This window comes from Esox lucius, chromosome 9, assembly GCF_011004845.1.
Source record: "Esox lucius isolate fEsoLuc1 chromosome 9, fEsoLuc1.pri, whole genome shotgun sequence".
NCBI lineage: Eukaryota > Metazoa > Chordata > Actinopteri > Esociformes > Esocidae > Esox > Esox lucius.
Genome location: NC_047577.1, coordinates 22,260,678 through 22,404,856, shown reverse-complemented (window position 1 = coordinate 22,404,856; position 144,179 = coordinate 22,260,678). Strand labels below are relative to the sequence as shown.

General features: G+C 40.1%; 5 protein-coding genes and 1 long non-coding RNA gene across 14 annotated transcripts in view; 3 read left to right on the top strand and 3 right to left on the bottom strand.

Annotated features, from left to right (window-relative positions):
- The window catches only part of pex6 (peroxisomal biogenesis factor 6), a 14,484-nt gene extending 6,460 nt beyond the window's left edge, over positions 1–8,024 (top strand). Inside the window, exons 11-17 of the mRNA XM_010898580.5 lie at positions 1,766–1,971; positions 4,388–4,449; positions 6,144–6,252; positions 6,415–6,531; positions 6,636–6,713; positions 6,982–7,121; positions 7,711–8,024. Coding sequence (XP_010896882.3) covers positions 1,766–1,971; positions 4,388–4,449; positions 6,144–6,252; positions 6,415–6,531; positions 6,636–6,713; positions 6,982–7,121; positions 7,711–7,847 — 849 coding nt within the window. The 3' untranslated portion in view covers positions 7,848–8,024. The remainder of the gene's footprint in view (positions 1–1,765; positions 1,972–4,387; positions 4,450–6,143; positions 6,253–6,414; positions 6,532–6,635; positions 6,714–6,981; positions 7,122–7,710) is intronic.
- A 1,102-nt stretch (positions 8,025–9,126) lies between these two features.
- Positions 9,127–18,998, bottom strand: LOC105026837. Of its 3 annotated transcripts, none has more exons than XR_829227.4 (3): positions 18,892–18,998; positions 15,726–15,873; positions 9,127–9,828 (listed from the first exon to the last, which is right to left on the bottom strand). It is a non-coding gene; the product is annotated as an uncharacterized LOC105026837 (long non-coding RNA). The 3 variants fall into 3 exon arrangements; XR_829226.4 differs by lacking the exon at positions 18,892–18,998 and adding an exon at positions 17,005–17,403; XR_829225.4 differs by lacking the exon at positions 18,892–18,998 and adding an exon at positions 17,274–17,403.
- A 7,590-nt stretch (positions 18,999–26,588) lies between these two features.
- kcnh1b (potassium voltage-gated channel, subfamily H (eag-related), member 1b) lies at positions 26,589–71,867 on the bottom strand. 4 transcript variants are annotated; one of them, XM_034294357.1, is made up of 13 exons: positions 71,550–71,867; positions 70,877–70,903; positions 67,201–67,324; positions 66,728–66,834; positions 66,240–66,368; positions 65,678–65,796; positions 63,965–64,132; positions 63,025–63,249; positions 55,485–55,914; positions 46,476–46,675; positions 45,680–45,851; positions 36,206–36,402; positions 26,589–29,106 (listed from the first exon to the last, which is right to left on the bottom strand). In XM_034294357.1, the coding sequence occupies exons 1-13, from the start codon at positions 71,620–71,622 to the stop codon at positions 28,222–28,224; spliced, it is 2,856 nt and encodes a 951-aa protein (XP_034150248.1). In that variant the 5' UTR covers positions 71,623–71,867; the 3' UTR covers positions 26,589–28,221. The 4 variants fall into 4 exon arrangements, with proteins under 4 accessions (XP_034150248.1, XP_010896884.2, XP_010896885.2 ...); XM_010898582.4 differs by having other exon boundaries at positions 45,599–45,851; positions 71,550–71,866; XM_010898583.4 differs by lacking the exon at positions 70,877–70,903 and having other exon boundaries at positions 45,599–45,851; positions 71,550–71,865.
- Positions 71,868–78,895: 7,028 nt separating this feature from the next.
- Positions 78,896–93,888, top strand: rcor3 (REST corepressor 3). Its single transcript, XM_010898584.3, has 12 exons — positions 78,896–79,126; positions 79,242–79,298; positions 79,782–79,859; positions 79,978–80,030; positions 80,425–80,586; positions 84,508–84,632; positions 84,726–84,804; positions 84,997–85,218; positions 85,482–85,559; positions 86,721–86,778; positions 86,884–87,128; positions 91,125–93,888. The coding sequence occupies exons 1-12, from the start codon at positions 79,003–79,005 to the stop codon at positions 91,512–91,514; spliced, it is 1,671 nt and encodes a 556-aa protein (XP_010896886.1). The 5' UTR covers positions 78,896–79,002; the 3' UTR covers positions 91,515–93,888.
- Positions 93,889–94,227: 339 nt separating this feature from the next.
- On the top strand, positions 94,228–127,141 carry traf5 (Tnf receptor-associated factor 5). Of its 4 annotated transcripts, XM_010898587.3 has the most exons (12): positions 94,228–94,594; positions 96,065–96,085; positions 99,468–99,707; positions 101,067–101,130; positions 101,425–101,526; positions 101,699–101,863; positions 105,185–105,262; positions 108,201–108,275; positions 116,029–116,121; positions 117,242–117,382; positions 124,695–124,866; positions 125,943–127,141. In XM_010898587.3, exons 3-12 carry the CDS (start codon positions 99,481–99,483, stop codon positions 126,533–126,535), a joined length of 1,710 nt encoding a protein of 569 aa, XP_010896889.1. In that variant the 5' UTR covers positions 94,228–94,594; positions 96,065–96,085; positions 99,468–99,480; the 3' UTR covers positions 126,536–127,141. The 4 variants fall into 4 exon arrangements, with proteins under 4 accessions (XP_010896889.1, XP_010896888.1, XP_028977800.1 ...); XM_010898586.3 differs by lacking the exon at positions 96,065–96,085 and having other exon boundaries at positions 94,230–94,594; XM_029121967.1 differs by lacking the exons at positions 96,065–96,085; positions 99,468–99,707 and having other exon boundaries at positions 94,575–94,594.
- A 2,419-nt stretch (positions 127,142–129,560) lies between these two features.
- On the bottom strand, positions 129,561–135,971 carry LOC105026841 (lysozyme G). Its single transcript, XM_010898588.4, has 5 exons — positions 135,802–135,971; positions 133,846–133,929; positions 133,557–133,756; positions 132,548–132,689; positions 129,561–131,148 (listed from the first exon to the last, which is right to left on the bottom strand). Exons 1-5 carry the CDS (start codon positions 135,803–135,805, stop codon positions 131,015–131,017), a joined length of 564 nt encoding a protein of 187 aa, XP_010896890.2. The 5' UTR covers positions 135,806–135,971; the 3' UTR covers positions 129,561–131,014.
- Between the last annotated feature and the right edge of the window lie 8,208 nt (positions 135,972–144,179).

The following is a 144,179-nucleotide window of genomic DNA, read 5'->3' as shown; positions in this document are numbered from 1 at the left end:
TGAGCAACAGGTCCCGCTTTCGAATCCCATAAGTCTAAACACATTATGCCTGAGGTTCAGGACAGACAAAACGTTGCTGGCTACGACCCTATGTAGCTGCGTAATAGGAAGCCTGGAATAAAACAGTTCTGGTGGATATTAGGATTTTTTCAGGACAGACAAACACTTTGCTGGCTACATGATTCTCTCGTCTTTTCACTTGACAAAAATTCAGTTATCGTCACCTATGTTGATAGATACTGTATCAGTGTCATACACAAATGGGTAACTAGCTGTTAAAACGGCCAGTGGCGAAAGGATTTGTGACTGTTTCTGGTGCATCCGTACATGCATTTTGCTGGCTTAACATACAGTAGTTATTATATAGTAAGTTTTAACTGAAACTGTATACGGTTATATTGCGACTCTTTCTGGCATGGAAAAGTTTATCTTCAGTCTCGCTAGCAATTGCTCAGTTCTTATGATTATTCCTAGGAATTTAGTAGATACTAGTAACCCTATTACTGGCTAATAAGCTGTTAAACTGGCCAGTGGCAAAAGCAATACAGTTCATGGACGCTATTTGTGGTGGAGGTAAACGTAATATGAAAAGTTAGTCAGTTTAACACAATCCACAATGGAGTCTAGCAACTGCTGAAACGTGTCATGCCGTGACATAGTGGTTAAAGACAGTGCCTCAGTTTGATCTAAGTTTGAATCTGTTGAGAGCAATGCCATTTATTAATTATTTCTGAGATTCCACGACTCTCTTGTCTTTTCACTTGATGAAAAAGTTAGTTATCGTCGCCTTTTTTGATAGTTACTGTATAAATGTCATTCACTAATGAAAGTAAAAAGTACGTTGTTTGCCATGAAAGAAAAAAATATGTTCTTATGCCATGAAATGAAATAGCTTTTGCAGACTCTGTAGCCATTGCTTAATTATTATGACTATTCAAGTAAGTTAGTAGATACCGGAAAGCTTATTATGGGCCAATACGCTTTTAAAACGGCCAGTGGCAAACGCCATACATAGACGCTATTTGTGGTGGAGGTAAACTTAGTAAGAAACGTTAGTCAGTTTAACTGTATCAATGTCATTCACGAATGGCCAATTAACTATTAAAACGGCCAGTGGCAAAAGAGGATTTGTTCAGGATATACAGATGCCTGGTGTCAGTATAGACAAGAGGCTATACTGACAGCCAGCAAATGTACAGCTCCATGGTGTAGTGGTTAATGACACAGCCTTTCATATGAGTGACCCAGGTTCCAAGAGATGGATGCTCGAGATGGCATCACTTTCTATTGCCAGCTGAACTAGGCTTGTGTGGTTTCTTGTTTTTATAGAATGTACATTATCCGTTCGTAGAATCACTATCACACCTCAGCTTAAATTTTGGGGGCCAGTTTTGGTTTGACTGCTCTTGTACAACCACTCGCCAACAATCCCCAACTGCATCTTTTAAATGGGGCCCATAGGGTAGTTTCAATTCTTGACTCTTTGCTGTGCATCTGAAAGGTGTGGATTGCTGCAGGGAGACTCTGCCGTGGTTGCTCTAGTAAGTGAGTGTATCTTCAGATACCTTTCAACTGAGACTTTGGGTCACTGGCCTGGTCCAAAATACTTAATATTTGGTTACACCTATCTTTTTTCTTTTAACAAAAGACCTTGGGTAGGAGATTGGACTTCAGCCCATATTTAGCTTGCTCAGGTGGAGACTCCTGGCGCTGATCAGCTGCTTATGGTGGTGAAGTGTTGCCTTCCCTGTGTGTGTGCGGTCAGATCCCCAGTGTGCGCTGGCAGGATGTGGGTGGCCTGCAGCTGGTGAAGCGGGAGATCCTGGACACGGTCCAGCTGCCCCTGGAGAGGCCCGAGCTGCTGTCCCTGGGCCTGCGCCGCGCTGGCCTTCTTCTCTATGGCCCCCCCGGCACGGGGAAAACGTTGCTAGCCAAAGCTGTCGCTACCGAGTGCTCCATGACTTTCCTCAGGTAGGAGGCCACCAGAGGTGACTGGATAGAACGTGTGGAGTAGGACGTACATTCTGTTTTGCCACAGAATAAAGCATTTTTTATTGAATGATTTTAAAGTGCTTTTTTCTTATTAGCTGTTTTATGGTCATCTTATGATATCCTGCCCAGCCAAGTTCCTGACCAAATGCATTGACTTTCCTTTGCCAGACCATTCTCCAACAAGCCAAACTTTGTTAACCAACATTACCCATAAAAGGTTTTTGTGTATTTTCAGTCAAGGATCAGTGTTTAAATTGGAATTTCCTGTGCTAAAAAGCTACATTGGATCTCAAATGTATTTACCCCTGTGTATATTGTTACAACATAAAATCTAAAATGGATTTGATCAGGGCTTTTTGTGACTGATCAACCCCCAAAAAGTGTTGAATAAAACAAACTAAATCTAACCTTCACCCCAATGCTATGACAAACCTTAATGAGCTGTGGTGTGAACAATGGTCTTTAGAAATCAGGCAATTAGCTGAACCTATGTGCTTGATTTCAGATTAAACGCACCTGGGAAGTCCCGCTGTTGGTTAGTACTGTACAACAATTATCGAGAATACACACAATGTTGAATCTGTCCAGAACAGGTCTTCCTCTGAAAGAGGATCCAGGCTTGAAGGGCACTAGGCAGGGAGCCCACCAATAAGCCAATGGGAACTCTAAAGGAGTTACAGGCTTCTGCAGTCAAACTGGGCGAGACTGGGCATACTGCAACAATACACCAAATAATTTACCCAAGTGGCATTTATGGGAGAGTGGCAAAAATAAATCCATTGTTGAAAGAGCTCGCATTAACTCTACAGTCTGCCAGAAGACTTGAGAAACTGCGACCAAGTGGAAGAATATACTGTGTTCAGCTAAGACCAAAATAGAGCTTTTTGGCCTCAACACTAAGTGCTATGTTTGGCACAAGCCTAACACCTGACATTTTGCTGAGAACCCCATCCCTACTGTGAAGCATGGATGAAAAGAAGATGAAGATAAAGGACAAAATGAATATAAAAAAGTACTGAGAAATCCTGGAAGAAACAAGGGAATTTGTATCTTTCAGCAGGGCAGTAACCTCAAACATACAGCCAAAGCCACACTGGAATGACTTAAATACAACATCTGAATGTCTTCGGGTGGCCCAGTCAAAGCCCAGGCCTCATTCCAATTGAGTATATGTGGGAAGAGTTAAATTGCTGTTCAACAAAGGTCCCCATCCATGTTGACAGAGTTTGAGCAATTTCTGTTTATTTCGAAAATGCTGTGTGACTCACAAAATAGACTAATGGCTGTAATAAATGCTGATCAAAAAAATTAAGGGAATACTTAAATCACACATCGGGTCTTGATTAACTAAATAGATTGAAGATCAAAATCTTTACTGTACCTTGTGTAATTTGTTGAGTACAAAATGATGTTGTAATGGTCAATTGAAACCAAAATCACCAGCCACTTGAGGGCTGGATTCAAACTTACACCAAAAATCAAATTAAATAGTTGAAATCACTGGCTGTTCCAACTTGCGTGAATTTCATCATGGCAACTCATAATGTGATTCAGTAGTGTGTATGCCCCCCACGTGCCCAGCTCCTGGGCAGTCAGGGACATAACATCCCAGAGGTTCTCAATTGGATTCAGGTCTGGGGAACGTGAGGGCCTGTTCACACAATGGAGCAGATAGCGGTCCTGCTGCTGGGCAGATGCCCTTCTACGACCCTGTCTCCTCGTGTCACAGCCCATCTCCTGGTATCTCCTCCATGCTCTTGAGACTGTACTGGGAGACGCAGCAAACCTTGTGAAGGCATGTATGGATGTGTCATCCTGGAGGAGCTGGACTACCTGTGCAACCTGAATGGGCTGCAGGTACCGCCTCATGTTACCAGTGACAAGGACTCTATCAATATGCAAAACTAGAGAAGAGTCAGTCAGGGAGGATAAGGAGAGCGCAATTGTCTCTAGCCACCACCTGCAAAACCGTTCCCTTTTTGAGGGATGTCTTGCTGTTGCCTCTCCAGTGCACCTGGAAAGTTGTCACAGTCATTTGTACCAAAACAGGTGACATTGATTCACAAACGCTTATGCTTCCTATCTGGGCAGATTGATATCCCTGAACTTTAATTTACTTGGTGTTATACTGTGATGATTACATTCATTTAATTTTTTGGAGTGTTTTTATGCAATCAATAATCTTCTTTTGTATTTAAAGTAGAACAGTTTTACTTTTCACTTTGACATTATGGATTTGGATTTCAGGTCCAAGGGAAGGGGGGTGAATATTAGAGCCTCTAACTAGCTAAGACCACAAGTCAAACACTGCACATGCTAAAGCTAACTAACAGCATAAATTCTGCAGAATGGCTGTGCTTCATTTCTGATGGATTTTTATTTACTTTTCGTTTAGTGTCAAAGGCCCAGAACTCATCAACATGTACGTGGGTCAAAGTGAAGAGAATGTGAGAGAAGGTAGGTGTTAGTGCTAGTGTTTATATTACGCTTTGCAAGCAGATGGCTGTTTAACTTCCCTGGGCTATGTAAGTCAGGTTTTTATCGTTGCATACAGTTTAGTCCAATGTAGACCTTCCTGCTTCTGTATACTTTAAATCTAGCCCTAATTCAATACATCAGTCAGCTGTCGCTAGGTTTTTATAAAATAATAAGAAAAACAGTGAATAAAGTTACACCATCAGATGTTTTTGGTATCCAGGAGCGCTTCTATAAGTGAAAGTTATCATGGTAATCTATAAGCACATAAGCATATTATCAGGTGAATGCCAGTCAATTATTTTGAAGGTAATTGACTTCTACTTTTTGCCGGACCCCGTAAGCGGAGCCGGCCAAGGAGAACGAGTGTCTTGTGAGGGAGAGGAGTGACCAACCGGCCCTTGTTAAATAGCGTAGTGGTTAGAGACGCGGACCTGCAAGCAATTGGTCCCTTGTTTGAATCCTGTCACAGTCAAAACTAATTATTTGTTAGGATGTGCTCCTGATAGACACATGTCGCTGGATACAGCCTTCAGTAGCAGTGTTATAGTAAGCCTAAAATAAATATATTGCAACTATTTCTGGTGGATTTTCAAAGTACACATCCGAGCATGCTTTCTGGGTCAGGATGGACAGAAACTTTGCTGGCTATAACCTTCAGTAGCTATGTTATAGTTACCCTAATATAAAACTTTTTATATTGAGACTATTTATAATGGATTTTCGAGGTTTGCATCCTTTTTGGGGTAATATAGGCTAGATCAAAGCCGCTTGGGCAGTTAAAGAGTAGGGGTTTCCATGATTCGCTCGTCTTTTCACTTGATGAAAAGGTCAGTTATCCTCACCTATATTGATAGTTATTGTATCAATGTCCTTCACGAATGAGGAAACAAAAGTTTTTGTGCCATGAAATAGCTTTGGCTGTGTAAACTTAATATTTAATCTCGCTAGAAATTGCTAATTCTCATGACTATTCCACATAGTAAATTGGTAGATCCTAGTAAGCCTATTACTGGCTAATAAGCTGTTAAAACAGCCACTGGCAAAAGCAATAAATTTTATAGATGCTATTTGTGGTGGAGGTAAACTTAATAAGAAATGTTAGTCAGTTTTACACAATGCTTAATGGTGTCTAGTGAAATATTAAAATGTGGCGTGATGTTAATGCATGGCAAATGTATCTAATGTCGAGATGCAATACCGACACTGGGCAAACGTGAAGCGTCGTGGCGAAGAGGTTAAGGACACTGCCTCTCACGTGGGAGACCCAGGTTCACACAGCATTGGAAACCTAGCTTGGGAAATGTAATGGTGCTCAGTGAAACAATGTTGTTTGAAGATGTTTGTGGAATGTCCAAGATCTGTACTTCCTTTGTTTGGTCTGTCTGTTCCATTGTCTGAAAAATACTTATGATGTGATCAGATGACCTGCAATAGGACCTTCCTGTACAGAATGCTTTCTAATGAAATGGGTCTTCCATGGCCTATAGTGGTTCAGTTTTATTAAGCCGCTGCCTTCAAAGCACATGTACAGCTACATGTGTTAAGCCCTGGCTCACAGCTCTTTCAGAAACTCTATCCTCAATCATTTATTACTGTCTCAATAAAATAAATCATTAAAAAAGGACCCTAAATGCATATTCAGAATGTGTCTTTCTTCACTCTGTCCCATTCAGTCTTCTCCAAAGCTCGATCTGCGGCCCCCTGCATCATCTTCTTTGATGAGCTGGATTCTCTGGCCCCCAACAGAGGGCGCAGTGGAGACTCAGGTGGAGTCATGGACAGGTGCGTGAAAATGCCTATTTGCACAAATGTGCCTGAGAAGGATTTATTAATTTTACATTTTGGCAGAGATTAGAAAAGTATGCAGCATGAACAGAGGATCAGAGTTTAAGGGTAACTTCATCCTCTTCCTTGTTTTAACCTGTTTTCTGGTTGACTGTTCAGGGTGGTCTCTCAGCTTTTAGCTGAACTAGATGGCCTTCACTCTTCTGCGGACGTGTTTGTGATTGGAGCCACCAACCGGCCGGATCTGCTAGACCAATCATTGCTTAGACCTGGCAGGTGGGAGTCGAATGACTGCTAGTTTAGCCGATCCACGTGTCCTCAAAAAGTTGATGTTCTTACGGTATTCTTTTTTTATGTTTGACATAATTGTTTTCTTTCAGGTTTGACAAATTAGTATATGTCGGGATCAATGAAGACAAGGAGTCTCAGCTGCAGGTTTTAAAGGCTATAGTCAGAAAGTAAGTTGTAACCTGCAGAACAGGATTCCTGATTCTCAGTACTGCTGTGTATTTTTATTTATTTTTTTATTTCCAATCATGGCAGAAATAACATTCAAATGCAGACATGCTGCAAGCATATGGTATTTGTGCTGTATGTTAAAGATGCTTTTCTGAATTCTTGGCAACTGGTTGTTAAAGCAATGTGGTCAAGTCAAACATCCAGTCCAAAATGTGATGTTTTAATAGCCTTTAATTGAAATGGGTCTGGCTGTTTCTGTGAATTCAGGTTCAAGGTGGACCCTAGCATCAGTCTCCAGGATGTGGTGGAGCGTTGCCCTCCTCAGCTCACAGGGGCAGACATGTATGCCCTGTGCTCTGATGCCATGATGTCTGCCATCAAGAGGAAGATTGCACAAATAACTGATGGTAAGTTTGGGCTTTGCTAATGAACTATATATTCCTGTTTAAAAAAATGGAGGTGGGTAATGGGAGTCTACTAAACGTTAAGCTCAGTTGAAATTAAATGATAATTTAAATGTCATATTAATAAAAGAATCTGCTGAATTTTTTTATTTACTCTAATCTACAACCTCTCATCATTTAACAACAAATCACAACATGAGTATATCTTCAATTGGTGACACATGGACACAAATTATGAGAAGATACTAAATCATTTTCATAGGTTTTTACTTAAGTGTAACATTTGTGGCAATTATTCCTATGAATTTGTCATTCCACAAAAACTTAAACCATTATTAATGATGTACTTGAAATTATATAAAATACTTTTTTCATATACCATCCTTTCTAATTAGCCATGCCATACGCATGTCATATATTGTTTATAGCATAATAAATGACTTTCTCCATATTTACTGCCCAATTTCAAATGTCAATGACCAGTGCAGTAGGGACTTAGTCCTCACCCTTTCAAACTTGTCCTTCTCTCCTTCCATTATCACCTATTTTATCCTTTACTCTGACACTCTGTTTCTCTTTTTTTTACTCTCAGGTCTGGACAGGGAGGATACTCCTCTAATCCTTTCTGCAGAGGACTTTAACCAAGCACTGGATTGCCTTAAACCCTCAGTCTCGGAACAAGAGCTGCTCAAATATAAACTCATTCAGCAGAAACTCACTGCAAAATAACCAAGCCATCCGAGACTAGTGCTAAGCACAGGGCTAAGTTAATCTGTTCTGCACTACGTTACCCTAAATCCTCTACCACAAGTGGGTGTATTCCTCAAGAGTGTTGGCTCTGCCCCAAAACAAATGTATCTGCACTAATGGGTGACTGAGCTGTGTCATTAAGTTCAAAGGACCAAACTAGTACACAACCCAATAAATGCAAAGGCTTGTATCTGGATACAATTTGTACAGTTTGCAAAATGCACAATAAATCTAAATAGCCTGACTGATTTAGGTGAGCTTAAACATCAGAACTTGGAAGTTTATCAGCAGCAGGAAATGCATCTGAAATTTGAAATGAAAACCTGTTATCTTATTGGCCTTAAGGAGTAAAGTTGGGACATTTCTATATCTTCAGAGTGACATTAATGCTGCTGTTCTGTATGTTTTCCCCATTGTACACCCGCTAGATATTTTATATCAAATAATTTCAGAAAATACAAAGTTGACAATTGTGACAGGTATTCATCACTTAAATACAGATTACAAACACACATTTCAATAAAGCTACCACATTAACCCATGTATCTGGTCACACTTTATATTAAGTTGGCAGTTTATTGCTTAAGTAATCATTTGAAACAGCATGAGTAAGTATGAGTAACAAAACTGAAATTTCTCTGAGGTTTTGGTGAATTTCAATGTGTAGGATCCCAACAAAAGTTGATATTGAACTAGTACTTAGTTCAATCAATCTATTATATTTGACTTTTCCAATTTGAGCTTTTGTGCTAAAAATACAATTAATTACATTTATATATTGATAAATGTATATTTTAAATGGGACAACTTAGTATAAGGTGTTACCATAAATGTTTAATTTATAAAATTCAAAGATGGGTGTCAATGTCCAACTCAATTGATATTTTGTATTGTGTGACTTTTATGCCATCCCATGGCAGCAAAAACATGACAAAATGATTACAAAATTAGGACAAACAAAACATGAAATTGATCATTGTTTAAAAAATTTCTCTGCCAACATGGTCTTCTATAGTATACGTTGTCAAGCTATGTAAAGTAATGTGTATATAATGTAATTTGTAATTTGTTTAAATATGTTAATTAGCTGTGTGGGTAAAATAAAGTTTTTCCAAAATATCTCACTGTCTATATAGACATGAGTGTCATAAGCAGAGCATAAGCCATTGCTTTTTAATGATATCTGAACCTTTTTTCCCCTCTATCTCTATACTGTCTGCAATTTCAGATACTGTAGTTAAGAAATGCAGAGAAATATTTATTGCTTATCATAATTTTTCTATAATGTCAACGTTATGATTTGAGCACAATGAAGTGTTGCCTCATTGTTGGTACCCATTGGTAAATTGTTGACCTATAAATGCATTACCTTTTGTTTTTATTTCCCTTCAAAGTCACTTGGGTGTATTTACAGAAAGGTAAATGAATGGGTCAGACTTTTAATGTTGACTCTTTCCTTAGCACAGGGTTGCATGTCTAATGTGCCTCCGGTTACTGGGTACTTGCATCTGCTAGTAATGAAAAGGCACTGTTTTGTTATTCACTTAACCAAACACAGATTTGCTCATGTGAAACAAATAGTTATCTTACTTGAAAAGATCTATCCCAAGAACACAGCGATAGTCAGTCAAACTAAATGTATGCCACTGAATGAAAATAATGTACAAGTCACACTCATTGAATTATAATGAACCATAACAAATGTGTATTTGAAGAGATGTACAAATGGGGGATGTGGAAGAAGATCTCGATTAATCTGGGGGTCTAGATCTCTGTTGCCGATCCCTTGTTTTCACAAAAAACGCGGAACCCCTTTTCTGTGTGCTTTGGCTTTTAGTTCGTTGCTTTGACAGAGATTGAAAACGTAGTTCTTCCATGTCTTCGTGTTCCATGTCTAACTCCGGTGGGGAGATCCTCTTTGCCAAGACCTCAAGTGAAATGTGGCATTCGGTTGCAGGTACTGCAAGACAAAAAACATGTGGTTTCAATTTGATCATTTTTTGATTTTTGAAAGAAATAGTCAAGGTGACTAACAGGTCTACATAGTTTAATATTTATGAAATATGGGAACTTAAAGTATCAGTAGAACAATTAGGTGGTAGAAATAAAGGACCCAGGCTATTTCAATTTGAAATATGCTGACTGCTTGACATGAGGTAGGATATAAGATGTCCACTACATACAAATGTATGTAGGCCTGCAATGTTAGCCTATGAATTATTTAGGATCGTACATTTCTAGATGTTTGACAGAACCACATTTGCCCAAAAACAACAGGAGCAAGTAACTTAAAGAGAAAATATTCTTCATTAAAACTGTTGGGAAACCTCAGTAAGTTCTGAACAAAACCGGGTTGGCCCCAAAACTGACACCTGAGATACACTAGACTGAGCTAATGGCATGAGCCCATAACCAGACTGTCACTGGGTAAGATTGATTCAATTTACTGGATAATCATTGGATTGAATTTGGAAGATATGAGTGTGCTCTGCAGAATCACTCGTCTTCCTATTTACAATGTGTCCATCAGTGGAAAATAGTATTGTCGGAACGGCGTGTTTAGTGAAGGACTTAAACTCTTGACAATGGGTGTACTAAGCTCATAGGCTAGGCTACTGTTGAATGATTGCGATGTTCTACATCAGTTTCCAAACCGATGTGGCTTTTTTTTCTATAACTACATCCTCCTCCCATAAATCTAATATATCTCTGTTTCAGAGACATCACAATACTTTCTAATGTAGCTTTAACCGCAACTAGGGTATCCTACTCATTAGTTATTGAACATTTACTTGTGAAGTACTTACTCCGAGTTGCGTAACGTATCATATTCAGATATTGTTTTGTATTGTATCGAAACCGGAGCGGGCTCGACAAAAACGTGTTTCGTCGTCAAATGCATTAGCATAATCTCTATTGACTCTGCTTTTGAGAGGGTACGTAGGGGGTTACCTTTGTTAAGGACAATAGTTGGAGTGGCTGCAATGACATTGTGGTCGAATATGGGGGTTGTCGTTTCCCCAACAAACTTTCAGTATGTTGGTTCTCTCTGTACGATGATTGCCAGTTCAATTTCACTGAGTTTTGTTTGTGAATTGTGTTGTTTAGATTGCCGTTTTTCTGTTTTCTAACCTTACCCTTAATAGTGTAATTTGTAAGATTTCCACCAAACAATGTGTGGTGTGAATGTAATTATATTTTAAAAGGTATTGGGAAAAAATCACTTCCCTGAAGTGATTTTATGTAATGATTATCGTAATAATAATCCCAATTAAAAGTGTGTCTAAATTCTTCATTAATGTCATGATATGACATTATAGGGAATTGAATTTCTAATTAAATTAAGCAACATATGTAATTGTTCATGGCAAATTATTGTAGCAACACACATTCATTTGTGGCCTACCTTAGTTGTAGGGTACTAGTTAGCTTCCTAAACATGTTAGCGATTTAATTAGTTTACAGTAACGTCACATTGGACAGACTACCAAAAACTATTATGATGACACCGACCCTTGGGTTGGGTCGTTTGCCCACTTTGATGGAGTCATACTGAATAGACAATCAACCCCTGTTTCTTAACTTTTCTCTATCGGCAACGACATAAAATAATTGTTTGCCTAACTGGCCATAGTGTTTGTACTCCTAATAGCTAAAACGCAATATGTTTTTCTTATTTTGTATGAATGAATTGGCGAAGACGTCGGATTCTGTATTCACCGCCAGTCAAATTAAACGGGCTGCTTACCCGCAAAAAGGGGCGGGAGCATGACGCAAAGGCAACCGGCATGGGCTGTTCTCATGGCTTCGTTTGCAATGATTTCGTATTGTATGTTTTGGTCCTAGTTGTAGTGCAGCGCCCCTTTTTCCCGACCTTGGTGTTGAGCGTTTCCACCCCCCTTTGCATACTCTTCCCACCTCATACGTTAGCAAGACTCTGGAAGGAGTTAGCCATGGAATGCAAGCATCCAGCACCGTGTAAAACAAAAATCCCAAAGAAATTGGGATACACGTCTAGAGAAAACTATAATAAATATATACATCGCTTTCGAAACTTGGAGGAATACATGGACTTATTTGGTATTGAAAAGTGACGCTGAGTTGGCCATGTTTTTCATCGACAGGTTAGCAAGTTACTGAGAGCTGTAGCGAGCTACTTGTTAGTAATGATCAACCATCAATCAGTAGATAACGTTAGCAGCCATTTTGATGAAGAGTTGGTCAGGGGCTAATGCCTTTGAAAATGAGCAAATTTATTTGTCGGGACTTGGAAATACGATGACTTGCTAAAATAGGCAAATATGTAGTCGAACGCAACGTTGCCGTGACAATTTCATCAAAAAGAATAGTTAAAGAAAAAAGCTAACTACGCTAACGTTCGCTTTAAATGCTAACGGAGTTAGCTAGCTAGGAACCAGAGGCGTCGCTAGGATCACAATACATCCCCGCCCCGGACAGAAAGTACATGGTTTTGAACGTACACGCTAGAGGCCTACACTTTTACATTGTCATAATACGCGATTGGAATTATAGATAAATAGATATAGGGCTATTTTATTTATTATTATAATTTTTGTTCCATTTGAGATCCGGGGCTAACGACGCCACTGCTAGTAACGTTAGCTAATTCAAATGTGGTAAACTAGCCTCGTTATGGAGTACCAGAGCTGCCAAAATCAAAAATAAATTGTCTAAATACATTGTAATGATGTACATGCAACTAAATATAAATGTACACAAATGTTAGTTACATTTGTAAAACATGACATTAATTTGTACTTAAATATTTATTTTCCTAATTATTCTTTTCAGTATTTATTTCCCTATTCATTTATTGCTGTAATCTTTTATTTCTGTCTTGTCCTTAAGATAACGCAGGACTTTTAACAGTCAGACGCAGTACTCAAGCCCAGAGCGGCAGAAAGAATCAGACTGTGAAGACAGTGAGTACTTTGTTAGATCCTTGGGACATCCCCATGTTGCGTATGTGTAGGATATCGGCCAAGTGAATAGGCTACGTGTCTTTGCAGGTCTGTCCCAGGAGTTCTGGTGGGGTAAATTGATGAATTTCAATGCCACTGCATAGGACCAGACTCATAATTTAAGCAATCGTTTTTTCAGGTCTTGCTTAAACTACGAGCCTGGACCTATGCATTGGCATGGAAATCAACTCGTTATCCCTACCAGAACCCCCAGAGGAAACCCGCAAAGACGCACCTTTTTCTAGCCTATTCACTTGGACAAAACTTGGTTTTTCTATAGATTAGCCTAACTGGCATACATGTGCACTGGCCAACATATTACACACTTTCAAATATAGACGATCCATCACACAACCTTGGGGATGTTGTTATTTGGATGTTCCAACAGGTTTAGATCCATATATTAAGGGTTTGCCCTAACTTCATGCCTGTCAGTGATTTAACCTTTTTTTTAATCGTGATTATCAGTTTATAGAGAAATGCCTTCATCTATTCCTATACCTGATTAGACATTGAGTCATAAGTATCAGTGCAAGGAGTGGGTGATAGTTATCTGTTAGCTCAAACACAATACCTTTTCTTGCAAACACATATACCTTTTATACATCAGACATTACTCGTTCTAGACTGAGATGACATTTCTAACTACAATATTGGAAAGCAGAGATTTTGCACTAATGCTATTACTTTCGACATCAAACTAAATGTAGTTATCAGTTTAAACGTCAAGCTAAATGTAATCTAACATAACTAAGCCTCAAAAGTATATACCACTTAATTAACATTTGAAATCACTGTCATATTCAGTTAAGCCCAATTAGGTTATAAATTATCAGCGGTCTAATTGAGGCCTTCCTCCAAATAGATGAACACTACATGGGCAACTTTCTGGGTTAGCGTCTATATAGAACAAAATGTCAATGAGAGCCTAAATGTGAAAAAGGATTTAGCTATTGTATATGGATTCAGTAGACTCTCAGACTCAGAATTTGTTTCTACAATTCTGTTTCTACCCAACAGAGGGCTAAGTTAACTTTAACCGTGCACTGTTTATGTTATCAGTACTGAGCCATTGATCTTTTTCTATTGATTACGTTAAGGACCAACATAATAACGTTAATTTGCAACATATTAACGAGTCATTAAGGACCCATAGCACTGGGAATATTGTGATAGCGAAACATACTTGCGCCGATTTATGTTCTTACTAAACGTAATCGCGGTTTACAAAGTATTTACATATTAACATAATTCCTTAGAGGTACGGTAGAATTAAAAATGAGACTCCACCCTCTCAGAAATAAATTGATTTGTAAATGCCAGCAGCAGAATAACCCATATGTTAGCCCAGCCTGGTTGGCTAATCAACACCTAAATCTTAACTGGAAATGTGTGCTGTACAAGCCGTGGCAGGATTTTACAACAGATGAGCACAAAGTGATGAAAATCCTACTATTCAAATATTGTTTTTTGCATTTAAACAGCCATTTATTTCTCATATTCAAAAATAATATCGAAATCAGATATGGATTTCACAGCCCTAATGTACAGTTTTAGATGTCACAGCCCTAATATATCTGTTTAGATGTAATACAGGTGAACTGCAAATGTGATGCTCATAGTTTCTTTGTGAAAAAACTGTTACCACAAATAATTTCAGTAACTTTCACTTTTATTTCAGTGATAATACTTGAAATAATGGTGACATTGCCCCTTTTATCTTATTTAAGATATAATATAACTCTTGTGTGTGATGAACTATATTTTTTGTTGTTGATAACATATAAAGGTTTGTGTCCTGTCTGTCATAATGCTTAGTACCAGTAATTTATTTTGTGTAATCAGTTTACCGTAACCTTAATGTTATATATCATAATCTGTCACTACCCACCACAGCAAGCATTATCTAGCATGCACAGTGCTCATTCCTCTGGCAGTAGCTGGAGGAAGACCTGTAGCAGTACATGTTGCATTAGTTTCTGTGCTGCATTTTATGTTCTTGAATGGGGAATTGTCTTTGTCTTATTGTCAGTTTCATAACTTTTTACTTTTTATCTGTTCATCCTGCCAATTCAACATCATAGGAATGCAAACTGTTTAATACTATTATAGAAATAATAAATTTCCTTCATAAATGCAATAAGCAATGTGTAGAACTATCTAAAAGTTTTAAAAAATTTATTACCCACAATGCTCTAAGAAGAGTTCAAATTTGACATGTATATAACACAGATAAATCAAGTGTATTTTTATCAAATTGGAAAATGTCATTCTATTACCCAACTATAAGTAAGAGACAAGATTTTATGTATAATAACTTTATTTAATGAATATTAGATATACCTAAATATAATAAATAATCATAACTTGCTAAAACTTACTAATTTCATATTAGTATCTTTACTTAATAACCTATTATTTAACTGAACTCAAACATTAAGTGATATGAAATATTATTGACAAATGAGTTACTACCTCTTATGATTTGAGTTCTACTGACGTTTGAAGATGTTTGAGAGGTCACTAATAGTGACCGTGACTTTTTATAGTGTATAACACAATACACTTAAATTCTCTTAAGACTGTGTAGCCCCTTTGTAGTGTTATTTATATTAATGTTCCTAACATTCAGTTGTACATCTGAAATAAAATACAATTAAATATTACAAGCCTTATAGTAAGACATCGAAAACCATTTATCTGCTGTAAATAAAGGGTTATGCGCAATCCCCTTTTCACATTAATTTACTAGTAATGTTTGCAGTTGGTGGGCAATACACACACACAGCACTAATTTCCTTAGACCAAACACTCAAATTATCAGTTTTGATGGGGGGTGGTTGTTATTCTTACATGCAACACTATCCATATTTACCGCTTACGTGGCCTTTGCTACTTTTGTGCGCTTCATCCTTTTCCTCCGCATGAGGGTCACCTGAGGCCTCTTCAAGCCCGCAATGAGCAGAAGCAGTCTGGGCCGGGACTTGGTGAGCCAGCTTCTCAGTAGCGTCCCCTTGGGAAACCTGTGCAAGGAAGATGGCAACAGCTTAATCCAACAGTTTATACAGCATTTTTTTAGCATTACCTCGTTGGGAAAGACGGGGTGCTTATATTTGGCTTTTTTCACACCATTAATCTTGACTTAATAATTATGTCTGATTTATTGTCTAAGCAATACTATGTAAAAGAGAAATTGTCTTATATTCTATTTTCTCTTACAAACTTAACAGTATAAATGCTACAGATTCCAAATATCAGTTCAATACATTTAAAGAAATGGTCAAGAGTGTGCAGTCATTAATGACTACAGATATCATGAAAAACAGCCACAACTTTGCAGTCAGCTACCTTTGTGCCATTGGTTGTCTTAGTACATTTATCCTGCCTATAGGCCATATTGCAGGGAAATGAATTTGAAATGGCCACAATGGCACCTCATTTAATCTATTCATGTATTTTGGCTCCCTTGAAAAAGTACCATATGATGGATTTCATGAAGCCTTTCAGTTGAGACTAACAGGCATGTTTAGCATCTGATCTTCAGCCAAATATACGTTTGGTGTGACTTTAGAAGTGCATGTCTAAAAAAACAGTTTGGTACTGTCTTTGTTTAGTTAACAGCACAATTAACTTGTTTCTTCATATGAATATGTAAAGTATGTACTACACTAAAAAGGCTTTTCAACTCTGGTCCAGTAGAACTGAAATATGTATCTTTTTTTGTTTCATCCTTTGGACAAATTTTGTTAGACAAGTTCAGGTATTTCCCTCCCCCAAGTTTTGCAACAAAAATGTTTTGTTTGGGTCAATGAATACACATCTGTTTTCCCAGGAAGATTAAAAAAGTTGTTTTGGCCATCCAAGAGCGTAGGATAGCCCCTTTACACTATCAGACTGATTTTAACCTGAATTATTTACCTTTATGTAACTAAGACATTTATTTTTAACAAAATCTTTGATTCCTTATATACATACACAGTTATTACATTCTGAAACCTACATCAGACTTTTCTTGGCAAGAATCATAGACAAAAATATGTGCAATCCCTTCCATGCTATCCTTTTTAAACAATACACATTTTAAACAGTTGTAAACTTGGATGTTAAAGTTAACTGCTAACATGACCACACAGCAACAAACTACTGACACTCACAAGCAAATGTTGTACACGTCATCCATGTATCTTCCGAAATGTATGGCACCAAGTTATTTTGAAAGTTTCAATTCACCCTAAGCTATATGGCGGCAAACTACTGATGAGACATCTGTTCTGTCGTGGACTCTTGTGTTTCATGAGGTTATCCCGAACTACAACTAGTCTTGCCAAACGAAATGCCTTGTACCTAATAAAATGGCTTCTAGATTGCGTCACTTTTTTGCCTCATCCATAAATTAAGCCTGAAAATGAAACCAGAACAGTACCTCAACCAGTAACACTCCTCACCGAAGCACCATTGCAACAAGCCTCCTGAATAACGGGACCTTCAGATACAGAGCTCACATTCTTTGCTATTGCACAGTGGCAGTTGCGGGAGCACTGTTCACCACTGGTGTGCCCTTTAGCCCTTATATATGTCCAACCTCTAGCAGCCGCACCGAGTTCTGACTGCTGAGCACGATGGAAAATAGAAAACCTTCAATTGTTTAAATGTTGCTGGTTGAGCGCAGCTAAACTGGCCAGAGAGAAATCTAGCAATGTTTAGATGTGGTAGTGCCTTGCTGAAGCTATTGTTGTCCCTCTGCAGGCTTAATGTTAAATGTACCGAGGGCTACATTGTTTGTTCAGTTAACCCCCCCTTTTGCCATCACCACCTTTCATTAGCTTAAAAGAGGTATGATCAATTTCCTATTCGTCTTTGTCCTTCTTTCAAGTGGTTCAGTTTGTAGGTCAGGTGGCTTTAACTCAAAAGTAGTTTACTTTTTCCTTCAGGAGCCTCTTTAGATAAGATTGCTTGATTGTAGCACAGATGTAACCCCTTTAAATTGTTCTTGACCTCTTGCTGACCTCTTCATGACCTGTAAATCCTTGCATCATTCAGATTTCTTGTCCAAGCAAAAGTGGCTCTGGTTGGAGCAAGTGGCTCTGATGGTTTTAATGGTTTGTCCAATGAATGTCATAGTTGTCCTCATTTTTGGAAATTTGGCACTTTGGAAATCCTCTCTCAAACAGTAGTTGAGGAAGAAAAGCTCTTCCCCTTTCTTCACTCAGAACATTCCTTATTGATAACAGGTATTTCCTTATCTCTACATCCAGATTTTTATATTCTGCTCCGGTAGCGGCCTTTCACAACTTGCAAATGTGAGGACTTTGCTATTACACCAGTTTACAACCCAACCTCTCAACCCAAGAGCTGGCATCTTGGCTTTTAATAACTGACCGGTCACCGATGTCCCTTGAGTCCGGTGAGCCAGGTAACTTAGACATTCCTCTCTCCCATCCGCCCTGTAGCAACTAACAAGAGGAGCTCACACTTAGTGTTGCTACAAATCTTATGCACATTATCACCAACCAGGCAATACTCTGTCACCATTAGCAAAGAGTTATCAAAGGATGCAACGTATGCCTAATTGTTAGCCAAAGAACCATCCATCCAAAACATTACTCTTTTGGTTTATTTCTTCATTCATTTCCAAATACTGATGATAAAGAGATCAAGTGCAATTATAGCCAAAAGGTTGTTCTAAAATATCCAATGAAATTGATTTTCCAATAAAACTACATTCTCATAAAATACCATACCTGTTTGGTATAACCCCCCCAAGATGTAACATTCTTTCAAGTTGTTATCATTTGCCTTAAATGCATCAGGAGTTGTGAGGATATAGCCAAAGTACTAAACACTCCTGAGCAATAGTAGTGACAGGTTCAAGTATTAAAATGGAGGTGAGGAACCTTAAATGCTGCCATTAGTGTATTCACACCCAAGCCACCCCTCTTTAAAGAAACACATTCAACTTCTACTCTTATTTCAGCGCATGCCTTAAAGTATTAAAGTCCCAACCTGAGAAAGAATAACAAAATGAATAAAGCAGTCCTTACCAATTCACCCCACACATTTGTTAGGTTATGCCCCCCACGTCCCAGCAAAGGCACATATATGATCCTGATGGAGTTTTTTCCTCTCACACTAGAAGGTTCAACCAGGATGCAAAAACAAACCTGCTAAATAATAGGAGGCCATGAACTCCATGGGGGGAGGCTTTAAAAAGGAGGGTCCACTCAGCACTTCTCACTGCAAACGGCAACGGATGATCCTGTCGAGCCAGCCAATCAGAGGGCTGACCAGCCCCGTTGCCATGACATCCGGCACTTGACCAATATAAAAAGCACATGCGTTTAGACAATGTACAAAGAGGTCAGCCAAACTGTCATGTCACCACAATAAGTAGACACATAGTTGGACCACATAAGTTCAAATCCCAGTCTTTGCTATACCACCTATTTGTTTCCGGTACCTTTTATTAAGATGTGTTTCTTCCCGGTTCACTGTATGGTTTCAGCTAGAGAGAAGGCATGTTTTTCACTATATTGTTACAAACAGGGAAAATCTTTCACTAAAAGGTTCTCAAATATGGCTCTAACACAAAAAGTAGAACAGACACAGGATATTTACTACATGCCATGTTAAGGGATTTATCCTTTTTCAGTTAGCTGCACTTCTCAAAACATGATCAGGTTTTACACCTTATTAGTAGACCTGCATTCTTATTTATTTTTGTTATTATAAATCAACCTAATAGTGGGTACTGCTCTCTAGAGGGAGCTATGACTACTGCCAATACATTATGAATAGCAGGAAATGTCTTCAACCCAAGCAGAAGTGGGAGGGGTAGGACTGTAATGGCATGTTTAGTTTCTAGACTGCACTGCTCAGGATATCCCCCTGTTTGGGTACTGCAGAGGATGCCCAAGATGGGAAAAAAAAGGGGAAGGAGGAGGAGGGCTGGCCTGGCACTGCATTGCAGATCATCAAATATGGGAGGGGTGAGAGAAGAAGCTCTGCTGAAATTATATTTCCAGAGGGATGCTGAGGGATCCCCTGTTGTCGTTCAGCAGAATATCAAATAAACCTATCTATAAAGGCTGCTTTACTCACTGCTGTTTAGCATATTGAAATTAATTAGAATTTGTCTTCACAATACATTACTATGTATTGATAGTAAGTGGCTAATCATTTGGATTGTATTCTTCCATGTGGTTAAGTAGTGTGAGATGCCTTCATTGTTAAACTTTGTGGGACAGAAAGCCATTTAATATAGTCTGTCACTACTTTAAACACCCAAATAATGAAATACATGAAAACAATTGTTTGCCTAATTTTCGTCCTATTTGAAGGTCAGATTAAACCAAATAAAATGAGGCTTTAAATCAGATTTTAAGTCATTTTAGAAATGGATGGGGTTCAACCATTTAGACATTCACAATTTAGTAATTAAGCAGACACCCTCATCCAAAACAACTTATCACTAATGACAAACCCTAAAAATGATTTGGTACTTCAATTTTTTTGGAAGGCATAACCCAGTAACAGCTCATAGAGGTATTTCGTGAGTATCCTTTCCTCTGTTGCTGTTTGGCTAAAATATATTTTAGGGCTTGCCATTTGGTCTGTATGTCAATCGTTCAACAGAGGACAGACAACATCTACACCCTGGTAATGTTTTATTTTTAATAATGATATTACTGTCATTTCGCCTGGTTTGCAGGGATTGTTCTGCTATAGGCCCAATCCTAATGTCCCCCCTAAACCCTAAGCCCTGAACCCTCACACACTAGGCTGACGTCACCTGGTAAGTGATTGAGTGCAAAAGGCCGCAAGGGCTCACAATGCTAAAAATAGTAATGGGACAGCACTTTGCGACTTTATTATGTTACCTTGATGACGCTGAAACATGTTACACAATATTGTGGGTTTGAGATTTTTTATTTAACGTTTTTTACTTTCTTTGCGGCCAAGGCACTTGATAGACCGACATATATGTCTTGCAGACTCTTGCCCTACAGAGTGGACAAGAGGTAATTGTCAGTAACAATCTATATTTGTCAATAATCAATGTACTATATTTGGTCAAAACAGCATTGTTAAGCAAAAACTAAAATAAACAGTTGAATATACTAATAAGGTGTGTAATAAGGTCATTACATTCCTCTGATTTCATGTGTTCTATATGCCATCTTAAATCATTGTTAATGTAGTGCAGATTACCGTTCTTCTCATATAAGGAGGGTTTGCCGGGATTTTTCTCTCGCATCCGGGCTTCCCCTGGTAACCCCCATGTTTTATGTCACATCGCTATGAACTGTGGCTCATAAAGGTCCAATCCCAATGTCCACACTCACAGACACGACTTTGAAGGGCGTTCTCGCTAAGTCTGTGAGGGCTTAGAGCTGTCCTACTGTCAAATCGTCAAGTGCGCAAAGGCTCTTTCGCAGAAATGTTGAGCTACGTTGTTTAAATATTAAGTTATATTCATTTCAATATAATTCAGAGACCACTGCACCTTTATTTCCTTTCCAAAAAACTCAAAAGGCAGATTTGGCATTGATCTTGAAAATATGACTGATCATGCAAGAAAAAAATATTTTATTTCCAGGATAGCGATCATATGACGCCATTTATTATCACATAGTTGTTTGGCTCCTTTTTAAATCATGATGATAACAGAAATCACCCAAATGGCCCTGATCAAAAGTTTACATACCCTTGAATGTTTGGCCTTGTTACAGACACACAAGGTAACACACACACATGTGAAAATGACATTTAAGGGTGAATTTCCCACACCTGTGGCTTTTTAAATTGCAATTAGTGTCTGTGTAGAAATAGTCAATGAGTTTGTTAGCTCTCACATGGATGCACTGAGCAGGCTAGATACTGAGCCATAGAGAACAGAAAAGAACTCTCAAAAGACCTGCATAACAAGGTAATGGAACTTTATAAAGATGGAAAAGGATATAAAAAGATATCCAAAGCCTTGCAAATGCCAGTCAGTACTGTTCAATCACTTATTAAGAAATGGAAGATTTGAGGATCTCTTGATACCAAGCCAAGGTCAGGTAGACCATGAAAGATTTCTGCCAAAACTGCCAGAAGAATTGTTCTGGATACATACATACAACCCCACAGGTAACCTCAGGAGAAATACAAGCTGCTCTCTGGAATAAATACGGTCTGGTTGGTTCAAGAAGCGCAATACGACGATACCTGAACAAAAATTAGCTGCATGGTCGAGTTGCCAGAAAGAAACCTTTACAGCGCCAATGCCACAAAAAAGCCCGACAACAACGTGACACACCTCTCAGCCTCTGGCACACTGTAATTTGGAGTGAAGAGACCAAAATAGAGCTTTATGGTCACAACCATAAGCGCTATGTTTGGGAGGGGTCAACAAGGATACCTTCTTTACTGTGAAGCATGGTGGTGGCTCACTGATGTTTTGGGGGTGTGTGAGCTCTAAAGGCATGGGGAATCTTGTGAAAATTCATGGCAAGAATGCAGCATGTAATCAAAAAATACTGGCAGACAATTTGCTTTGTTTTACACGAAAGCTGAGCATGGGACGCTCTTGGACTTTCCTGACGACAATAACCCTAAGCACAAGGCCAAGTTGACCCTCCAGTGGTTACAGCAGAAAAAGGTGATGGTTCTGGAGTGTCCATCTCAATCTCCTGACCTTAATATCATCGAGCCACTCTTGGGAGATCTCAAAAATGCGGTTCATGCAAGACGGCCAAAGACTTTGCATGACCTGGCGGTATTTTGCCAAGACGAACGGGGCAGCTATACCACCTGCAAGGATTTGGGGCCTCGTACACAACTATTACAAAGACTGCACGCTGTCATTGATGCTGAAGGGAGCAATACATAATAATAAGAACTAAGGGTATGCAGACTTTTGAACAGGGGTCAGTTCATTTATTTCTTTGTTGCCATGCTTTTTTTATGATTGTGCCATTCTGTTATGACTACACCTGAATGTGAATCCCAGAAGAAATAAAATAACTGTGTTTTACCTGCTCACATATGTTTTCTTTACAAATGGTACATATATTACCAATTCTCCAAGGGTATGCAAACTTTTGAGCACAACTGTATGCTGCCATCCAGACATTTATTTCTGGGAATGCCTTGCTTGTTTCAGCAAGACAATGCCAAACCACATTCTGCACGTATTACAACAGCATGGCTCCCTAGTAATAAAGTCTGTGTGCTAAACTGCCCTGCCTGCAATCCAGACCTGTCACCCATTGAAAACTGAAAACATGCCCGTCCCAACTTTTCTGAAACATGTTGCTGGCCTGAAATTCAAAATGGGCATATATTTTTGGGCATTTTTCTTTTATACAATTCCTCAGGTTCAACATTTGATATGTTGTCTTTGTGTTATTTTCAGTTAAATGTAGGGACAATGATTTGCACATCATTGCATTCTGTTTTTATTTGCATTGTATGCAGCATCCCAACGTTTTTGCAAACACGGTTATACGGGAAGAAATCTAAAAAAAACGAAGTACTAGTACAAAACAAAACTGTAGTGGCACTTTCACGTTAACGGCACATGCTAAACTTCCCATGTGTGGAATCAAACTCCAGGAACTGCCTTTTATTGCTAGCATTCAAGTCCTTCATTTACTCCCACAGCATCTGCTCACAGGTGTTTACCAAAATATATTTTCATGTTCGTCTTTCCTGCTGCGCTGTCACTAGACGCACTGCTCAAGCAAAAGTACAAGTACAAATCTATTTCTACAAAAGCCAAGCCAATCCTATTTATGCATACAACACCACTTGGTTACATGTAAGCTATTAACAAACTACGTTGTTGATTTCACTATTCAGGCTTTCAGATCCCCAATAGAACAGCTGGTGCTTTCTGGCTGCCCATCTAATGTGTGTGAGGGTTGTGGATACCATTGTGCAATTTTCTGTATTCGGATGTGAAACAAATAATATTTTCTCATAGAAACACAGGACAGATACAATTATGTCTGGAAATAATTGGACACTGACACAAGTTCTGTTATTTTGTCTGTTGACCAAAACATATTCAAGTTACAGTTATATAATTTAACTGGGCTTCAAGTGCATTCTCTCAGCTTTAATTTGAGGGTATTCACATCCAAATTGGAGAAAGGGTCAATTAAGCATGTTGAAGGTCTGGAGTTGATTCCAGGTGTGGCATTCCCGTTTGGAAGCTGTTGCTGTGAACCCACAACATGTGGTCAAAGGAGCTCTCAGTGCAAGTGAAACGGCTGAGGAAAAAACAAAAATCTAAATAAACATGTACCAGAATGATGGGAAGAAAAAAGTATGGAGAATGGCTCATGATCCGAAGCATACCACATCATCTGTAAAACTTGGTGGAGGCAGTGTGATAGCATGGGCACACATGGCTTCCAATGGCACTGGGTCACTTGTGTTTATTGATGTGACAGAAGACAGAAGCAGCCGGATGAATTCTGAAATGTATAGGGATATATTGTCTGCTCGGATTCAGTGAAGTTGATTGGACTGCACTTCACTTTACAGATGGACAATGACCCAAAACATACTGCCAAAGCAACCCAAATGTTGTTTTCAGGCAAAGAAGTGGAATATTCTGCTAAGGCCGAGTCAATCACCTGATCTCAACCCGATCGAGCATGCATTTTACTTCCTGAAGACACAACTTAAGGCAGAAAGACCCATGAGCATACAACAACTGAAGACAGCTGCAGTAAAGGCCTGGCAAAGCATCACAAAGGAGGAAACCCAGCATTTGGTGATGTCCATGTGTTTCAGACTTCAAGCAGTCATTGCCTGTAAAGGATTCTCAACAAAGTATTAAAATTGAACATTTTATTTATGATTGTGTTAATTTGTCCAATTACATTTAAACCCTCAATTGCATCTCGGTTGTTTCATTTCAAATTCATTGTGGTGGTGTACAGAGACAAAATTCTGAATATTGCGTCAGTGTCCAAATATATCCAGACCTAACTGTATGTCAGATTCAGCACTCACAGCTGTGCGATGACTTATAGTAATTGGACAAACACAACCAAGCCTGCAGTGTTCTCAAGGCTTTTTGAAGAAAATAAAAATAATTGTATACTGTATCCTGTATACTGTATCCTACTGTCCTACTATCCTACTGTATCCGGAGGATTTGATTAATAGGGCATTATGTAACAGATGACATGACTCAGGTTTTGTGAATATATACTTTTTTAAATTCTCACCATTGTTCTAGGATGTTTGTCATAAGCAGAAAAAATAGATCACTTTGTCTGAAGCTGTGTGAATGAGGAGAAAACACTCTTGAGTCTTTAGGAAAGATGTCATGCTTTAATACAATTGTTACTGCATGTTTCTATGTTTGATCTAACACCAGCACTTTATTTTTAAATCAGGAGGTCCCGGAACACAACAGACATGGATCCGGTTGGCAAATATCCAACTCGAATAGGCTACAGCACATCAGTAGGACAAACAGGGAAAAATTAAAAGCTAAAACTAAAACAACAAATTAACCACTGTCAAACACCACCCTCTTAATACACTTATTAGTTGCTTTGACAAACCTCATCACCTTCAATTATTCAAATGTAATTTGCAAGGAAATTAGAGCTTTTTCGTAAATATATCTCTGCATTCTGAATTTGTCAGTTGTGCTCCAGTGTCTTATTTGAATATTTCTAATAAATCAAGTATCTGATGTAGTCCCCTTATGGAACACAGTATCTCTACCGACTTTATCAGATTGGAGGCTGTTAGGGAAAACAAACCACTTTAATGACCAGAGGGTACTCAAAGCCCCATGTGTGCTTTGGGAAATGGCAATCCTGGTCCTGATGTGGGGTGCAACGGGGTCCAGGGTTTTTGTTTTTTCCCAAGCACTCACATACTTGATTCAAATGAAAGACTTGAGGATAGATTGATTACGTCAATTAACTGTGTAAGTGGTAGGGCAACATTTGAAACACGTGTTCTAGGGCAAAAAAATGACGTGCAACCCTTTGGGTCCCCAGGACCCGGATTGGAAAACAATGGGATATGGTATTCTTGGTATTCCATAGTTGCTTTCCCGATAAGCGTTCAACACTTACCCTTCTTATCAGTTCCAGAAGATGCTGTATTTTTTGTTCTACCTCATTGTAGAACGTGCAATGCCTTCGGAAAGTATTTAGACCTCTTTAGTTTCTCTACATTTAGTTTTTTATAGACATAATTCATAAATACATATTTGGTGAAGGTTAAAAGATGGCTACATTGAAAGCTCCCAGATACATTGTTGACTCCATCACTGTGAAATGGAAGGAGCTTGGAAATACCAAGACTCTTCCTAGATTATAAGGCTCACCAGGTTAATACCAACCCTGGAGCATCATGCCCTGGAGATGCTTCTCAGCAGCAGGGACAGGGAGACTGGTCGGGATTGTGGGAAGGATGAACCGAGAAAAACAAATAGTTATTTTCTACATTCATGAACTGCAATCTTTTCAACTATGACTTGTTTTGCTGTATATTGAGCGTGGTTTTGGCTTTATCCAGCAGTTTCAGATTATTTCTACAGTCATTAGTGAAAGGCTTCACATTTTACAGCTTTAAAATGTAATCTAAAAAGGGATGAAATCCCTAGAAAATGTCTCTAATAATAGCAAGCAATGAATATGTATTTATTGCATATGTCTTTACACCCTCAAGTTTGTCTAGTTGAATGTAGTACAATGAAGTCCTACCAATTTCAAAGATGTATTCAAAGTACAAAAGCCTTTATTATGAATATTTCACAAATACTCATCTTTGTTCTTGCCAAGACATTCATCATTGCCAACAAGCTGTGAATACAATAACATGTACATTACTGGTAAATTACTATTCATTATTAGTATCTGAGTAAATCTGAAATCCTGAAACAGTGTATACATGATATTCTTACAGTTTTAAGGTCAAATGCAAACAATGTGCAATCATGCACACAAGGCTTCAAATAAAATAATGTATCCAAACATTTCTTTACCAATTCAATTTTTTTACTTATTGCCTGAATACGTAAGGAGCGTACTCAAGACAGCAACATAGGTAAAGTTGTTAATTTAATAAAATGACAGATGAGAAACTCCGCATTGGGGAAAAACTGATTCAACTTCAATGTAATTATTATTGATGAAGGAAAATTCAGCTTCAGTTGTCATGCATGGAAAACATTGTCGCTATAAATTACCATAGTGCAACAGAGAATTTCCTTGTGCATTATCCATAAATGCCACATACAAGTATCGTATTTTACTCATTTAACAGACACAATATACAGTAAATGGCAATAGTTTGCATATTACATCAGCACTGATGAAACAAAATGCACATTAAGGTGTCATGGGCAAGATATATTAATGATGAGTTCACCTTGGACAATTCAAAGTGGATGTTTATTAGAAATAGACAAAATCTGGTAAAAAAATAAATAGTGGTTTCTACCATACATTGAATGTTTCCAGTCATGGTTTCCCCCTTCATTTGAATACCACTAGGAGCGCGCAATGGTGCAACTAACAAGCCACAGTGCATTCAAGGTAGTTTTGTGTTGCTTTAAAAAACCAAAGAACATAACACTTGGATGGGGTGAAAAGGTGCACTTTAAAATGTCTCCAACGTGTGTTTTTGGTGTATATTTTGCAACGTACAGTTGCAATGGCCAAACATATAGAGATACCAAGCTTCCCATATCACACATGGTTTGCTTTCATGTATTCTGCAGCTGTGCTCACATTCATTTACCAACTACCGAATAGATATACAACATAACAATCTGTCCTCATTTACAAAACAAGTAAATGCATGAACCTTTGATTAAATCATCAGGAAAGCTAAATAATTTATGAACAATGCCATTTTTGAAATGCGCATCTTCTCTGTTGCTTAAATTCACTCATATTATCATGACCACATCATCACAATCCTGCAACACAAAGAGATTTGACACCTGGTGAAAAGCTTGATGCAATCAAATATTATTGCTAATTTGAATTATTAAAACATCTGTTGTGGGTATGCAACATTGCAACACTGCTGGTGCCATTGCAGCATTTTACCATGAAAAATATGACTTTTTTCCCTTTCTAAAGTAAAGCAGGTCAAATTTTTTTTAAAACATGCATTCATTTTGCTATTTTTTAACCCATGGAATGCGCACAGTATGTATATGCCTCAGGGCGCAGAGATTATATAAATGTAGATCAATTAATATGCCCCCACCCAAAAAACAAGGGCAACGAAGCCCGTAAAATCAATTCATAACACTTCCAAGATATTTCCATATTTTCCCAGTGGACCTCCTGGATGCATTTACACTATACATCCCATTGACTGACAAACCTTGCAGAACATCAAGATTTTGAAAAGCTGTCATCCTGATCTTTATCTGACTCCGGGGATGCTGCTCGTGACATCTCATAGAAACTAGATGAGCGAGAGGCCTTTCTCGAACCTGTGGCCTTGTTGGATTTGAGCAGTTGAAGCATCTCAGTCAGCTGGGCTTCCAGCACTGCCATGCGGTCATAAAGAGACTTAATGTCTCCCCTAAGTTCTTGCTTAAGCTCCAGAAAAGAAGCATGCATCGTCTGTTTAGGCATTGGACAGACATAAAGCTTCCCTTCTGACTGTACAGGGCTCCGTTCTTGCGGAGTTCTTGCTTCTCCCATGTTATCCAAGCGCAGGTCGCTCTTAGTAATACCGCTGTCGCAAGAGTCCGTCTTCTTGAGAGAATTCTCATCATGAGACTTAGTCCTCTCCGGCAAGGTCTCCATGGACTCTGCCTTAGAAACACTGCTCCACGACTCTGCCTTCACAACGGACTCCTTGAAACGACCCCAGCCTTTTGATGTCTTGGGTGGAGCCTCTGCTGACTTGCAGCCTATGAGATTGCCGTTTTGGACGGCGGGGGCATGAAGTATGACTCGACTAGAGGTCCTGGAGGATGAAGCAGACAAGGCTTTGGGAGTAGCAGGGCTCTCGGTAACAGTGATGATGCTTGTGGAAGCAAGGACCTCGCGGACCTTGGTTTGTTCCAGGTGGACAATGCCTCTTTCCACGTCCGGTGAATCCCCCTGACACGCTCGTTCCGCTGCCAGGCGTGCCTCCCTCTGCTGCCGGAAGCGCTGGAAGAGGCGACGGACTGGGTGGTCTGGAGGGAGATTCAAAGGGGCCTCATTCTTCCTCTTAAGCATCTCCTCTTCTTCTCGTTTCACATCGCTGATCTTCCGAAACACAATCTGTACCAAGAAAACAGGACACCAGTAAATGGAAATGTTTTTGGACAGTTCCATTTTTAAGGAGAAATACACTGAATGAAACTGTAAAACCTCCCTTTGCCTCCTAAGATATTTGGTTGGTCAGAATAACAATCTTTTACACAATGTGTACATCTCAATTTCTCTGTGATAAGCATCTCAGGATATGACCACTTGTGGACCTGTTTATATGGAGATGCAGGCCATTAAACTTTTTATCCAAGACATCCTGTGCAATTATGCAAGTAGTACACTTGTTTTGTTTACCCAACTGTCAAAGTATTCTTAACTAAAATGTCTATGGAACTTAGTGCTCATGTTCAAAGAATCCATAATATACATCAACATGCCTAATCGATGCAAGTGTAAATGTTCTAAAAAACCCTGTTTGTGTTTTCTTTCTCAAGAGAATGTATTTTTTTTAAAGTAACATCCACATCTTGAATGGTCTGTAAATCCACACACAGTCATCTGATCCTACATGCACATTTAAAAGCTACATGGATATTAGCCTGGTCAGGCTGAGTAGGCTTATGTTTGGAGCCAGCTACTGTTTACTTGGGCTAATCAACGCACATTCATGTATTATGGGTGTGGTTTAGGTGATGACGAGTACTAACCAAAATGTAGTTTTCAGAAACGTTCAGCAATGTTAAACCTAATGCTGAACGTAACTTAATAAACCTAATGCTAAACATTGTTTTCATTTGCTGTTTTAGTTTTTTCAAATATGTTCTTCCAACTCACTTAGGGTGTGCCTTATTGGGGGTTGTCTTGCTTTTGCCTCTCCAGTGCACCTGTTGTCACTTTCATTTGCACCAAAACAGGTGACATGGATTCACAGTCACTTATTCATCCTAACAGGACAGATTGATATCCCAGAAGTTTCATTGACTTGGTGTTATACTGTGATGATTGTGTTCGATAATGTTTTTGAGCAGTGTACATTGCTCTTGTACCACATCTGTCACATTTTCATACATTTGGTGGCAATACAGTTTTTAACAATCTCTTCAACCAAGGTAATGTACATTCCGATGAGCTTATCATCAAAGAGAATATTGCAGCACAGATATGCTTCCAGGGGAATTCATTTGAAACCTTGACATTGTATCTGTCTAATCGAGTATTTATCTTGTTACATCAGACATTTCAGAGTGAATTGGGTAAGCATACCTTCAGCAATAATTTAATTCAAGTTTGCTTTAAGCTTGGTAAGTCACTGGAAACTGCTGGTCCCAATGAAAATCCCAAAACATCCTGTCAAGCATGCAGATACAGGTTTAGACATCCCTCCAGAGGCAGCCTATGACTAATACACATTCGGACCTTCATCCAGAGAGTGCTCCAAAATGCTACAACTTTTATGACATTTGTGTATTCATCATACAATCCCACAAATACCTAACTGCTGCTCTTGTGTTTTTCAGCAGAGTGGAGTGCTGTGATTTTAACACCTTGACCTGAGGAACAAGGTAATGGAATGCATCACATGATGTGGGTGCTTCTAAGTGGGAAGCAGGGCAAAGGCTATTTCTTCCAATCATCTGTGTAATTTAGAAAAATACATCTATGGTCATGAGAACTGTTACTCCCAACTACACCAGAATTTTGCGTATTAATACACTTCATATTGGCTAATAATTGACTATGAAAGTTAGTAAGAATGAAACTGTTTAAGACTTAACATTCAACAAAATGTCTCTGTAGCCAGTGCAGTAAAAGACCTCGGACTCCTGTGAATCCACCTCCTCAGAATACTGTAGTGTAACGTGGTCATGAAGACTGCAGTGGCTTTCCCAAAGGATCTTTCTGGCATCAAACATGTCATCCATACCTATTTCATCATTGTCTGTTAAGTTACTTATCTGATCTGCAACTGTAAATGTACCAATCAAGTAATGTGTCGTTAGAACCATTATTGACTAAACGGGTATTTGTAATATTTTTAGGTATAAAATTAACATAAAGAACAACATAGTCGTTAGTCAATAATGTAGAACAGAATTGTTTTAATGGTTCTTTAATGTTATAGTATAGTAAATGTTATAGATCATTTCTTAAGGCAATATGTTGATAATTCATGTATATGTTATTGATTGGTAAAACAAATATAGGAACCTTAAGAACGATTTTTTTCATCCTAATGTGTCAAAAGAACTGTCCTGTGAGGCGAGTGCAGTGTCGGGTAATGGAAGTGGGACACAAACACTGTACCTACTCAAGCGAGTCAGGGTCATTTCTCACACAGGACATCATTTTTTGCAGTGAGGCAGAACAGGTCCCATGCAGCAGGCTGGGTTTCAGATCGATCGGGAGAAGGGAGATGCAGTGACCGGGCCACGAGGGGTGAAGAGGAAACCACAGGAAAGAAAGCGGAGAACAGACGAGTTGTAGGAAGATCGAGAGAGAGACTGGTGTTGCCAGACAATAACCGCCCACTAGTTAATAAGCCTACACTGTCAGATGCAGAGCAGGTACATGGGATTTGTCTTGTCGAAACTGCTGGTGTTGCTGTTGTTAACAGTGGTAGACTTTTATAGCTGTTGTAGCAGTAATTGTCATTATAGCATAACATAAAAGTGGCATTTAGTTATTGTATTGCAGTAGTAATAATATACCATAAAAGGGAATATGATTGTAGCATTTACTTCCCCTGTTGGTTGACTTGCGTAAACTGCGTTGGCCAGACTACCTGGCTCAGCTTTAACCTTGTCTTTAACCTTGCCACTGGTGGTCCATACTCCGAACCATGAACCATGACCAGCCAGTCAGAAAAGTATTTATTAACCTCTTTAAGGTCTGGTTGTATACCAGGTATACAGGTTTTGCACCATTATTTTTGGTTTGGGCCCTATTTCAGAGAATCTAAAGATTTTTCTTCACTCCGGTTGTCTTTGGGAATTTAGCCCATGCTTTTTAAATTTTAGACCACTTTCACTTTATTAAGCTATATGTGTAATTGAGCTGGTTGAATGACCAATTATTACATAGATAATACACCGATCAGCCATAACATGATGACCACTGACAGGGAAAGTGAATAACACTGATAATCTCGTTATCATGGCACCTGTTGTGTTAGAAGCAGGAAAAATGGACAAGCGTAAGGATCTGAGCAACTTTGACAAGAGCCAAATTGTGATGGCTAGACGACTGGGTCAGAGCATCTCGAAAAAATGCAGCCCTTGTGGGGTGTTCCCAGTCTGCAGTTGTCAGTCCCTATCAAAGTCCAAGGAAGGAAAAGCGGTGAACTGGCAACAGGGTCATGGGCGGCCAAGGCTCAGTGATTCACATGGGGAGCGAAGGCTGGCCCGTGTGGTCCTATCCAGCAGACGTTTCTGTTTCTGTAGCTCAAATTGCTAAAAAAGTGAATGCTCTTACTGATTAGAAAGGTGTCAAAACACACAGTGCAGACCAGTCAGGGTGTCCATGCTGACCCCTGTCCACTGTCGAAAGCACCTACAATGGGCACATGAGCATCAGAACTGGACCACGGAGCGATGGAAGAAGGTGGCCTGGTCTGATGAATCACATTTCCTTTTACATCACGTGGATGGCCAGGTGCATGTGCTTCGCTTACCTGGAGAACACATGGCACCAGGATGCACTATGGGAAGGAGGCAAGCCATTGGAGGCAGTGTGATGCTTTGGGCAATGTTCTGCAGGGAAACCTTGGGTCCTGCCATTCATGTGGATTTTACTTTGACACGTACCTCCTACCTAAGCATTGTTGCAGACCATGTGCACCCTTTCATGGCAACGGTATTCCCTGATGGCATTGGCCTCTTTCAGCAGGATAATGCACCCTGCCACAAAGCAAAAATGGTTCCGGAATGGTTTGAGGAACACAACAACGAGTTCAAGGTGTTGACTTGGCCTCCAAATACCCCAGATCTCAATCCAATTGAGCATTTGTGGGATGTGCTGGACAAACAGGTCTGATCCATGGAGACCCCACCTCGCAGCTTACAGGACTTAAAGGATCTGCTGCTAACGTCTTGGTGCCAGATACCACAGCACACCTTCAGAGGTCTAGTGGAGTCTTTGCCTTGACGGGTCAGGGCTGTTTTGGTGGCAAAAGGGGGACCTACACAATATTAGGCAGGTGGTCATAATGTTATGGCTGATCGGTGTATTTTCATATTGTGTTATACAATCCGAAACCTTTTGTGTAAAGCCCCTTGCTCCTTCACATGAATCCAAAACTGGAGGTATTTCACAGTTCCTATTTCTCTGAACAAGGATTCAAGTAAGATTAATGGTAAAGCGGAACTGAGGAGAACTTCTCACAATAGCCAAGGCAGACTTTCCATCACATTCACCACCTGAGTAACTTCCTCTTCTAAAATGTCATGGTCTTGTCTTATGTAAATCTCAAGAGCCTTTGTGGGTGGAAAATGCAAAGGCAATCTGCCTCACAAAGATGTACTGTTCCATTCTGATTTAGTGGACAGACTTTGGTTTTCAATGTTCCCTTCAAAATGTTTTAGTAGGATTACAACTATGCATGATTTTATTCATTACTGTTTTACAAAATCAGTGTATGATTTTTACAAGTCTTATACTTAGGTTCATTGTTCTCACCAGAGATTTATGGATTCAACATTTGTGAATACATTTTTCTTACATTTTGTCATTGAAATCAATGAACAATTTATGCCTAAGACAAGTTTTCTTAACTTAAAGGTCCCATACCACCTAAATAAAGCCCTGATTCATTATCAAGGCTTTCCCTAAGTGCTTCCCATTTTTTCCTACATTTGCAATTTTCGCTCAGCTATTTGAATTGTTTAAAGATGGAGATATTATAGATTGTTTCACTGGTTGATTTGGTTTACAGTGCATTTTATCAAAAATAAAATACATTTAAAATGTTATTAGCTTTTAATCATTTGATTAAGAATAATATGAGATGGACCTTACAGCAGGCTCTAGCATTAGCACAATTAACCCCTCTGGTTACCTAACACAATCAGTGCGTGGGTAAATAGGCTTATGTACCTGAGTGTTTTTCTAAAGTAGATTAAACAAAGCAATTGCATTGATGCAGGCATCATGTCTAAGAACGCTGATTGTGAACCATAATTAGATATGCAGTAGAAGTCAGTGAAAAAAAATCTAGTTGTGTTGGGAAATTGTTAGGTTGCACAGCCGACATTTCTCAAGGACCAGATTCTCTAGGTGAAGTTATAACAGTACTTTCATAATGTACATGGGCCAGTAGAGGGGCAAATTCCACAGGAAGGCAGAGGAAGCGCTGATCGATTCATTTACTGAGAAGCTGCCATCTACGGCAAAATTCTGCTTACACATGTCATTGGATATCCCAATAAAGTGAGTATTTAGGTAGTTTAATTTACATGTCCCACATGTTTGTTAAAATGGAAGCTGTAATTGTGATTTTTTTTTAGGGACATGAATGTTGAGAAGACAGCGTTTCTACCTACATTTGTTTACTTGCCCCGGTGTGAGCTAACAATCACCACCCCAGGTTGTTTCCACAGTCTCACCAATTTAACTTGAATTGACACCGAAGTTTGAATTGCATGAAGAATTGCATGAAGCAGGACAGCAGAGTGCACACTGATGAAGTAAAAGTGCCTACTGATGAAGCAGCCATGTCCTCCTGTTTAACATTTCGTTTTCCTAGCATGCTGTTTCCTTCAACTTGGTGTATACAATAAAATGCTGTGTTTTCAGTGATGAACATGGTTAATACAGTAGTCACATTATCTAGTTGTTTTCCATGAGGCTTTGAGTGGGTGTAAGCCATGCAAAAAGATACTCATAGCTCAAGCTCATGCCATAGGTAAAGGATAAAAGCCACTAAAAGTCTGATCCAATGCAATGTTAAGTGCCCATAAAATCATTAATGTTTTTGCATAGGTTTTACTAATCATGTCAAATTATTCATATAAAATTGATTACTCAAACACCATTGTATCAGTTCTGACCAATGTGAAATAATATGCGTAGTGGATCTTTCACATAACAATACATATCCCACTCCATTCATGCACTTTAAAAGACAAGCCCGAGGGTGTAAAGTGGATATTTTGTTTAGAGGCCCTTTACAGGTAAGGAAGTTCGTTACGAAGTATTATTTCCGGCAAAATATATTTCATAAAATGTTTTAATTGTCACTTTATGTCTAATAGGATCCCTTCATGGCTACACTTTGTCACACAGATACTTCCAGCAGGAGTATGGTCTATATCAGAAAGCATATACTGTCTAAGAATTGTTGCTGAAGCATTATCGCAAGTTCAGAATACTTAAGTAGCCTACACAGTCTTCAGACCTCAACACAATTTGGGATGTCCAATTTGCACCACCTGTTTATTGCCATTACTTCAGCAAGGACCAACATTCCTGTGGAATGCCTCCAGCACCTTGTAGAATATTTGCCACAAAATTCAGGCTGTTCTGAAAGCAAAGGGTTCTGAGTGCATATCATCTGGTATATAACATTCACTCTCTGTTTTAATGTAGCACATTTTGAAGTTTGTTGGAGAAGTGATGCTAATCTACTAATCTACATTTACTGCATCCTTTTAGGCCCTTGTGTTGAGAGATAGCAGTAGGTGACTCCAAAGCCAAATGCAAAGCCAAGAAAAAAGACTAGACATTCACAACTCTTATGCTTGCAGAATTGACATGATGCAACACACCCAAATAACCCCAAACACCTTTCAAGCAACTTGCCCCTAAACCTTGTCAGTGTCTAAATTGTGAAGAAAATATGTACAGACATACCCTAAAATAAAAGCTGAGAATGTAGAATTGAACATCAGATTAATTGCTTTATTTTAAATCCAAAATGTTGACTATCAAGCAAATTTAAAGAAATGCTTTTCTACACAAATCATTTCAGAGGGCACTGTATTTTTGGAATGTTTGTTCAAATAGCCATATCGTTATTATTTCTGCTGATTAAATGTATAGGGCCAGAGAGAAGTATACATGGCATTACCCTTGTTTCAAACAGAACAGGACATAGAGTTCTCTGTTGCAATATCAGTCTTCACCCCTCAAGATGTTAACAGAGACTAGAGAGTCAATGAGAGAGTGCACTTACTCTTTTCCTGAGGTTATAGGTGAGCAGCAGGTTGCGGGAGAAGTGGTTGGAGAATGCTGTGTAGAACTCCAGGACTTTCTGCAGGGCATCACGCTTGATGACGTGGAGATCACAATAGGTCAAGGCCCGGACATTGGCACAAGCCTGAGCTAGTGTCACCTCCTTCCAGAAAACGTCACCAAACACATCCCCCTTTCCTGTGAAGAGAAAGAACAAGGGAAGGAAAGGGATGGTGAATGAATGAGAAATCTGCACATTCTTAAGAATTAACAGAATCTTCCATGATGCTTATCTTTCAGCTATTCATTGTAAAAAAGTACCAAGGTCATCATACTTCAATGCTGAAATCTGCTTCAATGCAAACTGCCTGTACATTTTGAGCACAAAAAGATCCAGCACATTAAGTGTGTTACATAACTGGTATTTCAGAAAATATATTATCCAACCGGAGGCGGATTTAGTGAATTAGAAGTATGAAACATTTTTAATAATGCGCAGTTCATGAGGACCCAGATGATAAACAGATGATGATGTACAGAAGAAAAACAGTGTATCCAGCACCTGTAAAAATCACAAATTTGCCCAAAAGCAAAAAGAGAAGTCTTTTGTTTTTAACAACGTTAATTATGTTGTGCTCCCTTGTATTGGCCTGGTTCTGGTTGATAGGTTTCTTCCCTCACTGATAAATAAAAATATCTAATGATTAACCAGAACGATACAAACCATAGTTATTGCCCATTTTTCCCCCATGAAAATGCAATTCTGTTGCTTTCCAGTGTCTCAATTGGATTGATCAAATGAATTACAGCTTCGACAAGCATTTGGAGTTACAGTACAGCGCTGAGTGACAGGGGCAGCATTGCTTTGTGAATAAAATAGTAGACTGAAGGGAACAAAATAGATTTTTTTGGACTAAAATGGCTCACTTTTTTTCATAATCTTTGCAGGAACTAGACTAAGTCACTGTTCAAATGACAGCTGACTAAAACTTAAAGATTGTTTAAGTCATTTCAAAATGAACTGTTATGGATAACAATACCAATATAAAAAAAACATATTTTGGTACTTTCTCAGTTTCACTATTTTCATTGTTTTGATGAAGTAATGTAAATGTGTTGCTATTAGGTGTGTTTTTTTTCAAATAGTAAGTCAAATCATAGATTTCAGATTTTTTTATCAGAACATCTGGGTGCAGGTACAGTGCTTTCGGAAAGTATTCAAACTGCTTTCTCTTCCTTGTTTTATAGTTCTTGTTTGTTTCTAGCATATATTTTTTTTAATATTTTTTGCCATCAATCTACACATAATACATAATAATTTTTTATGTGTGCTTATTTACTGAAAATGTATTGGAAAAAATCTGAAAACATGAAGTTCAAGGAACTCTGTAGACATTCAAAATAGAATTGTGTTGAGGCAAAATCTGGGGAAGGTTACACATCAACATTTCTTTGCTGAGATAGGAAAACCACACAGAAGGACAACTATCTCTGCAGCGCTACTTTATAGAAGAGTGGCTATTATTTAATTACAGCTGTTAATATGTATAGTGGTTATTTTAATAAGAACATACCCGGTCGAAAGTCAAGGGAGAAAGAAAAGCTTTATTAGTTAAAAGTCTGATTTCACAAATTGGCTCAAAATACAGAATTCCTTGAAGAAAACATGAGCACCGGGCCTCAGACCGGGTGAACATTCATCTTTTTACCCAGTGATCCTCAGCATACACACAACACAACACTGCAGTGGCATCGGACAACTGTGTGAATGGCCCAGCCTAAGGCTGAACTTGAACCCCATTAAATATCTGCAGAAAGACCAGAACATAGCAGTTCACTGATGCTCCCAATCTAATCTGATAGAGCTTGAGACGATTTGAAAAATAGGAGAAACTGACCAAACTGGGTGCAAAGCTGCTAAAGGCATACCAAAGAAGACTCAATGCGAAGGAGGCAATACTAAAAACAGTTGTGAAGATTTATGTACATTAGACATGTTTACATTAGACGTGTTTTCACTTTGTCATTATGGGTTATTGTAGGGATTGATTGCAAAATCATTGTAATGAATTGTAAATTAATACAGAAACACAAATGTGGAGAAGATGAAGGGGTCTGAAAAAGTGTTGTAGTACTCGAGTCAAGCAGCCGCATTTATCAAGCATCCGTATGCGCCAATCTATGTGTAAACCAGGCGTGTGATCATTTTTACCCAGTGTGATTTATCAATATGAATATTTGCTTGAGAATGTTCTTAAATGTACTGAAATCCATAGCCATGCATACACACAATGTCAAGTGGTGGAATAATGTTTTGCACAAAGTGCTTCTCAAACGTAGACGAGTTAATATGGATAATATAGCTTTTTTCAATAAAAATGGCCAAAAAATTCAATAACATGATGCTTCAAGGTCTTTATTTTTTCCATTGTGATGTCATGCAAGATTTCTGAAAAGGCATTTTTAAAGATTTTTTAAAATTACTATAATATTCTGAGGTGATGGAAAATGGAATGGGAGCGTGTTCCTCCAAAGAAGATTTGTCGTATGCTCCAGAGTGTGCATTTTTAGAGACAGATGGGACCCTAATGTAGAAAGTATAGTGGCTCAACAGACATTGTTTTGGCTTAAAAATAAACGTATTGAAGATACATCCAGGTACCATCCCTCCTTGGGTTATTTCTAGGGACATTTTTCAGTAGGACCTTATCTCACCCAGAACAAGGAAGCTGATTAATGCCTGCAAATCAAACAGTTTCATATGCTTTCCATACACTATCGCTCAACAGGTTGATTGTGGCTTTTTTAAAATGTTTATTACTTATGGGTTCCTAAAAATTACGTGAGGATTAGAAGGCCCCCGGATTGACATCAAAGTACCATCCCAAGACTATGGTTTCAACTCTCTCCGATCTGGGAACAAATTCACACAAAATGCAATACTCAAGGCTGTGCCGGCACCTTTTCTCTGTAGCCCACCAGCGATTTTAAATGACTGCCTTTTACATGGTTTTAAACTTAGGAGGACATGAGGTCCTGGCCCACACCTGAGGAATACCTGGCTTGAAAGACCTGTTGCTGTCCCTGTCCAAAGTCCTCCTGGTTGTGTTGGAGATCAAGATGATACCTGACGATTTCAGCTGCCACTGTGCTGAAACCTCCCCACTGTGTTCTCCCTATGCTTGTCAATCTGGTAATGCTTCCAACCTGGACTAAGTTTAAATAGACTCTGGACTCAGCCCACATGCATTTATTAATTATTACAATTTGTACTCTTAATATGTTCACCTGGCACTGCCAGAAGGGGACTGGTCACCCCTCTGAGCATTGGGTCCTCTCTAGGTTTCTTCCTAAATTTCGGCCTTCATAGGGAGTTTTTCCTAGCCACTGAAATTCAACACTACTGTTGGTTGCACCTTGGGGTTTAAGGCCGGGTGTTTTGTAAAAGCACTTTGTGACAACTGCTGATGTAAAAAGGGCTTTATAAATACATTTGATTGATTGATTGATATAAAGATAACAATCTTCCATTTCATTTTGCAGGTGATAATTTGTGATGCATAAAATATGCTGCATTAGCCATTCATTCTTTACACCCACAATTATGGTATTTGGTAAATCACACTTTTTGATGTGTTCTAGGATCCTCAATTTTATTCGTAAGTACAAATTTAGGACCCTTTTTCTGCATGCTTGATAAATGAGGCCTCAGGACTGACTTTCAGGACTACAAACTCGACTTGGACTTGGCCATTGGTGACTCAGACATGAACTTGTATTTGCTTCAAAGACTTGTTGTTCATTTGTAATTGGAATGATTATGCTTTGATGTGGAGACAATATTAGCAGTGCTAGGTGCTTAGAGCACTTCTGTTTTACAGTGGGAAATCTTTTGCCACACACAGCCCACATAAGCCTATGAGCTGCAGGGATGTGTGGGCAGATAGGCAGGTTATGCTCCTGTTCTGAAAATGTACATCATGCCAGCACAACTCTATCTTCCCCATTGCAAACCAGAACCAGCCTTCTAGTTAGCTACCCTTTGCATAGTAAAGAAAACAAGATCTTCCTAATTAAAACCAGAAACATTGAGTTAAATCGTACAATGATGGTCTATCAACATATGCTTGCCTTTTCCTATAGAAAATAAGTCTTTAATTAGGTTGTCTTGCTTACCCATCACTCCCTTCACAATGCATTCCACTGCCAGGTTGTTCTTGTGGACATGAATGATAATGATTTATTTAGGCAACACTTTGCCATCTTGACTTGACTCAGACTCGAGCACAAGACGATTGGGACTCGACTCTGACTCAAAGTTTTGGAATGCATCTGAATACTATTCGAAAGCATTGTACAGTGGGGAGAACAAGTATTTGATACACTGCAGATTTTGCAGGTTTGCTACTTACAAAGCATGTAGAGGTCTGTAATTTTTATCACAGGTACACTTCAAATGTGAGAGACGGAATCTAAAACAAAAATCCTGAAAATCACATTGTATGATTTTTAAGTAATTAATTTGCATTTTATTGCATGACATAAGTATTTGATACATCAGAAAAGCAGAACTTAATATTTGGTACAGAAACCTTTGTTTGCAATTACAGAGATCATGTTTCCTGTAGTTCTTGACCAGGTTTGCACACACTGCAGCAGGGATTTTGGCCCACTCCTCCATACAGACCTTCTGCAGATCCTTCAGGTTTCGGGGCTGTTGCTGGACAATACAGACTTTCAGCTCCTTCCAAAGATTTTCTATTGGGTTCAGGACTGGAGACTGGCTAGGCCATTGGTTTCAATGGTCTGTATGGAGGAGTGGGCCAAAATCCCTGCTGCAGTGTGTGCAAACCTGGTCAAGAACTACAGGAAACATGATCTCTGTAATTGCAAACAAAGGTTTCTGTACCAAATATTAAGTTCTGCTTTTATGATGTATCAAATACTTATGTCATGCAATAAAATGCAAGTTAATTACTTAAAAATCATACAATGTGATTTTCAGGATTTTTGTTTTAGATTCCGTCACTCACAGTTGAAGAGTACCTATGATAAAAATTACAGACCTCTACATGCTTTGTAAGTGGGAAAACGTGCATAATCTGCAGTGTATAAAATACTTGTTCTCCCCACTGTATGTGTGTGTCATAGCTGTGTGTCTTTACATAAGACCTGGAATATTTTTTAGGTTTTTATTAATGACTAATTTGCATGTAAAACACTGATTAACTGTAATGATTAATGAACTGATTAACATGACTAAATTTAATTACTCTGAAATATAGACAATACATTCCTTGTAATATTGATTCAATCTAGTTTAGTGCAATCAACTTAATTGTTGTATACATATTGCCAGAATCAGTTACTTATTATTATTCCCTCATATTGGTCTATCCGAAACACATTCAGTTATAAATGCACATGTGCATCTTTAAATCCTATACTTTGTTATGGTCCGGGCATGTTGGTACAAATTATGGAGTCAGATTTTTTTCACAGATTAGAGATTAATAGTAGTTCAACCACAAAGACTGAACATTTGCATTTGGAGTGTGCTGACAAAACCACAGCTATGCATTACTGTGTTGGTATCTAAGAGCTGCAACTACACAAGCTGAGGTACATGATTTTAACTTGATATATGATTACATGGCACTTTAATTTGAAAGCAAAATGAATGTGTGTTTCATTAACAGAAAAACAAATTGTCTTGATTTTGGGGTGATTCAATCAGTCCTTGAACTTAAGCTGATATGCGAAAAAATATTTTATCAGATTTTATCAGACTCAAACCAGATCTGACACACATTACTTCAATGTCAATTTAACCATGCAAACCCAGTGGGAAGAGGATATTAACAGACTTATTAACACTGGAAATATTAACACAGGCTTAGGATATTTGTCTGCTCCTTTCTAAGAGGTTCCTGTCCCTGCTAGACTGAGAGCAATCCAAATCCAAATATTTATCCCTTGCGTAAATACAAGCTCCATCATGATAACCCGTCTTCTCTCTTAATGATTTAGAGGAAAAAAACATTTGAAATTGATGGAGACAGCAGCCCATAAGTATTTTATATTTCTATATATATTACATAATTAAGTATCTTGAGCTCTAAGAGTAGGGGGTGCATACTTTGTTACACATTTTAGTAGTGGTCCCCTGTGGGAATCAAACCTACAATCCTGGCGCTGCAAGCACAACGCTCAACTTCTTTGCAAGGTCAATGTTTTATATGTTTACACTTGAATAGAACAGGGATGTTTTATGAAACCAAGAGGACTGTTGTGGGATGTAACAATAGACAATCAAGGATTGTACAGAAAGACACTGGTGTCTTTTAAGAAAGAAAGAAAAATATGTAGAAAGCAGCTTTTTCCCATCATTGTAACATTGAAAGAGATCTGAACAAATGTTAATAGATTTTGTGCTTTATCTGAACAAATATATGCCTTTTGTCACTGCAAATTAGATGACTGCAATGCTCAACTTTCTAGCTATCAGATAAAGCACAAAATCTATATAATTCAGTGCAGAATTCAGCTGCTTGAAATGTGACGACAACAAATTAAATCATACTAAGGGTAGGGCAGATTTCAAGGTTGTTCTACTGATGTACAAAGCCTTGTAAACATTATGTGATACAAACCCACCCTCATCTGCTACAGCAGCATTACACCAATGCATGCAAAAAAGGCTGGTAGGTACCAGAACCTTCTGGGGACAGCCAGCAGGGCCAGCCATAGCCCTGCACAGCTGTCTCCCATCAGGATCTTGTCAAGGCCGGTATATAAAGATCCATGCAGAGCAGCCCAGGGCAAAAGCCGAAGGCGAAGCGGAGGAGGTGAAACAAGGAAGCAGAAGATAGAGTAGCCATGAGGGATATGTCAGCATGCCTCACCCGGACACCGTTCTTACTGCACTATTCAACTACTGTGGGAGTCATAGGAAGAGGAATAAAGCCAGGAGAAGAAGAATGGAGAAAGCACATAAGCAATGATGAACACACCCATTCCTCCCAAACCACCACTGGCAGTGGTCAGGAGAGATGATGTTGTCCCCCCAGTTTTCTGTTTTGGATTTTTCATATCCTGGTCTACCACTTCCTTTAATACAACCCTGTTTCCAAAAACGTTGGGATGCCGTGGAAAATGGAAAAATATAAGATACAGTATATAAATATAAGATAAGTACAAAAACAACATATCAAATGAAAATGAAACCAAATTTTTTTGGGCTCCTTGAAAAAATACACATTCTGAATTTGATGCCAGCAACACATTTAAAAAAAAGTTGGGACAGGGACAACAAACATCTGGAAAAGTTGTGTAATACAACAAGAAAAGGAACTAGGCATGCCTAGTTCTGCCATCCCACGATTAGAAGGGATGAATGTTGTTGCCGAGGCTGGATTCGATCCCCAGTTTTCTATGTGACAGACTGTGTCTGCTCGTCCATTGCAATATAACCATAAACAGTTATGTTCGTTTTCGGTGCAGTTTGTCAATCGCAATATAACCATAAACAGTTGTACTTTAGGTGAGACAGTCAGTCACTCACTCATTCACTTAGTAAGAGACATTTGCTCTTCTTAGCTGGCTCCGCTTACGCATTCCGGCAAAAAAAGAACCTGGAGGAACATCTCACAGCTAATTAGGTTGGCAACACATCAATAACATGATTGGGTATAAAAGGAGCATTCCAGAGAGGATTTCAGAATTAAAGATGGGGAGGGGTTCAACACTCTGAAAGACTGCGCAAGCAAATAGTGCAACAATTTAAGAATAACATTTCTCAATGTTATATTGCTAAGATTTTGGGGATATCGTCATCTACGGTACATAATATCATTAAAGGATTCAGAGAATTTGAAGAAATCTCTGTTCGCAAGGGACAAGGCCCAAAAACAATATTGGATGGCCATGATCTTCGAGCCCTCTGGCAGCACTGCACGTTTTCGAAAGAAAAGCAAAAATATTTATACATTACAATAACAACAAAGTGATCCGAAATACAGTGTAGAAATGTTTTATGTTGTAAATGACAATTGTAGCTGGAAACGGCTGATTTAAAGGGAATATGTACACAGGTGTAAAGTGACCCATTATCAGCAACAATCAGTCCTGTGTTTCAATGGCACGTTGTGTTTGCTAATCCAAATTTATAATTTTAAAAGTGTAATTGATCATTAGAAAACCCTTTTGCAATTATGTTAGCACAGCTGAAAACTGAAAAAGCTTCTTTAGACTAGTTCAGTATCTGGTGCATCAGAAATTGTGGATTCGATTACAGGCTCAAAATAAGTAATTACTTTGAAACTTGTCAGTGTATTCTTGTTCTGAGAAATGAAGACTGTACCATGCGAGAAACTGCCAAGGAACAGAAGATCTCCTACAACAATATGTTCTACTCCTTCACAGAACAGATGTTAGGGCCCTGTTTTACAACAACAAACTGACTCTAACCAGAATAACTAGGAGTGGGAGGCACCGGTGTACAACTGAGAAAGAGGACAAATACATTAGAATGCCTAGTTTGAGCAACAGACCCCTTACAGTTCCTCAACTGGCAGCTTCATTAAATAGTACCCGCAAAACACCAGTCTCAATGTCAACAGTGAAGAGGCGACTCCAGGATGCAGAGTTGCAAATAAAAAGAAAAGATTAAGATGGGCAAATGAACACAGACACTGGACAGTGGAAGATTGGAAACATGTGCAATGGACAGTGCTATGGATAGACAAAAAAAAGTTTGAGGCTTTGGGATCACAAAAAATCCAGACATTTAATTAAAAGAATATGCTGGGGGTGTTCTGGATGCCATCTGTCAAGTGCGCTGGAGCAAAGTGTGATGGTCTGGGGGTGCTTTGGTGGTGGTAAAAGTACCACCACAGAAATCATTATTTCTAACTTTGTCAATGACTATATTTACAATTCATTTTGCTATATTTCCTATTCAAACTCATTTCATGAATGTTTTCATGGACAGCAAGGACATTTCTAAGTGACCCCAAACTTGGAAAGGTAGTGTATCTTTGGTGTAGTGTAACAGTTGTGTGGCCGCGAATGTGTACGTTACTTCCAAAACGTCAAGCTGTCACTTGCACTAGCTAGCATGAGTTGAGGTGGTAATGTTGGGTTTTGCACACAACGCTGTCACATGATTGTAATGATGTGCTGAATCTGCCGAAAGATGTCCCACATACTTTCCCTTCATATATAAAAAGTAATCTGAAATTTGTGTGCCTTATTGTTACTTATTTAAGATCACATTAGCTGTGGACCTCAAATGATTGCAGGCTAAATCTCATCACGAGTAGTGCACCTGTCACAAGTAGGACACTACGTATGGAAGTGGTGCCATATGAGAAGAACTCCATGTAAAACTCACCTAAAATGGCGACAACTTCATCGTCCTGGATGACCTCTAAAGACCCAGACACCACAAAGCAGAGGCTGTCTACACTTTCACCTGCGTGGTAGATGAGGTCTCCGGGGGCACTGTGTGTGGTCTGGAACTCCATTGCCAGGGCCCGCAGGCAGCCATCGCTGGCCAGTCGGAAGGCCGGGTGCTCTTTGAACACCTTTCTGTTGAGGTGGACACAAATGTCTGCCCGCATGTCTTTGGGGCAGATCTGCAACACCTGAGAAAGACACAAGTAACTTGGATGTGCTATTTATCTGTGAGGAACTCGATAGCTTACAGTTAGCAAGGATGCATAAAACCCGCTAAACAAATGAAGCAGGATTCTACGAAGTGTCCCTTTCAGGTTTGGATAGCACGGGAACTCTACCATACATTCCATAGCAAATATCCCACTTCTGTACAGTATGTACCAAGTGTAAGTTAAAAAGGCTGGTACCCAGACTACACTATAAAACTAGTTAAAACATGCCATTGCCCACTTGAGTTTCTGCTTCTTCTTGAAGTGGAATACTGTATGCATGGCATGCATGCTAGTTCTGAGACTTGATGCCATAATGCCTTCACTTTCCAACACATGCTCACATAACCACTCAGTCTCCCCACTACACTTCCGATGTTTTAGCACTCACATTGGAAAAAGTGAAAATGTAGGGTCACATAGAAAAGCCTATTGCTGAGTGCACGTTGCTGAGCTTCATAACGTAAGGAATATAGTTCATCAACATAAGCTAAATGAAGAATATATTATAGAGTAAAACCTGCTAAATAAAGAATGTAATACTTGATGAAAAATTGATGACAGCAAATTGGACATCCGATTTGAAAAAAGCGGTTGCCATACCTTGTCAGTGTCGATGCCTCTGGACATGGACCATGTTGAGACTATATAGTCCATGACACGTTCACTAAGACCCTTTGGCACCTGGTAGAGCTTGAGGAAGTCGCGGACGCTGTTTAGCATCTCATGGTAGCGGTTTGTGTTGGCGTACATCTGCTGGAAGATGGTGGTCACATTACCAAAGATAGTGGCATACAGAAGTGCTGAAAAAAGAAAAAGACTGTGGTCAGAATCATACATATGCTGGAGAATATGGCAAATTCTAGATCAACCAAAGTACTTTTGACAAGGACTCTAACGGAACACTCGTTTCATAAGCTGGTGAGAATAATCTTTCCTTTACTGATAAGACTGCTCAATGTATTATTAATAGTGAAATAAATAACACTAAAAACTGATGCCCTTTTCTACCCTCCTGATTTTCTCATATACAGTTGGATGTATGGCCCTGTCTCATTGCAAGAACTCAGATTTGGTAGCATTGTCTATTGTGGCAAGCATTCCTCACTGCAAAGCACGCCAAGTTGTTCTGCTTTTCACCAACACAGTTTTTTCAACCAGGAAGTCATATGTACAGTGATGTACAGGTCAACACATGCAACTTTTAGTTGCTGTTCAGATGTTCTAACATCGCGGCACCTCTCGCCCCGATGGGATACTGTTGGCAACCCCAGTTAGCTTTGCAGATGTTCGAGCTGCCTGAGGGAGTGGCTAGAGCACAACGAGACTGGGGCTGAAACAAAAAAGTCAGTTATCGTCACCTATACTGATAGTTATTGTATCAATGCCATTCATGAATGAAAGAAAAACTAGCATTGTTGTGCCATGAAATAAAATTGCTTTAGCAGTGTAAAGTTGATCTTCAGTCTCGCTAGTAATTGCTCAATTCTTATGACTATTCCAAGTAAAAAGATACTAGCAGGCCCACTGGCGTAGCAGGGTGGTGCGTGTAACAACATCTTGCACCAGTCACTGAGTAAGCCTATTACTGGCTAATAAGCTATTATTAAAATGGCAAAATCCATACAATTCATTGATACTATTTGTGGTGGAAGTCAACTTCATAAAAAACGTTAGTTCAACACAATGCTTAATGGTGTCTGGCTAAATATTTAAACTTGGCGTGATGTTAATGCATGACAAAATAATCTAATGTTGAGACGCAATTTTATGACGAGGTAGTATGCACCAATCGGTCCCAATATTGGGATACTAACCAATTATATAATAAACAGTACATACTTCACCATCAACTTGTAGTACGTAGTAAGTAGTATTCGATTTGAGATTTAGCCAAGGAAATTGCTCCCATCTACTGGCACAGTTAGTATTCAAGCTTACACTGTGGTTGTTAGTGCAGTGCTCTCTTTTGGCAGACAGACCAACACAATAGTACCGCCATATTCACAGTCACAACCTGGAAACATCATGCGGCCTCTGAAATGCAACAACACATGTAACAAAACAATACTGACATATTACATCTTATCTTTTATTCTCTTCCTTAGACATCATCCTTTCATTGGTCATAATGGCCTTTGGGAGATAATCTGTGAAGACAAAATGGTGTCGTGGCTCTCACCTCCCAGTGACTGCTAACCCATCAGCCATTGTTCACTCTGTCTGTCAACCCCCTGCTGCTAAGCCAATCAATATTGGCTCTCACAATTCATACCCAAGTCAGCACTTGGGTTGCCCTCCTCCCCCTTCAAGTGTCCCACTCTTCGACAGCGGGGTCACACAAATCGATGCAGGCACTGTCGACCATTAGCAACGACACTGGTGTCATCCATTTCCAAGGGAAGTGTGCTCATTCTCATTCACTAAACCATAAGCTGAAATGGCCTGCTTCATTATAATCAGTAGGTCCTCATAATCGTCACCAGGGATGGTAGAGCAACCTTGATAAAGGAGGTTTCAGACGGTGGATCATATGTGACTGTATGACTGACTACGTGAGGCTAATGTCAGGTGTTGTTGATATAAATCACTCTTCACAGAGGTGGCAAGCTAGCAAACTGGTAAACAGTCAGGGAGAGGGAGTAAAGAGAGCCTGTTAGAAGTACAATGGGGCAATGTCCACGACGCATAAGCCTGGGCTAAAAACGGACATGTCATTTTTCTAGCGCAGAACCGATGACAGTGAAGGGCCAAACAAACCAGTCTGATCCAGCCAAACACCCGGATTACTGTGTGGGAAACGTAAATTATAACAAGTCCTTACTACCACAAACCTTTCTGGTAACTACTTTATTGAGAAGATTAGCTATGACTTTGCGGTGTAGATAAGACCATCTGCAAAATGACTCAAACCTAAAATGTAAACCGGCTGATTCAGCAATAAGAATACACTTTAGAAAGTGTAATGTAAGTGAAAACCTATTGTACTGCTGCATCATAATTTGAAAGGAGAATCGATAAAGCATTATTTGAGCATTATGGAATTATTTGGGGAAGACCACAAGTTGATAGGAGCAAGAAAATGAATGGAGGAATTGTAATCCCAAACTCTTTATTCTGAGAGGACTGTTAGCATTCAACCACACAGCTGCTGCTGCAGAACCCTACTACCCACTCATTTTTATCTTGGCTACTTGATCAAACCTCACTTCTGGTCATTAATATGCACATAACTTGTAGGCAGATGTTTTCTGTGAGATTTTAATCTCCATTTCAAATCATTCTTCTTGCCCTGGGGAGAAAAATGCTGCGCTAGAACCTCTTTTGGGACTGATTGGCATAATATGGAAATGTCACTGAGAGCAATTCTCTAAGGAATTAATTTGGTTTGTGTTGACATAACGTCCAACTGAAGCAATCCGGATTCATGCCCTTGTTTTCCCTTCAATGCCAACTGTTCGTTTGTCGGAAAGTTTGATTGCTTGAAATGCTTTATTACTACAACTGATTTTCCACCAGAGTTTAGTCAGTTTAGTATTGGTTTATAATATATATAAGTATATAATAGATTGTCCTACTCTAAGGGACAAGCTTTAGAACCAGTTTTAGTAATGAGAGAATTGGTCCACTTTTATTGATTAGCTAAAATTGCCTTCCTCCATTACTTTTAAAGAATAATCTGGTCCACCTTTCACTATCCCTCAGGTTATTTAATAATATATACTGTATATAATTTAGCAGACAAATATCCACAGCAACATTAGTAATGCAAAGCAAGCATTTTACATGAGTGGCGCCAGGAATCGAACCCACTATTCAAGCAAAGGGCAACACCAACTCAGCATCAGAGGATTATAAAAAAAAAGCATACATTAACCTGACACTTGGAAAGTCTTTGAATTTTTGATCCCTCAGTGATGTTGTATGTGGGTTTAATTGCATAACTCCCTGTTTTAAGCTCTCAGAAGGAACATGGGAGCTCTTTGAGCAAAGTACCACATACTGTATTCATCTATATATAATTCATTTATAAAGGTAAGCTAACTGACAAAGCTGAAAGAACTCTTGCTCAACGAGTTAGTCAACAGGGGACCCAGGTTATTTCAGTGATAATTGAGATTCACTGTACTGTACCGTAGGGATTTTGAAAGATTGCTTTACCATACATTTGAGAAACGAATGGTGAAATGAAAAGGTAGGAGACAAAAAAGGATGCAGGGATACTGGAACTAGATACAGGCTTTTGCAGTTTTCTCTGATTATTAACACCAACAAAACCTAGTCGTTAGGATCCAAAATAGATCTATGTATTTCTGTCCTATCTACAACACCATTTGAAAGAAAAGCAATTTTTTTGTCCATTAAAATGACATCAAATTGATCAGAAATACAGTGTAAACATTATTAATGTTTTTAAATGTTGTTGATTTTAATGGAATATCTACATGGACATACAGATGCCTAATACCAGCAACCATCAGTCCTGTGTTCCAATGTTTATCATTTTAAAAGGCTATGTGATCAATAAAAAAAAAAAACGTTTTCAATTATGTAAGCACAGCTGTTGTGCTGATTAAAGAAGTAATAAAACTGTCTTTCTTTAGACTAGCTGAGTATCTGAAGCATCAGTAATTGTGGATTCGATTACAGGCCCAAAATGGCCAGAAACAAAGAACCTTCTTCTGAAACTTGTCAGTCTATTCTTGTTCTGAGAAGTGACAGCTATTCCATGCAAGACACTGCCAAGAAAATGAAGATGTCGCACAACGTTGTGTACTACTCCCTTCACAGAACAGAACAAACTGGCTCTAACCAGAATAGATAGAGGAGTGGGGGGAAATGTTGAGTGACCCCAATGATGTTGAGGGACCCCAAACTTTTGAACGGTGGTGTATTTATTTTGTCGCAACCCTTCAATCCTTCCCTTTGACCAATTTACGCCAATACAGGTTGGGACTAAAACCACATTGTTGATGACATCACATCATATGTATTTCTCTGTATTGATGAGATTGTCTGCACCGATGACATTTTTTAGTTGTTTCTGTAAACGTTTTCCCCTATTCCTTACAGATGTGTATCATATTTTACCGACAAAAACGGTTGCACGGGTATGATAAGCACTACAAACATTTGAAGTGTTTATCAATAGTGGAATTGTTGAGTTACAAGCGTCAATGGTTCTCATCTCACCAGTACCATGCTACTGTGTGGTTTTGTTGGTACAGAGATGGACTACTTAACACTACGTCTCTCTGGATAAGCGCGTCTGCTATATGACTAAATTGTAAATTAAACCCCATTCTGTGGTGTTCTTTTCTAAAAATGTACCATACGTAGAACGGTGATAGGATTGTCCACGACATGTAACCCCCGTGTGTTGGTTTTCCTGTCAACCTGTATTTGAAATGAATGCAGGAATCGTTCTGACGGAGAGTCTGAGGTCGAGGTCCACGGTGTTGGAAGCCACATGTGACACAACAAGTTCTGACAAATTCAGTGCCATGCAGTGGCCATAAAACTCAAAGTGTGTTTGAATGTCCATGGCACAAATTAACTCCTGAATCCAAATTCAATCCAGAACAAGCCGCCAAGCCACTTAGATCATGTCTGGACCATTGTCCATGCTGGCTCACACGCAGTCATTCCTCATACTTTAATAACCAAGCCCTGAAGGCATAAACTCTCACTAGCTCTCAACTCCAATTTGATCAACATTAGGGCTTGTCATCAATTAGGACTGTCTCTTTGGTAACACTTGGATGAGGCTACAAGCTGTGCTTTAGCTTCAGCAGGTAGCTAGCTGAAAGACTGACAAAGAGTGTCTCAACCTACAGTAAACATATACCACTGACTTCTGAAAATAAAATAAACAAAGATATCCACCAAACTGGGGAAAAGCATAGCTATTACCAGGTAAAACTATCAACCTAACCCGCCACTACAATGAAAAACGTGACTGTAGTCCTGCACCTAATGCCACTGATTTGGATGCATTTGGTGTAATTCGATAAGAACAAAGGAGCTGTTTGAACTAAAAAGCTTTCTCTTCTGGGCATAAAACTTTGTTTTTGATGTTTAGAAATACATTTTTAATGTTCTGATCGTTCTAAGTGTGCAGTTTTATGGCTGGTATAGGTTGCTGACACTGCTAGATAGCTGGCAAAAACACTTGGCCACGAAATATTTTAAATATTTTTTTTACATTGAGGGCCAAGAATAAGAATATTAATAATAGATCTGGCAATCATCGAAAACCTTGGCTCCCATTGATGTCCCACCCAACCCACCCAACCCACCCATCCCACCCATCGCACCCAACCCACCCATCGCACCCATCCTGCCTATCCCACACATCCCACCCATCGCACCCATCCCACACATCCCGCCCATCGCACCCATCCCACTCATCTGACCTATCCTGCCCATCCCACCCATCGCACCCAACCCACCCATCGCACCCATCCTGCCTATCCCACACATCCCACCCATCGCACCCATCCCACACATCCCGCCCATCGCACCCATCCCACTCATCTGACCTATCCTGCCCAACCCACCCATCGCACCCATCCTGCCTATCCCACACATCCCACCCATCGCACCCATCCCACACATCCCACCCATCCCACCCAACCCGCCCATCCCACCCATCCCGCCCATCCCACCCATCCCGCCCATCGCACCCATCCCGCCCATCGCACCCATCCCACTCATCTGACCTATCCTGCCCATCCCGCCCATCACACCGATCCCACCCATCCAGCCCAGTCTAAGTTTTTCTCTGATCTGGTACCCCAATGTTGGAAACCGTTCCACCTTAAAGCTAGGACAGCAGAGGTCATCCCCATTTTCAATACCTTAAAATGAATACAATAACTGTATGTCACGCAATTGAGAGGGTGCATGCCTGGACAGGGGACCCTTGCAGTTGCTTGGGGTAAGTATAGTGGCTATGGCAACAAGTAATGACTGATAAACAATAGCGGGTAAATCACTGACGTGAGAGATTCTACTAAACAAGCAATCAGTCATTTAAGAAGGTAAAATGGGTACTATGTTAAAATATTTATTGTTCCCAACAAAACTAACATTTATTTTAAAAGACAAATACAGAATATGCATAGTCAATCTGGAACGGTATGAAAGTATGACACAGTTCAAATGTATATTAAGTGACTGCTCATTTTAGTAAATTTATCATTTCCAGACAATTTCCATGATGTGGTTAGCTTGCAACAACACTGAGGAAAGATTATTGCAGATGTAACAGGCCATTTATTATTACTGGCCTAAATGAGAACATAACTAATTATAAGTATCAAAACTCCAAGCTTTTGTTTAATAACAAGCATTTCCTTTGAACAAGCCCAGGCATACCCATTAGTAATTACTGAAGCAGCTTCAACTCACAAAAAGACAACCACTGCTGCTGTACTTCAACAAGGACGGAAATGTCCTAAGCAAACAGTTTGACACATTCACCTGTAGAAAGAGCACTACTCTCCATCAGTGTGCTTTGAAATGGAAAACATAGCAGCTGACCTACTCTCTGTGTTGGCTTATACGAGACGGCAGGCTTTATAAATATATTAACAAACCATGGCTGGAGAGATTGAATGGAGGACTGGCCTGTGCATCTGGGGACTCAGAAGAATATGACATGGCTCACTGCACCACGGTGACAGCCGTGAGACGAGACCATGGTGACAGCCGTGAACAACCCGCCACACCGCCACAGACACTGGCATGTCATAAGCTCTGGCCCACCGGCGAAATGCAGAAGGGTGAGCTGACCTCTGGCTGTTTTGGCACAGCTGACCTCTGGGTGTTTTGGCACAACTGACCTCTGGGTGTTTTGGCACAACTGAACTCTGTCTGCTTTTGTTGAAGCAGAATTGTGACTAATGCATTTGCCAAACAAGCAACCGCAAGAAAACGTACTCTAACACGCATCAAAAACATATTGCTGTATACCCTGAAGTCATAAGCAAAACCAAAAAAAACTAACTGTGCATGCACATGCACGAACACAAATATACACCGGCAGCAGAGCTAAAAACATAATGCATACTCCTTCACAAAAAATAAAACAAAATGCAGCCCAAAACATGTGAATACAACCCCCCTCCCACCCACACACACACACACTCAAACAGATCAGGACACAAACACCAAAACCTGCCCAGAACACACACGCTGGCAGCCAACACTCCACCGGCAACATATTGCATGACTAAGCATGGGTCTAACGTCCAGGCTGTGGGTTGCAGACTGTCTTCCTACCACCGAGGAATAACAGAATGACCTCCGCACGCTGTCCTGTCGCTCCCGTTCTCTTCACGTCTGCCAGACTGCATCACTGTCATCCATGGCAGTGCCAATCTGCAGAGCACCAAGCCCCGGGTGCTGACTGAGCAAAAACCCCCGCCTGCTGCCGCAACGCGCAGGTGTGTGAAGTCGATCGACGCCAAAAATGGGTTTACTTATGTACCAATATGTACCTCAATATGTACTCAAACTCATTAAATGAAATTGCTTTTTAACTGAATCATGTTTTTTTTCACTCAATGGCTCGGTAACTCAATTTTTAATGTAACTTCAAATTCAAGTTTAAAAGTTTTTTTAAAGGTATGTTTTTCTGGCATGTTATGCTTTATTGATGGGTGAGATAAAGTGGTAAAGATGGGGGAGAGAGTGCGTTTAAATAGAAATAGGTTGGAATTGTATGTGCACTGGAGGCAGCAGCTGAGACTGCTAGACCACTAGGACTCCAGTTTGGTTGTATGGAGTTTGATGCTCTGTACTGGTATGATATTGTACTGACTCTGTACTGACCCCAGTACTGGTATGATATTGACTTACATTTCAAAATCTGCAAGTCTTTACAGATAGCAGGTTAGTATTGATCATAATGCTTGCTAAATTGCTTTTCCTCTCTAGTACTAGAATGCGCTCCTCCCTGGATGGTCAACAATGCAATCTAGTACAGTAGCCCAAGTGATGAGGCCTGCACCGGTTTGCCCAGTCCTGTCACATACTCTATTTCCAGCTACATAATCAAGGCTTCCACTTGACCTAAAAAAATAGATTTTCTTTACCCAATCCATCATATACCTAAACCTTGAGACTTGCATTGCAACTGAGAATGCAATTGAGATTCCCACAAGGTAAAAAAAATTTTTTGGAAGATAGTGTATAATAGCTTAAAAGACTTGATTCATCATAAGTGTCAAAACTAGGTGTTCAATTTAGCGAAGTACTAAAGGTGCTACACAGAATATCTTAGGTGAAATGCAAAAACACTAGAGATGTGTGTACCACTAACATGCTGGAAGAACATGCCGTCAGTTGTAAATCTGTCATTATATGTTTTGAACCAGAATGCAGCAGAATGCTATGGAACTCCCTTGTCATAAAGAAAATACGTCAGTCTGAAGTGGGGCAGAGACAGCAGAATAATCAAAGTGGCCGGAATGGAATGGGTGTTAAGGTATCTAACATGGCTTTGTCACTGATTCCATTCCAGCTGTTACCATCAGCCTGTGCATTTGTGTCTCCATTCACCAGCTTCCTGTGAAAGCAGCAGTGTGAAATGTCGATCTCACTCACATCCGATCATCATCATGGCCACGGCGAAGAGCTTTTCTCCGTCAGTTGTGGGGGCAATGTTGCCGAAGCCGATACTGGTCAGGCTGGTCATGGTGAAGTAAAGAGAAGTGATGTAGACCGAGTCCTTGCTAGGCCCGCCCTCCCACCTTCCGTTGCCGCTGGCGTTGAAGCGGTATGGTGTCCCCACCGATTCACTCAATATGTAGAGCCAGCTGTCCATCCTCACGCTGTTGGTATTCTCGTCGATGACTTCATAGTCGCCGATGCTGTACCAAATGCAGGCCAGCCAGTGGGCTGCCAGGCCAAAGACGCACACCAGCAGGACCAGGACAGCTGCCCCGTATTCAATATAGTGGTCCAGTTTACGAGCCACCCGGCCCAACCGGAGGAGACGGACCACTTTGAGGGAACTGAAGAGACTGCTGATGCCCTGGTGGGTAAAAAAAAAAGTGGTCAGGTTGAGGTTAGAGCAGGGGTTCCTGAAAAAGTATGAAGAGGGCTGGCTTGGGAGAGGGTCATTTCTGATCAGGGGAAGGTGTCCTTCAGAACCTTTTTTCATTTTGGTTCACATTTGTAAATATCTCCTCTTTTTCGGTCTCTTTGTTGTTCAAACAAAATAGTAGTATATTTTTGATACACATTCCTGTATTTACCGTCTATTTGTATATATAGCTCCGGAAGAAATAAAGACACAACTGAACCTTTTTCTTACCTTTCCAAAAAAGTTGGAATGGAAGGTTTTGAGTGAGGATCAGAAAGGTTAAAATTAAAAGACCACTGCAAATTGAACGCTTCTGTTCCTCATTCAAAATTTTCCTTTTCAACTATTTTGAAAAGGAAATAAAAAGGTGCAGTGGTCTCTTAATTATTTCCAGAGCTGTATATAAAGTATGTCACAATAGTGAGTACAGCCCTCACGTTTGCAAATATTTGATTATATCTTTTCATGTGACAACACTGAAGAAATGACACTTTGCTACAATGTAGCAAAGTAGTGAGCCAACACACAGCCATTAATGTCTAAACCGCTGGCAACAAAAGTGAGTACACCTCTAAGTGAAGATGTCCAATTTGGGCCCAATCAGCCATTTTCCCTCCCCGGTGTCATGTGATTCGTTAGTGTTACAAGGTGTCAGGTGTGAATGGGGAGCAGGTGTGTTAAATTTGGAGTCATCGATCTCACACTTCCTGAAACTGAGCTGCAGCACGGTGGCCAAGACCATACAGCGGTTTAACAGGACAGGTTCCACTCAGAACAGCCTTCGCCATGGTCGACCAAAAAAGTTGAGTGCACGTGCTCAGCGTCACATCAAAGGTTGTCTTTGGGAAATAGACGTATGAGTGCTGCCAGCATTGCTGAAAAGGTTAAAGGGGTGGGGGCTCAGCCTGTCAGTGCTCAGACCATACGCTGCACACGGCATGTGGTCTGAGCACTGGGGAGCTACAGTTCATTGAGGGAACCATGAATGCCAACATTTACTGTGAGATACTGAATTTGGGGTTTTCATTAGTTGTCAGTTATAATCATCAAAATTTAAAGAAATAAACACTTGAAATATATCAGTCTGTGTGGAATGAATGCATACATTATACAAGTTTCACTTTTTGAATGGAATTACTGAAATAAACCAACTTTTTGATGATATTCTAATTTTATGACCAGCACCTGTATATATATTTATATGTATATATACACACCGATCAGCTATAACATTATGACCACTGACAGGTGAAGTGAATAACACTGATAATCTTGTTATCATGGCAGTGCATCGCAGTTTATTGCATAGCAATGGAAGTAGATGGCCTGGTCTGCTGAATCACGTTGTCTTTCACATCACGTGGATGGCCGGGTGCATGTGCATCGCTTACCTGTAGAACACATGGCACCAGGATGCACTATGGGAAGAAGGCAAGCCGGCGGAGGCAGTGTGATGCTTTGGGCAATGTTCTGCAGGGAAACCTTGGGTCCTGCCATTCATGTGGATGTTACTTTGACACCTACCACCTACCTGAGCATTGTTGCAGACCATGTGCACCCTTTCATGGCAATGGTATTCCCTGATGGCATTGGCCTCTTTCATCATCACACTCTCTCCACCGGCTTGTCGTCTTCCCACAGTACATCCTGGTGCCATCATTTCCCAAGTGAAAGGTGCACATGTACACGGCATCCACATGTAAAAGGAAACGGGACTCATCGGACCAGACAACAATATTCTACTGCCCCAAGGTCCAGTTCTGACGCTGGCGTGCCCATTGTAGGTGCATTTGATGATGGTACACTCTGACCAGACTCCACAAGCCCTGCCATTTCAAAGATCCAGTCATCTGGACATAACCATTTGGCCCTTGTCAAATTCGCTCAGGTCTTTACTCCTGTCCATTTCTCCTGCATCCAACACGTTCACTAGAAGAACTGATTGTTTGCTTACCATCTAATCTACCCAGACCTTCACATGTACCCTTGTTTGGAGGTGATCGACATTATTCGCTTCAAGTGTGAGGGGTCATAAAGATTTGGCTCATCAGTGTTATATTTTATATAATATAGATTATTTTTATAGAAAGCAAACACAAAACATATTTCACTCAGGTAATGGCAGGTGAAAGAGCTTGTGGGTTTCTGAAATATTTGAACATGATGCATTTAATTCCAGCATTTGAATGAGTCACCCATATGGGGCTTCATCAAAGACTAAAAATCGCATTACCTTCTTCTGCATGCTCAATTTGAATAAAGCTCAACAGCTCGTCAAAGCTAGATTCCCTAAAACATTTAAGACTTTGTGAGGCATAATGTACAGACGGCTGAGCTGCAAAATTCATAGGCATGTCATTTCCCAAAAGGGCTAATCTGCATTTAGTTCCTTAGGCAAATGCATAATGCCTTAGGCAAATGCATAATGCAGGTTCGTTCCAACTTGTGACAATCAACTGCATCAAGCAATTTGCAATTCACCTGAGACACTTTCATAATGTAATTACTTCCAGCTTTCCTGGTTGCCCATATACCTTGCTCCATCCAAATGCTACAACATGCCCATGGGTGATAGTTTCTTCTGAACAAAGAGGATCTGGATCTGATCACCTCCCAGATGATTTCTATATCAAAAACTAACTTGAATAGTCCTGATTGTTCCCAAAAACCTATAGATCGGGCCAGGGCCAGTAAAGAGTTTAACAAAACCCTAATCTGGTGATTGCTTAGAGAAGATAAAATCGCTGATGTTCAACACCCCTAATTCTGACATTCCAGCAAACAATTTACCACCCTGTGTAATTCATTGGGAACAAAATGACATAACAACGGTCAAAGGAAACCAAAATCACAAACCAATTGAGGGCTGGATTCAAACTCACACCGAAAATAAAGTAAACAACTGAAATCACAGGTTGTTCCAATCTGCATGAATTTCATCACGGCAACTCATAATGTTACTCAGTAGTGTGTATGGCCCCACGTGCCTGTACAGTATGCACTCTCGACAACGTCTGGGCATGCACCTGATGAGACGACGGATGTTGTCCTGGGGGATCTCCTCCCAGACCTGGATCAGGGCATCAGTGAGCTCCTGGACAGTCTGTGGCATTACTTGGCTGTGTTGGATGCACCAGTACATAACTTCCCAGAGGTTCTCAATTGGATTCAGGTCTGAGGAATGTGAGAGCCACTCAATGGCATCAATGCCTTCGTTGTCCAGGAACTGCCTGCACACTCTGACCACATGAGGCCCTTCATTGTCCTGCACCAGGAGGAAACCAGGGCCCACTGTACCAGCGTAAGGTCTGACGATGGGTCTAAAGGATTTCATCCTGGTACCTAACAGCAGTCAAGGAACCATTGGCTAGCACGTGGTGGTCTGTGCGACCCTGCAAAGATATGCCTCCCCAGACAATCATTGACCCACCATCAAACCGGTCATGCTGGATGATGTTGCAGGCAGCATGACGTTCATCACGGCATCTCCAGACTCTTTCATGTCTGTCACATGTGCTCAGTATGAACCTGCTCTCATCTGTGAAGAGAAAGGGGTGCCAATGGCAGACCTGCCAAATTTGGTGTTCTTTGGTGAATGCCAATCGAGCTGCACGGTGCAGGGCTGTGAGGACAGGTCCCACTAGAGGATGTCAGGCCCTCATGCCACCCTCATGGAGTCTGTTTCTGACAGGGTCAGGGTCAGAAACATGCACATCAGTAGCCCACTAGAGGTCATTTTGTAGTGCTCTGGCAGTGCTCCTCCTGTTCCTCCTCACACAAAGGAGCAGATACCGATACTGCTGCAGGGTAGATGCCCTTCTATGGCCCTGTTGAGATTTTCTCATGTAACGGGCCGTCTCCTGGTATCTCCTCCATGCTCTTGAGACTGTACTGGGAGACACAGCAAACCTTCTTGTGACGGCACATATGGATGTGCCATCCTGGAGCAACCTGAATGGGCTGCAGGTACCGCCTCATGCTACCAGTAGTGACATGAACACTAGAAAAATGCAAAACTACAGAAGAATCAGTCAGGAAGGATAAGGAGAGAGAAATTATCTGCCACCTCCTGCAAAACAATTGCCTTTTGGGGGTTGTCTTGCTGTTGCCTCTCCAGTGCACTTGTTGTCACTTTCATTTGCACCATAAACTGGGGACATTGATTCACTATAGGTTATGCTTCGTAACTGGCCAGATTAATATCCCTGTAGTTTAATTTGCTGATGTACTGTGTTATACATATTATATATGTTAAATTGAAAGTACTGGGCTTGGGTGCAGAATGGTATCATTTGCAGCATCTATTATTGACTGGAGTATGTAGAAATGTCAAGCCTTCTGGGAAAAGACAACTTTTTGCGGGCTGTCTGTGCCAAGTACACTACCAGTGTGCCATTACAAATTGTCTCAAAGAAGCAAGCTGTTTTACACGCCTCCAATTCCTGTGTTAATTTGAATGTGTTACAGGGATCTGCTTTGCCATCTATATTCCCAGTATTGCCAAGCCATACTATTATCTGATAGTGCTTTCATATTTTGAATGTGTGCATGCTTTGACAACCCCCCCCATCCCCTCAAATAGTCATCACTATTTTCTGTTTTATTTTGATGTGACTCAGTTGTCTGTGGATGACACCATAGTATCGTGTCCCTAATGGTGCAGAGAGGTTAAAGGTAGACTCAAGAATATGACATTAAAATGCATAGCAGGGAATCCTCCTGATTACAGAGATTAAAAACAACAACAGAATTCAAATTACTAATATGTTCTAAAAGTACCCTAAACCAGTCTGGGATTTCAGTGGGTAAAAATCTACTACAAAAATAACTGTGCAAAAATATTCGGGAAACATATCTATTATGGATTTCAAACCAGGCCTTAGCCAATGCAGAAGGGCGTAACTCCAGTCCAATATGATGACTGGAGGTTAAAAACGGAATGTGGGATTTTCAAAAGGTGTTGGTGTATTGAATGTGAATCAGCTAATGGTGCAAAATGTACTCAAGACTATTACATAGTTGATGGGCAGAACAATGAGTCAATAAAACAGCCGATGGAAATGACCAACTGTAGATGTGTGCAGAGACCTGAATACATTTCTGTATTAACGTATAGGGCACTCTGACTCATTTGTTTGATTATGGGTAGCTGCAGCTCAGGAGTATGGACTGTTATCATACTTGAAATACAATCATGGGAGTGAAAAACATGTCCAGGTTAGATGCCTGCTGCAAATCCGTGATATAGATGCAGAGTGGGTAGAACCTCAGTTTGGATGGTAAATCAGTAGAACTATCACAGACTTATCTACTGCCGTCAACACTGCGATACAGATGACGAGTTGGGAGCTCTTCACTCAGCAGGCAACTCAATTAACTCAGATGCACTGGTCACTTTAGTTGCCTCCACTCAAGATTGTTTTACAGGGCGCTTTGCATAGCTGAATTAGCCATTCTGAAAAGCACACTATTTTCAACAACCTATCGCAGAGCGCTTCCAAAATACACACTCCTTTCTACAACCTTTTGCAATGTGCTTCAAAAACACCCACCCCTTTCACAACATATTGCAGTGTGTTTCAAATACACCCACGCCTTTTACAACCTATTGCAGTGTGCTTCAAAAACACCCACCCCTTTCACAACATATTGCAGTGTGTTTCAAATACACCCACGCCTTTTACAACCTATTGCAGTGTGCTTCAAAAACACCCGACCCTTTCACAACATATTGCAGTGTGTTTCAAATACACCCACGCCTTTTACAACCTATTGCAGTGTGCTTCAAAAACACCCACCCCTTTCACAACATATTGCAGTGTGTTTCAAATACACCCACGCCTTTTACAACCTATTGCAGTGTGCTTCAAACACACCCATCCCTTTCACAACATATTGCAGTGTGTTTCAAACACACCCACGCCTTTTACAACCTATTGCAGTGTGCTTCAAAAACACCCACCCCTTACACAACATATTGCAGTGTGTTTCAAATACACCCACGCCTTTTACAACCTATTGCAGTGTGCTTCAAAAACACCCACCCCTTTCACAACATATTGCAGTGTGTTTCAAATACACCCATGCCTTTTACAACCTATTGCAGTGTGCTTCAAAAACAACCACCTCTTTTACAACTTATTGCAATGTGCTTCAAAAACACCCAACCCTTTTACAACCTATTGCAGTGAGCTTCGTAAAAACGCCCACTTCTTTCATCAACCTATTGCAAAGCGCTCCCAAAAAAGCCACCCTATTCACAACCTATTGCAGACTGCTTCCAAAATGATGACCCCTTTCAACAATGTATTGCAGAGCACTTCCGAAATGGAGACTCTTTTCACAACTTACTGCAGAGCACATCTAAAATACCCACTCCTTGCAATAACCTATTGCAGAGTGATTTTGAAATGCCCATCTCTTTCAAGCACCTATTGTGGAACACTTTTCAGCATCCAGCAAGTAGCACTAGATTCAAAATATTAAATTTAATTTAAGTTATATAGCAAATGCACTTATTCAGAGCGACAAGGAGAGTACATAATTTTTCATACTGTTCTCGGAGACCAGTCCAGGCAAACTGCTACTCTTCTTGAGCAAATAACACATTTCTAAAGAATCTGGTAATGTGACAGAGCCTTCCAACTTTCACACAAGAACAGCTTCTCGGACAACATGTCACAGTTTTCTATGCATGAACATGAAATCTCAAGAGACATTTCAAGTCACATACAGTATAATTTAAATTGACTCAGCACATATGAGCTCTCGTCAGTGCAGATGAAGATTCCCTTTTGCTGAAATGACACGTGAGGTCTGCTGTAAATCGAGATTAACGTGTGAGCTGACTATCTGAGGAAAGGCTGTTCGCTTCAGTAAGCTGGGACACATTTGAAATGAAATTGCGGTTTCAGTAAATGAATAATATTAGGATGTTGAACTATATACAGTTCTACTGACGGCCTCAGTAGGTTTATGTGTGTGATTGTGTATTTTTTTATCCATCCATCCATCCATCCAGTATAAGCATAGACACCAGTCAGAAAACAAAACACAGACCTCGTCAACGTTCTCGAAGGCATTGATGACGTCGTAGGGCAGGCAGGAGAGCAGGTCAATGACGAACCATGTCTTGACATAATTCATTCGGATCAGCTTGGGGTCCGAGATCACCTCTCCAGCTGGCCCCACAAATGTGGTATGGAAGTTGAGAACAATGTCCACCAGAAAGATGACATCCACAATGCTGTCCACTACCAGCCAGGTGACGTTGTTCTGCTTGGTCTGGGACAGCATAGAATCTATTATTTTTAGGTAGTAGAGTAGAAACAGGTTCAAATAGAACATCTTTATTTCTGAAGTTGGGGCATCATGTATACTTTTGTGTTGTGACCTACTAATTGAAGTGTCTTTGGTGATTCGACCACCACAGGTCGACATGGTCGAGTTCACAAAGGCCAAAACATGATAAAATATGTTGATAATATCATGTGCTTTAAAATATCTAAATGAATATAGATTTGAGTAATCTAGAGAGCTTCTTAAAGTTTCTGTGACAAGAGATACAGTAAAACTAGTTTGCTAATACCACCTCCTCTGAAATTAGATAACTTTACAGCTTTCAACACTACTTCAAAACAACACAAAGATCTAAATGCATACCACTAATTGAAACAGATTCAGATGAAAAGGGTTGCTATTGTATATAGAATCTCTGTCATTCTCAATTAAAGCAGTGGTGATTTTTATCTCAAAGTAATTTATTATTTTGTTCAGGTTCAGTAGACCTATGTACAATACTTTCTGTTAATGTAATTTTGCAATGCACAGTAACCCAGTTTGGGAAACCCTTATTTGAGTAGTGCCACAGAGACTATTTTTGTCTTTGAGCGGTAATTTTCTTTACAGCTTGTAAATGATCATTACGAGTAGCATAATGTTAGGAATAAAAAAAAAGTGTTGGGCTTAGGTTAAGGCTTAGTTTGAGTATAGTTCAGACCTTAAATGAAACATTGTAGGGAACCATGATGGCTGTGTAGAAGGTGAGGATGAGGATGACCCAATCCCAGGTGGTCTTGAAGGTGCAGTAGTGCAGGATGATGTGTGGAGGGGTTTTAGGTGTTTCCTGCTTGTATTGCGGGAGAATGTCTGAGCCCAGCTGGAGAACCTGGTTTAAGGGGGAAATGGGTTGTCACAGTTCAAGAATGAAATTATATTTAATAGCTAACTAACTACCTTCAATTAGCCTGGTGGAACCAAAATGATTTCTGCATAGAATCAAATTAAAAGTTATTTGTCAATAATGGTAGAAAGTTAAAATAGTTTCACAAGGAATGTTTACACTGTGATACAAATGAAATGAACAAGAAAAAAGCTCTGTATTTACCGCACAGAGTAATTGTGCAGAGGTACTACAAATTGTTAAGGTTTATGCACACGTGGAAGTAGCAATGGACAGTTGGAGCAACAACTTAAGTGATGGGTGTGTCTGAGTGTGTCTGTATGTATGTTGAGTGTAAGTATGTGTGAGGAGGTGTAGTCAGTATATAAAGTCAGTCGGTAAGCACTCTCTTGACTTCTGCTTTTCACTAATTCAAGTGCTTTTCTATTCTATTTCTATTCCATTTTTATGTTGATGTCTTCTTGTAACACAATGAGAAATCAAAATAGTAAGTATGCGCAAAAATAATAACAGCACCGTGTGATCTTTCGGACAAAACAATGGGAGTACAATTCAAATTCAACTAGCTTTTACTTCCTGGTAGGAACTTTGAGTGTGGTGATGAATGGCACATATGAGGCACTAAATAACATAGAATACATGTAGGCTACAGTAAAGGTATAGAAGCATAGACACATTCAGTGGGCCGTGTAGCTCAGTTGGCAGAATATGGCGAAGGGTTGTTGTTTCCCATGGGGTGTCAGTACAAAATGTTTGTAAATATATCCACCAACTACTGTAATGTGATCTTGTGTTAGGAAGAGTATGAATCCCGATGTACCTTTGCGTTCCATAAAATATTTTTTAATTAATTAAAAACTCAAGAAAACTGATTAAACTTTCCAGGATCAACAAAAATATATATTTTTTTTACCTAAACTGTTGAGCATATCTTCCTATTAGTAAACAGAGCTCCTTATCTTACCATCTAAACCGGATCATCTTCTGTTCCACCGTTTTCCCAGAAACAGGATGTTGCTGGAAGATGGTGGATTTAAAACATTTTGGACTGGTCCCAGAAGATGTCAGAGGGAAAATCTACCCAAACAGTCAGTTCTCTAGGGACTTCTAGAGGACTAAAGACCATACAAGCCAACAAGCATTGCAGTATTGTTATTTACTCTGTAGACTAAAGCATGGACTGCATTGTCTGAGTAAAATAATTTAACTTTGGCTATGATAATTGTGTCAAATCAATCATTTTGCTTGTCAGTTTACAATTATACTAATTTGAACTAATCATAAAGTGCATAAACTAACTATAAATCACTCATAGGTAATTTGCTAACTTACTAACCCTGGAAGCCATGGGTTTTGCAGTCTACTGTTTTCAGAATGGAAAGACAATTTACCTCAGAAGTAGCGAGTAAGTACAGAAACAGTATTAGTCCCTCTGTCTGAAGTTAAACTGAAGTGGGCCTTGGAATACGAGACACACTCAGGCAGATGACATGTACTTATCAACAGGGCATAGAGAGTAATGCATTCTACCTCAGCCAGACGAGAGTGCTTGTGGACGTTTTCTCCTTTGTGGACGGTGGGAGCCAGCTGCTGCAACACTCCCCGGCTGCTCGTCAAAGCCCGGGTGAGCCGAGCGAATTTACCCCATCCTGAAAAATAGACAAAGACACATTGGGAATACTGAAACCATCCAGTTTGGTTGACCATTTTAGCCTTTAGCCTGTCAGTCGACACTTTAAAGGCGGCTACTAGTTAGGCATATCTGTAGATATGAAAATATTATATATATGTATTTTATATATCAGACATTATTCAAATACATAGCAAATACTTTTAAATTGGCCTTCATTTTCTGAAGACATAACCTTGCAGTTGATTTGTATTTCTGAGAGTCTGAAGTTATTAGACAGAATAAGTGTCTCCCTGTGAAATATTATATTGCGCATTTGATAGTTCTCTGAATTGCTTCAGCAATACAAGGTTTTTACGGTCCAAAACATTTTCTTCAAAATTCATTCTACAATTCCCACTAGTTCATGTCTTTAATAAATACAGTCTTTCTTAGATAATCAGATTTCTGTGTCAAACTTACCTTTCACAGAGTCATCCTCTATTGGCTGCTTGAACGCAGTTATGTCACTGAAGGTGCACAGAAACAGCACCACCTTGTCCTGCTCATTCCTAATAGGAGCGATCTTAACAAAGAACCAAACTGGCATCCCTGTAAGTAACACAAACATGGTTATAGATAACCCTTTAATTTAAGTTTAGTGTCATTAATTGAATTGTATTAATAAAAGTTCAAATTGAATGTGTTAAATTAAAGCATGTTGTTACAATCCATTATAATGCAGTTATAATACGTTATGACCACTTGATGTTGTTATTGTCATGTAATGATCCTGAATAAATACTAGCTTGTGTTTCAGTCTGTCAATCTGTTGATACATGAAGATGTCATCCTAACTAATATATCATTTGATTCAAAAATAGGCTGATACATGCTTACTACAGCTGCAGAGTAAGTTGTCTAACATAACTGGATTTTAAATGATTAACTCAAGCAATAATAACACATACGATTCTTTTTATACATGAGAATTTCAAATGAATTCATCTCATAATTCTCAAAGGTCAGTCGGACTTTCTCCCCCGTCTCCTTGTCCGTGAGCTCGCCATACATGAAACTGAAAGAAGAAAATTGTTGTTGGTGGTCTTGTAAATATATAACAAATGAAAGAAGACAATTAATTAAGCCTCTAGCCAAATGCCTGTTTATGTAAACATGAAGGAAGAGATAACACTCGTTTGAAATGAATCAGTCATCTGAAAAGGCTCACAAAAACCTGCATTCCTCAAATAAAATAAAACCATCTGCAAATGCATTGTCCAATACAACAAATGTTAGTTTAACATTAAACTTTAAATATGTGTTCTACTTTTGAGTTTGAATTGAATTTAAGTATGTGTTCTACATTTTGATTTTGCCTTTCAAGGTGCAATCTGCAGCTCAAACAATAACAGGTTTTGAAGCAATCAAAGAAGCAAAATACCTGCATGTGCTACTCTTCTGCATGACCTCAGCACGGTGGTAACCAGAGAGCTTGCAGAAGCCATCGTTGCTGTAAACAATGGGCCAGTCCACAATCTGGGCATTGCCCAGAACAAAGTTGGTATCTGCCCAGGGAGGGAAAACACCATTAAACCTTGTTCAGACAGAACTGCTAGAAAAAGGTTTGCTCTTTATTTTTATAGCACTTATAGTAAACCACCACTATTACTACCTCGAATACTACTACAATTACTATTACCAATACACTTACTACTACTAGTAATAATACTGCTACGACAATTCGACTATTACTACCACTACAACTGCCTTAACCCCCTCAATTATAGACGACATTTGTATCATTATGATCAGTGGGCCCTTCCAAACCATGGGTCCCATGAATAAGATCCACCTTTGAAAACCTTAGCGACATCCCAAAGTTCTATGACCAGTAACTAAAAATTGGATGTAAGTCTTGTAATTTCGTTAAATTGCTATCAACACTGATAGTCAGCTAATCAATAGAATTTGGTAAAAACCAAGTATTACTGAGTTTTACTAAAACACTGAGCCTTACGGTATATTGTAAAATGATAACTTTTACCGTCTAAATCAGATAGCCTTATTATCGCATTGTAAATGAAAGTGCAACCCAGCAAGCTATTTGTATGTTAAAGAATACTTAGTATACTAACTTGTACATATGTAAGACCAACTATAGCATATGAAACTAAAAGAATGTTTAATGATTCAACTATTAAAATAACGTGAAAGCCAGTGCCTGAAGCGTTGCCATCATAATACAGCATATTGACAAAGATGTTTACTTGTTGTGGAAATTGAATCTGAGCTTTCTGCAACAAGGTGGAGAAGCGGGTGGAAAATGTGTCAGTGAAATCAATGTGCTGGTGACAAAATCAATGACTTTCACTGTTGTCTAACAGATGATAAACCTATTACGGTCCAGTTGGATTGCCTGCCTATATTAATGGCATTTATTTAATCTACATTTATTTACCTTCCTTCTAGCAGTGACCAAGGTACATAATAAGCAAAGTGTACCTGCTATTACTGGTTTGTGTGGTTGTCCCACTGAGCTATCTTAAGATGAATGCACCGACTGGAAGTCGCTCTGTATAAGAGCATCTGCTAAATGACTGAAATGTGAATGTACATTTGCAAAAAGTTACATTGAACCACATCTTTCAGATTCAGTGCCTGTATCCATTATAACAGATGTCTAATCCTGGAAACAGGACTGGCCTGATTTTCATATTGCAATCAGACGGGAACATTTTCACTGGCTGGGCATTTTGTGCCAGTCATTGTAACGCCAATCACAGCTAGTTAGTCAGTGAGGCAGCAGAAGACATGACCTCAGAAGATCCTGTGTTTAACTCTCAGGCATCACTTCTTAGACTATTCATCATTGTGTCGTTCTGGGGCCCAGTTGTAGCTGATGAGCCAGCACATTTCAAGCAGCTGTTTTTTTTTGCCCTCCAACCTTTGTAGTTCCTGTCCAAAAACACTCAGACAAAACTGAGCAAGGGCTACACCATTTGTGAAGGTTTCTGGGACCATTATACATAATATATGTCAAGACGGGAAGTAATAGTCTCCCCAGCATTTAATTTCTTCAATTAAAACTTACTGTGGGTCAAATGTAATGGGCTAGTCGGCCAGATCAAGCTATAATTAAATATCTCACTAACCCCTGATCAAGTTACCCCCTGATATGAGGTGACGATCTGGGATCACGGAGTCAGGGCATATTGCGGTGTCAGGCAAGGTTGCTTTGCCCCCTCTCGCTCTACTGTCTCCTAGTGGTTGGTTCTGCATCTGCAAGCTCAATGGCAGATGCTGTTAATTAAAGGAATTCTTCTTGAAGTGCATATGTGCTGGAAAGCATTTCTTGGTGAAGCGAGGAGTATGGCTGGAAGCACAACGTTTTAGCAAAATAAGAAGAAATGTCTTGATACATTAGAAGAAACGTCTTGACCTCCAACTCTGCCTCCCAGCCAAGTGTTGCTCCAAGGAGGCAAGCCCATGAGTGTTGCAACACTTCTTTTAACAATACACTGTAAGCATTTGGGGACTTAGACCAATTTCTGTAGTTTTGAAAGTGAAATGTTTTCCCATTCCTGCTTGATACATGTTAACAAATGCACCCCCATACCATCATGGATGTTGGCTTTTGAACTGCACGCTGATAAGAAGCCAGATGGTCCCTGTCCTCTTTAGTCTGGAGGATGCCACATCCATGATTCCCAAAAAGAATTACACATTTTGATTCTTCAGACCACAGGACAGTTCTCCACTTCGCCTGAGTCCATCTTAAATTATCTTTTGCCCAAAGAAGGCAGTGGCTCTGGATCTTGTTTATTTATGGTATCTTCTTTCCATGGCAGAGTTGTAACTTGCATTTGAACGCAGCGACGTACCATGTTCACACACAATGGATTTCCGAAGTGTTCCTGAGCCCATGCTCAGTGATGTCCACTACAGAATTGCATATGTTTTTAATGCAGTGCTGTCTGAGGGCCCAAAGATCACAGCAATCCAATAGTGGTTTTCAGCCTTGTCCCTTGCATACAGAGACTTCTCTGGATTCTCTGAATCTTTTAATGATATTATGTACCATACATGAGATAACCAAACTCTTTGTAATTTTACATTGAGAAACGTTATTCTTAAATTGTTGCACTATTTCATGTGAACCCCTCCCCATCCTCACTTCTGACAGACCCATCCTTTCTGGAATTACTTTTTAATACCCAATCATGTTACTGAACTGTTCCCAATTGACCTAATTAGTTTTGTGATATTCCACCAGGTTTAGTTTTTTTAGCATTACACAACTTTCCCAGTCCTTTGTTGACTCTGTCCCAGCTTTTTTGAAACGTTTTGTTGGCATCAAATTCAAAGTGGGCATATATTTCTAAATGTTTTGCACATCATTGCATTCTGTTTTATTAAAAATGTTATCAGTGTACCAACTTTTTTGGAAATGGGGTTGTAGCTCAATTGAATTTCAAAATGCCAATGTGTCCCCTGAGCCAAATGGTTCTTCCAGCCCTTTTATTCATTCACATCTAAAGACATCCTACCGATTTCTTCATGATTTAGTGTTATTGTCACTCTTTTCCTCACACTTTAAACGTATATGTTGTTTCACTGCAATTGAGGAACAATTTTCACTGTACAGACCCACATAAGACTGCCACCACACCCTCACAAAACCATCAAACACGTTGGGTATGTCAAAACAGACTATGTCACAGGAATGACACAATGCCCTGAAAACATGCAGAGTCATATGGAAACTCAATGGAATGTATATACTAAGGCTTGTAATTGCATCACGTCTGCATCAAGTCTGGGACTCATTGTTACCTTAAACAAATTCAACTTACAAAGCAACGGTTAACATTTTAGCTGTTTGCTTCCTTAACCATTATTAATAAACAATTTGATCAACTTTAAAACAAGGGATTGCATTGGGAAAGACAACAGAGGAAGCAAGAACAGTACAAGGAATTTTTCAGGGTGAAGCTATACAGCATAATTAAGATCAATTAAATAAAAAGTGAAGGACAGAAATGATTCAACAGAACACAAACAAATGGTGAATTACTGGGAAGCAACATATATGAGACACGACTTTAAAAAATTTGTACCTGTCTGTCTATGTGATAATGTCCAAACTGAAAAGTTAAAAAGAATGTGGTTAAAGCTAGACAAAAAAACAGTGTTGAGATATATATTCTATAAAGTAAACTAAATAAAAGTTCCCCTGCCAAGCACATCACATAAAGAATAAGTCAACAGTATGCTTTCAATGGATTAAAGAATAGATTCCCTTTGCCCAACATCTCATGTTCTTCTAGAAAGAAGCAACTTTTAGAGGTCTTTTAATTCTGAAATAGTCTTTAAGAAACTATACACTTTAACTTAGGTTAATAGAATATGTATGCCAATACGTTTTAATTTTGTTATATTATGCAGCAATCATGTGGAATACAGTGGAAGTACAGTTCACTTCTAAGTACAGCAGTTGCATAGATCCATGTATTCCATGTTTTTTTTATTTTTTATGTAAGGACAATATCTAATATATTATCTTATTTTTTAATTGTGAGAACATGATTTATGTTTACCTAGCTTATTGTATAAATGTATTTATCAAATAGGTTAGTAAAAAATATAAATGGTTTAAAATGAATACAGCTATTGCTAGTTTACTCCTTTTGTTGTCCGGAATGCTTGTTATTCAGCATTTTATTTTCATTGATGGATAATATAATCCAAAGTGTCTCTTCTACACAAAATAAAAATGAATGATCTTCCTACCATTGGACCTTCGGACGATGTTCTCGAGAAAAGTGTTTTGCGGGGCCACAAGTCCTCGACGTCCACCTGCCATCCCGCCTTGTCATTCAACGTCGGTCAGAAGAAAACGCTTTTAGAGTGGAAGGATCCCTGACATATCCGCAGGACAATACTTATTCTCAGATCTTCGCTCTGCTGCTTTCATGGTCCCTTTTCTGCTTAGATATGAGCAGAAGTATCTCTCACCTCGTGCTGTTCGACCGCTCGTTCCGTAACGGTGCTCCCCCTGTCGAAGAAGCGATGCATGCAGAGCCCGCATCACCTGTCTCTCGTCTCGCATCTTTGCCCGCACACACACACACACACACACACACATTCCCCCACCCCTCCCCCATCGCTTGAGACTTGATGGATCTACAATCATATGAAGGAATACGGAGTAGGCTAAACAAATCTGGCTATGCTCACGTTGTTACTGGTATCTCGAAATTAGGTGGAAAAACCGTGATTGGTAAATTATTTTTTATTGTTGTTTTGCACAGAAGGTTCCGGGCAAGCATGACTCATCCAAGTCGCTATTGCATGCAGGTCATAATGATTCGAATATCTGTATATAGATCGTGCGTCTGCCGCTTTCAGGAGTGTAAGGACTGGCATCTAAAGGACACCACATATTTGAAGGACACACAATCACAGAGAAAGAGAAAGGGGGAAAGGAGACAAGTTGCAGATAGTCCTCTAGTGGTTTCCCTAGTTGAATGACACCCACGATAATACACTCACCTAAAGGATTATTAGGAACACCTGTTAAATTTTTCATTAATGCAATTATCTAATCAACCAATCACATGGCAGTTGCTTCAATGCATTTAGGGGTGTGGTCCTGGTCAAGACAATCTCCTGAACTCCAAACTGAATGTCAGAATGGGAAAGAAAGATGATTTAAGCAATTTTGAGCGTGGCATGGTTGTTGGTGCCACACGGGCCGGTCTGAGTATTTCACAATCTGCTCAGTTACTGGGATTTTCACGCACAACCATTTCTAGGGTTTACAAAGAATAGTGTGAATAGGGAAAAACATCCAGTATGCGGCAGTCCTGTGGGCGAAAATGCCTTGTTGATGCTAGAGGTCAGAGGAGAATGGACCAACTGATTCAAGCTGATAAAAGAGCAAGTTTGACTGAAATAACCACTCGTTACAACCAAGGTATGCAGCAAAGCATTTGTGAAGCCACAACATGCACAACCTTGAGGCGGATGGGCTACAACAGCAGAAGACCCCACCGGGTACCACTCATCTCCACTACAAATAGCAAAGAGAGGCTACAATTTGCACAAGCTCACCACAATTGGACAGTTGAAGACTGGAATAATGTTGCCTGGTCTGATGAGTCTCGATTTCTGTTGAGACATTCAGATGGTAGAGTCAGAATTTGGCGTAAACAGAATGAGAACATGGATCCAGCATGCTTTGTTACCACTGTGCAGGCTGGTGGTGGTGGTGTAATGGTGTGGGGGATGTTTTTTTGGGACACTTTAGGCCCCTTAGTGCCAATTGGGCATTGTTTAAATGCCACGGCATACCTGAGCATTGTTTCTGACCATGTCCATCCCTTTATGACCACCATGTACCCATCCTCTGATGGCTACTTCCAGCAGGATAATGCACCATGTCACAAAGATCGAATCATTTCAAATTGGTTTCTTGAACATGACAATGAGTTCACTGTACTGAAATGGCCCCCACAGTCACCAGATCTCAACCCAATAGAGCATCTTTGGGATGTGGTGGAACGGGAGCTTTGTGCCCTGGATGTGCATCCCACAAATCTCCATCAACTGCAAGATGCTATCCTATCAATATGGGCCAACATTTCTAAAGAATGCTTTCAGCACCTTGTTGAATCAATGCCATGTAGAATTAAGGCAGTTCTGAAGGCGAAAGGGGGTCAAACACAGTATTAGTATGGGGTTCCTAATAATCCTTTATGTGAGTGTATATTGAGGGTATAGGCTCATTATGGTGTCACCATACAATAACTGATTTGAGTGTTAGTTTTAAAAATAAAAACACAAAAGGATTTCCGAAGTTGTATTTATTATGCCAAGGGTTGAATATTTTACAAGGCATTTTAAATAAAGATACTGTATATCCACTGCTTTCGTAACATGTTTTCAAACCCATTCACTTTCTCCCTATTTGTATTAAGTTATAGAATTAATTTATAATTAATTCATTATATATTTTTTATATTATATAAGTTTTTAGAATCAAATATCTCATATACACAAGTATGCAGACCCAAAACTGAGCTCAGATGCATCCTGTGTCCTGTGTCATCATTGAAATGCCTATAGAACTGAAATTCAGTCCATATGTGTGGCAAATTCTATTGACAGTATGTTATTTAGAAAGGCAAACACATGTCTAAATGAGATCCCACACTTCACAGTGGATGTCAGAGCTAAAAAACAAGTCCAAAGACATATCTGTAAACCTTAGAGATAGAATTCTAGAAGCATAGATAAAGCTGTTGTAATTGTGATGTTTTATTTTGTGTGTTTTTATTGTTGTAATACAGGGCACATCTGTAAAAAAACACCACTGTGTTCAGTTGATTTCTCTGTATGAATCAAGGGGGGGAAAGGGAAGCTACTAAAACAATAATTTGACACTGAAAGTTGCCAGGAGCACAGTGGACTTTATACTTGTGAAATGTAAGAAGTTTGGAACTACCAAGACTCTTCCTAGAGTGGGGCTTCTGGCCAATCACAAAGGGCTTTGGTCAGGAAGGTGACCAAGAACCCAATGACACCTCTAATAAAGCTACTGAGCTCCTCTGCAGAGATGGGGAGATCCTGACAGCTGTCTCTGCAGCACCCCATCAATCAGGACTTTGTGGTTGAATGGCTAGATGGAAGCCACTTGAGTAAAAGGCATTTGGCATGCCTCCTGCAGTACTCAAAGAACATGAGGAAAATAATTCACAGGTCTGATGAGACTGAAATGAAACTATTAAGCATGGCTGAATGGAGCAAAATACAGCAAGATCCTTGAAGAAAACCTGATGTAGCATGCACAGGCTGGGGTGAATGTTCATCTGTAAGCATGACAATGACCCTAAAGTGGATTTGGGCCAAGTCTGTAAACATCCTTTGGTTGGTCCAACCAAACCCTGGACTTGAAACCCACAGAACATTTGCAGGGAGCCCTGAAGAGCACAGTAAACCAATGATCCCAATCCACTTTGAGAGGATCTACATGGAATAGGAGCAACTACACAAATCCAAGTTGGTAGAGGCATCCACAAGGAGATTAAAAAAGCTGTGATTGCTGCTAAATACATCCGATATTTCAGTTTTTTAACATTTCAAATTCATTTCAAATTCTTGTTTTCGCTTTGTGTTTGTAGGGTATTGCATCTTGATTTAAGGCAATAAAATGAATGCAATCAATTAGAAATGCAGTCTATAATACAACAAAATGTGCAGAAAGTGAACTGAATACTGTATAGTATACATCAATCAGCCATAACATTATGACCACCTGCCGAAAATATTGTGTAGGTCCCCTTTTGCCGCCAAATCAGCCCTAACTCATCGAGGCATGGAATCCACTAGACCTCTGAAGGTGGTCTGTGTACTGTATCTGGCACCAATCTGGCACAAATTGCGATTTGGGGCCTCCATGGATTGGACCAGTTTGTCAAGCACATCCCACAGATGCTCGATTGGATTGAGATCTGGGGAATTTGGACGACAAGTGAACACCTTATGCTCATTGTTGTGTTCCTCAAACCATTCCTGAACCAATTTTTCTTTGTGGCAGGACTCATTATTCTGCTGAAAATGGCCAGTGCCATCACAGAAAACGGTTGCTATGAAAGGGTGCACATGGTCTGCAACAATGCTCAGGTAGGTGGTAGGTGTCAAAGTAACATCCACATGAATGGCAGGACCCAAGGTTTCCCAGCAGAACATTGCGCAAAGCATCACACTGCCTCTGTTGGTTTGCCTCCTTCCCATAGTGCATCTTGGTGCCATGTGTTCTCCAGGTAAGCAATGCACACGCACCTGGCAATCCATGTGATGTATAAGGAAACATTATTCATCAGACCAAGCCACCTTTCTCCATTTCTCCGTGGTCCAGTTCTGATGCTCACATGCCCATTGTAGGTGCTTTCGGCAGTGGTGTGGGGGTCAGCATGGGCACCCTGACTGGTCAGCGGCTACGCAGCAACAAGCTGCGATGTACTGTGTATTCTGACACCTTTCTATTAGCACTAGCATTAACTTTTTCAACAATTGTAGCTACAGTAGCTGTCTGTTGGATTGGACCACCCGGGCCACATGCATCAATGACCATGACCCTGTCCTTCCTTGGGCCACTGTTGATAGGTACTGACCACTGCAGACCGGGAACACCCCACAAAGGCTGCAGTTTTGGAATTGTTCTGACCCCAGTCATATAGCCATCACAATTTGGCCCTTGTCAAAGTTGCTCAGATTCTTATGCTTGCCTATTTTTCCTGCTTCTAACACATCAAAATTGAGGACAGAATATTCCCTTGCTGCCAAATATATCCCACCCACTGACAGGTGCCATGATAATGAGATTATCTGTGTTATTAACTTCACCTGTCAGTGGTCAGAATGTTATGGCTGATCGGTGTATGTACTGTACGTGTATGTATATACAGCTCCGGAAAACATTAAGAGACCACTGCACCTTTTTCTTTCTTTTCCAAAAAAGTAGAAACAGAAGGTTTTGAGTGAGGACCAGAAGGGTTCAATTTGCATTGGTCTCTTAATTTTAACCCTGTTCTTCACTCAAAAGCTTCTTTTTCAAATGTTTTGGAAAGGAAAGAAAAAGGTGCAGTGGTCTCTTAGTTTTTTATGGAGATGCATTTACACTGCTCCAAAAAACTAAGGGAACACTTAAATCACACATCGGGTCTCGATGAATGAAATGTATAAAAGATCAAGATCTTACTGAACATTGTGGAATTTATTGACAACAAAATGACGTTACAACGGTCAATGGAAACCAAAATCACCATCCGACTGAGGGCTGGTTTCAAACTCACACCAAAAATCAAAGTAAACAATTGAAATCACAGGCTGTTTCAACTCACAGCAAACTCATAATGTGTCTCAGTAGTGTGTATGGCCCCCACATGCCTATATGCACTTCCACCAGGTCTGAGCATGTTCCTGATGAGACGGCGGATGGTGTCCTGGGGGATCTCCTCCCAGACCTGGATCAGGGTACCGGTGGGCTCCTGGACAGTCTGTGGTGCTACTTGGCAGAGTCAGATGCACCGATACACAACGTCCCAGAGGTTCTCAACTGGATTCAGGTCTGGGGAACGTAAGGGTCAGTCAATGGCATCAATGTCTTTGTCATCCAGGAACTGCCCACACACTCTAGACGTGAGGCCGGGCATTTTCCTGCACCAGGAGGCGCCCAGGACCCACTGCACCAGCGTAAGGTCTGATGATGGGTCTGAGGATTTCTTCCTGGTATCTAACCGCAGTCAAAGTACTGTTGGCTAGCATGTGGAGGTCTGTGCGACCCTCCAAGGATATGCCTCCCCAGACCACCCACCACCAAACCAGTCATGCTGGATAATGTGCAACCTGAATGGGCTGCAGGAACTGCCTCATGCTACCAGTAGTGACAAGGTAGTAGTGACACTAACAAAATGCAAAACTAGAGAATCAGCCAGAAAGGATAAGGAGAGAGCAATTATCTGTGCAAAACCATTCTCTTTTTGGGGGTTGCCTTGCTGTTGCCTGTTATCACTTTCATTTGCACGAAAACAAGTGATGTTGATTCACAATCGCTTTTGCTTCCTTACTGGACAGATTGATATCCCTGAAGTTTAATTGACTTGGTGTTATACTTTGAAGATTACGAGATCCCTTGATTTTTTTGAACAATGTTATATACTGTATCTTTTCAAGTCATAAGGAACATTTAAGTTGGTATATATTTATACTAATAAATAAATATTGAGCTGCGACACACACTTACTCAGACTGGAATTCAAGAAATTGATATATACTGGATCTGTGATTTATCTGCCTGGGGAAAGATGCAAGTGTATGAATAGTGAGGTCAGCCCCTGAAATGTGCTAAACATAACTGGAACTATGAAGGGAACCAAATTCTATGCTCAAAAAATGCTTTTTTGGAGTACAAACCCAAGTGCAGCTTATAAAAGGGGATGCTCATTCAAAAAATAACATACTGCCCACTTTAAATTACTGATGTGATGTTGTGGACTGTTTAACTCCAGATACACAAAAAGGGGATTCTCAAGGACTACAGAATCCAACTATTTAAATTGTCATCCTAGTCCTCTGACCTAAGCCCCATTGAAAACCTACATGTTGACCTAAAGAGAAGACTCCACAAGTGCGGACCAAGATATTTAAAGAACATGTAGAGATTCTGCATGAATGGTCTTAGATTGCTTGCTACGTGTTCTCCTATAATACAAAATATTCTAAGTGAAGACTCAACGTGGATATGTTGACAAGTGTAGTGTGCAGAAATAATTAAATGCAGGAGTGCCAATAATTGTGACATTTTAAAGAAAATACGTATTTTTTTTCCTCTGAAATGTTTTGTATTCATTTAAGGTTCGACAGATAAACTTTTTGTTATAGTTTTTTTGCTCATTACCAAGGGTGCAGGTAAGCGTGCAGGGCAAAGAATGTATGTTCAGAAAGCTTATGGTAATTTGTCTCCATCTGCCGGCGAATCAGAGACAATATTAAAAAGGCGCTACAAAACGAATTGATATATTTCCCATTTTAAATAGAAGGCATACAGTTGGGCTTTATTCCTCCCTTCTCTTAATAGGCTAACTAGGGGCCATTGCTGCAAACACAAACCTGTGCATTTATGGAAAACACTCTAAGTCAAAAATAGCCTCAGATGAAATGCTGAAAAGCGGCGGAGAAGAATAGCCAAAAACGCGTAAGGCTTTGAAAATAATCCCAAATCCCACTGGCTTTACAAAGATACAACTGTATCTTATATAACGTTTAAGTCATTTTAACAAATGTTATTCCTCGCTTTCCCTCAACGGAATATAGTTAATTGTAAACAACTCAATTTTCACCGGCTTATTGAAACCCGCCCTTCGGCTTTACGGAACATACTGTCCTTCCGCTGGACAAATTAGTTCCTCTGATTTTGAGTTTTAAATTGCTTCGAATCTGAAAAGATGACAGTAGAAATTACACTCAACCACCCGACATTAGACACAGGAACACGTGTAATTGTATTGCAAACGTTTATGCATGTAACCGTGATGTACAAACCATGGTGGAATAATACTAGACTGTGGTGCAGCGTCACAGCTGCGTAGCTGCTGGAGTTATTGAAAAAGACAGGCTGTGAAAAATTATAGTCTACATTGCATGGTTTTATTTCTTATAGAACCCACATATATACGTAAAAATGCCTGGAATGATGGACAAAGGGTCAGAGTATCTAGGAAAGGGTCGATCAAACGGAACAAAAAGCCCTTCGAATGCATCGAATGGACATTTTTCAGATGAGAGTGGCAGTGACGACGAGCACGGTATAGCCTCGAACACTACTTTCGCATATCATACATACAATTATTATTTTCTAACACGAAACCCCAAAAGAAACGTTATATTTGTGTGTGCTATTTGCACTTCTCTTAATTGCAGATGTCGGAATGCGGGTGGGATGTGATTATCAGGCCAATATACCAGAATTTGATCCTGGTAAGGTTATGCTTGATCTACCTGTATTCTGGGGGTAGCCTCGGTATAGGTTATGACAGTATATTTACATTAGCTTTCATGCTTTACTACCCATTGTCTGTAAAGGATTATTTCAGGAATTATATAAATGTACAGATTATAAAACAATCGAAGTATGTTCGCCATCTATTTGGTTTAAAGAAAGCGTTTTGATATTTGTATTCGGAGGCTTTAGCCAAAACGTAACCGGCATAAAAGAAACGCCTTAGCGTAGCTTTATCATATGGTTTTCGGTGTGAAAAGGGCGCTTTTTTAACTGTGCTATATGCATGAACATTGAAGGTTTCTGTCTTTTCCCATTTGCGCGCAAACGAAACTCTCCTTTAACTGAATTTAAGTATTATGAATTACTTTAGTTTCCCCTCTTCAGAGTATATTAAATAATGAAATTATACTAGTCGGAATATGAAATTGATATTATTGATATCTTATGTATTTTTTTAGGTTCTACAAAGTACAGTGACAAAGATAGTGGGGGAATGTTAGTGTGGTCTCCATATCACACCATTGTCGACCCAAAATGTAAGTTTGTTTATAACAAGCATCATATCTAAAGACAACCAACAGTTGTTTTACATGAATCTTGTAAGCATTTTTTTTCTTTAGTAGTTTAATTAAACTGTATGATTTCTCCCCGCAGTGGATGAATATATTGCCATTGCAAAAGAGAAGCATGGATATAATGTTGAGCAGGTATGTCTGCTTTTTAGGATTATTAGGCAAGCACATAGGGAAACATTTACTAAGCCTTGTTTTAGTTTTTGCTAATGCAGAGAATTAAACTCATTTTTCAAAATATTCAGAAATATGTATCAAAACAGATACAAAGTCCATAGTTTTATCCCTTATGAACTGCATTTCCAAATTTTACATTCATACTCTCCCCCACTGGCCTAATAGTTATTGTGATGTAATATCTTTGTAATTTGACCTATAATTAAATAATAAACAAAGATAACAACTTAATATGCCCTTAATACAGAATATTTTTTTTTGACATTCAAGCATCACTGGTTCAGTGAATCCCAATAGATCTGCCTGTTGTCCCATTCTCAGTAGACTCCACTTGTGTTGCTGTACCACATAGGCACTGGGCATGCTGTTCTGGCACAAGCACAACATTGAGAAGTCCCTGGCGGACTTGCCCAACTTCACCCCCTTTCCCGACGAGTGGACGGTGGAGGACAAGGTGCTGTTTGAACAAGCCTTCAGCTTCCATGGGAAAAGCTTCCACAGGATTCAACAAATGGTAACCTATGTTGAGATAACTTACCCTTGGTTTGAATGTGTGGCTGTATTCTGATCACATAAATATACTCAACTTGGCAACTACAGTCTTTGTTTGATCCTTAATTTTGTTGCTAGCTGACAGCTGGTTGGGAAGTCCTATAGACGATGCAAATTGACTGGCATCGCCAGAGGAGTGGGAAGACCTAGTCAACCAGAATTTCATGGTCTCATTGCACCTTACCCACTCCCTAAGTGTACACTAGCACTAACAACTGTGTCAGGTTAGTTAGATAGCTAGAGTTTTAGCTAACTTTATTTCCTTATTTAACAGACGAATTGCCACATCTGTGTTAATGTTTAATGCATTTAGCTCCATGAGTTCCATCCATTGTGGATAGGCAGCTTCACCAATGTTCTCTCCGAATGGCTTCTATCTTCCTTTCTTTTACCAGATTTGCTTTTTTCCAAACCATATTTTTTAGGTAACATTACATTCTGAACAAAATGAGAATAGCAACTTCCTTATTTTGTCCAGTCTCAGCTCTTTGTTTGATACGTCAAACGCATCACTTCCTGTGTGCAGGATAACATTTCCCGCCACTGCGAGAGCCGACCACTTTATTCCTTAGGAGCAGTATGTATACAGAGGTTTTTCAGATGCGGACCATCTGATATGGTAGGAATTCATCCACGATCCAGATTAATAGAATAGCGACGTGTTAATGCAAAAATTACATACTTCAGCTTTAAACAACATTAACTCAGTATGGTAAAACATATTCCATTAAATAATCTTTTCCATCCATCCATCATCTTCCGCTTATCCGGGGCCGGGTCGCGGGGGCAGCAGTCTAAGCAGGGATGCCCAGACTTCCCTCTCCCCAGACACTTCCTCCAGCTCTTCCGGGGGGACACCGAGGCGTTCCCAGGCCAGCCGGGAGACATAGTCCCTCCAGCATCCTAGGTCTTCCCCGAGGTCTCCTCCCAGTGGGACGGGACCGGAACACTTTCCCAGGAAGGCGTTCCGGAGGCATCCGAAACAGATGCCCAAGCCACCTCAGCTGACCCCTCTCAATGTGGAGGAGCAGCGACTCTACTCTGAGCTCCTCCCGGGTGACCGAGCTTCTCACCCTATCTCTAAGGGATCGCCCAGCCACCCTGCGGAGAAAGCTCATTTTGGCCGCCTGTATCCGGGATCTTGTCCTTTCGGTCATGACCCAAAGCTCATGACCATAGGTGAGAGTAGGAACGTAGATTGACCAGTAAATCGAGAGCTTCGCCTTGCGGCTCAGCTCTTTCTTCACCACGACAGACCGATACATCGACCGCATTACTGCAGAAGCTGCACTGATCCGTCTGTCAATCTCCTGTTCCATCCTTCCCTCACTCGTTAACAAGACCCCTAGATACTTAAACTCCTCCACTTGAGGCAGGCACTCTCCACCAACCTGAAGTGGGCAAGCCACCCTTTTCCGACTGAGGACCATGGCCTCGGATTTGGAGGTACTGATTTTCATCCCCACCGCTTCACACTCGGCTGCAAACCGTCCCAGTGCATGCTGAAGGTCCTGGCTTGAAGGGGCCAACACGACAACATCATCCGCAAAGAGCAGAGCCGAAATCGTGTGGTCCCCAAACCTGACACCCTCCGGCCCCTGGCTGCGCCTAGAAATTCTGTCCATAAAAATTACAAACAGAACCGGTGACAAAGGGCAGCCCTGCCGGAGTCCAACATGATCATAATCTTTTCACATTTTCTGATAATAACTTAAATGTGGTGAATGGGCTTTGACTCAGCCTTTCCATAACCCTCCAGTTCTTAATTTTTAACTGTTCTGTTGTAGGTTTGCTTTTGTGTTCTGGATTAATGTCCTTTTGCAAGATCCATGTTTGGTTCAGCTTCTGCTTTTTAAAAGATTGCTTCAAATTCACTGAAATAATTATTTGGCACATTATGGAATTCAAGGTTGCCTCAATGAAGACATGTTAGCCAAGCTTAAAGCAACAAAGCGGCAGCCCCGAACTACAATACCACCACCTCCATGCTTTATGGTTGATGAGGATCTTCTGTTCCAAGGCAGTGTTTCATTTTCACCAAACATGGCATCTGGCATTGCAGATAAAGAACTCCATCTTTGACTCACATTGTTCCTGTAGTTTTGGTCTTAATCCAGGTCTTGTCTGGCAAAAATCTGTTGTGTCTTGATATTGTTTTTTGAGGACAGAGATTATTTCTTCCTGACTTATCATTTTCTTCATTAGTAGATTATCTTAAGGAAAGTGGAGTGATGTACTTCAAATTACTTGGAAATGGCTTTGTTACACCTCGCAGACTCACGGCATCAGTAATCTTTCTTCTGAGGGTCTTGGATAGGTCTTTTAATCCAGGCATGTGTTTCCACACCCCCATATGGTTAAGACTGAACCAGACCAATTTTCTAAACTTCATGGATGTCTGGACACTCCCAAGTTACTCATGGTTTACTAATGATTTTGTAATCATAAGCACCTGACTATAATTTTAGCCATTTTTATGTGTTCGTAAATGTAGGGGTATATTTTTTCCACAAGGAAATTGAGCAATGTGACCAGATACACTGTTCAAAAATATTAAGGGAACAGCTAATTCACACATCAGGTCTCAATGAACAAAATATATAAAAAATCCAAATCTTTACTGTACATTGTGTTACAACGGTCAATGGAAACCAAAATCACAAACGGACTGATGGCTGGTTTCAAACACACACCGAAAATCTAAGTAAACAATTGAAATCCCAAGCTGTTCCAACTTGCGTGAATTTTGTCACGACAACTCATAACTTGATTCAGGTGTGTGTGTGGTCCCCATGCGCCTGTATGCACTTCCAACAACATCTGGGCAGGCTCCTGATGAGACGGCAGATGGTGTCCTGGGGGATTTCCTCCCAGACCTGGATCAGGACATCACTGAGCTCCTGGACAATCTGTGGCGCTACTTGGTGGCGTTGGATGCACCGATACATAACGTCCCAGAGGATCTCAACTGGATTCAGGACTGGGGAACATGATGGTCAGTAAATGGCATCAATGCCTTTGTCATCCAGGAAATGCTTACACACTCTGGCCACGTGGCCGGGCATTGTCCTGCACCAGGAGGAACCCAGGGCCCACTGCATCAGCATAAGGTCTGGCGATGGGTCTGAGGGTTTCATCCTGGTACCTAACAGCAGGCAAGGTACCGTTGGCTAGCACGTGGAGGTCTCTGCGGCCCTCCAAGTATATACCACCCCAGACCATCACCAACCCACTGCCAAACCAGTCATGTTGGATAATGTTGCAAGCAACATAACATTCACCACGGTGTCTCCAGGCTCTTTCACCTCAGTCATGTGCTCAGTGTTAACCTGCTCTCATCGGTGAATAGAGCAGGGTGCCAATGGCAGATCTGCCAATTCTGGTGTTCTCTGGCGAATGCCAGTCAAGCTGCACGGTGCTGGGCTGTGTGCACAGGTCCCACTAGAGGACGTTGGTCCCTCATGCCACCCTCATGGAGTCTATTTCTGCTAGTTTGGTCAGAAACATGCACACCAGTAGCCAGCTGGAGATAATTTTGTAGGGCTCTGGCAGTTCTCCCCCTGTTCCTCCTCGCACACAAAAGAGCAGATACCGGTCCTGCTGCTGGGTTGATGGGGTTATTTTTAAACACTTTTAAACAAAGAGTTATTTCTGAGTCTGAAATGACTCAATGCCCCATGTCAAGAATTTTTCTCTTTCTACATTTGGTACTTAACTGACTCTTTGATTCAAATGGGCACTGGCCTGTTTTTCTTCACTTTTCGGAATTAACCTGTTCATCGGGTCTGTATGGGACAGGGTCACTTTTTATTATGCATATCAGGTCACGCTGGCAAGATGTTGGTGAGCTTTAAGTTTAACGATCAGTTCTTTTATCTTGCAGTTACCAGACAAATCTATATCCAGCCTTGTAAAGTATTACTACTCTTGGAAGAAGACTCGTTCCAGAACCAGCCTTATGGACCGCCAGGCCAGGAAGCTAGCAAACCGAAATTCCCAAGATGAAAGGTAAGATTTGTAGATTACACTTAAGTTCTTAAGCAGTCCTTTCAAATCCAATTGATCTGGGTCCATTAATGATAGTTTTGTTCTTGGCAATAGTGATGAAGAAATGGAGGAGGCCAACCCCATCGAAGCAAATGATAGCGATTATGACCCCACCAAGGAGACAAAAAAAGAGGTAATTCATAATTTAATTCTTGAAACTGTAATTGCATTGGTAAGATCTAGTATAAAAATTCATGAGTATAGTGAAAAAATTGTAAGATCACACTATAAGGTGCGGTGTACCGATGCATTAAATGCAACAAAGGCGACTTTCTGGAACTTGTTCTAAGAGCCGGATGTTAATTTCACCTGCCACCCTCTTTAGAGCCAAACAGAGCCCCAGCCCCTTAGCTCATCGAAGATTGGGCTGGGCAGACGGGAGCACCAGACACTCATGCACCGACATCACTCACAACGTTCCAAGTGCCGGCCACCCAAAGGCATGTACTTGACCCAGGAGGATGTAGTGGCTGTGTCGTGCAGCTCCAGCGCTGCCAATACCGTCCTTCGGCAGCTGGACATGGAGCTGGTGGGCCTCAAAAGACAGGTGAGCTGCTTTGAGATCCAGGTTTGTCTTAACGCAGGGCAACCTGGTGATCCATTAGTTGCTTAAGTTAAAGCTTTTACAGTAGTGTTCAGAAAGTTAAAAAACCCTGAAAAGACAGATGTTGCTTGATCTTTAGGATCTTATGCTGAGTACCTGTGAAAGCACTTTGTGATAACTATTGATTATTGATATTAAAATGCATTGGATTAATTGATTACTTTTTACATTGTGTTGTTCTAAACAAATTTGAATTAATTCCACAGGTTCAAAATGCAAAGCAACTGAACAGTGGTCTAAAACATCGTATGGAAGCTGGAATTGATGACTTCAGGTTGCCAGAGGTATGTATCAAATATTTAGAGACAGCTCACATTGATAGGTCCTTACGTGGTTATAAGCTGTCATGACATTTGCATCCCTAAATCCTTATAAATTGAGTAATCTTAACAAAGGAATACAACAATTCCTATAGAAAGTCTTCACCCTCTTGAAAAATGTTTAAATGTTTTCTTTGTCAGTGCCTCTTTCCTTTTTTATTAGGATTTTTTCCCAATTATCTATTATTGAGAAATACATTTTACATCAGAATTGCATACAATTTTATAATGGAAATCCTAAATGAACTGTAACCAATCACCTTCAAAGTCACTCACTAAGTTAATTGGCCTCCAAATTAAATTTTAAAGGCCTTGAATATCCCTTATTAAGAAGTGGACCGTTATTTAGAAGTGGATGGTGTATGGCATCACCAGAACATTGGTAATGACATGCATATAAATTAGGCCAGCCTTTTACACTGGATGACTGATCACTCCACAAATCTGGCCTGCATGATAAAATGGCAAGAAGAAAACCATTACTCAAGAAGCCCACCTTGAATATGCCAGAAAACCCAACACTGCACATCAACCAGAAAAACTGTTGTTGGCAGCATCATGTTATGGGGATATTTCTCATTGTCAGGAACTGGGGCACTTGTCAGGAAAGAAGTGAATATGAAAGCAGCAATGTACTGAAAATTCCTTTAGTAAAACCTGGTGCCCTCTGCAAGAAAGCTGAAACTGGGACAGATGTGTCAACAACCCGAAGCACACAGCCATCTACAGTGGTGGCTACGGAATAAAAAGGTAAATGGCATGAGAGGCCCATTCAGACCCTGACTTATATCCCATTGAAATGTGTGGTATATGAGTTGAAGATGGCTCTCCATCAACGCTTTCCAAGGAACTTGAAAGCACTTGAAACAGTCTTCTAAAAATAAATTGTCCAAATATAGCGAGGATGGAGACTTCTCCAATCTTTTTTGGGTTTTACAATTATAGAAACTCTCCATAAGTTTGGAGTTTGGTGCGTACATGAGGGGATAAAAACACTGACACACAAAATATGAAATATTTCAAGTGGTGTGGACTTTCTATAGGTACTTTCTATAGGTGGGACTTAATGTTTAAATGTTTTGCTGCTTAGTTTCTATAACATCCAGCATTGTTTGTCTTTTCTAGTGTAACCAAAAAGTAAATGCCCGCTGGACAACAGATGAACAGCTTCTGGCAGTTCAAGGTAAACCTACAGCTTCTGTACATTTTCAGTTGTCTCATACTTTTCCATGGTCATGGCAATCTGATTACTTCAGTTAAATATCAGAATATTTGCTGTTTTCAACAGGTGTCCGGAAGTACGGGAAAGACTTCCAAGCCATTGCAGATGTTATCGGTAATAAGACAGTGGGGCAGGTAAAGAACTTCTTTGTGAACTACCGTCGCCGGTTTAACCTGGAGGAGGTTCTGCAGGAGTGGGAGGCGGAGCAGGGAACTGGTGCGCCCAACGGTGACACTGCCACTTCTGGCGAGGAGGGCAAGAACAGCTCCAACACCCCTTCCGGGAAGAGTACGGATGAAGAAGAGGAAGAGGTGGTGGAGCTTTCCCTTATTCCCTCAAACCAAAAAAAGTCAACCTCTCCCAGAAACCCCTTGTGTGTTTTTATTGTTAGTTATTGAGAGTTGGCCCTATTAGCATGCAGATGTTTGCTTTGCCAAATCTTGTTAATACTGCAATTTTCATAAAACAAGTGGTGATATGTCCTTAGCAATTTTAAGTCGTACATTTCTAACAAAGTTATATTCATGTTGGCAGTCAAACGCTGCTTAAGGAGCCTCTTTAGTGAGAACTAAGATACTAGTGTAAATTTAGATAAGAATAGGACTTCTAATGGCATGTTTCTTGTTGTAGACCACTTTTATAATATATACATTTTGGAGTGTTATCAAACTATTCTAATCAGTTCTATAGCTATTTACAGTGAGTGGAAAGTGTATTTGATCCCCTGGTTCTCCACTGACAATGAAATGATCAGTCTATAATTTTAATGGTAGGTTTATTTGAACAGTGAGAGACAGAATTACAAACAAAAAAATACAGAAAAACTAATGTTAAACATTTTATAAATTGATTTGTATTTTAATGAGTGAAATAAGTGTCTCTCAATCAGAAAGATTTCTGGCTCCCAGGTGTCTTTTATACAGGTAACAACCAGAGATTAGGAGTGCTCCTAATCTCAGTTTGTTACCTGTATAAACCTGTCCACAGAAGCAATCAATCAATCTCCACCATGGCCAAGACCAAAGAGCTGTCCATGGATTTCAGGGACAAGATTGTAGACATTCACAAGGCTGTAATGGGCTACAACACCATCGGCAAGCAGCTTGGTGAGGTGACAAAAGTTGGTGCGATTACTCGCAAATGGAAGAAACAAAAAAGAACTGTCAATCTCCCTCGGTTTGGGGCTCCGTGCAGGATCTCACCTCGTGGATTTGCAGTGATCATGAGAATGGTGAGGAATCAGCCCAGAACTACATGGGAGGATCTTGTCAATGATCTCAAGGCAGCTGGGACCATAGTCACCAAGAAAACAATTGGTAACACACTATGCTGTGAAGGACTGAAATCCTGCCGTGCCTGCAAGGTCCCCCTGCTCAAGAAAGCACATGTACAGGCCCGTCTGAAGTTTGCCAATGAACATCTGAATGATTCAGAGGAGTACCGGGTGAAAGTGTTGTGGTGAGATGAGACTAAAATTGAGCTCTTTGGCATCAACTCAACTTGCCGTGTTTGGAGGAGGAAGAATGTTGCCTATGACCCCAAGAAAACCATCCCCACCGTCAAACATGGAGGTGGAAACATTATGCTTTGGGGGTGTTCTTCTGCTAAGGGGACAGGACAACTTCACTGCATCAAAAGGACGATGGACGGGGCCATGTACTATCAAATCTTGGGTGAGAATCTCCTTCCCTCAGCCAGGGCATTGAAAATGGGTTGTGGATTGGTATTTCAGCATGACAATGACCCAAAACACACAGCCTAGGCAACAAAGGAATGGCTCATAAATAACCTCATTAAGGTCCTGGAGTGGCCTAGTCAGTCTCCAGACCTTTATCCCATAGAGAATCTGTAGAGGGAGCTGAATGTTCGAGTTGCCAAATGTCAACCTCGAAACCTTAATGACTTGAGGAGTGGGACAAAATCCCTCCTGAGATGTGTGCAAACCTGGCGGCCAACTACAAGAAACGTCTGACCTCTGTGATTGCCAACAAAGGTTTTGCCACCTAGTACTAAGTCATGTTTTGCAGAGGGGTCGAATACTTAATTCACTCATTAAAATGCAAATCCATTTATAAAATTTTTGTCATTCATTTGCTGGATTTTTTTGTTGTTATTCTGTCTCTCACTGTTCAAAGAAACCTACCATTAAAATTCTAGACTTATAATTTTTTGTCAGTGGGCAAACGTACAAAATCAGAAGAGGATCAAATACTTTTTTCCCCTCACTGTAAATATCACAATTGACAAGTGACATTATTTTAGGGCTGGTGTTAAAACTTCAAAGATAGCTAACTCTTATTGTTTCCCCTAACAACTTAAGATTCTTGTTAACAACCCCCCTGTGATAACTGACTGTAGCTGTGAGTGGTTGACGTTTGAAATGGTTAATTTCTGTTGACTCTGGCTGGCATGAATTTTGAGTGTTATTTATAAACAGATGTTACAGAGGTAGAGGCCTTGCCATGAAATGGATGGCCTTCCCTTAGCTAAATACATTTTCATGTGACCCTTCCTGAACACTATAAGGGTATAGGAATCCTTCCCTATACCCAAAATCATTATCACAAACCGTGCTTAATTTGTAAATCACGGAATGCCATACCAAACTCAGGTCGAAAGGGGGTGAGCTGGGGGATCAAAGATACTGGAATATATACACTACTGTTCAAAAAATTTGGGGTCACTAAGAAATGTCCTTGTTTTTGGAAGAAAAAAAAATCCTTGTTTTTCAATTACAGCCTTTCAGACCTTTGGCAATCCAGTTGTCAATTTGTTCAGGTAATCTGAAGAAATTTCAACCAAAGCTTCCTGAAGCACCTCCCACAAGTTGGATTGGCTTGGTGGGCACTTCTTACCATATGATCAAGCACGACATTGCAAAATGGTGTGAAAGTGTTCTTTCTTCTGCGTCTCTCAAATGTTATTGATTCTGTCATCCAAACACCTCAAACTTAGGGTCCGTAACACTTTTTTTCTCCAATCTTTCTCTGTGCAGTGTCTGTGTTCTTTTGCCCATCTTAATTAATTATTTTTATTGGCCAGTCTGAGATGGCTTTTTCTTTGCAACTCTGAAACCTGGAGTTGCCTCTTCACTGTTGACATTGAGACTGGTGTTTTGTGGGTACTATATAATGAAGCTGGTTGTTGAGGACCTGTGAGGTGTCTGTTTCTCAAACTATTTTTGTATTTGTCCTCTTCCATAGTTGTGCACCAGGGCCTCCCACTGTTCTTTCTGTTCTGGTTAGAGCCAGTTTGTGTTGTTCTGTGAAGGGAGTAGTACACAACGTTGTATGAGATCTTCAGATTCTTGGCATTTTCTTGCATGAAGTATTTCTTCATTCTCAGAAGAATAGTTTGACGTGTTTCAGAAAAAAGTTATTTGTTTCTGGAAATTTTGAGCCTGTAATCGAGTTTTCAGCTGTGCTAACAATTGCGAAAGGGTTTTCTAATGTTCAATTAGCCTTTTAAAATGGTATACTTGGAGGACCACAGGACTGATGAATGCTGATAATGGGCTTCTGTACGCCTATGTAGATAGTCCATTAAAAAACAGCAATTTCTTGTCATATTAACAAAGCCTACACTTTATTTCTGATCAATTTAATTATTATTTTAATGGAAAAGAAATGTGCTTTTCTCGCAAACAAGTAAATTTCTACGTGACCCTAAACTATTGAACGGGAGTGTACTTATTTGGAGGTTGCAAAAATATTTCGGAAGCGTTAATATAGATCAGTAGCCATTGGGCTTTCAGCATGCATTTTCCCTAGATTTTTCCCTAAATTGATTACACACACCTGGTTTGGCTAGACACATTTGCAATTTACATCTAGGCAATAATTATTTTAATAAAGGCTGTGGTGCTGTAGTAGAAATCTGAAAATATTTTCGTATAATTATGGCAAGTATATTTCAGTGGATCATCACCAACTCCAGTGAATTACACATTGAACAATAGAGGCATGAATGCTTCTTGCCAGACAGCAACAGCCATACTTTTGTTTTCGCTCTATAATGTTGCTCATAGAATAAGCCCTGGCCCACCCAACCTGAATAGCCTATCCTGGAGAGTATGGGATGCATGCATTCTTTAAGGAGACTTTATTTGTATTTTTTTATATAGTTCATAAAATTTTGGGGTTCTGTTTTTGGGGTCTTATTTTTTTTTTTACATTCTTATACAGTTTCTATTATGAATCTACAAAAGATCATTCAAGAACTTTTTCTTACTAGAGAGTGTATCGGCTATAATGTATTCTGTGTTCTGACCCGAAATCCCAACTCACTCCTCTTTATTCCTGGGCCAGGTGACTCCCTCGTTGGGCCCTTCTCCCACGGCCCCTTCCTCTGCAACTTCCCAGACCCTGGTGACGTCCTCTGCAACTTCACTTAACCAGCCACCCCCCCTCCTACGGCCCTCCCTGCCGGCCACACCGGCCCTCCACAGGCAGCCACCCCCTCTCCAGCAGCAAGCCCGCTTCCTTCAGCCCCGGCCGGCCCTGAACCAGCCTCCTCCGCTCATCCGGCCCTCAAACCCCATGCCCCCACGTCTCAATCCTCGACCGCCTGCCCCCACCTCAGCACCCACTGCTCCCACCTCCACCACCACAGGGGGCCCAGGCTTCAGCATCAGCCAGCCGCCGCCCACCTTGGTAGGAATCCCCTCGGAGAAGCCGTCCTCCTCATTGCTGCACTGAAAGTCAGGTGAAGTAGTTGCAGATTCTTACACGCTTTCCTGGTTTCTTACAAAAAATAAAATAATGTATGTGGTAATTTCTTTGCTTGTATTTTTCTTGCCAATGATCATTTATGTCCCTTAACGGCATCAATTGTCAGTTGTTAAGAGGAGATTGTGTATATTAACGAGAAATGTAAAACCATTGTTGAGTTTTAACACGTTTTTATTTTTTATTGGTTTATTTTCTTGCAGTTATTTATTTGAAATCACGTTTTGTAATCCACTCATCTTTGTAACAGATTTGATTAGATGTATTGGTCATGTTAAAGATTGAATAGATGCATTGATTCTGTTTGAAAGTGTTGCCTCAATGTACAGAATATTTAAAAAAGTGGCAACATTTGCAAGCAGTACATACAGTGCCTGTGGGAAACTATACAGACTCCTTCACTTTATCAACATTTTATGTTATAGACTTTTCACCCATCAATCCATATATTGACAAAGCAAAAGCTATTGTTGGCTTTGATTGAAAATGACAACAAACTGAAATATCTCATGATATTTAGAGGCATATCCAAGAATACTTCATCCTCTGAATAGTGCCAAAGTTGCTTCTACAAAGTACTGAATAAACAGTCTGAATACTTGGAAATGAGTACACGAGGCACAAGTTTATAAAAAATGTTTTTGCTTTGTTTTAATATGGTATGTAGATTGATGGGAAAAAGTCTAAAACAACTGTGAAGAAAGTTTTGGGGTCTGAATACTGTCTGACTGCACTGTATAAACAAAAGGTATATTGAAGACACTATAATGGACAATACACCACTACTACAAATTAGGTGGCATTGCCATATTGCAGTTGGGTTTGTATTTGTGTGTTTGTTTTGCTGTCATGCAGATATTTGCTCTTTCAGTGAAAATAGAAGTGGTTGTTTATCTTTATATAAGCATTATTTATTTTTCTACTTGGTGCTATGGACGCTAGACTGATTTTTTGCCTATGTCCAGTACAATAACCATTGTGTAAGTGCTCTTACACTTCTAGGACAGAGAACTGTATTAACAAGATTGATTTTATCTAAACTGGAAGAAACTTGGAAACAATTTTTTTTTTTTAAATGTACGTGATATTAAGCTATGATGGATATATCACTGTCATGAAATCATTTGTTATAGTCATTGAGCCATGTTTTATGGAATTTGATTGTTATATTGATTTTCTGTTAGGTACATTTAATACCATTTCAGAATTCTTTAACTTTCTTTGTACGTTCTGTTGTTGGGTTACTTTTAAACATTCAGCATCATGTTACTTATGAATTATGTGTTAATGGTCATACAATTCCTATAGTTTAAGATGTGGCATAGTCAGATTTAAATCTAAATAACATTTTGTTATTTTGTGTGGTGTCTAATTGTGTCTCTAGATATGATCATTTGTTTGTACCAAATTTTTGAATTAATCAGTGCCACTTCATTATGGTGGGTTGCAAGTTTCCATGTTGTCCAGAAATCCTGGTTGGATTCATCCTGAAATTGGGAACATTTCTTGAATTGTGCCTGATTCTAAACAATGAAGGAAGAAATGGGCTAATTCCCTACCATATATGGTACAAGCTTTCAGCCAAACATGTTGTGATAACATGTCAATAAATGTTTTTAAATGGAAACTTCAATTACCGTTAAGACACTAACATACTAAATCATCCTTTCCTGTGGAAGTAATGTCCAGAACTGTTGTGTAATAATGAACACAGAAACATGCATCTTGCAAACAGCATGACATTCACACTATTCTCTTATCTTCCATGTTAACCTTATATCTTGTTTTCTGTGCTTGCCATCATTTCTGTAGGATTTCTTGTTGCATTTGTAGCTCTCTTGATGTCCATGTAAGTGTCTTTCCCAAAAAAAATCATGTAAAATGTGTTTTTTCATTTTTATTTTTCTATGATATTGTGATATTAAATTATTACATTTTCCTGCCTGCTTAAATTGAAATCAATATTGCCCTAAATGGTGGCCAAAGATGAAGCAAATAAACCATTTAGAAATGTAAATGTTGCTCCATAGTTGTTCCCGTTTCTATTGTAGGCTATTTGACTTAGCCTATTAACCTAAATAATTGTAGCAGCAGCGTTCAGGATGGTTGCTGATAATTGCCAGTAAATGTTTTTTACTTACAAAATCATCAAGATTTAATAAAAATGCTGGATACTTGTAAACAGCGGAAATGGTAAACCGCTATATAGCATAGGCCTATGTAAATTATTCCTCGATTTAAACGTGCATGTAAAACAAAAAAACAAAATAAGCTGTGCTTTTTATGGTCTTGACACGATATTATGACATTTTATTTTGTAAATACAGTATGACTACATTCAAAATCTATGTTGTCATGTATTTGTTATGGGCCAGATCTGGCTCGTGAACATGTAGCCAACTGCGAGTGTTCTAAACAGGTCCACAGCACTTTGTGTAACAACTATTTCTTGCTATGTCCTTTGAAGCATAACAGTTCCCAACATTATTTTTATAAAGTTGGAGTAGGCATTTCTGCTTAACATTTGTTAATATGATTGTTGTCATTTTTAACAATTAAGGCGTATCCGATTAAAATAGCACGAATATCACTCTGATGTTTGGGTTTGCTACTTGAACTAGGCCTCGAGGCCACCACATTCAAATTCATGATGTGATCTGTTAAGAAAACTGCTTAATTGTTATCTACTCAATATTTTCAGCAGGGACGATTTGAAACCTATGCATGAATACCCATGAATAGACACGGGACATTTGTCTGAAACACCTAAAGAAGGCGATGCAAGGTGCAAACCATGTTATATTTAACAAAAGCATTTTAGTGTATGATAAATACATGGTAATTAACTCTGAACGTTTATAGGCCAAACTTTGGTTTCATTACATGCCACTTCCTGAAACATTTTCCGCTCATATAGACCTTGGCCGCACGCGGAGTTGTGACGCACAGACTGGGCTATATCCTACCGTATTGCACACCGTACAGACGTTTTTGCCATTTCATTGTGGATATAAATGACAAAAGTTATTGGGGAAGAATATCGAAACAAGGTAAGAACGAACTGTATATCTGCTTACATTTTCAATACGAAGTTTCTTAAAATTCTGTAGGCTATATGAAAACGAAAGCACATGAACCAATTTCAAGCACATGAACCAATTTCTAACAATAATATAAAGAAATACTAACTCCTTTGGATTTTGGCTTCCTATTAAAATAAACATAATTTTGAAAATAATCCCGATCTTTTCATCTGTCGGAAACATAATTGCTTGCAACGAATTGCAATGTTCTGCAGTGGGGATTCCCCAACAATACTACTGCAGAGAGCGCAATTCCATCCCTGGGTTTTAGTCTTCACTATTTTTCAATCTAACTTTAAAATAGCGTAATCGAAATGTTAATGTAATACAATACAAGAAACAGGTTTTGCATTATTGTATAGTGTCCCATTTAAGATTTTGCCGCGCGCCCTTAGCCTGAGGGTGTTACTCCAAAGACGCACGCTGGTTGCAACAGTTAGGGCACTAGGCTAGGGGGATTTCTGAAATGGAAAGGAAGATTATTATGAGACCATGCACTTACGCCCCACGTTCTTCTGACTCAAAATCAACAGAAAGGCTATTTGTTTGATTTGACATCAAACACGTTAAGCTTACCTGGTTGGCTAGATGAAACGTTGGCTTTCAGCCCTTCGAGTCCATATAGACTTAATCAAATAAAATAGATTGCTTTTTTGTTATGTGTAAAATATTAAATGTTGAATTTTAAAGCATATGCCCTACAATTATACACACTTAGCCTTGTTGCAAAGAGAAAATGTTGCTATTTAAGAAGCATTCTACGTTTTGATGCACTTTTGGCCACTGGTTGTGATACTAGAGCTGTAGCGCCAAAACGGGTCCCCTAAAATGGTGTACTACGTCATGCATGTGCCAATTTGTGCGCAATGTCATCTGAACCACTTGCGTACCAGCTTTGAATTTCATGGCTAATTGAGCCCAGCCTGATGTGAACGCTTTTTTGTTCATTGCAAAAGTCACATGCTGCATCTTTATGTGAACGTCTTTTCATTTTGAAGTAGGCAAGATATATGTTTTGTAGTTGCTATGTATCACAAATGTCTTGCATTAAATTAATTTTGCAGTTTGGCTTTTTGGGAAACATTTTCATACAGTTCTGCAGAGCAATAATGAAAAATGTTACAGCAAATGTTCTGCCCATTGTGCCATGGGGTGGAAAGAACTACAAACTACAGTACTTGTTGTGACAACAGTTTAATTGAAATAACACTTAGTATGTAAATACATTTTTGTATGTTCACTTGCTATGAAATGTAGTGACCACAAAGTGTTTATTTTGTTATCTAAAATGACTGCAGCTTTAATGTTTTCATGCTGGTACCAAGCAAATGCTAACACAAGCTATATATTTTTTCTCCACACTTTCCTCTTGCCATCAATCTGGTAAATGTTAATCTTAGTCTAATTAATCCACTGTCCACCGTACCATTTCATCAGAAATCCGGAGGCTCCTTTACTGTAAGTACTTTTTTAGCTAGTTAAACTTTAAGGATGTCACAATCCCAGAATATTAAACTTTGATACAATACCAATGAAATTACACAGTTCTCTATACCTATTTTGATACCATGAATATCAAGTGTATAAAATGCACAGTGCTTTATAAGGTGTGCCTGAACTATGACTTGATGAAGTTCATTTCAGAAGATGTTTTATTCTGAACCAAATAGACAGGACATTTCCATTACTGTTGTTCTTATATTGTTGTATTTTTTAATATTGTAGTTAAAAATGCTTCAAAAGTTGAGATTTGCTTCATGAGACTTCAGCTGCATATCATTTAGCAGATTAAACATGTCCATTTCCAAAGCAATGTCCAGATTTAACTTTTCACTTATCAAAAATGTCAGACATGTCTTCCATAAAAGGATTTCAAATTAATGCAAACAGGACCCAAGCTAAACAAATTCACTAAATCTGTCCTCAAACTCTTGACCAAGCCAGTCAACAGGTTAGTTTTGCAGGTTCTCCTCCAGGGCTCCATGTGCTGCTGCATTTTCACTACCAAGGGGAAATGCTTCATTTTCTTATTCTCTACTTGTAGAAAATATTTTACCTTGGCCTTGTAGGCATTTACTGCATTGATCATTTTACCTTGTAGCTCACAGTTGAGATGGATCAGCTTTTCAGTGACAAGAACGCCAGGTCCAGCAGCCACACAGGATCCTCAAGCAAGGAGTCCTCATCTCTGGATTGCATGAATACCTTGATCTTACTCAAAAGTGAAATAGAATAATGCAGGCCGAAGGAGCGACGTGGGGCCGCCTTCCCGTGGGCTCACCACCTGCAGGAGGGACCATAAGGGGTCAGTGCGTAGAGGATCGGGTGGCAGTCGAAGGCGGGGGCCTTGACAACCCGATCCCTGGACACGGAAACTAGTTCTAGGGACGTGGAATGTCCTTGAAGAGATTCTGGCAAACCATCCGGCGCCTCAGGAGAGGGAAACAGTGTCCTACAAACGCTGTTTACAGTAGAGGTCCCCAGTTGACCTCAACTGGGGATGTCGTCGGGCAGTGGAAGGAGTACTTCAAGGATCTACCGCCGTCACGTCTTCCATTGAGGAAGCAGAGGATGAGCGCTCAGAGGTGGACTCGTCCATCACCCGGGCTAAAGTCACAGAGGTAGTCAAGAAACTCCTCGGTGGCAAGGCACCGGGGGTGGATGAGATCCGCCCTGAGTACCTCAAGTCTCTGGATGTTGTGGGGCTGTCTTGGTTGACACGCCTGTGCAACATCGTCTCTGGGATGGCAGACCAGGGTGGTGGTCCCTCTTTGTAAGAAGGGGGACCGGAGGGTGTGTTCCAACTATAGGGGCATCACACTTCTCAGCCTCCCCGGGAAAGTCTATGCCAAGGTTCTGGAGAGGAGAATACAGCCGATAGTAGAACCTCGGATTCAAGAGGAACAGTGTGGTTTTCGTCCGGGCCATGAAACACTGGACCAGCTCTATACCCTCTATGGGGTGTTGGAGGGTTCATGGGAGTTTGCCCTACCAATCCACATGTGTTTTGTGGATTTGGAGAAGGCATTCGACTGTGTCCTTCGCGGCATACTGTGGAGAGTGCTTCGGGAATATGGGGTCCTGGGTCCTTTGCTAAGGGCTGTCAGGTCCCTGTACGACCGAAGCAGGAGCTTGGTCCGCATTGCCGGCAGTAAGTCAGACTTGTTCCCAGTGCATGTTGGACTCCGGCAGGGCTGCCCTTTGTCGCCGGTTCTGTTCGTAATTTTTATGGAAATAATTTCTAGGCGCAGCCAGGGGCCGGAGGGTGTCAGGTTTGGGGACCACACAATTTCGTCACTGCTCTTTGCGGATGATGTTGTCGTGTTGGCTCCTTCAAACCAGGACCTTCAGCATGCACTGGGACGGTTTGCAGCCGAGTGTGAAGCGTTGGGGATGAGAATCAGTACCTCCAAATCCGAGGCCATGGTCCTCAGTCAGAAAAGGGTGGCTTGCCCACTTCAGGTTGGTGGAGAGTGCCTGCCTCAAGTGGAGGAGTGAAAAGGTTACAATGTGGTGGTTAATTAAGAATTTAGAAGGATAATTCAGAGAACTATAATGATTATAATTATAATGGCTTTCTATCTTTTCATTGACACCTATTCGGTCCCAATGTTGACACAATTGAAGACTCCAAACGCAAACACAAAGCCTAGAATTGAGACTGAACTGCTCTCTTATGCCTACACAAATGATGTGACAGAACACACATGACTAACCACAAACCTTGTCTGCCAACTGTCCAAATTATTTTCTTGCCCTGAAATAGGCTAAAGTTTGCATAGGAGACAAAGCAGCTTCACAGGCTGATATTTAAGAAACTCCAACAAGGTTAAAGCAAACCCACTCATTCAGCTGATCAATTTCAAATGTGAAATATTACACCAACTTATAACCTTCTTTACTGGTTAGTTATCAGAGGGCAGCAGGCAGGCAGCAGTTAGCATAGTGGTTATAGCATCTGACAAATAATCAAATGGTTGCTAGATTGAATCTCAACCTGGCACAGGGGAATTTTTTGTTGTTGTCCCAGAATATAAAACTTACCTAAAATGTCAGTGGGATGTCATTGTCTGTTAAATTCCTAAAATGTAAAATATATTTAAACTCAAATTAGCCAACTTGGTTAGGGTTATGATTAGGATTATAGTTAGTTTTCTCAACCTTGCTCACTTGCTAACATGTTTCATATTTGAGCTATATTTTTTATATTTTGAGCTATATTTTAGCTGCAGGAGAATAGGCTGATTTGCTTTAACCTGGGCAGGTTAAAGTTTCTTAAACATCAGTCTCTGAGGCAACATTGCCTCAGAGGGAAATTTCAGGGCACCTTTGTTATGTGGGCTGTAAAACTACCCTAAAAGGAAAGTTGAAAATCTATATTTTAACCTCATAGTTACATTATGTTTTCAAAACGAAAGTTTTGGACTATGTTCCAGTAATTACACAGGGCACTGTAACTAGGGACGTAACCAGACCCAGGCTATTGGGACTTTAGCCCCCGATGATATTGGCACAGCTCCAAGTCCTTTGCTGGCGGATTTTGGCTCAGCCATGAGACCTTTGCGCTGCTGGGATTTACACTGCTGGAAATCTCTCACCAAGCCCTACTGACTGAGTCTGGAATGTTCTCAAGCCCTGGTGACACCCCTGACTTTACCACTTTACCACTCAACCAACATTTGTGAAATTGCACCTATTATACTTTATGACTTATTCTATAAAATGTTGAGATCTTGACTGACAAGTATGTTGCAACAAATCTGCAATCCATATCCTAGATAAAAAATTATTTGCACTTGTGCATTTGCATTACTGTTCACAAACACGGCACACCTTTCAGTGTACAGGTTGACATGGCCACAAAGGAGAGCGATCGGGGTGGATCTGAAAGAATTTCCAGGCAGAACTCGGAAGCTGCTGGGCTGTGGGAGTCGGACTTGACTACAGTGCAGCACAGTTTGAAGTTTGTGAAGAAGCTGGAAGAGCAGTATGTTTGTCCCACCTGCAGAGGAGTGGTTCTCAACCCACATCAAACTGGCTGTGGACACATCTTCTGCTACGGCTGCATCCAAAGGCTCCTGTAAGAACAGCAGTGATAGTAAAAAAGGCATTTGTTTTATGTTTTTGGTCATTTCGATTTCAGTTCCATTTCAATTCCATCTAGATGTTTATTTGAAATACATTTTTTGAATATATCCTTATTAATTTCCCCAAACGTACTAACATTGATTCCAGCTCTATGAGAAATTACCAGCAGTTGCAGAACCAACTTGTAAATTCTAGATTTTTACAATTTGAAGTTAAAAGTTCCATATCATGAAAGTGTTGGATAGGTAAAATACAAAAACATGATTCTCCATTTAGAAATAAATCTCCCCTACTCCATATTTTGTACACTCACTTTTTCTTTTGTTTTGTCTATTAGTTGCAAACAGCTATAAAGCTATGTAGATTTGTATCAAACAGAAAATGATTTATACAGTGACTGATTGCCCTAGCCACAAAATCCAAACAGCCATCCGATTTTAAATACAAATCTGGCCCAGGTAAAGTAGTTAATAGATGAAAAACTTTTTCACCACACTAAAAACAATCCCACATGTAGCAACTTTAAGTAACATCAAGAATGGAGTGGGTTTCAGGTGATTGCCATAAAAACAAGGTAACTTGACCTAGTGTGGTCTTATCGTAAGTCACAAGCCTTGACACAAACATACCACTGCAAGAATCGGCCTGATAGTTTTTTCAGCACACTCTAGATCAGCGGTTCTCAACAGGGGGTCAATGCCCCCAAGGCAGCCTCAAAGACCTGCCAAGGTGGCCTCCAGATACATATTGACTAATAGCTATTTTACTAAATAAATAATCCCCAAAGCACTTAGAATATGTTGCCTTGCACAAGTATTCAAAACCCTGACCAAGTTTCTCATATTAAATAATTGTATGAAAATTTAATTATGTAAGAAGATTTTCTTTTAAACACTCAATTTCAATTATTTTAAAGTGACATTGGTTTTATGTTGGGTCGTATTTGTAAGAACATTCTAAAACTGAAATATGTTGCTTGCATAAGGATTAATAACACACACATTAATATTTGATAAAGCCACCTTTCACTGCAATAACAACTTTTTATTTTGGAGTAGGTGTGTACCATCTTTGCACACAGTTTCAGGTTATCGTTTCTGGACATGGACCAAAACACATTCATGTCATGTCAGGGTCACCTTTGCAATCAACAGGTGTAATCACCATAAACAAAGATAGTCTGACAGCGTTTGCCGTTAAAGGATCCATCTAACATTATTTAATCAAATGATCCTGAGCTTCCGCTTTTAAAATGTGTTTAAGGGCTAATAGTTAACACTTAGTTTTATGTAGCTACAAGTCTTGATTCAAAGTCAGCAATCACTGAAATGTTATACTTTCCTTTGTGCAGAGAAAACTCCCCAGCCACCACACCTGTCTGTCCTTTGGATGGATCTTTGATCAAATCTGATGAGGTGAGATTAAGAAACCATGGCTCATTTTGGGACTTAGAAAATGAAATAAAGTATATGATAAAGAAATACAAAGATTCTTCTGAATTACTTGAACTGAGTTTACTTTTTCATTTTAAACAAATGATTTACATTAGCTATTTCTATCAGACTTGTGCTTATACCTTTCAATCCGCCAATATTAACATGTATAAAATGGTTGTAACCCAATTCATAACACACAACAAATCTTTATTTTCTTTTTACTTATCATGATGCTTTACAATGCTAAACAAACAATGCAATTGTTTCCCACAGGTTTTCCAAGACAATTGCTGCAAAAGGGAGATTTCAAATTTAGAAGTCTACTGCACAAACTCTCCAAACTGCTCCTGCAGAGTTATATTATGTCGGTTGCAGGTAAATGAAAAAATACATTCACACTGCAGGTGTAAACCAAAGGCAAGCACTAGATAGAATGGGACTGTAAAATAAGTCATTCATTATAGACAGGAATGTGATGTAAATGCTAACCAAACTCTTTTGGTGCTTGACCTCCTTGCCGCTTCCCTCCCTTTCAACTTTGTCTTAGGAGCACCTACAAGCATGTCAGTATGAGCCGTTGCAGTGCTCAAATGCAGGTTGCAATGAGGTAATGCAACGTAAGGACCTGCAGGAGCACTTCAGAATCAGCTGCTCCTATCGTATGGAACCCTGTCACTACTGTAAGGATTCTTACATATACTGCCAACTGAAGGTAATTATGAAAGACATGGATTGGATGTCTTATATTTTTTTATAGGTTTATGTTTAACACAAGTCAGTGTTTATGTTTTATATTATAATGGTGCTGTTGTACACTAAGTTTCTTTGTAATTTCAAATATTTTATTAAGACCATGCTTCATGACAGCAGCTCCGAACAGACTTGGCACAGGGGATGGCAAGATACAGTGGGGAGAACAAGTATTTGACACACTGCCGATTTTGCAGGTTTTCCCACTTACAAAGCATGTAGAAGTCTGTCATTTTATCGTAGGTACTCTTCAACTGTGAGTGACTGGAGACTGGCTAGGCTATTCCAGGACCTTGAGTTGCTTCTTACAGAGCCACTCCTTAGTTGCCCTGGCTGTGTGTTTCAGGGTCGTTGGAAGACCCAGCCATGACCCATCTTCAATGCTCTTACTGAGGGAAGGAGGTTGTTGGCCAAGATCTTGCGACACATGGCCCCATCCATCCTCCCCTCAATACGGTGCAGTAGTCCTGTCCCCTTTGCAGAAAAGCATCAACCAAAGAATGATGTTTCCACCTCCATGCTTCACGGTTGGGATGGTGTTCTTGGGGTTGTACTCATCCTTCATCTTCCTCCAAACACGGCAAGTGGAGTTTAGACCAAAAAGCTCTATTTTTGTCTCATCAGACCACATGACCTTCTCCCATTCCTCCTCTGGATCATCCAGATGGTCATTGGCAGGATTTTAATCCATGACTGCGTAGTGTGTTACTAATGGTTTTCTTTGAGACTGTGGTCCCAGCTCTCTTCAGGTCATTGACCAGGTCCTGCCTCGATTGAGTGTATGGACAGGTGTCTTTTATACAAGTAACAATTTCAAACAGGCGCAGTTAATACAGGTAATGAGTGGAGAACAGGAGGGCTTCTTAAAGAAAAACTAACCTGTCTGTGAGAGCCGGAATTCTTACTGGTTGGTAGGTGATCAAATACTTATGTCATGCCATAAAATGCAAATTAATTATAAAAAAATCATACAATGTGATTTTCTGGATTTTTGTTTTAGATTCCGTCTCTCACAGTTGAAGTGTACCTATGATAAAAATGACAGACCTCTACATGCTTTGTAAGTAGGAAAACCTGCAAAATCGGCAGTGTATCAAATACTTGTTCTCCCTACTGTTTGTGTCTTCCAAAACAAATCGGTTACTAATCTGGATCTTTTCAGGCTGCTCACTCAACCAGGAAATCTAGACTGGAATCCTTCTGTGCCGGAAGGAATGCACATCTCAGTTGAGCTCACAAGCCCCCAAGCCAACAAAAGACATCCCTAGAAAGCGACAAGGCAGGGCAACCAAATTATTACCAATCCCCACCAAACGTGGAAGCTGCTAACCAATTGCATTCCTCTGGTCCAATCAGCGAACAGGATTCAAGCCCTGGCCAATGCCGTGAGTTTACTGCTGCACCCTTCAGTGGCCCTCAATTTGAGATTTTCTAAGATAGAATTACACTCAACATAGCAGTGTTGCTCCTATTAAGGAAGTGGATTGTTCTACAATTTTGCTTTTGTTGTTGCATACCTGGAATTAGCATTATTAGTCCAGGCATCGTCCAAATTCATGAATTGAAACTGTGTGTCCCGAGCAACAAGCAAGCTTTTTTGGAAGTGGGAAAAAAAGTTCCTCAAATTAAATTCAGTAAACTGTTGCGCTAGCATCGATTTTTGCATACTGCATACTGACAAATCAGCTGGCAGAATTTGGTCACTTCAAACTGACACTATGTAAAAAAAAGTCTAGAGCCACCACACACAGTGTCTGTTATTCGGCAATTATGTCATCAGTAGCTAGCGAATGTTAAGTGGTTGTTCACAAAATTACGTTGACACAAAAAAATACGTATTGATACCATTTGTGAACAAAACTAACTGGTAAACGTAGGAAGTATCAGTTTGGTTGAAAATGAAATTTATGTCGCAAAAACATTATTTTGAGTAGGTATTTGGAGTAGGTTTCCGCCCCAAACCTCAACTACAGGTTTTGAGGTTCGGGATGCACAGTTTAAATTCAAGAATATGGACGATGCTAATAGTGCTAGCTTATAATATATATACACAAAAAATGACCAGAGCTGTTAAAAACAGTCCTAAAATAAATGTCAGTGAAATCATCAACAATCTCCAGAATGCTTAGGTGACCAATCTACTGTTTGCTAAAGACTTCTACAGCATAATTACAATGGCTACGCTGCAAGATGCAAACGGCTAATCAGCACCCAAAAAAAGCCAGATAAGAATTGGCTAGACATTACAGAGATCAGCCAGAACAATTTTATTAACAGATGAGACAAAGGTGAACCTTTATTAATTTGATGGGAAGGCAAATGTGTGAAGAAAAAAAAGGAACTGCAGACGATCCAAAATCATCTGCGAAGCATGGCAGAGGTAGTGTCATGGCATGAGCATACATGTCTGCCTCCAGAATGGGCTCACTCGTCTTTAGTGATGATGCAACAAATTATGACAGCGGCAAAATTAATTCAGAAGTGTACAGAAGCATCTTATACCTATGTATAAGAAAGTGCCACCAGACTCATTGGGCGTTGCTTCGCAATGCAAAAGGACAATGACCCAAAACACACTGCCAACACAACCTGACAGTTCATTACCGTAAAACAACTGGAGTGGTTTAGACTGGCATCGTCAATGTGCCAATTTAAATCCAACTTGCATTTCACTTCCTGGAAGAGGAGAAGTCAGAAACTGCCCTAAACAAGCAAAAGCTCAAAATGGCTGCAGTAAATGTTTGACAATAGCAAATTAGAGGATGATACCAAGAGTTTGGTGATGTCAGTGGGCCGCAGACTCAGTATGCTATTGCATGTAAGGGATTGTTGACTAAATACTTGCTTTTAAACGTCTTACATTTGCTTGCTATATATACCAATCTTTGCCACAACAAAAAAATCCTGAAACTTTCTGTCTATGTTCATGTGGAATCTCAGTATGTCAAATAGCAGTTGAATTTTTTTTTCAATGGCTTGAAGGAGCCTTTAAACAATGTGACTGCCTCTAATGTGTTGACTGTGCACTAATTGGTGACATAGTGAAAAATACTCTGTGTAGGAATGTCCTGTTTCTCTCTTGTTTTGTACCATTCCTTTAAATAATTATATAGTTTCCCCAACAGGTGGAGCAAGGGACTTGTTTTAATCCATTAAGCTTACTACATCTGTTATAGTTCCCAAAACCACAAAAAGTTTGACAGCACTTGAATGTGGCTTTATTTAGTCTCATATGATGTGATGTTAAGTCACTAAGGGTTTATTATTTCTGTTTTGACTCCAGGATCATGAAAGGCATACATGCCCAGAGGTTGAAATCCAGTGCCCGAACAAATGCTCCCAGATGATTAAAAGATGCATGGTAAGCATTCAGAAATGTTATGGTAGTAGAAAGTATACTCATCTGAGGAATTTCTGCAAGTGCTGGAGTTTATATGGCTCTAAAACAGAAGGATAACAATGCACACTGCTAGTAGTGCTCTCAAGTGATATATTACAAACACAACATTTCGACCCTCAGGTCTTCGTCAATATGTTTAATGTTTTTTTTACCTCCTGTCTCAGGAAGTGATGTCAATGAGAACTTAGTGACATCTGTCTTTATAAGATCTTTCACCTCTGTTTGGAATATGAATGCCTGATGAAGACCTAAGGGTCCAAACATTGGGTTTACAATAAATCAATTGGGAGCATTACTAGCAGTGTGTGTTGTTATCCTTTTGTTATGTAGGCATTCAGACATGATCGTTTCATATGTTTAGTATTTCATTTCTCCATTTAGTGATTGAAAGCAACACTTATTTTTGTCTTAGATATATTTTCCAACATAAAACCAGTGTTACCATACAACAACTAATTTAGCATTTTTTTGAAGAAAATAACCAAAAAATGAAATGTCAATGTAATATTTATAATACAAATCTGGCATTTATGGGAAGGTGGCAAGAAAAAAAACTGTCCTCAAAAAAGGCATCAAGTTTCATTTGAGCTTTGCTAAAAAGCACATTGTTCATTCCGATGCTAAGTGGCAAAGGGTGCTGTGGTCAGATAAGACCAAAATTGAACTTTTTGGTCTGAACACAATACATCTTTCCAGCAAAAGCACCCCATGCCTACAGTAAAGCTTGACGGTGGCAGCATCCTGTTGTGGAGTTGTCTCTCTTCAGCAGGGACAGGAGCACTTGTCATAATAGAAGGGAGACTGGACAGTGCAAAATACTAACAGACTCTTCAGGAGAACCTGCAGCCCTCTGCCAGGAAGTTGAAAATGGGAATATGGTTCATGTTTCAACATGACAATGACCTAAAGTACATCGCCAAAGCAACAGTACAGGGGCTGAAGGACAAGAATGTGAATGCCCATGAGTGTCAGTGCCCTGACCTAAATCCCATCGAGAATCTGTGGAATGACTTGAAGAGTGCAATCCATAAGCTGTCACCATGCAATTTGACAAAGCTTGAAGAATTCCGCAAGGAAGAATGGACAAATATCGCACAGTCTAGGAGTGCAAAGTTAATAGAGACATATTCAAAGAAACGGTCATTGTTTTCATTATAAGTAGGCTGATGTATTAGCTAGCCATCTACAGTAATCGGTTTCAAAGTTAATGTGTTAAATGTACATTTCTGATTCGCATATTCAATTCCATATGCTAGGTTTTGGATAAGTCCAGCCACAGAGTATTGGCCACTTCTAACAACAAAGTATTGTCCCATAAATAGCTACTCGTCAAACCCCCTCCCTTATTCACCATAATCACTTCTTCTTGCAGCCTGGCTGAACTAAGCTTGCCAAGTTTTTCTTTCTTGTTTATAATCAACTAGCTGTAACACTATCTACATTAAACGGGCTTGATATTGTATCTGGTTTAGTTTTTATTTTGAATTGCATAGTTAGCTTATTATTTTGCCCATGACAAATATGTGGTGTTTTTTTAATCCTATCTCCCCGTGCAACATTTGAGTTCTCTTAACTTCCAAAATGTAAGGCTACCTCACCTTCAAAATCCCAAATTAAACACAGCCCTGAATTCATCAGGTAAAAGGTGGTTCCACCAAGTATTAACTCAGGGTATTATCACTTATCCAAGTAGGGTCTATTACTGTTTAATTTTAAATATTTTATTTTTTTGCTTTTGGATATTGTGGGTTAATCTGTGAAAGCCAGAATAAGTCAGATTTTTTGTGTTTTACTTATAGGCTGTAAGGCTACAAGAGTTGAGCATTTTGAAAGGGGGTGGTACCCACTATATTCAAAGATTTGTTTTACAAAGAAAAGGTAATTTTTTGTACATTAAAATGTAATTAAATTGATGAGAAATACAGTGTAGACACTGTTAATGTTGTAAATTACTATTGTAGCTGGAAACAGCAGATTTGTTCAGGGAATATATACATGGGCATACAAAAGCCCATTATCAGCAACCATCAATCAAGTGTTCCAATGGCATATTGTGTTTGCTAATCCAGGTTTATCATTTTAAAAGGCTAATTGATCATGAGGAAACCCTTAATAAAATGTGTGTTCTTTAGATTAGTTCAGTATCTGGAGCATCAGCAATTGTGGGTTTAATTACAGGCTCAAAAAGACCGGAAACAAAGAACTTTCTTCTGAAACTTGTCAGTCTATTTTTTTTCTGAGAAATCAAGGCTATTCCATGTGAGAAATTGCCAAGAAACTTAAGATTTTGTGCAACGCTGTGTACTTCTCCCTTCACAGAACAGAACAAACTGGCTCTAACCAGAACAGAAAGAAGAGTTAGAGGCCCCAGTGCACAACTGAGCAAAAGGACAAATACATTAGAATGTCTAGTATGAGAAATACAGTTGTGCCCAAAGGAAGGTTTTGAGTGAGGAACAGAAGGGTTAAAAAGGCCAAAGTTTAGGCGTTTTGTAGTATCTCAGTTTTTTATTTGCTAATGCCACAGCGTTTCCATTAATTTCATAGTATAATTTTTCGCCTCACAATTTGATGCTAGTCTAGAGTGTTTCTGAGAGATGAGGTCCTAGTAGGTATTAATATATAGGTGCCTAAGATATGAGTTACCTTAGAGATGAGGTCTAAAGTGTCTGGTTTGACTGGTCAAAGTAAATGTTTACACCATCATTACACCAACAGGAAATAATGAATGAAGCCAATTCATTGAGATTTGAGTGACAAGTGGATTTTACAGACTTCAAACAGGGAATTGATGGCTGAACATGACACATCCTCAGATTTGCAGGGCGTGCACGTTGCTACTCAGTCTAACTCTTTTATCTCTCAATCTATCTACCTTCTATCTCTTTGCATCCCACAGCTGGAAGACCATACTGACCAGTGCCCCGAGATGGAGACGGACTGTGTTTTTAAGAAATATGGTTGCCCTGTCCGGGTTGGTGTACCTAATTATTTTTCCTATTCTCCTTCACCAAAGTTGTAGTGTGACGTACTGAATTTATCAGTTACACTGAAAGCTCCAGAAATTAGCAGTGTCGGTATTTTCATAATGCCTTGAAGTCCTTATATAGCTGTCTTGGAAAGGTATTGATGACCAATGTTGGGATGGGTAACTGGAATAATACATAACATATTGCTAGTTACATTTACTTTGCATTGAACTTAATACTATAATGAAAATTATTCTCAGTCTGAGCTATGTAGAGAAAGATGCGTTGCTCTGGCCAAACACTATGACATGCCACAGAGTTTATTCTGGGTTCCATGAATAGTCGCTGGGTTCCATGGATGTGTTCCATTTGATTGGTGCCAGAAACAAAGAGGTAGCCCGAGCCAGAATACGTGTGAGTAAAGGGCAATTCCAGAGTATGAAAATACTCTCCAACAAATTACTTTAAATGCAATTATTTTGCACATCTGTGCCAAGTTCTTTTCTCTTTGAGGTCAACTGAATTTGCAGATGACAACATTAGTATTATAAGGACATTTGGTTAGTAAATCTTTCGGATATGAAACACCTACGTTTGCGGGTAACAGCTGACTTGGAGAAAGTCCCATCTGTAATGAAAGTAATTATTTTTTACTTGGCATGCTGCCAAGCCTTCCTTTAAAAGTGTTTTTTTTACCCTATGAAAATTCATAGACTTTTGCCAATGTCCTTGTTCTCTCAAAACTTCCAAATATGAACCAAGTCAATCATGCAAACATTCCAGGTAGGGAAACCTTTTCTTGAAGCTACATGAAGTTAACGCTTAAAAAAATGTACTGTAAAAATATCCCAATGTAAAAAAGTAATCTGATTACATAGCATGCAATGTTGAGATGTCATGCAGTGTTAAAACAACAGCCTGGAACAGTTCACTACAATAGAAAATGTCACTACAATAGAAACATTTCACTACAATAGAACATTTCTGTGACACCTTGAGTGTCACAGAAATGTTTAGGGCACAAAGGCCATTGAGTGAAATAAGAGGATTTAGAGGAGACAAATAAACAACTTCTGATAACTTCTGATAAGAAAAGAAAAACACACAACATATTGACAGTAAGGCTAGCTAGTCAGAAGGCTAACATGACCTCAGTCACACAAAAGTTAAAAGAAAAACATGTCCTTTAACATCACAATCACCTGCGCTAATGAGTATTAACAAATATAGTGAGTTGTTATATAAGTCGTTTTTTAAGCTTTCACCACAAACACTGCAATGTTGAGTGATGTCAAACCTAATGTTACTTCTCTGAGCTCTCAAAAAGCGTTCAATGTCAGAACTTTCCCACTTTCTGGAAGGCTCTGGGAGGCTTGTCTACCTCTGCTGGGGCACTGGATACCACCCTGACTCTGCCAGGATGCTGGGAGGCTCATCTGCTGCAGCCAGGGCTCTGAGAGGCTCTGGGAGGCTCGTCAGGCGTGAATGGGGCTCCAGCGCCTCTGCAGAGGCAAGCAAGCCATCCACTGCCCAAACTGTACCTGTAAAGAAGGCCAGAGGCCAGTGCTCTCACAGGGACAGGGTCCGACTCTTGTTGGGGGAAGGACTCACAGCTGCCTGTCCAAATTCCTCCTGGTTGTGTTGAAGATCAAGTTGGTGCATGACTATTCTGGCTTCCACTGCTATCGCCCCACCTGAAATATATGTTTATAGAATCTGGACGCAGCCCACATGCATTCATAAATTATTAGAATTTTTTACTCTTATAATCTTCATTCTGCACAGCCAGAGGTGTGCTGGCCACCAGTCAGTCTGGTTCCTCTCTAGGGTTTTCCTATGTGGCAACTGCTCATGTAAAAAGTGCTTTATAAATTACATTTGATTGATTGCTTAGCAGGACCTGCATAATGTCCCTCTGGGTCTTCCAGTGGCACGGCAAGGAGCAGGGGCCCTTGTCAGGCAGGGCTGGGGCTCAGTGTGGCTCCACTAGCACTGCTGGGGCTCTAGGAGGCCTAATGTGTGCTCCCAGGGCTCTGGGTGGCTCCTTGGGTGCCGCCATGGCTCTTAAGTTAGCCTTAAGAGGCAGCTTTATCTCTTGGGCAGCCTTCCGTTGGGGTTTTGGGAGGAATGTGTGCTGGCGGTTGTAATGTTGGTGACCTCTGCACCCAAATGACGGGCTGCTCGGTACTCCTGCTTGATACTGTTCCAAACCTTTTGAAAACCACTGCATTGTAACATTGTTCCAAGATGTGTTATAAATCACTTCTGGTCATGTGACGTCAGGTGACAATACACTTTGTCATGTGATATTGAAAGAAGCCTGTGACAATTAAGTGTCAAACACCTCATTTTCTCAGATTTTGAAAAACTTGTTTAGCTATCCTAACTTCAGTAGTGGTTTAGAGCAGGGCAGCCTGGGGATCTACCGTCAGGTTAGTCACAAATGGGGTTGAAGGGAAAACCTACAGGACAGTTGATCTCCAGGACCAGAGTTGGGCTGCCTTGGTTTAGAGCAGAGGTTTGTGATGGCAATTCCATCGATCAGAACATTTAAAGGAGTAAGGACAGAGACTAAATTCTCTTGGCACAATTAAAAAATAGAGAGACGCGTCAAACGCTTACATAATAATAATCTGAGGAGTCTCTGAAGTAGATACATGAACAGTCTATATTTATTACAGTTAAAAGGGTTGTGGTAAGTTGCTGCACAGCTGACCTAACTCAATAGAACACATTCCCTTTGTTCTATTACTACCTAGGGCTCACACAAGGGGCAGGCTGTCCTTCCCCACATGGGTAACCTCTTAAACTCTAAAGAGGTCTTACATCTGGACAAACAATAGATAGACTCTGATGAGTTTATACAGATGGGCAGTTTAATGAGTAACCTTATAATCTGCTGATACCAGTCAATGATGCCCCCTAGGCAAGTACCAGATCCCCCTCTCCTACATTCCCAAGGAACAAAGGACAGATACCCTTATTGGTCTAGGCAGAGGAACAGATGGCCAGAGTACCTAGTGATGCTCTGATACTATACAGACGTGTATCAAAAAGAAAATAGTTACATACCAGGCAATAGAAAAGCAGACATTTCTCAAATGCAACTTAGTTCTACATTTCCATAACATGTTTCAAACTGGTTCCATGGAGGGCAGAGTGTCTGCAGATTTTCTCTTTCCTCTTGTACTTGATTGATTAATTAGGTCACTAATTGATTAGTTTCTACCCTCACCTGGTTGTTTAGGTCTGAACTGGGAACCAAATGATAGGAAAAAAACTAAAACCTGCAGACACTCGGCCCTCTGTGGAACCGGTTTGACACCCCTGGTTTAGAGCAAGATCACGTAAGATCACGTATTGCTGCAAGAGATGTTGTTGGGCATTGGTTTGGTATGTGTGCGCATCGAAAAGGGAAATTAGAATGTGGGGTTGGTATCCCCCATTCCTTTGGCCTTTCCAGTTGGCTTTTTATTTAACCATTCATACATTATATGTTGGATGATAAAGGCATGTGAACCAAAAGTGTCATAGGATGCATGGAATGAAACAAATTATTTGAAAAACAATAAACATTGGATTTTCCATTGAAAATATATTGTAAAGTTCACGAGTATTCAATAATTTTAGAGCATAGCATCACCGACTTCTAAGTAACACTACACAATTATTGAATACTCGTGAACTTTACAATATATTTTCAATGGAAAATCCAATGTTTATTGTTTTTCAAATAATTTGTTTCATTCCATGCATCCTATGACACTTTTGGTTCACATGCCTTTATCATCCAACATATAATGTATGAATGGTTAAATAAAAAGCCAACTGGAAAGGCCAAAGGAATGGGGGATACCAACCCCACATTCTAATTTCCCTTTTCGATGCGCACACATACCAAACCAATGCCCAACAACATCTCTTGCAGCAATACATGATCTTACGTCTGTATGAAAAGTAAACACCAGATTTCTCTTTTTTACCTGTAGATGTCACTATCCAGTAAATGTTGAGGGTTTCATACAGCCTAGACCCCAATATTTTCCCTCTGTGTTTCAAAAAGCTGCTACACCTGCTGTCTCCTGGCTGTCCTACTCCACTTCAGTCTTTGATCCTTTTCTGCTTTATAGTCTTTCCTTCTGCTTCTTCTACTGGCCTTGGCCCCGGGAGCCCTCAGTCACCTCCCCTGATGGAGTTGTAATAGCAGGCACTTGTGTAGTTACCAGCTTTTTTTGTTGGGGCTTTGTTAGGATGCTGATTTATGGGGTGTGGGAGTGTTTTGTTCAAGTAAGTGCCCTTCTGTCTGGTATGTTACACTCATAGAAGACCCAAAACAACCACTTAATTGTAGGTACTTCCAAAAGTCACCCCTATCTGACAATCTGAAATTCTCCTGCTGTTGTAGATATGATAAAGCTACTGTAGGCTGTCCTCATATAAATCTCCAGTGATGCGCAAGCCATGTCTATGCCACCATTCCCAAAAAGGGGGGGATTTCTTACACAACTGAGGAATTGTACCATATAAAGGAGTATTTCTTTCTATACTGGGATATATTCAAAGCATCCTGTGAATCCTATCTCACACATCGCAGGAATGCTGTAGGACTAGGTTAACAGCATCATGGAAACAGTTTAACTGGTGCAATATTAATTTTTAAAACATCAAGTAAGATTCAGCATCTTCTATTTCTCTAGGTTATTCTTAACCTTCTGTAGAAATGGTGCCATATTAAGTTGCATGATGTACTGTAGCTACATTTTATACCCAGGTCCTGATGGCTCCCATTTAAAGTGAAACGGAGTAGCTGAAGCAGCATGACAGCCTCTGACTTCTGCCAATTAATCTTATATGAAGCAGCGAAAGGCTTCAAAAATATGGAGAAGAGAAGCGATGACCCTGTTGAATTCCCCTAACAAATTTAAAACATGAAGAAATCATAACATTTTTAAGATCTGCTGCCCTAGGATCTGAGTATAGCATCCTAATCCATCTGATAAATCCTGCACCAAAGCCAAACGTTTGCATGGTGTATGTCAAAAAGCTCGTTTTGATAGCTGGTAAAACAATTCACCGGCTTTCTCACCACTTTCATAACAATGGGCATATTCAGCCATCTTATTGAAGATCTTATGTTAAAATTTTAAGTTACAAAATTTGTTTCAGTAAGGATCCCATATTATTCCAAGACAATTCAGTTTCTAACTCTTTAATTCTAGATTCCAATTTGACTACCTTTTTCTTTTTTTATCCTCCAGCTATTATTTTGCCCCTAAGAAAAGCTTTAGAAGGTTCCTATACTAAACTCAGTTTTCATAATCAGTGGAGCCACTTCAGGTTCTCATTAAGGGAGAGAGCAAATACTTCAGCTTGAAATAATGATGTATTCAAACACCATCTAGTGCTTTTTCTTACAATATCGGCATCTAAACATCGTAATTTCTGGTGTCACAGGATCTTCAGTATACGGTTCATAAATATTACACATGTTAATATTACTACCATTGACTAGAGCCTAAACTCAAACCATTCTACATTCCTTATCCTTATGCTCCTTTAACATTACAAAAATCAAAATTCAGCTTATTTTGCACTAGAACTACAGCTCCATGTTTCCTGCTTGAAAATGAGCCATAGAAAAACCAAACCATTTCCCTTTTCAGTATGACAACCTCTTAATCAAGTGAGTCTTTGTATGAATGCTATAAAGTAAGAAATTCCTCTAAAACCTTTATGTTCCAGGAAATCATATTGTGCTTATATGTCAAGACAAAAATACTGTATAACAGAAGAATAGAATACAGAAAAATAGATTTTCAGTGCCTGTCACGGATTGGCGTAGTGGTGGAGAGGAAGGAAACAGGCGCAAGCAAAGTGATAGTCGATGTTGTCATTTTAATATAGAAAATAACACTAAACAAAACAAAAGGTACATACCAAAACAAACCACTCACCATGTACATTAACAACAACGACAAGGAACAATGACAGACAAGTGAGGGGAGCAGAGGAGAAACATTTAAACATGTACTAATGACTTGATTGGGACCTGCTGTGAGCGACAATTGGCGATGAGTCAAATGAAGGAGTCCGGAGTGAGTTCATGTACAATGGGAATCCGGGAAGAGCGGGAGGTGACGGAGCCGTGACGGAGCTGTGATGTGATGTGTTTCGGTGACTTGATTTTCTGCCTTTTGGTTAAAAAAAAGGTTGGATTGGTAGCATGTATCTCAGCTCGTCAGCTTTCTTTTTGATTGAACACAGTCTGATGAAGTATGAACACAAACAGGTTAGTTTTACGCCTTCTAAAGAAATTCAGCAATGAAAATGCTGAAGCATTAACATACCTTTAACATGGTCTGCAAGAAGATGACAAGAAAGGTTAAAATGAACTCATGAAGTCCTTATCTAAACCCCAATTCGTAATAAAGACATTCCGAATAAAGGACACAAACAATAAAATCTGATTTAGTTTCATTGTTTATACACATAAGCGGTTTATTCATTATCCAAGTTTACAAAAACTCAGATTTCATGAGTGCGGAAATATGTGAACCTCTTCATGCAATAGCTTGTGTCATCTTCATTAACAGCAACAACTTAGAGTACCCACAATCAGTTATTGGAATCTTTTTAAAGGATTTTTGCCCAGTCCTCACCGAACTTTGAGAGGGTGTCTGGCGTGTACTGCCCACTTCAAGTCCTGCCACAGCATTTTGATTTGATTAAGGTCAGGACTTTTAAATGGCCAATACAAAATACAAATCTTCTTTCTCCTGAGCCATTCATTGGTAGATTTGCTTAATGCTTTGGGTTGTTGTCATGTTGGAAGACCCAATTTGGCCCAACTTTAGCTCTTTGACTTCAATAATCTCCTGGTGTACAGAATCTCAGAATTCTTGGTTTCCTTAATAATGTGCAGTCGACCAAGTCAAGAGGAGGTAAAGCATCCCCTGATATTAACATTCCCACCCAACAGAGGCAACAGAGGCCTCTTAGCAACCCTCTCATGAATGCTATTTTAATTCAGCATTCTCATTGTGGAAGCAAATCTCCAAATGTTATTTTTGGGTTGGCATTTACCTGATTTGTTATTTTTCTTGTGGCTCTTGGGGATATTTTGGAAGTGTATCCACTTCAAGGCCAATTTGCCTGTTGTGTTAAATGCTCTCCATTTGTAAAATGTAGCCGAACAGTGGACTATCTGAAATAGTTGTAAAGCCTTCCCCAGACTGATGTCCTCTCACTATCCTCTTCCTGATGTCCTCTGAGATTTCCATTCCTTTCGACGTGGTTTGTTTTGCATTCACCAGTATGGGTAACATCCAAACTGACCAAGTTTCTTGTCTCTGTTCATTAGAGTCTTTCCTAAAGATCTCTAATTTAATTGATGAATTTGGTACCCACTTATTCACATAATTTCAAGCATATGTATATGCAGCCCATTGTGACAAGTTGTTCAATAAAGTCTGCCTAATAAGTGTTTTTATAATGTCATTCTTAAAGTTACTGCCCAGTGAAATTCACATTTTTTAAGAGTTCTATTCTTAACTCATATCCAAATAAAGTAATGTAAAAATACTTTTTAACACCGTGAGTGAAAGAATTTTGGATGACAAACTACTCATATCTGAATATTTATAGATCATATTCATAGGAGTCTGGAAAACCTAGTCAGTTACCTCAACATATGTAAACATGATAGGCAGTTGAATGGTGATGGTAGTACCTAATTGTTCTTGCTCGCTGTGTGGACAGGAGAGGAGAGCCCAAGTTCAAGTTCATGAGGAAACTGCTCTCAAACACCACATCCTCCTTGTTCTGGGGAGCAACAGCAAGCTGGAGACACAGGTAAGACCAATCACTACTCAGCAAATGTCGAGGGGATGAGGTAAATATGATGAAACTGGATCACACCTACCAGATACGCACATATATACAGGTGCTGGTCATAAAATAAGAATATCATCAAAAGGTTTATTTATTTCAGTGATTCCATTCAAAAAGTGAAACTTGTATAATGTATACATTCATTCCACACAGACGTAATGTATTTCGAGTATTTATTTCTTTTAATTGTGATGATTATGACTGACAACTGATGAAAATCCCAAATTCAGTATTTCTGAAAATTCGAAAATTTATCTTAAATGATTAACTTGAATTAGCAAACACAACGTGCCATCTATACAAATGACTATAGAAGCACTAGTCAGTTATAGCATACATAACAACCCACAGCTTTTAAACCCTGATGTACAACATTTCAATAAATCCTGGGCTGCTTGCTAACAGACTTGTCAGACCAGACAGAGGTCTGCAGTGGACAAATTGGACCTCTGACGTGAGAAGAAAGGTCTGGATCACAATTCCACAATGACAAAAGACTGAATTATAGATTTTATGAAATAAACATCCGCGCCAAATGTTTTTGCTATGGGTGACCAAAGCAGACAACAGTTAATAAATGAGTGTAATTGATATGCTTTTTGTTGAACGTAGTGTAAAAATGTGACTCCAGATGCTGGTGGCTGGTCGGTTGGTGGCTGACACACCCCCAGACCACAAATGCATCTCCAAAGAGTGGTTCAATCCTGAATACCACCACTAATTTTCTGAGCTTTATCATTTTCATCAGTCTCCCAATTTAATTTCTAATTGGTACCTGTCAATCCAGACTAAACTTCCTGCTTAATTTAAATGGCTGAATGTCGGTCTCTCTGTCTTACATATTTATCTTATCTTGTTGTGTTGTGGTATAGTTTTTCACTTCACAAAGGCCAAATCCATATTTGATATTTGCAAAGGGAACACACTTTTCTCAATTCGATACTAAAGAGAAAAATGTGTCTTTCCTGCAGGGTTCTAATCATAATGTTTAGCTTTTGTAACTCCTCAAAAAGTGAGAACTTTAACCTCTCAGCCAGTGTAGTGGCAGTGGTTGACTTTGATCCTTCCTTTGATATGCCAGATGGAGGTCCTCCAGCAGGAAGTGCTACTGAGGCACCAGGAGCTACAGGACAGGAGCCTCCAGGTCCGTGGTTTGGAGAAGGAGGTCCGACCTCTGATCAAACAGGTCAGCCACTGTGACAACACCCTGTCTGCAGTACAAGTAAGGAATATAATTTACTTCTGTGTCAAATACTACACCCAGAGGCATAGCTAGTGCGTAATCTGTAATCCTGCAGTATCCAGCCTGTCTATAGTCTAGACATTTGTTAGAATCCTTGCTCTCTGAAAAAACTTTTTAGAAAAATGTTTCTTCTGTCTTTCAGAGATTATTTGATAGAGAAAAAGTGGAATAGGCATAGGACAGACTGCAAAAATAGCAGTAGGTTGGACTTTTATTTAAATGTGATCTCTATTTACACTGGCAGTTAAACTGAAACCAAGGTCTCTTTCACAGCTTAGCCCTGTTGTCAGTAAAATAAAAAACATTGTTGTGAAGACGTATTTGCCCCTTGTCTGTTTTTATTTGCATTTTTTGCATATTTTTGGTGTGGAATATTATCAGATCTTCAACCAAAATCAAACATTAAATAAAAGGAAACTTGGACAACACAAAATGTTGATAATTATTCAGTTTATTCATTATGAAAGTTAAGCAACACCCAATGCATTACATGCATTACAACACCCAATACATTAATTGTCAAAACCTTAACCTTCGATTTCCTGTGCACTCTGGTTTTCATCAAGCATCCGTCTGAACTTTGCTCTGTTCATCTTTCCCTCAACCCTGATTACTCTCCCAGTCCCGGCCACTTAAAAATATAAGCACCGGGACATCATTTCAAGTGTCGTAGCAAAGGATCAGAATACTTATCTAAATGGGATATTTTAGTTTTTCAATTTTTTATCAATTTGCAAAAACCTTTTTTTTTTTTTTTTTTGCTTTGTCATTATTAGGTAGTGTGTGTAGCTCGATTAGAGAAACATTTATTAAAGGTATAGTTTGTCCAAAATGCATATTTTTTTCAAAGTTCACTTACCAAAAGATATTCCAGGAGGCCCATGGAGTAATTTTTTTAAACAATCCATTATTCAGCTCTGTCCCTGTCTGTTATTATTGTTATTAGCAACGTCCAAATTCATGAATGAAAACATTTCCTACCGCTATCACAAAGCTGCATTGCAAGTGGAAAACAACTCCAAAACACTACATTCAGTCGCGGTAGCATTGGGTTTTTTTGTACACTAATGAAACACCTGGCGAAATTTTATTAATTCAAACTGGCTCTAGCCAGTTCTGTTTTTTGGCAGTGATGACATCGAGGTGAGGATGAACTTTAATCTCTGCAAGCAATGCGAAGATAGGTTGCTTCGTCTAGCTTTTTCAAATTGCTGCTAGTTGACACTTACTACAGTGGATATAAAAAGTATACACACCCCTGTTAAAATACCAGGTTCTTGTGATGTAAAAGAACGAGACAAAAATAAATAATGTCAGATTTTTTCCCCCACCTTTAATGTGACCTATAACGTGAACAATTCACTTGAAAAACAAATTGAAATCTTTGAGGGGGAAAAATTTAAAACTCACAATAACCTGGTTGCATAAGTGTGCACAGCCTTAAACTAATACTTTGTTGAAGCACCTTTTGATTTTATTACAGCACTCAGTCTTTTTGGGTAGGAGTCTATTAGCATGGCACGTCTTGACGTGGCAATATTTGCCCACTCTTCGTTGCAAAAGCGCTGAAGGTTTTGTGCCAAAATTGCCTGGTATTTGGAACAGTTTATAATTCCCTCCACCCGGACTTAGGTCCCGGTTCCAGCTGAAGAAAAACAGCCCCAAAGCATGATGCTGCCACCACCATGCTTCACTATGGGTATGGTGTTCTTTGGGTGATGTGCAGTGATGTTTTTGCACCAAACATACCTTTTGGAATTATGGCCAAAAAGTTCAACCTTGGTTTCATCAGACCATAACACATTTGGGAGACTTGATATTTGTTTTTGCAAACTTCAGCCGGGCTTGGATGTTTTTCATTGTAAGAAAAGGCTTCCGTCTTGTCACCCTACCCCATGGCCCATTCATATGAAGAATACGGGAAATTGTTGTCACATGTAGTACACAGCCAGTACTTGCCAGAAATCCATGCAGTTCCTTTAATGTTGCTGTAGGTCTCTTGGAAGCGTCCCTGACCAGTTTTCTTTTCGTCTTTTCATAAATTTTGTCCAGTTCTTGGTAATGTCTCTGTTGTGCCATATTATCTCCACTTGATGATGACTGGCTTCACTGTGTTCCATGGTATATCTAATACTGACTGATATCTTTCAACAATGAGATCCCTCTAATGCTTTGGAAGCTCTCTGCAGACCATGGCTTTTGCTCTGAGATGCAACTAAGAAAATATCAGGAAAATCCTACTAGAACAGCTGAACTTTATTTGTGATTAATCAGAGTCACTTTAAATGATGGCAGGTGTGTAATGACTTCTATTTAACATGAGTTTGAATGTGATTGGTTAATTCTGAACACAGCCACATCCCCAGTTATAAGAGTGTGTGCACACTTATGCAACCAGGTTATTGTGAGTTTTTCATTTCTCCCCCTCAAAGATTTAAATGATTTGAATTGTTCACATTATAGGTCACATTAAAAGTGGAAAAAGTTCTGACATGATTTAACTTTCACTCATTCTTTTACATCACAAAAACCTGCCATTTTAACAGGGGTGTGTAGACTTTCTATATTCACTGTACATTGAATATTCCTTTGTATGTACCATTCATAAGGTATCTATAATATTCAATACTTCTACCCATTTTTTTCATATTCCCCATCGTACACTTTTTTTAAATTGCTGCTAGTTTACATTATGTATAAGGGATAGGCACGGATAGTTGAATATTTGCATACCCAAAATGTATTGCATTTGTATTAAATAGCCCCCGTTTCTTTACGTGTATGTAGTTTTTTGTTGAAATAAATAGACTTGAATGTTAGTTTTTTTGTTTAAATAAATAGACTTGAATGTTATTTTTCTAAATACTTTTAAAATCCACTGTACGTGGATGTCGTGGGCCATGTCACAATAATTTCATTGTGCAGGATGATGTTGTGTTATTCTGTGCATTTGATAAATAAACTTTGAACTTCTGGATTTCCTTTGTATGGATTGATGTTGACTTCTGCCTGCTCGTGGATCTTGAATTAATTAAATTCTACCCGCTCTGCAATTGTGACAATACCTCTGCTCTCCCAAGTGGTATTGTGGGAGAAACAATGGACAACTTCACCAATGAGACATACAATTTTTGCGAGGAACATTTCAATAAAGAGGATTGTGACCCACGTTCACATAAAAGAGGAATAAAGGTGAATGCAGTTACATCAATTTATCCAGGTCAACCCATGGAGACAAGACACATTGTAAGTAATATTTCCGATTGCTATGTTATAATACACAAATTACACGTTGCCTCCGGATTTTCTAAGCAAGGGTTGGGGATTAACGTGTTCAATTCATCATCTGTGTATTAAGGTTAGAACAAATAAGTCTGCATCCCCCGAAAATGTTCTTCCTGCTCGTATTCAGAGTCACGCATAATATACAGCTCCGGAAAAGATCAAGAGACCACTGCACCTTTTTCTTTCCTTTCCATTAAGTCGAAAAGGTAGGTTTTGAATGATGAACAGAAGGGTTAAAATTAAGAGACCACAGCAAATTGAACGCTTCTGTTCCTCAATCAAAACTTTCCTTTTAATCTTTTTTGGAAAGGAAAAAAAAGGTGCAGTGGTCTCTTAATTGTTTCTGGAGCTTTATATGTATTTTCCTTTCTCTCTCAAACAAATGATGTTTTACTGTCCGAGGTGAATATCAAAGATGAAATAGGTAATATGCTTTCAAGCTGGCGAATACTAACTTTCTTATATTGTGTATACATTTACTCTTGCTGAATGAATGCATGGATTGATACAATTCTGAACAAAACTGATCGTTAAATACAGGAAATACCCGTTTATTTGAAATTGGAGTTATATCACGAAAATTAAACGTTTATTTCGAGGAATACAACATTGTCATGTTCTTTGAGGTAAACAACACCACTTGTCTTACAGTTGTGCTCAAAGGTTTGCATACCATTGGAGAATTGTTAATATATGTACCATTTGTAAAGAAAATGAGTGAGCAGGCAAAACACGTCTTTTATTTCTTATGGGATTCACATTCAAATGTAGGTCATAACAGAATGGAACAATCATAAAACAGAAAACTGCAACAAAGAAAAAATTCAATGACCCCTGTTCAAAAGTCTGCATACCCATAGTTCTTAATACTGTGTATAGCCCCCTTTAGCATCAATGACAGCATGCAGTCTTGTGTAATAGTTGTCTATGAGGCCCCAAATTCTTGCGGGTGGTATAGCTGCCCAGTCGTCTTGGCAAAATGCCTCCATGTCATGCAAAGTTTTTTTTTGTCTTGCATGAACCACACGTTTGAGATCTCCCCAGAGTGGCTCAATGATATTAAGGTCAGGAGACTATGATGGCCACTCCAGAACCTTCACCTTTTTCTGCTGTAACCACTGTAACCTTGTGCATTATTGTGCTGGAATATCCAAGAGTGTCCCATGCACAGCTTTCGTGCAGAAGAATGCAAATTGTCTGCCAGTATTTTCTGATAACATGCTGCATTCATATTGCATACATTTTCACCATATTCCTGTGAAAACCTTTAGAGCTCACACGTCCCCAAAACATCAGTGAGTCACCATCATGCTTCACAGTGGGGATGGTATTCTGTTCACTATAAGCCTTGTTGACATCTCTCCAAACATAGCACTTATGGTTGTGACTTATGGTTTTGTCACTCCAAATTAGTGTACCAGAGGCTGTGAGGCGTGTTCTCGGGCATATTGTAACCGGTTTTACTTTATAAAGTTCCATTACCTTGTTATGCAGGACTTTTGACAGTTCTTTACTGCTCCTCATGGCTCAGTATCTATCCTGCTCAATGCATCCACGTGAGAGCTAACAAACTCATTGACTATTTATAGACACAGACCCAGACACTAATTGCAATTTAAAAAGCCACAGGTGTGGGAAATTCACCTTAAATTGCCATTTTCACCTGTGTGTGTCACCTTTTGTGTCTGTAACAAGGCCAATCCATCAATCAGTCAATCAAATATATTAATAAAGACCTATTTACATCAGCATTTGTCACAAAGTGCTTTTACAAAACCCCCAGCCTTAAACCCCAAGGAGCAAACAACAATAGTGTTGAATTTCAGTGGCTAGGAAAAACTCCCTAAGAAGGCCAACATTTTGGAAGAAACCTAGAGAGGAACCAGGCTCAGAGGGGTGAACAGTCCTTTCCTGGCTGTGCCGGTGGAACATATTAAGATTACATATTGTAATATTTAATAAATGCATTTGGGCTGAGTCCAGAGTCTATTTAAACCTAGTCCAGGTCGAAAGCATGACAGGGACAAAGCGAGGGTGGGGTCTGCAGAGTGGCAGCTGAAATTGTCTTGTTCGGCAACACAACCAGGAGGATTTTGGACAGGGACAGCAATGAGTCTTTCAAGCCTGGTACTCCGGAGGTGTGGGCCAAGACCTCATGTCCTCCTAAGTTTAAAACAGGGCAGGCATCCAAGCATTCAAGGGTATGTAAACTTTTGATCAGGGCCATTTGGGTGATTTCTGTTATCATTATGATTTGAAAAGGAGCCAAACAACTATGTGATAGTAAATGGCTTCATATGATCACTATCCTTAAAAAAAAGGCAGTTTTTTGCACGATCAGTAATATTTTCAAAATCGATTAACCCAGTTTCTGCCAGGGTACGCAAACTTATGAGCACAACTATAGTTTGGATTGTTTTAGAGTACCTTGCAATGCAGCTTTGCGATAGGGTTATGTACTGTTTCCATTCATGAATTTGTATGATGCTAACAATGCTAATTACTGACTGAGACAGAGCTGAATAATAAAAAAAATTAAAAAATGACTATGTGGATCTACTCGGGGTAAGGAGACTGTCAGCGAAATAAGATTTTTGGACTATCCCTTTAATGTAGTTCTAATGTATCAAAATATGGAAAAAGTGAATGGGGCTGAATATATCAATAAATATTTAATGTACATTTTTGCCCAGAAAAACCTTAGACCATAGACCTGCTTGTGTTTCGGATTATTGTCCTACAACATGACAAAGCAGGGCATCAGCTCAAGGATGGATGGCCTAACCTTCTGCAGAATTCTCTGATACAAAGCAGAATTCATGGTTCCTTCAATGATGGCAAATTGTCCAGGTTCTTATGCTGCGAAATATCCCCAAACCATTAAACTGCCACCACCATTCTTGCCCCTGTTGCCCTGAAACTTTCACTTTTGACCCATCTGTCCATAGAATGTTGTTCCAGAAGTCTTTATGATCATCCATGTGCTTTTTGGCAAATTTGAGACAAGCATTTATGTTCTTTTAAACCTGTGGGTGGAGGAAAATGTAGAATGCCTGTAATTGGCCAAATGCACAGCCAACACATCCTCTCAACCAATACTTTCCTAGTATTTGCATTTACAACAAGCATTGTAGTTGTAGTAATTTACATTTTGGTCTGAAACCTGACCAATGATTCTAGTATTTACCACTAACTAGGTGCTTTGATTTGCCTTATTTGTCACTCATCATTGTCACACATCATTATTACGCTTGCAGCTTGTCCAGAATGCGGCTGCTAGATTGTTGACTGGTACCAGGAAGAGGGACCGTATCTCCCCGATATTGGCCTCTCTTCACTGTTAACATGTCAAATATAGAATTGATTTTAAGATGCTGTTCCTTGTTTTGAAGGCATTATATGTATATTGTATATTTCAAATCTCCTTAGGGTGTATCACTCTTCCAGGCCTCTTCCAGGCTCCAGGCCCCGTCAAATCAGTTCCTTTTAGCCATTCCACAGTCTCAGATGAAAACAAAAGATGATCGTGCCGTTTGGTGGTGACCTCTAGATTGTGGAATAAACTGCATTATCAGGTCATCCCCCACCATTGGGACATTTAAGTCTTGTCCTAAAATGTTTGTTCTTTGACATTGGAGTCAGTTTAGGGACATTCGTGCTTAACTGTCTATTTTCATGTTTCTTTTTATTGTTGTATGTTTTTATAGATTGCATAACTTTGTACAGCACTTTGTTTAGCATTAGTTTTTTTTTAAATGTGCATTATAAATAAACTGACTTCATTTAAACCCACAGTGCATCAATTTCTTAGTTGCCTACAGAGCTGCCAATCAGCTAATGAACCACATTGTCTTTCCTTGGTCCGCACTTGATTTCTTTCAAGTGAAACAGAACACATGCTGCAGCAGTATATGAGCACCAGAGGCAGACTGCTGGACCAACCTAGGCCACCTAACAACATAAAATATCAATAACTTTATATTGTTTTTTGGATGTGCCTGTACAGAGGTCTCTGGTTGAGCAGAAGGACCACATCTCCAGTGTCCGGCTTCAGCTGGAGGAGTTCTCCACTGTGTTTGGCCCGGGTGTGGCGCGGGATGAACTGAGCCAAATAAGAGCTTCCCTGGATGCTCTCAGGCAGCGAGTGTCAATCACAGAAGGACTGAAAGACCACCTAGGTAAGGTCCTGTAATGGTCCACGTCAAAGGGCGATTTAAAGTGCAGTATTTTTGGGCTAGCCCCTGCCTTCCGAAATGATGGTCCAGAAAGTGAAACAGAAACAAATGTTTCTAATTTATTATCTGTGGGGAACCTGAATAGTCACTGCCTCAGTTAGCCTCATTGTGATAGCAGGGTTAGAATCATATCTAGACATCGACTGCCCTCAGTCCGCTGGGATTCACTAAAACGGGAGAAAAACAGAGTAATGGTTAAAGATTACTGTCACGGTACGGTGAGCAGCAGCGCCACCGTTCCGTGCACTCTCACTTCCCATCACTTATGAACACATCCCGGACTTGTTTTGTGTCACATGTCTTTAACCATGCACACCAGGTCCCTATCACATCATTTGTAAGTGTTTAAATGTTTCCCCTCCGCTCCCCGCATTTGTGGATCATGTTGTGTTGATGTTGTTGTGTGTGTGTGTGTGTGTGTGTGTGTGTGTGTGTGTGTGTGTGTGTGTGTGTGTGTGTGTGTGTGTGTGTGTGTGTGTGTGTGTGTGTGTGTGTGTGTGTGTGTGTGTGTGTGTGTGTGTGTGTGTGTTGCCGTTACCTGTACGTTGCTTTAGAACCATTATGTACAGTCGTTTTGCTGCTTAAGTCAGCCCTTTTCTTTTGTTGTTCGGCCGTGCTTTTTATTTGTTTATTAAAGCCAAAATCGACCCGATGGCAATTTCTTTTGTTTTCTCTATATGAAGAAAAAAACTATGATTTATTATTCATTTCTAATCTTTTCAATGAATGTTCCTCTCGCAGTTTCCATCCAGGGTAATCCGCATGACATGTGATAAGGGTGTTTTTGTGAAATGTAACTGCCGATGAGGCAGTAAAACTGTTTTTGTATGTGTTTGGCCGAATACCCTACAGAGATTTTGTAGAGCAGTTTACCTAGCTTTTGTGGAAAAATGCACGACCACTGATCAGATTTGATCCAACACGTATTTTTTACCTGACTAATTTGAGTTTATAACATTGTAAAGACTTTATTCTGAAATTCTCATCAAAGGAAGTAAACAATCCCTTTGCCATCCTAGGGGCGTTGAATGAGACCTACATGCGCCACACGCGCCTCCTCAGCATCCACACAGCACAGCTGGAGCGCAACGACGAGCACTTCCGTGAGCTGGAGTCAACCTCATATGATGGGAAGCTCATCTGGAAGCTCCGTGACTACCGCAAGAGGAAGGAGGCTGGGGCCCGAGGCCAGGGGCCATGCCTGAGCAGCGCGCCCTTCTACACCAGCCGCAATGGTTACAAAATATCAGCCAGGGCCTACCCATACGGTGACGGGGCCGGCCACGGCACACACCTGTCCCTCTATGTGGTCCTCATGCGGGGCGACTTTGACCCCCTCCTGCCTTGGCCGTTTAAACAACCTGTGTCTTTGTCAGTGCTGGACCAGAGTGGTGCCAAAAACCACATGACAATGAGTTTTAGACCCGACCCATCCAACAGCTTCCACCAGCCCGGGTCGGCAGATGCAACTGCGGCTACTAATGTGGCCTCAGGTTTCCCATGCTTTGCCTCCCATGCCCAGTTGGAGGCGCCCAAGAACGCCATCTATGTGAGAGATGATACACTCTTTATTAAGGTCAAAGTGGACACGTGCGGTTTAGAGGAGCTGTAGGACTGTCTTAAAGAACATCTGGAAAACATTTTGAAAAAGACACAAAGCTCCTTGCTGGGCAAGGACCACCAATAGTCAATGTCTTTATGTGCGGTATTCCAAATTCGGCAGAGTAGTACGCTTTCTCCATGCATTTTGCCCCAGATGGCCAATACCTGCTTACATTTTATTTTATTTAGGTGATGTCCGAGTTGTAACTGCATCTGAGCATTTAAATCAGCAAGCAGTAAACCTGTCCTGGACATTGCTGGAGTTGCATTAGTAACTACTAAATTAGGTCTGAGACAACAAGTGGGTGCAAATAATTGCTATGTAGAACAGAAAAGGAGCAGGATTCAGACCTTGTAGCATCCAATTTGAATTCCTCTGGTCTACATCTCATTTTGGTCTTGTTACGCGATAAGGACGGATGTAGCAACATGACAATCACTGCTCATCAATTTGGTAACTTTAATGCAGTTATACCTCGGACAATCATCAGCTAGGCAAGGCTAGAGCATGCAGTCTCTTCTTTTTTAATTCAAGCAACGCATTTGAATGAAAGTTGTTAAATATTAATACATTGTTTACATTGTTTAATACCTTTAATAAATTAACCGAAAGAACTACTGGTTATGCATTTTTAATCAATTATAATAACCCGGATTGTTGGAATCTAGAATGCTATTTGGATGTTAGCCTTGGTATATGTGAGCAATAAAGCACGAGGAGGCTAAAAGTTGTTCTTAGGTATGATGCATTGTGGAGTACCTGGACACAGCACTTAGCTGTGGTATGTTGGCCATATATCACAGACCCCCAAGATTCCCTATTGTTTTTATGAAGCGGTTACCAATGCAATTAGAGCAGTAAAAAGTAATGTGATGTCATTCCCGTTGTATACAGTTCCATATACCACGGATACCAGCCAATCAGCATTCAGGATTCAAACCAATTGGTTTATAATAGATCATATACCATGACATCACAATTATTTACTGCTCTAATTGCTTTAGTAAATTTGTTTACAAAAGCCAGAAAGCATCTCAGGGATAGTAGTTTTAACAAATGTACTTAAACAAATACAATGCTATTATTCAAAGAACAAGTTACATACATACATATAGGTCCAAGGCACTAAATTCCATGAGTGTAAAGTAACATAGAACCCTTTAGTAATTATATTAGCACAGCGGAAAACTGTTTTGTTGGTTAAAGAAGCAATGAAACTGTCCTTTAATTAGTTGAGCATCGGGAACATCAGCTATTGTAGATTCAAGAAAAGGCTCAAATTGGCCAAAAACAAAGGACTTTTGTCTAAAACTCATCAGTCTATTCTTGTTCTGAGAAATGAAGGTTATTCAATGTGAGAAATTGTCAAAAAACTGAAGATCTTGTGATAAAATGTTGTGTACTACTCCCTTCACAGAACAGTGCAAACAGACTGTAACCAGAATAAAAAGAGGAGTGTGGGGCCCCGGTGCACAACTGAGCAAAAGGACAAATACATTAATGTGTCTAGTTGGATAAACAGACACCTCACAGGTCATTGACTGGCAGCTTCATGAAATAGAACTCCCAAAACACCTGTCTCAACATTAACAGTGAAAATGCGACTCCGGGATTTTGGCCTTTTTTCCCAAACTTCCTCTGTCCTGTGTCTGTGTTCATTTGACCATCTTAATCTTTTCTTTTTATTAGCTTATCTGAAATACAGCTTTTTCTTTGCAACTCTAGTTAGAAGCCTGGCATCCTGGAGTCACCTTCAATGCTACGATTGAGACTGGTGTTTTGCAAGTTCTATTGTGGGTATTGTGTATATTTGGTATGACAATGAAAGTGCCTTTAGTGTTAAGTGAATAAAAGCAGATTCCAGAAAATAGTTGACCATGAAATGTGGAAAAGGTTTGTTTACTTACTATCCTGTTTTGTATCCAAAAGATGGGAAAAGTATTTTATTGTTCAATTAAACTTTTTTTTTTCTTTTCCCACAGCGTACAGTGCTTACCCTTACCATCAGTTTGTGGGTGTCCTAGAGCAAAAACACCTTCCTTGATCCAGAACCTTTACTGAACATACAACATATCAGAATTATTATACTATTATTTTATTAGTTTAAAGCTTCAACTGGTAATTAAAGAAATGATCTGTATGTGTACATGATGGGGGTCATTTTCCAGTGACTCTCTAGCTTAGCTTTTGGTTCGATGTTTGATAATGAAACTAAACACATCCACATTTTCCAGAGACTCCTGATTCAAATGGAGTTTGTAGCTCCAACCATTTTGGTCATGGAAATTGTCTATGTGACAAGACAACTGCCACTGCTGAGTCGGCTTTATCTAAGGCTCTGTGTGTCTAAATGAAAATGGAGATGACCAATGTGTTCCCCTGTTTCTTCCCTCCCGGGCAATCCCCTCCATTCATGTATACCACTTGTTTTTGTCTCACAAACGGTTCGATATTTCAAAACATTTTAGTGACTGTCTCGTTAGGGCACCCTAGAAAAATGGTGCGGCTAGCACAAACATAACGGAATCAAGCGCCACATGACCAAATTCAATGAAGCCTGCATGATGATACAATTGTATGGTTGCCTGCTGTGTTTCAGCAAACAGGGAAGGACACTACACTTGAAATGCACTGACTCAGATGACTGACTTAAATATATGAATAACATGATGCATGGCTTTACATCAACTGCCAGTGTACATGTTTTGAGAGTTATTAACCAGGTAGAACCCAGAAAGTGTTTTCAATTAAAACTATCCTAACATTAGATCCACATAGGGTGGTCTCTCTAAGGGCTGTTACTTGTCTTACAAGAAGCTTAACTGACGACATATGCTGGTAATTCCACTCTATACGTCAGCTCCCCACTGACCACCCAGTGTGGTCAGTGATGCTTCTAAAAAGGATATAGAAAATATATTGGACACCGAGGCGTTCCCAGGCCAGCCGGGAGACATAGTCTCTCCAGCGTGTCTTAGGTCTTCCCCGGGGTCTCCTCCCGGTGGGACGGGACCGGAACACCTTCCTAGGAAGGCGTTCAGGAGGCATCTGAAACAGTTTACAATTTCAAACTCGTAGCTAATATGATACAATTGGCGTTACAGGGTTTTTAAACACATATTTTATTCTTCAACAAATACATTTTGATAGTGCCCTATGACAGATGTTTAATATTAATGTACAATGTAGCCTATGCATAGGCATCAAATGGGTATGGCAAGGTATGGCAGCTGTTTTTGTTTTATAAAATAAAAAGAAACAAATTTAACTTGCATTACCTTTAAAATTTATTACAAAAATGTATGGGCTCATCGTTTTCTCATGCTCATCGTTTCCTCACATGTGCATGCAATATGATGATATAATGTACGTAGCCTATAAATATTGAACGTTTGGAGTGTTTGCATGTACGTGTTTGTGACTACGCTACGTAGCTAAACTTGTCCACATAATTCAAGGCGGGAAGAAAAATCTGAGGTTACTAGTTTGCGATAAACAAGAGATGGAACGAATGCTTTTGGACCTGTGAAGTGTGTGACCGCGAGTGCAGTGCTGCTTAGAAAGGATAGACCTTTATGAGATGCTACTTGGACTTCAGGGAGCATTTACTGAAAATGAAAGTTTTGCACTGTATGGTCATTTTATGTATATACTATTACATTCGCCTGTATGCACAATATGCACTCATTCAGGCCTATTCATCTATGAGAAGAAAATAGTCCACTGATTCATAACATACCCGTCAGTGAAAATGAGTGTCAGTGAGTGAGATTGATCTTTCCTCCATGATTTTCAACAGTGTGTAATTGGTTACGGAAGAATTTTGCCCAGCTGGTTTAGATAAGAGCCCAACAGCCTGAACAAATGATGATCATGTAGTTGTTTTTTCCTGTAACAAATTAATTCAAACATGTAATTGAAAACTGATATCAGTCTGCGTGGTCGGGCCTTATTACTTTTGAACTACAACAAATGTGTCTATTTTGTGCCAAATGTATTTTTGTTTTTGCTGTTTTGAACACCCCATGAGATTACGTACTAGAAATTAGCATTCATTATCAATGCATTTCTTTATTTTCTGTGAAGTTTAAACAAATGACTAATGATAATTAGACCTCCGCTCTTTGTCCATGATGCTGAAATACGCACAAAACAGATACGATGAAAGGCGTTTTCACGTCTCTCTCTAAGTTACGCATGACATGCATTGTGAATGTGACAGAGAGCTAAATGTCTTTTAAAACAGTTTTCAATTGCATAGAAGGTCATTGACATCAGGTCACATTGCCATACCTTGGCTTTTGCTGAAACAACGCCCCTGAATGTATTTACAGGTCATATTTCTCTGGGCAAATGTGGTTTATGGGTGCGGTTAATACTCGGGTTTGTATACACACAAAGCTATAAAATGAATGGTGCAGCTAATAAACGGGGAATTACGGTAATGAAAATGTCCATTAAACACATTTCTATATCTCGCTTATATGCTTAAAAGCCATTGCTCTTGTACCATTGAGCTCTGGCAATAACATCATTGGAGTAGTCCTTCCCAGTGGTGCTCTCATCCACTCGTTCATATGAGTGGACTCTACTCAGCCCCATATTGTAGCCTGCTAATCCAGCTGGAAAACAAAAACCAACAGAAAAGGTTTTAAACAAAGAAATAGGGTGGCATATACATAATGTAATATTATATATACACTCACCTAAAGGATTATTAGGAACACCACACTAATACTGTGTTTGACCCCCTTTCGCCTTCAGAACTGCCTTAATTCTATGTGGCATTGATTCAACAAGGTGCTGAAAGCATTCTTTAGAAATGTTGGCCCATATTTATAGGATAGCATCTTGCAGTTGATGGAGATTTGTGGGATGCACATCCAGGGCACGAAGCTCCCATTCCACCACATCCCAAAGATGCTCTATTGGGTTGAGATCTGGTGACTGTGACGGCCATTTCAGTACAGTGAACTCATTGTCATGTTCAAGAAACCAATTTGAAATGATTCGAGCTTTGTGACATGGTGCATTATCCTGCTGGAAGTAGCCATCAGAGGATGGGTACATGGTGGCCATAAAGGGATGGACATGGTCAGAAACAATGCTCAGGTAGGCCATGGCATTTAAACGATGCCCAATTGGCACTAAGGGGCCTAAAGTGTGTCAAGAAAATATCCCCCACACCATTACACCACCACCACCAGCCTGCACAGTGGTAACAAGGCATGATGGATCCATGTTCTCATTCTGTTTACGCCAAATTCTGACTCTACCATCTGAATGTCTCAACAGAAATCGAGACTCATCAGACCAGGCAACATTCTTCCAGTCTTCAACTTTCCGATTTTGGTGAGCTTGTGCAAATTGTAGCCTCTTTTTCCTATTTGTAGTGGAGATGAGTGGTACCCGGTGGGGTCTTCTGCTGTTGTGGCCCATCCGCCTCAAGGTTGTGCGTGTTGTGGCTTCACAAATGCTTTGCTGCATACCTCGGTTGTAACGAGTGGTTATTTCAGTCAAAGTTGCTCTTCTATCAGCTTGAATCAGTTGGCCCATTCTCCTCTGACCTCTAGCATCAACAAGGCATTTTCGCCCACAGGACTGCCGCATACTGGATGTTTTTCCCTTTTCACACCATTCATTGTAAACCCTAGAAATGGTTGTGCGTGAAAATCCCAGTAACTGAGCAGATTGTGAAATACTCAGACCGGCCCGTGTGGCACCAACAACCATGCCACGCTCAAAATTGCTTAAATAACCTTTCTTTCCCATTCTGACATTCAGTTTGGAGTTCAGGAGATTGTCTTGACCAGGACCACACCCCTAAATGCATTGAAGCAACTGCCATGTGATTGGTTGATTAGATAATTGCATTAATGAGAAATTGAACAGGTGTTCCTAATAATCCTTTAGGTGAGTGTAAATATATATATATATATATATATATATATATATATATATATATATATCACAGATTATCTTAAAAAACCTCTTAGCAATAAAGGAGAAATTCTTTTTTACCTTTCAGCTGCTCCTCCTTTGTCCATGAAGAGAATTTCTTCTTTACCTCGAAATTGATTATGTCAACAAGAATCTGAGTTGCTTGACTGATGTGGGTTTCACTGAATGGTCCGCCCTGTGGTGTATGCCAGCGTTTGTCAATCTATAAAGTGATTAAATATTCAATAAAAATCAATGGATAATATTTGTATTCAATTATTTACATTTGAGTCATGTAGCAGACACTCACACCCTTCTTAATGGCAAAGTGCAGGCCGTCTATTTTGATTTAGCGCATCGGACAATTAGGCACAAATAAGGGGTGAGACCCTATCTCAGTTCCACTCCAACCCAAGAGACGCCTGGCACGCCTAACAGCGGGAAACATGCTGGCAGTACGTGGAAGAGGATGCTCCTTGGGGCCAGCTGTACCAGCTGATCTGACTGGTAAGGGGGTGTCTAGTCAGGGCAAAGGGGCAATGCTAGAGGGATTAGTGATAGTCAAGTGCCTTAGGGACCTTCCAAGCAATATTCAGAAGTACAAAATAATTCAATAAGGAGCTTTCTGCAGGGGGTGGTCAAAACAAGGAAAACACCTAAAAATATACAACTAACAAGGACCTAATTGGTTTGCCTACAGAAGACCTCAAATTGTCCTTAGAATGCTATCAAACAAGTCCTGAACTGTGTTTAGAGGCATATTGCAGCATTCTTCAGGAAGAAAAGCCTCCAGTTGTTTTAAGGATGGAGTAGGTGGAAATGTTCTGAATGACAGCCCAAAAATGAATTCCAGCTTTGTGAAGCTCAGAACTAAAAGTTTTTGACAAGACTGCATCACTGATGTGCTGATTCAAATCTGTGGTCATTTTCAAGGCTAGCACTACAATGTGTAGTCATATTGTACTAATCATCCTATTGATGGTACTGTGATTTGTTTAAATAAATGTATCTTATGCATTTATACATTTACATCAGGTACATACCATACACACCTATAAACAAGGCCAACTTAAAAAAGATCAGTGCCTACCTGCATGAGCCCAAAGGCATTTCCGTGGTCTCCCCAGCCATTACTGTCCAGTCCTTTCCCAGCCCTGGACTCTCGTGAAATGATGCCAGCAATAACAGCTGGGTCCACTCCCTTGGCTTGCCCCACACTGATTATAAGAGACTTGTACCTGTTCATAGCATTCAGGTCATCTGCTGCCATAGAGTGAGATGCAGCCACTCCTTGATGATCGATGATAAAGTAATAAATACTAGAGTAAATATCTGCATTTGTAAATTAATGTATTATTTGTGTGTAGGGCACCACATACCGCCAGCCTGTTTCCCATCAGCTCTTGCTGTTTCAAACGAGGCACCAGTAGTGTCAACCCTCCTAAGATCTCCATATTGACAACCTAAATAACATTTTTACAAATTAAATCACTTGTTTACACTAACATTTACCTCAACAAACATAGATGTATATTTTCCTCAAAGCGCTACGTTTGACCGGGGTACAATATGGTTTATATCTGAGTTTGCTTGTTAATAGCGCTCCCCAAAAACGTCCTAAAAAGACAACAGTGATATATATAGAATCAGATGAAGGTAGAAAACAAGGTACACCCTTTGGTTTGTCCGTTTCGTTCTGTTTTCAAAAAAATATTTTACATTGCTTTCAATGGAGGAATACGTGGATCATGTCTTTGAAGCGCATTTAGCAGAAATCATAGTTTAGAGATTTTTTTCTTCGTGCCAAATCCATTTTTTTTTATTAAAAAAGGTGTTATTATATGTTTGTACAAAAAAATATAAAACACAAAATGGGCTAAGCCTAAATCATTTTACAGATGATGATATTATCCAAGAGACATATTAGCTAATCAATTTATCCTTTGGTCACTGACTTTCCTTGTCCAAATACCCCCTTATTATTGCTGTTTTTCCTTCTACTTAAATTTTCCATTCTAAACTGCAGTTTTCTATTAGCTCAAAACTGTTATGATCTAATTAAATGATCTAACACATTAATCTGTTGCCTCCTGTTGTGGTCACAATTGCAAGGCGCTCTCGACATAGTACCTGTTTTTGGTCAACATCATCCTGTCTGTAGCCGAAACATTTCCATATAATTGGCGATGCATTTCTTTTTGCAACCAAATTCTCAATTTCGGTCTTTTTTGCATGTTCCTCGCTCATCATTTTGTGTATCCAATAACCCATAAATCAGAGGAGATTACCTTATATCAGACAGATATAATGCTAGTTTTCCATTTGAAAAATATATATATTGTCGACTGATGTGACTTTTGCAGATGCGTGAAACGATATATCGTGGAGCCCTAAATGGAAGCTAATAAAACAAATTAATGTTAACTATGTAATAGAGTTATAATACATATATTTAAAAAATAAGATAATGAATTTGGAAAAAACAAGAGGTGAACCTTGCAGAAGAGAGGTAAAGGAACACTCCACACATGTTTGTAGATCTCTAGCTGATAAGGGAAGTGAGCTATTAAAAAACGTATTGGTATACAAGGATCAATTCCGATATAATCATTGAAATTGAGATTGCCTGTACCTATGCTTTTCCTGTAGAGGTGCAGGTATTAATCGTTTTACACAAAATATATATATTTTTTGTTTTTATATTCAATCAGCGGTATTGCATTTTTACGACGGTCCCTAACCCACTGAGCCGACATTCAGTGAATAGTTAGCCCTGGGCGTCCGGGGCTATAGCTTCGGCTATTTTATGAATAGCCCCGGATCTCAAATGGAACAAAAATAATAAGAATAAAAAATAGCCCCTGATCTAATTCATCTATAATTCGAATTGAGCATTATGACAATGTAGAAGTGTAGGCCGCTAGCGTTAACATCGACATTTTCCGCATGTACATTCAACACCCTGTACTTTCTGTCCCGGGCAGGGCTGGAGGGTGGGCTAAGCCCCCAATTTATTGTGATCCTAGCGACGCCTCTGACGCATCTGATATAATCACTGTCTTCTTATATATATCACTGTCTTCTTTGTAGGCTTTTTTTGGAAGAGGTATTGACGATCAAACTCCGAATATCTAATACAAACCCACTTTTACCTCGGTCTACTTTTTGGATATCAATACACCAAACACAATGTTCAGAGATTTATGATACGAATTCAGTTAATGATAAAATTCACACCCTGAAAATATAGAAATATTTAAATAGGCTACTCTATCAGCTTTAAACGCATTTTAATCCAAAAGTGTCCAAAATAGCTAATGCTAATAAAAACTCACTCATTTTGATGTTTTCTCCAAAATCTCTGTATGATGCTGTATGCTAAAATATATGTATAGTTCTCCAAGAGCTGTTTTACTCAACTGATCGTGTTGATAAACTTCTATTTTTATATATATTGAATAGCACTGACGTTCCCCTGATAGGCAGGGTTAAAAGAAACAGCTGATTTCAGAGAAGTCGCGTTTAATTACATCGTTGCACATGCGTATTGAAACTGAAACTGGTAAAACTTGACGGACTGTTAAGGATAGAATAAGGAGTTACCATTCTTTTGACTTCAGATGGGGTGGACGTGAATTGCCATAATAAAGCAGGCTATAAGGCAACCAGATCACTTTCCTTATTATCAGACTTATCCAATTGAATATAGGTGGTAAATAGAATTGTTTTAAAAGCCTGTTTTGGTTTTGTTATGCTTGAACATGTTTTCATTGCCATTCAGCAAGTTTATTCCCCCACAATAGTGTGAATCCTTCCCTATTAAAGGTAGAATTGTTTCTTATTAAAGGTAGAATCTTTCAGAGGCACAACAGGATAAGCATGAGTCTTTTGTATGATATTGTCGCATCAATCATGATATGGACAAGATTTTTGGTTGTTCAGTAGACTTGGGGGGGAATGTTTAATCATTATGTTAAACATTCTGATTTTCTGCTGAACACCGTTACCACTGATAGTAGCCTGTTGATGTCAGTATATTTCTCAAAGCCTTATAATCTGAGGTGGGGGACTCACTGTCATGAGTACTGCATCAGAGTGGGGTGTCAAATGTCTTGTTTATATTCATTTTTATTTGAGGAACAATAAAGCCTCATTAATCAGATACACCTTTTTGTTGTTTTGTAACATAAGTGTATGTATTATTTTCATTAGGAATTTAATGGAATTGAATGGTTTTATCTAACATGTACTCCTCCATGAACTGCCACCTTAACGTGGTGGAGGGGTTTGAGTACCCGAGTGACCCTAGGAGCTATGTTGTCTGGGGCTATATGCCCCTGGTAGGGTCTCCCAAGGCAAACAGTTCCTAGGCGACGGGTCAGACTAAGAGCGGTTCAAAACACCCCTTAATGATGAAAAATTATTTGAGTTCCGTGACGTCGCCCGGTATGGCGCAGCCGGGGCCCCACCCTGGAGCCAGGCCCGGGGTTGGGGCTCGCACGCGAGCACCTGGTGGCCGGGCCTTTCCCCATGGGGCCCGGCCGGGCATAGCCCGAAGGAGCGACGTGGGGCCGCCTTCCCGTGGGTTCACCACCCACAGGAGGGACCATAAGGGGTCGGTGCGTAGAGGATCGGGCGGCAGTCGAAGGCAGGGGCCTAGGCAACCCGATCCCAGGACACGGAAACTAGCTCTAGGGACGTGGAACGTCACCTCGCTGGCGGGGAAGGAGCCTGAGATAGTGCGTGAGGTCGAGAGGTTCCGACTGGAGGTAGTCGGGATCACCTCTACGCACGGCTTGGGCTCTGGAACCACACTCCTTGAGAGAGGATGGACTCTTCACCACTCTGGAGTTGCCCATGGTGAGAGGCGGCGGGCTGGTGTGGGTTTGCTTATAGCTCCCCAGCTCTGCCGCCATGTGTTGGAGTTTACCCCGGTGAACGAGAGGGTCGTTTCCCTGCGCCTACGGGTCGGGGATAGGTCTCTCACTGTTGTTTGTGCCTATGGGCCGAACGGCAGTGCAGAGTACCCGACCTTCTTGGAGTCTCTGGGAGGGGTTCTGGAAAGTGCTCCAACTGGGGACTCTATCGTTCTACTGGGGGACTTCAACGCCCACGTGGGCAACGACAGTGACACCTGGAGGGGTGTGATTGGGAGGAACGGCCCCCCTGATCTGAACCAGAGTGGTGTTCAGTTATTGGACTTCTGTGCTAGTCACAGTTTGTCCATAACGAACACCATGTTCAAGCATAAGGGTGTCCATCAGTACACATGGCACCAGGACACCCTAGGCCGCAGGTTGATGATCGACTTTGTTGTCGTTTCATCTGACCTGCGGCCGTATGTCTTGGACACTCGGGTGAAGAGAGGGGCGGAGCTGTCAACTGATCACCACCTGGTGGTGAGTTGGATCCGATGGCGGGGGAGGAAGCTGGACAGACTCGGCAGGCCCAAGCGTACTGTAAGGGTCTGCTGGGAACGTCTGGCCGAGTCTCCTGTCAGAGAGATCTTTAACTCCCACCTCCGACAGAGCTTCGACTGGATCCCGAGGGAGGCTGGAGATATTGAGTCCGAGTGGACCATGTTCTCCACCGCCATTGTCGAAGCGGCCGTTCGGAGCTGTGGACGTAAGGTCTCCGGTGCCTGTCAAGGCGGCAATCCCCGAACCTGGTGGTGGACACCGGAAGTAAGGGATGCCGTCAAGCTGAAGAAGGAGTCCTATCAGGCCTGGTTGGCTTGTGGGACTCCTGAGGCAGCTGACGGGTACCGACAGGCCAAGCGGACTGCAGCCCGGGTGGTTGTGGAGGCAAAAACTCGGGCCTGGGAGGAGTTCGGTGAGGCCATGGAGAAGGACTATCGGCTGGCCTCGAAGAGATTCTGGCAAACCGTCCGGCGCCTCAGGAGAGGGAAACAGTGCCCTACCAACGCTGTTTACAGTAGAGGTGGGCAGCTGTTGACCTCAACTGGGGATGTCGTCGGGCGATGGAAGGAGTACTTCGAGGATCTCCTCAATCCCGCCGTCACATCTTCCATTGAGGAAGCAGAGGATGAGGGCTCAGAGGTGGACTCGTCCATCACCCGGGCTGAAGTCACTGAGGTGGTCAAGAAACTCCTCGGTGGCAAGGCACCGGGTGTGGATGAGATCCGCCCTAAGTACCTCAAGTCTCTGGATGTTGTGGGGCTGTCTTGGTTGACACGCCTGTGCAACATCGCGTGGCGGTCGGGGACAGTGCCTTTGGGATGGCAGACCGGGGTGGTGATCCCTCTTTTTAAGAAGGGGGACCGGAGGGTGTGTTCCAACTACAGGGGGATCACACTTCTCAGCTTCCCCGGGAAAGTCTATGCCAGGGTTCTGGAGAGGAGAATACGGCCGATAGTAGAACCTCGGATTCAGGAGGAACAGTCTGGTTTTCGTCCGGGCAGTGGAACACTGGACCAGCTCTATACCCTCTACGGGGTGTTGGAGGGTTCATGGGAGTTTGCCCAACCAATCCACATGTGTTTTGTGGATTTGGAGAAGGCATTCGACTGTGTCCCTCGCGGCATCCTGTGGAGAGTGCTTGGGGAATATGGGGTCCTGGGTCCTTTGCTAAGGGCTGTCAGGTCCCTGTACGAATTTCTAGGCGCAGCCAGGGGCCGGAGGGTGTCAGGTTTGGGGACCACACGATTTCGTCTCTGCTCTTTGCGGATGATGTTGTCGTGTTGGCCTCTTCAAACCAGGACCTTCAGCATGCGCTGGGACGGTTTGCAGCCGAGTGTGAAGCGGTGAGGATGAGAATCAGTACCTCCAAATCCGAGGCCATGGTCCTCAGTCGGAAAAGGGTGGCTTGCCCACTTCAGGTTGGTGGAGAGTGCCTGCCTCAAGTGGAGGAGTTTAAGTATCTAGGGGTCTTGTTCACGAGTGAGGGAAGGATGGAACGGGAGATTGACAGACGGATCGGTGCAGCTTCTGCAGTAATGCGGTCGATGTATCGGTCTGTCGTGGTGAAGAAAGAGCTGAGCCGCAAGGCGAAGCTCTCGATTTACCGGTCAATCTACGTTCCTACTCTCACCTATGGTCATGAGCTTTGGGTCATGACCGAAAGGACAAGATCCCGGATACAGGCGGCCGAAATGAGCTTTCTCTGCAGGGTGGCTGGGCGTTCCCTTAGAGATAGGGTGAGAAGCTCGGTCACCCGGGAGGAGCTCAGAGTAGAGCCGCTGCTCCTCCACATCGAGAGGGGTCAGCTGAGGTGGCTTGGGCATCTGTTTCGGATGCCTCCGGAACGCCTTCCTGGGAAGGTGTTCCGGTCCCGTTCCACTGGGAGGAGACCCCGGGGAAGACCTAGGACACGCTGGAGGGACTATGTCTCCCGGCTGGCCTGGGAACGCCTCGGTGTCCCCCCGGAAGAGCTGGAGGAAGTGTCTGGGGAGAGGGAAGTCTGGGCATCCCTGCTTAGACTGCTGCCCCCGTGACCCGGCCCCGGATGAAGCGGAAGAAGATGTATGTATGTATCTAACATGTAATGTTTTTTCTTACATATGTGATGGGGGGGAGTGTGGAATCAGTGTAATATGTAGTATTCTAAATGTATTATGAAGGTATGTTTCATTGAAAGTTAATGTGCCTAGATAATGAGAACAACAGAAACATCTGTGTTGAAATTCTCTCTCAGTAGGTTAAAAGTCTGACAACCTCAGGAATGTGGAATGTTTACAGGGATCATTTGCATTGGGTTCATGTGGAAATGTGATCTCTGCTAGGTAGACACACCCTTCAATGTATATAACCACTAGCAACCATCTTTACAGTGAGATCAAGTTGTAAGACAAAGTTTATTAGACCAAATCTGTATCATCATGAACAATGAACTATAAAATGCTGCAATAAATAATTGAATAACTCTCACCCTTGACGACCGGGTACGTGATCATTATTTCACCACTACACGAATGGCTGATTTCTAACAGCCTTTAGTCCTCTTCTAAGTGAACGTGGGTCATGATGCTCTGTAAAATGTTTCTTGCAAGCTTTTTAACAAGCGGTAGTCAGTCAGTCACTGAATAAAAGACATTCGCTCTTTTTGGTCGGCTCCGCTTACACTGTGACTCTATGTGTAATCAAGAATATAGTTTGCTAAGTGGACTTTTACATTTTGGAAGAAATATCTGTTTACGTTTTTTACAATAAATGTGAGTTTATAGAGGAATGCCTTTGCCTTTTTCTATGCATGATAAGACATCCAGTTATAAATCTCAGTGTGAAGTGTGAGATTGCCCTTACAAACATAATACCTTTTCATTAAAGCTTAGCTCGTCTTAAGCTGAGATGACATTGACAACTATAATCGGAAGGCAGAGATTTTCCACTAATTTATTAATTAATGCTTTTACTTTTGACATCAAACTAAATAATTTAGCTTTTGGTTTAAATGTCATGCTAAATGGCTAAATTAAGTATAGACTACTTAAAAATAATTTGAAATCACTTTCAAAAGTCACTTAAGCCCAATGTGGTTATATCCTAGAAAGCAATCAATGGCGGCATGCCTGCATTCCTCATCTCAATTTACATCAGCTAATTTGCATCTCTGGCGGCTTTCCACCAGCGGCCTTTCCCTTACAACCCAAGGCATCTTGTTGAGGTTCACCACACCTAAATCAAGAACAGAGGATTAGAATGAGCATGCTTATATTTACAATACTACCCAACAAAGCATAATACACATAAACAGGTGAAACACAGACCGACTACTGTTATATATCAATCAACTGTGATCTAACATACAGTATGTTACATACTGATGAATATGATATGTAACTCTGCCACTCAGAACACAAGTTTGGTAAGTGAATATACTTTCTATTCCTAAATCACATTTAAAATGTCAAAAACATTTAATAATACCATTTAATATACTAACAATATAATATGATATATAAAAGTATTGTTTGTTACCTGAAAGTTTAATTACTTTTCTAAATATTTAGAAAATACTCTCCAGCCAGCCAATGTGGGCAAGCTTTCTAAACTCTTGAGTGCTCACTATAATCCCTCAAGGATTTGCTCTTTACTAGGTGGTGAACTGAACAAAATATGGATCAAACTGAGTAAAAATAAGTTATGCACTACCAATCATGTTTGTGTATAATAAACTGGTCAATATCTGTAGTAACTCACTTAGAGTCTATAAACGATGAGCACACCGGAGTTGTCCATGGAGACTCTTTAAATATGTTTATATATTCTAAAAACACCTGACACGTCGACAGTTTAATTCAGAATAACTAAGGCCTCAACTAAGCCTCAAAAGGCCTAGTGACAATCCCATGATTAAGTCCCCTATTGTTTTTGTTGGTTTTATTATTAGTATTAGGGAGCTAAGCAATGAAGTTGCAGGAACCCTCTTATGTTTGTACGTTTTATTATTAGGGGACCAAGTACCGTAGGTATGGTTCCCTATTGATTTTGTTGATTTTATTAGGGGACCAAGTACCGTACGTACTGTACCCTATTGTTATTGTTGATTTAATTATTATTAGGGGGCCAAGCAATGAAGTAGCTGGAACCCTTTTATGTTTGTACGTTTTATTAGGGGGCCAAGCAACGAAGTTGGTGGAACCCTTTTATGTTTGTACGTTTTATTAGGGGGCCAAGGAACAAAGTTTATGGACCTTGGCCATCATGGTACCCATGCTCCTCATGGTGGCGCTGTAGCACTCAGTTGAAAATGGAAAAAGTGAAGCTCAGATCTCATGAACCGAATGTCGTAGAGACATGCAACCAAGTTCCAGATATACCCCTTCTCATGCTGACCAAAAAAGTCTCTGGGGTCTTTCAAAATCGCCCCTTGGATTTTCCTCAGGGCCCATTTTCAGAGGCCTGTAACATGGCCATATGTGGCTCAATTTGCATGAAACTTTGCATACTTGTCGCCATGAGAGGCCCAAAGGGCCTCAACCATTACTATACCTATACACCCCATAGTGGCGCTGCAGCACTTAGTCAAATGTTGACGGTTTGAGCATGCATATCTCATGAACCAAATGTCATAGAGTTCCATACATGCCCCTTCTCATGCTGACCAAATAAGTCTCTGGGGTCTTTCAAATTCACCACTTGGGTTTTCTTCCATTTAGAATGTTGTGAAAAACCTTGTTAACAAAATCTCCTCCGAGACCGCTGAACGGATTTGCATGCCGTTTGGTGTGAAGGACCTTTGAACCATTATCTTAAAAATGTATATAAGAAATGTTGATATCTCAAATAGTATGGCTGAAATCGGCAAATGAATTTGAGCTGGGCGGGTCTATGAATTTAGAAGTCCATTAATCCCAAATGGAACATCAAACAGCTATGAAACGAAACATACTCGTAGATGTATCTGTCAGAAATGGACAGAAAAAGCCACATACAGAAATACCTCTTGGGGGCGCTATAAACATAACCGATGTTTCTTACAATTTTGCTGTTATCAAAAAAACACTTAAACGACATCTCCTCCGAAACCTCAGAAAAGATTTGATTGACAATCGGTGTAAAGGACCACTGAACCATTGTCTTTAAAAGTTATATAAGAAAAGTTGATATCTCAAACAATATGCCCTCCATTTTACTTTTGTGAAGAACTCATTAACGACATCTCCTCGGAAACAGCGGAACAGATTTGCACGCCGTTTGGTGTGAAGGACCTTCGAACCATTATCTATTCAAGTTATATAAGGAAAGTTGATATCTCAAACAATATGGCTGAAATCAGCTAATGAAATTGATGTGGGTGTGTCTATGACTATATAAGGCCATAAATCCACATCGGAATATCCGACAGCTGCCTTACCTTATGGGTGCGCTATAAACCTCATCAGTGTTTTGCGTTACCAGTGTTCATACCCTGAAAGGGTGCTACAAACCTCACTGATTTTCAAGAAATTCACAAAAAATCTGCCAAATATGTCAGAGACATAATTTTCTGGAGATGGTAATCACTAAATGAGGTAACTGAGCGAAACATTCTTCAGCTTAACAAGCTAAACCCTTTCCCTTTCATAGTCAATGGTATTAGGAATTCAACCAGGGTGACATAATTTTGGCCACTGTGTGTGCATGTGACGTTAGAGGAAGAGGATTTTAGCTGTCACTCAGCTGTGTGGCTAATGCAGGGTGGCTAACATAAGATGGCTAATATAAGCAGTCCTCCCTCCACACTATCACACACATTATATTCTCTCTTCACACACAATCCACACTCTCCTCACCCCACTCCTCACCAAGACACATTCTTTGCTCCACACACATATTCCTACCCTACCCTCTACTCCCTCCCTCCAAATACACTTTCTCCCGTCTCTCTTTACACACACTCTGAAATGTATCCCTCTGTCCTGCTAGACAGAAATAACCACCCTATCATATCCAGGACTACTGTTATACAGAAAACTATACAAACACACCCCATCCACCTCTTCCTAGGCAGATTTATTTTATTTCAGGCATTTTATGGTTAATTACGGACCATCTGCAATCAACTCCTCTAGTTTATTTACTCAGAATCGTCTATATTAGTCCATTTCGGACCACCGATGTCCACCTCTCCTCTGATGGAATAGTTTTTCTATAGACGTCTGCTTGGTCAATTTTAGACCATCCCACAACTAACACCCTTGGTTAGCCTAGTTTATTTAATCAGAACATCTATATTAGTCAGTTTCAGTCCACCAATATCCATCTCTCCTTGG

Bases quoted from the DNA above. Each gene is read 5' to 3' on its own strand.
- traf5 (XM_010898587.3), top strand. From the start codon at position 99,481: ATGGCCACAAAGGAGAGCGATCGGGGTGGATCTGAAAGAATTTCCAGG. The intron at 105,263-108,200 runs GTAAGCATTCAG...TGCATCCCACAG, and splicing joins AGATGATTAAAAGATGCATG to CTGGAAGACCATACTGACCA. The intron at 124,867-125,942 runs GTAAGGTCCTGT...TTGCCATCCTAG, and splicing joins AGGACTGAAAGACCACCTAG to GGGCGTTGAATGAGACCTAC.
- LOC105026841 (XM_010898588.4), bottom strand. The intron at 133,757-133,845 runs GTATGTGGTGCC...TCGATCATCAAG, and splicing joins TGATGGGAAACAGGCTGGCG to GAGTGGCTGCATCTCACTCT. The intron at 131,149-132,547 runs GTAAAAAAGAAT...TTTGTTTTCCAG, and splicing joins AAAGGAGGAGCAGCTGAAAG to CTGGATTAGCAGGCTACAAT.
- rcor3 (XM_010898584.3), top strand. From the start codon at position 79,003: ATGCCTGGAATGATGGACAAAGGGTCAGAGTATCTAGGAAAGGGTCGA. The intron at 84,633-84,725 runs GTAAGATTTGTA...TCTTGGCAATAG, and splicing joins CGAAATTCCCAAGATGAAAG to TGATGAAGAAATGGAGGAGG. The intron at 86,779-86,883 runs GTAAACCTACAG...TGTTTTCAACAG, and splicing joins ACAGCTTCTGGCAGTTCAAG to GTGTCCGGAAGTACGGGAAA.
- kcnh1b (XM_010898582.4), bottom strand. From the start codon at position 71,622: ATGGCAGGTGGACGTCGAGGACTTGTGGCCCCGCAAAACACTTTTCTC. The intron at 65,797-66,239 runs GTAAGTTTGACA...TCTATTTTTCAG, and splicing joins AGAGGATGACTCTGTGAAAG to GATGGGGTAAATTCGCTCGG. The intron at 45,852-46,475 runs GTATGGCAACCG...TGTCTTTCTCAG, and splicing joins GAGGCATCGACACTGACAAG to GTGTTGCAGATCTGCCCCAA.